General features: G+C 38.7%; 3 protein-coding genes across 3 annotated transcripts; 1 reads left to right on the forward strand and 2 right to left on the reverse strand.

Annotated features, from left to right (window-relative positions):
• The first annotated feature begins 403 nt into the window (after nt 1–403).
• BEND4 (BEN domain containing 4) lies at nt 404–32,643 on the forward strand. Its single transcript, XM_063157361.1, has 5 exons — nt 404–789; nt 9,384–9,950; nt 22,050–22,141; nt 25,407–25,647; nt 28,857–32,643. The coding sequence occupies exons 1-5, from the start codon at nt 426–428 to the stop codon at nt 29,072–29,074; spliced, it is 1,482 nt and encodes a 493-aa protein (XP_063013431.1). The 5' UTR covers nt 404–425; the 3' UTR covers nt 29,075–32,643.
• A 4,844-nt stretch (nt 32,644–37,487) lies between these two features.
• SLC30A9 (solute carrier family 30 member 9) lies at nt 37,488–70,974 on the reverse strand. The gene is made up of 18 exons (XM_063157362.1): nt 70,863–70,974; nt 68,934–69,110; nt 66,507–66,569; nt 63,637–63,736; nt 62,756–62,848; nt 62,454–62,536; nt 61,377–61,435; nt 60,602–60,669; nt 59,175–59,277; nt 57,697–57,752; nt 56,239–56,374; nt 55,767–55,806; nt 55,243–55,314; nt 54,681–54,788; nt 53,610–53,775; nt 48,090–48,219; nt 45,234–45,347; nt 37,488–43,734 (listed from the first exon to the last, which is right to left on the reverse strand). Exons 1-18 carry the CDS (start codon nt 70,957–70,959, stop codon nt 43,690–43,692), a joined length of 1,710 nt encoding a protein of 569 aa, XP_063013432.1. The 5' UTR covers nt 70,960–70,974; the 3' UTR covers nt 37,488–43,689.
• Nucleotides 70,975–77,043: 6,069 nt separating this feature from the next.
• On the reverse strand, nt 77,044–89,524 carry TMEM33 (transmembrane protein 33). Its single transcript, XM_063157363.1, has 8 exons — nt 89,449–89,524; nt 89,293–89,357; nt 87,876–87,970; nt 87,249–87,436; nt 86,220–86,287; nt 85,377–85,510; nt 83,362–83,445; nt 77,044–82,011 (listed from the first exon to the last, which is right to left on the reverse strand). The coding sequence occupies exons 2-8, from the start codon at nt 89,347–89,349 to the stop codon at nt 81,882–81,884; spliced, it is 756 nt and encodes a 251-aa protein (XP_063013433.1). The 5' UTR covers nt 89,350–89,357; nt 89,449–89,524; the 3' UTR covers nt 77,044–81,881.
• Between the last annotated feature and the right edge of the window lie 16,264 nt (nt 89,525–105,788).

A 105,788-nucleotide genomic window follows, 5' to 3' on the forward strand; every position in this document is an offset into this window, starting at 1 on the left:
GGGGCTCCGCGCCCGGCCGAGGGGACATAAAGTTTTCGCGGCGGCCGCCGCTCGGCGGGGCGGGCGGGTCCGGCAGCCCGCGAAGCCCTCGGGCCGGGCGGGGGCCAGGCGGGGCCCGGGGGTGCTCGGGGGTGCCCGGGGCCGCTCGTCCCCCGCCGCTGCTCACCTGCCCCGCGGGGGTGCCGGGGGCGGCGGCGGCGGCCCCGCCAGCGCCCGCCTCCCCGCCCGCTGCCATTAGCGGCGATTACCCTAAACACTTGCCGGTCGCCGCCCGTCTCCCTCCAGGCATTGGCGCGGCCGCCTGTCAATCAGGCCGGCGCCCCGCCGCGCCGGGGCTCCGCCGTGCCACAGAGACGAGCCGCGGCGGCGGCAGACACAGCCCCGAGCGGGGCCGCGCCGCGCCGCGCCGGGGGACGCGGCGGAGGATGGAGGAGGAGATGCAGCCGGCGGAGGAGGGGCCCAGCACCCCCAAAATCTACAAGCAGCGGGGTCCCTACAGCGTCCTGAAGACCTTCCCCGGGAAGCGGGCGGCGCTGGCCAAGCGCTACGAGAGACCCACCATGGTGGAGGTGCCCCGCGGGCGCGGAGCGGGGCAGCCCTTCCCGCACGCCGCCGAGCCGCTGCCCTACGCGCCGCACGGCGCCTTCCCCAACGGGCCCGCCCGCCCCGGCGCTGCCCCCGGCGCTGCCCAGGGCCACCCCCGCCCGCCGCCGCCGGCCCCGAGCTCCTCGGGCCGCTACGGCCCCTGCCCGCCGGTGGCGGGGGGCGGCGGCGCGGAGCTGAGCGCAGGTACCCGCAACTCCTCTCTCTCCTCCGCGCAACTTCGCGGGGCACTTTGCGGCGGGCGGGAGCGGCGTGGGGCTGCGGGCTCCGCCGCCGAGGCGCGCACCTCTCCCGGGCGGCTGCCGGGGGGCGCGGGGAGCCCCGCTCGGGGCGGGCGGGGACGGGGCGGGCGGCGGGCGCTGTCCGGTGCGCGGGCACCCCGAAGTTCCCGCGGCGGGCGGGGCCGCTCCCGGCCGGCGGTGCCCGGGGCCGTGGGCAGGGCGGCGGCGATGGGGCTGTGTCGGCGGCCGCGCAGCACTTGGCGGGGCAGGCGCCGCCGGCCGGTGCGCACCTGCGGGAGGGAGGGAGCGAGAGAGAGAGAGGGAGCGAGAGCTGCTGCTGCTGCCGCTGCTGCTGCTGCCGGCGTCGGGCGAGGACGGGGGGAGCCCCGGGCCGGCCGCTCCGCTCCGCTCAGCCCCGCTCCGCCCGGCCGGGGAGGGCGGCAGGCTGGGGCCGGCTACCGGAGGAGCTGCTGGCAATGGAGAGGCTGCTGATAGAGAGAGCGGTGGTGATTTTAACAGGAAGAAAATAGATCGGCTGCTTGTCTGCACCGTTTTCGTAAGATGCAGTGACAAACAGGAGATCAAATTTTTTTTTTTTTCTTTAAAGGTGTAAGATACCGAGATGCTGAACGCATATCTTTCCTCTAGTGATGGCTTGGAGTTAAAAACCACGTAGATCTTGATATGCAACCTAAATTTGGCATCAGGAAATGGGAAATTGCATCTTTAAGCAGAGTACAATCAAAAATGAATTACAATAAATCCTATATAATTGCATAGGTCATTCTCTTTAATGAGATTTTATTAACCTGACTGTCAAGCTTTTGAGTCAGGCAGATATTTTATCTTCTTCAACTGATAAAAGTGTCAGCTATAAACCACCATATAAATATTCATAAATCTACACATCTGTGGCAGCCTATCAGCATCATTCTTTTGGACATTAAAAGCATTCTAATTACTTTCTGTCTAGCAGAGCTGAAATGCTGCCTGTTATAGTATGTGCTTGGCAGGCATGATTGCTTTTGTTTGCCATCACAAATAGCAGCATCCTATTTTATATACTGATGGTCCAGAATATATTCAGGGTTTGACTGAACAGGATGAATATTATGAAGCACCATCTGGTTTTGATATCATCGGGTATATTAACTCATCTGTTAATTTTTGACACATCATTGATTTATTTATTTAGAAAAATTGGATCCTGTTTTGGTATGTTGCTGTTTGCCTTTGTAACAAATGTGATGACATTTCCTTACTAAACAGGGAGAGACTCTGGTTAATAGGATATATGGCTATGTTCTAATGCCTGTTTATGCTTAGAAGTAGCCTTGTAGTGGATGAATTTAGCATGTCTTGTTACAAATAATTCAAGTACTTTACCAAAAAAGTTTAACACTTGAATAGATTAGCCAGAGAATTCACATCTCTGGGACATAGTTCTGTGATCCGTGGCAGAAGGTCATCTTTCTTCATGAAATTGCTTCTTATATGAAATGCCCAAATGGTGGTATTTAAGTATTCTTTGTGGCCCACAATCAAAACACTGATGATAAATGTGACACCTACATTTCTTTACAGAAGCAGATGACGCCATGGAAAACATTCAGCTGTCTGGTAGATGATACATGAGACCATATTAACAGCAAAGCCCTTTGGGCTTCGATGAGCGGAAGTTTGGACTGTTTTTCCTGACGTTATTGTGCTAACCAGGCCCTAGAGCAGGCTTCAGGGCTTGTCTTTGATTTAGTTCTATGCTAAAGAGAGTGAAGGAACTGCCATGTGTGCCCCAGAGTTCTTTGAGGTCCCTGTCCCTTCAGCTGCACATTCAGGCTTTACTGTAGGTTCCTATATGGGTCCCAACTCATCCTTTGCTCGGGTAAGTTACAAGAGAAACAGAGCAGGAGGAAACAAACCAGAAACTTGCTACAGTGTGTACAAGTTGTATTTTGCACAAGCTGTTACCAGAGGTGGCCCACAAGTTGGAAAGGGGACTGGAGCAGGTCCCTCTGAAGACCGGCTGAGAAGGTGGGGGCTGTTCATAAGAGAAGGCTGCTTGGACACTTCATAGCAACCTTCCAATATCTTAGGAGGGCCCACAGGGAAGCTGTGGAGGAACTCTTCAAGAGGAACTGAAGCAGGACAAGGAGTAATGGGTTCATTAAAAGATGGGAAATTTAGGTTAGATATGTGAAAAAAAAAAATTACTGTGAGGCTGATGAGGCACTGGAACAGGTTGCCCAGAGAAGCTGTGGATGCCCCATCCCTGGCAGTGCTTAAGGCCAGGCTGGGTGGGTCTTTGAGTAACCTGGTCTAGTGGAAGGTATCTCTGCCCACAGCAAGGGGTGAGGATCTAGATGAACTTTAAGGTCCCTTCCAAGCAAAAACGTTCTGTGATTCTATAAAGCAATAGGCAAGGCTTAGATGTCCTGGATATTTTAATCCCATAGGTAGGGATGTTTTGCTGAGCTGTGTGCCCATCCTTCCTGCTTGGTGATGGGGGAACACCATGCAGCTTTTTCCTGAGAGCTGTAGCACCACTAGGATGAGCAGGAAGCTATTTGGGACCCCAGTGCTGTATGCATGTGAAGAAATCCCATTGTCCAGAAGCTTGAAATCCTCTTAACTAATGTGTGAGCCAATTTAATAGCACAGGCCACCCCTGGGGAAGCAGAGTTGGGGTTTTGCCCCTGGAAAGTGAGAGCATTTACATGTTCTCCATGCACTGTCACCCTGTACTTTGGCCAGCACCTGTGGGGTCTCTGTGCTCCCCACAGCAGCATGAGAAACAAGCCCAGAACACCTCTCAGCCAGAGGTTCATCTCAAGTGATGGGTGGGTGTTGTAGGGAGGGACAGATCATCCCCTTAGAAGGTGTCCAGCTGTATGTGCATTCTCCACAAGGCAGTCACCATCCATGATGTGTACAGTTTGCCCATTTAATTTATCCTCAACACTTGGCAGGTGCTTACTTGAATAAAGGGGTGGAGTGCTCTAGGGCAGTTTTGTAGGGATACCCACTTCCTCGGTTCAGAGATACCCCTCTTTTTGCTGATACCTTTTCACTTGTGCAGGCAACAGTGAGCAAATAGCCAGTAAAACACCACTCCTGGGATGCCTAACTCTGTGCCAACAACTTAAACACTTAATGCAGGTGATTCCTAAACTTCAGGCATGACATTTCTGGCCCCTTGGATTCACAGCTCCAAGTTTGCTTTTGAAAGTGAGCACCTCAAACACAGTCACGACTGAAGATGCTTCCATATTTTTGCAGCTTTTTCTAATGGTTAGAACTCTTCCCAAGGGTAACCAGATTTTCCCTTGGTTGCTCTCTAAGAGACCACTCTCACCTCCAGACTCCAGCAGAATTGCAGGAAGAGGGGCTAGGGAATGGAAGGAAAACAGGAATTTTCCACCCAGTGCCATGGTGAAGAAAAATTTAGTTTGAGACCCCATCATGCAGGGAAAGATCCTGCATGAGAAATGTCATCTTACAATGAGAAATGTGAAGCTGCACTGCAGCACAATCCTTCTCTCTCCTCTAGAGGTTACTCTGGTGTTGCTGCTGTGAGCCACATGGATGGATTCATTCAAAGCACCAGCATATACCTATTCTATAAAATATAAACTCTTTAATAATCTATCCACATTATTTTCCTGGAATGAAAACTATCTGTCTTTGGTAGTATGTGCATTGAACAGTCCCATAATCCACCAAAGAAAGTCCTTTTCCTTAGGAAAGCATGATGTAGACCTTACAGTGCAGCTTAAAATTTAGGGTGGGCTTTCATGGAAAGCAGAGGAAAAAGAGCAGAGCTGGTAACACCTGTTAGCAGTGCCAAAACCATGGCATATTTAAAATGACCAGTTAATAAAGCTCTGTTATGCCCAGACAGAAAAACAGTTTGTTCCATGAACAGCTAAGATGAAGATCAGTGTTTTGACCTTACCTTAGAAATTGTGAGCCCTCATCTGGAAGCAGATCTCTCAGATAAGTGCTGAAATGGCCAGACACTTGTAGTCTTAATCCACTGGACTGTCTCGATGATCTGTATGCAAAATGCCCAAGAAAATGTTGTGTAGTCATAGGAGGTGTCACATGCTCTCGATTTTGTGACCTAACCACAGTATTTACAGCAGTGGTCATATCTAAAAATATAATGGCCAAGTCTCTGTGCTTGGATAAAGGCCAGTTTGAGGGGTACAAGGCTGCTGCCCCAGGATCTCAATTCATAAAAATATTGTAATAAACAGATCAAGAAATACAAATAGTCAGGTGAGAGGGCTGAGTCACTGCAAGGTGAAGAGTGAGACAATTGGAATTGCTAAGGAACCTGAACGTCACAATCTTGCTGAAAATTAAATACCAATGAATACATTCCCTGCAGAGGAGAATGTATGGTATTCAGACCCACTCAATATTATAAAGATGACTTTTTAAACCAGCTGCCCAAGAATACAAAGGAAACTTTGGAAAAGCCACAACCTGAATCCAGAGCCACTGAGACACAACACACTGCTTATTAATAAAGCTGTCTGATCTAAGTATTGAAAAGATCCATAGGTGTGGGAAAAGCTGAAGGTTTACCTGCCAAATTTTCCAGACATCTTTTTTGATGCATTAGTTAGTGTAAATTATCAGAGTGAGTTTCAGACATATTAAACCCTGTTTTCAGTCTGGCAGTTGGAGAGCTGAGAACCTCCCCTAGTCCCAGAGTCAGTGAGAAAATGATGTAAAGATGCTGTGTCTGGGAGTTGGTACCTGATTTGCCATATGATAGTATCTTCTGGTTGCTTGCAGTCCCAAACAATCTAGTTAGGAATACTTGTGCTTTTAGCAGTTTAATCCTGTTCTCTTAGCACTTCATGGGTCTTAGGCAGCAAGTCCACCTCCAGGCAAATGTCTAGTTAAAGTCAATAGAAGCTCTGTAAGACTAAAGACTCTGGGGTCTGAGACATTAGAATTACATGGTTGGTGAGCAAGGTAATAAGGAAAAGGAATATCACAATAAGACTTTAATAAACTGCTTACACTGTTTGAGTCCAGTGCAGTGATTTCACTGGAATCCTACTTTCATAGAAAATACATACATTATGTTAAATCAATTAAGAATCACAGATTGGTGTTTATTCAGTAGTAATCACATAAAAACAACTTTTTGTCATTTCTTAAGTGATTAGACATTGCACAGTGCTTGCGTTTCTAATTATAGACAGTCTGTAAGAGCTGAAATCCCAATTTCTACAATATATGCTAAATGGACAACATTTTTTTTCTCCATCATAAGAAATAACTGCAGTTATCATTCTCATTTAAGGTTGTTCAGACTGTGGGTGTGTGCACTATTACTGGTGTAAAAGTCTCTTCAAAGTAGAACCTACTTCAGCACATATTTCCAGAATATGTGCTGAGGGCATCCCTCGCTATTGCTGTCCAGCAGTACCCAGAAAAAAAACATTTGGGATCTCTGGGTTAGCCTTTCAGATGAGCCCTGCTTTGTCATGGCTCATTTTTATGTCTTTGAGTATGGGTTGAAGTTAAGAAAAAAATCACTAATTGCTGTTATTGTGTCTTTGTAATAGATCTGATACTGAAGATTAGATCAATAATGTCATTTCTGCATAAAATTTCAGTTACATTTTAAACCATTATCACAGTGAATATGCCTAATGCATTAAATTTTAAAACAAAACTAATAATTAATTTAATCTTTACAGATGTTAATGTGTATTTTGGTATTCTTCAAAACTAGTAATTTGAATGTCAGGTTACCTTTTGCTGTTTTTAGAATAAACCATAATATTGGAGGAACATCTCTTATAAGAGTCTAATCCCTTTTCAGTTGTTTCATTCATATCTTGTCCCCATGCAACAAGGATATGCAAAGAATACGTAACTGTTTTGTGAACAGAGACAATAATGATTAAAATACAAACAGTATAGATGACTTCAGGTCTGGAATCAGATTATAGGATTAAAATGAATGAAAAAACCATTCTGTAGTAGGATTGCAAAGTTACAGTCAATATCATCCTGTAATAATGTGGAAAGGGGAAATGTGGAAAGAAGTAAAACAAAGAAAGCACATCTTGGGGGTGTTAGTGATGCTTGAATTTCCTGATTTCCTTTTGGTTTAAAGCTGCCATGTCACCAGGATTCTATTCTTCTAATTCATGTTACATCTCCTGTGCTGTTTTGCAGTGGCGTTGGTTGTAAAAGGGTTAATGACAGCTGGCCTTAGGTTAGTGTGGGAAAGGAGAAGGAGAGGCAGTGGGTGATGGACCTGGTACCTCACTGGCACCCACTTGCAAAGGGGGAGCAGTGCCTGGGCATTTCTGCCCTTTGCAGTTTAGTGTGGTCAGAGGGTATTGCATAAAGCTCTGGATCTGAGAGGTGTTGTAGAAATCTGCCTTCATTAGTCTGAGCCTGTCTCCAGGAGTGTGATATGGCTCATAAACACAGGAGGCTGATGCTGAGGATGCTTGCAGTGGTCTTAGGGCCACTCCAGTCCTTCCCCTGGGCAATCCCTGCATGGCCCAGGCAGCCTCATGGCCCAGCACTGGGCTTGGGCTTGCTCTGTCCAGGACCCTCAGGTTCCTGTTTTTTCTGTCCTCAGGAGATCACATCCTCGGGTTTTGTGCCAGGGAGGTCTCCTCTGGCTGCATCTGAGGCTGAAAGTATTTGTATGCTGCTTCAGCCCTGCCCTCTTTCAGAGATCTGGAGCATGGTACAAATGCAAATTAGTGTTGTTTCAAATATTCTTCAGGTCAGCTGTAGTGACCTCAGTGTAAAGTAGATTTTCCACCAGGCAGTGGTAGATCTTGAAGAAGTGCTGTGAAAAGTGCTGTGGTATTTTCAGGGTCCCCCGTTGTAGGGAGGAAATGATGAATCTGACTCCATGTTCTTAGAAGGCTAATTTATTGTTTTATTATCTTATATTATATTAAAGGGTACTATACTAAAACTATACTAAAGAATAGAGAAAGGTTACAGACAAAAGGCTAAAAGAAGAATAATGAAAAACTCGTGACTCTCTCCTCAGAGTCCAACACAGCTTGACAGTGATTGGTCATGAAGTCAAAACAATTCACATGAAACCAATGAAACAATGGCCAGTTGGTAAACAATGTCCAAACCACATTCCAAAGCAGCAAAACACAGAAGTGAATTAGATAATTACTGTTTTAATTTTTCTCTGAGGCTTCTCAGCTTCCCAGGAGAAGAAATCCTGGTGAAGGGATTTTTCAGAAAATACGACGGTGACAAAGTGCCACCCCTTAAAGGCCTGAATTCTGAACATTTCTGTTCTTTATGTGTTATGAGTGTGATGAGGCTACTGATGAAGTTATGGTAAATGAAGGTCTGGGGTGCTCAGTCTCATGTATCTGTAGCAGGTTGCCTTTTCAAAAGTAAATGCATTTGTCACTTTCTAAAAGTCAAGCCTGCCTGAGAAGTGCTCTCCAAAATTGGCAGTGCTTTAACCTACCAGTCTTTTTTTTCTTTTGCAAAATGTTAGCTACATCTGTTTAGATACCTAGAGGAAATTAGCTTTGAATAAGGTAAAAAAACATTAAAACGTACTGTTTTTGCTGGGGAGCCTAACAGCTGGTATCATAAATATCCTGGTCATTTTCTGTCTGGTTCCAGGAAGTATTATAGCAGCCTGAGCTATACATGTAGACATTGCAGAAGTGAGCCATCCTGCTCTGTAGGTTTAGCTTGTAGCTGCTATTGCTCCCTGAGACATGACACCTCCTGTCATGAGAGGAAAGCTGACTGGGTGCAGCACGGCATCCCTGTCCTAATGCCAGAGCTGAGCTGCTGTCTCCAGAAACTGCTGCACAGTCCTGTGCAGTTTCCTGACTGTGTGCTGAGCATCCTGAGGAACTCCACTGTGCCATACTGGCCCGCCTGCAAACCTGCAGCATGCCTTTGCTTGATTTAAGGAGAGGGGTTTGTGCTTATCACTCTGGGTAGTTCCTGGACATATCTGGAACCAAGAGCAAAAGGAACAGAAGCAAAGTCCGTTGAATTTAGGGTCAGTTGTGTGGAGTGTCCTGTGCCCAATGTCAGACAAGTGCATCAACGACAAAAAGAAATAAAGCTTGGAAGCCTTGTTGGAGAGGAACTGGGCATAGGACAAAGGTATGGTGCAAAGTCCTACAAGAATGTAGAGTTAATGCCCTCCAACAGCTTGAAATAGGCTTTCTGGGCAGTACTTACTTGAACTTGTAGCAAATTGGATGTAATTTGTGTTTTCTTCCCCATTTTCCTGACTTAATCCCTCTGAAAGAAGGTGTCAGTAGGCAGTGTCTATCATCACAATGCATTTCTGATTAACAGCAAGGTCACAAGGGCACTCTCAAAATAGAAACAGAGTCAGGATTGTTTTAAATCACAGTGTTGCAGAAGTATTAAAGCAGAAGCCATAATTTTAATATGTTCAGAAATAAAATGCATGCTACTGTAAACAGTTGTGTACATTCATCTAGCTGCTACTGCCTGGCATAACCTCTTGCATTAGGTTTCTGTGATTCATCTTTTCTTTTGTTGCAGAGAGTCGAATGATTCTGGATGCCTTTGCTCAACAATGCAGCCGGGTTCTAAGTCTCTTAAATTGTGGTGGAAAACTACTGGACAACAATCACTCTCAGTCCATGATTTCTTGTATAAAGCAGGAAAACCCAAATTATAGTGAAAGACAAGAGCACTGTCAGCTCGGGAAAATGGTCCATAGTCAGACGTCAGACATTTTAGACATAGAGATGCAGTATATGCAAAAGAAACAACAAACCTCAGCCTTTCTGAGAGTTTTTACTGATTCCCTTCAGAACTATTTGCTTTCTGGGAGCTTCCCTTCTCAGAACACCTCATCAATAAATGATTTTAGCCATTTGGCAGATGTGGATCCACTTTCAGCCTCTCCAGTACACACTTTAGGTGGATGGACATCTCCGGCGACATCGGAATCCCATGGTCATCCATCATCTTCTACACTTCCAGAGGAGGAAGAGGAGGAAGAGGAAGAAGGTTACTGCCCTCGGTGTCAAGAGCTAGAGCAGGAGGTAATTTCATTGCAACAAGAAAATGAAGAGCTTCGTAGAAAGTTGGAGAGCATTCCAGGTAAATAATCTCCTGCCATGTAATGTTGTTGTGGAGTGATAAAAATAATGTGGGTGATGGTTTATTTAAAGTTCTAGTATTTTTTAAAGGTTGAAATCATAATAATCAAACACTGGAATTTGTCTCCAGCCAAAATTCCTATAGCTGTGCCCAGCGGAAAACTACCTGCTGATATCCATCTCTATGAATATTGAGTCCTACACTAGTAAGGTGTGTTCAGGTGGGATGTACTTGTAATCCCAAATTCCAAATATAAATGTGGTGGTTTGTCATAGTAATTTCAAACATAAGCTTTCATAACTCTTTATCTGTCTCGTTCTTTAATTGCCATTACAGCTTATAAACCTAATTCCTTTTGGAGCTCCTGCCTTTTGGTTACTTAAGGAAACTATTCAAAGTTATATCCATAGTTTTACCTGAAATAATTTTGGCTTTTACTTTGAACAGTTTCTCCTTAATTGCTGCTAGCTTAGTGAGAAGCATTACTACATCTCCTCCCATTCGTCTTCAAATAAATCTGAAAAAAAAAAACCTACAAAAACCTAACAACTTTTCCAGTTCAGCAATACCTAGAAGCCACTGGGAGAGAGAAAGAATTCAGATAGAAACCCCTTCTGTGAAAAGCTTCTCTTGCTCTTTACACCTAGGACCTCTCACTTTTCAGGTGAGCCAAGATACTTGAAGAGTGGAATGGGATAAGAACAAAGTATCTTGGACCTGTATTTTTTAAACTTTCAGCACAGGCAAAAATACACCTCAAATAGTAATGCTAAAAGCAAATTGGAATTTAGCAAAGAAAGAAGCATACATCATGCTTTTGACACATATAAACACTGGGGAACAGCGCCTTTTTTACCTGAACTCAAGGTCTTAGAGTAGATCCGTAAAGAGTTAGTTGAACTGATCTCAGAATGGCAGAAATGCATGTCTAGTACAGCATGAGCTGCAAGAGAGAAAATACTTCAAAGATGCTAACTATGCAGAAAGGAAGAAGGCAGTAACCAATTACTGCCCCAACATGTAGAGGCAGTTGCAAAATCTGAGCAAAATGCAAGCAGTAGTCTTCATCATTCTTCTCCCCAGCTATCAGTGATGTACTACGCATTATTTGTATCATATCATGTTTTTCTTTGGTGCATTGGTCCATAGGGATGCTGGCAAATCCCATAAGCAGCATTGTTCAGTGCAAAGAAAACCCAAAATTTATAGTAACTCCCTCACCTCTCCCAAAAACACAGAGTTACCATGACTCATGCACTCTCAGTGGTTTCAGCAGGGGTTAGTACATCATCTGGAACTGTGTGACAAGGGGAATTGTGTGGACTTCAATTCCTAGGGGGTCCTACCTTCAGGTGTGAGACCAGAAGTGATCCTGTAGGGTCTCTAACCTGGCTGACAGCTTTCATTCAGTCACCTGTACTGAACACAGTAATTTATTTTTTTACTTTCACTAATGCATAACTTGTATTTGACTTGAGTAGTATCTCGCACAGCCTCCAGTTTCTGGTGAGCAGTGGCTGTATCCCTTACCTGACATTTGGTTCCAGTGCTTAATGACACTGGTGAAAATATGTGCCTTGTTCCCTGCCTGACTACCTGAAATCAGCTTTTAGCCATTGACTTTTATGCTTTGCTCCACTAAATGAAGTGCTCTATAGGTCTTGGTACTTCTTCTGATTGAAGGTACTTACAGACTGAAAGCTGACTTAATTTCCATTTTAAATAAACAAAGCAAACAGAACTGTTTGAAACTCCTCAAATTACCTGAATCCTTCTTTGCAGTTTCTTTCCTCCCCTTCTGCTAATTTCTTTAAAATCTGGGCACTGGAAATGCATGCAATATATTCCTATGAGCCTGATCAAAGGTGAATAGACTCTTCACTTGTACCCGTGGTTTCCCTGGTGGGTTGTGCAGCTGAGCTTCTCATTCTGTGCACATTTCTTCCTAAAAGTACACACTTTGTATTTGTCTGTGTTCATGTACTAAGTGTTCCAGATTGTCCCACTTGCCCACTGTTTGCTGATTTGTCAGTTTCTGTATCATCCAGAATTTTTCAAATTGTTTTTAAATTAACTTTGTGATACTGGTTAGGAATGTTGAATAGTTTTGAAGGTGTTGTTAGTCCTTGTTGGGCCTTTCTAGAAACATGCCTATTAATGGTGATTCCTGCAAAGACAGATATTTAGGATGTCAATAGCAGGTTCCTGATACATATTTGGTTTGGTCTGCTGGTGTTGTGTTGCTACTTTTGCAATCAACTAACTCATGGTAGGAAGTGACATGCCCTTCAGGAGTCTGGGTGTCTTACATTGTTCAGCCCGGCTTTTTCAGGCAAATCTATAGACTTATCAAAGAATGACAATCAGGTTAGTCTGGCAAGTTCTACTTTCCATAAGACCATTTTGACTAGAATTAATTGTACTCATATTCTTTAGTTCTTTATCATTTGAATCCCGTTGAGATTGCCTGTATTTTGCTAGGATTAATGCTGGGTTAAACAGCAAGTATTTAGCTGGGTCATCACACTTACCCTTTATCTCCCTTTAAAAGTGATAAACATGCATAATCATAGCCATTTTACACCCCCCAGGAGTCATGAAACTCCTTGTTTACAGAGTATCAAAGGAAGCAGACAAACATAAAAGATGTGCAAGGAGGTAGGACTTCACCTGCCAGCATAAAATCATCATCAGATACATCTGCTGCTTTCTGGTGACACATCCAAATAGATCTGAAGTGACCCATGTGTTTGCAGAAGTGTTAAGAGCCACAGAAGTCCCTGAGATTTTGCTGCATGGTAGAACAGAAATCCTCAGGCAGTCACACAGCCACCACTGAGCAAAGTTAATCAAAAATCAGCTAAAGGCAATGTCTAATTGTTTTTGTCTCTAGTGTTCATTTTGCTCTTGTGAGCTCCTACTCCCAAAAAAGCTGGCAGAAATTTTTCTGTGTTGCCCAGCTCTGTATGTAAACAGGAGCTTGCTCTCTGTGCCTTTTGTTTGTTTGTTTTTGGCCCATCAAGATGTTGCATACATCTTGAGGGAGGCAGAAAGGAGGGAGACAGGAGGGAGACAGAAAGCCCTCTGCAGAGTGTCAGTGTTGTGTGCCACCATCTATCACATCAAAGTAACCTCAGAGCCCAAACTTCCTTCCCTGCATGTTCATCCCCCTCACTCAGGCCGTCCGCGGGGCCAGGGGAGGCACTGAGCGTGGTGGGGAGGCAGCCGAGGGGCAGCCAGGTGGCTGTGAAGGTTGCCATGCTGTCCCCATGGAGCCACTGAAAGGGCAGGACATTTTTCCATGGTGGTTTCTCTTCCCAGGCTTGGGGGAGCGAGTGCAGAGCTGCTGGCTGGGGCTGACAGGGGACCCTGTGGGGCGATGGCAGCGCGCGCCGTGCCCTCCCCACGGGCACTGGGGCTCCGCCAGCAACTCTGCCAGCAGAATATAAAAGCACCAACCCCTCCCTTCTGCTGTATAATATGAATCATTCTGTCCTTCTCCTGAAATACTTTGCATTTCTTTTTTTTACTTTCCATATGCAAAAGCCCTTTTAAAATCCATGAGAGTTTGCGATCTAAAAATAGTTGCCGCTATACATCTCTGCCTCAAGCTTTGCAAAGCAAGGCTCACAAAAGAGACTACCACAAAAAAGAGTGTTTTCTCTACAGATGTAAAGGCAATGACACTTTTTTCTTTTTTTAACAAATATTACAGAAGACATATCCTCCTGTAGCGTTTGGACACAGAAAATAAGATTTTTCAGTGTTCAGGACTCTGCCCTGTTGCTGTAGAGCCCTTCAGTTCTGTAGGATCTTTTTGCCTGTAGCCTAGCATCACTCTTTGGCAGATCACCACTGGAGAGAAACGATGACATGAATAAAATACCCCATATATTTCGGTTGCTGGATGGGTAGATTTTTTTTCTCAAAGAAACCCCATTTGATTTGACTGAAACAATACTTAAATTTGTGTGAAAACTTAATTGTTCCAGCTGTAGAATAAAAAAAAATTCATATTTTAGTGCTTGGGGTTTAAAGCAGTGCAACTTCTTTCAACTTGTCCAGTTTTCCCAATATTTATTTTTTTTAGGGCAAAATATTAACCAAGCATTTTCAGTTTTCAATTCAACTGAACGGAAGAGAAGCATTTTCATTCGGTGAGTTAGCGTGTCTTCCTCTGAAAAATAATTGAAGTTTAGGCAATTCCTGGAAGGAATTACCTAGATTGGCAACCTCATCATTGATTCTTTAAGGTTTTGAGATCATTAAGAACAAAACAAAGTAATCCATCCACATGAGAAGAAAAGTGTCTCCTAGTTTCTTTCCTCTCACCAATTTCTGTATAGAAATTGCTGTGGCTGTGAAACTTTCCCAGTAGTAAATCTAAAGACATATTTGTGGAGCTGCATACAAGACATGGATTTTAACCATGAGGATATTAAACAGCTCTTCATTATAATCAGCATGATTTTCTCACACTTTTTTATCTGAAAGGGAAAAAATATTTTCAGGTGATTAAAGCAAAGGTCTATAATCATGAGTTAGGGTTTGTCTCCTGGTTCTCCCAGCTTTGCTGCGTGGTTTTGGATAAAGCAATCTGAAAGTAGTAAAAAGTTGTGATTTAGTAAGTATATGAAGCAGTGTGTGACAAATTCAATGATTATTCTAAATTTGTTAGCCCAGCAGCAAAAAATACTCCAGCAAATAGCAGAGGGATGGGGAAGGAAAACCCCCTAAAATGGTGAGTCCTGGTCACCTATAGAGGCTGCATTCATGGTGGCTGGAAGTAGCCAAAGCAAAGTGGGATTTGTAGGCAAAGTTAATATCAGTGTAATTGAAAAGTCAGACAAGTTTTCCAGGAGGTTTTGTATGCCCAAGGCTTGACTCTTCTTCCTGACTATTGGATGATACAATAAAAGATATTACTTTTCCCTACAAATCCAGTCTCCCTTTATACTTTCAGAGCCTCATGTTTCCAAAGAGCCTACCACAGCCACAGTGTGTTTAAAGCAGCCATCAAGGGTTATGATGAACACTTTTTCATGTCCTTTTTTTTGTCCTTTTTCTTCATGTTCACATTTAACCACTTCTTTGGTTTCCCTTGATGTTCTGGATGTTTTGGTCTGATCTGTGGCCTTGTTCTGCTCTTCAGCTTCAAAGTGTAAAGTTACAGTGAGAAGAGAGAGCCTCGAGCGCGGTCACCCAGTGTTGGGCACAAGAACCCCTTTGAATTTGTAGCGCAGCTTTGCTTGCTGCTGGGGGTGACAGCTTACTTTGCTAAAGCAACCTGAGTACAAAAACTTACTGAAACATGTAATTGCAGCAGACCAGGGCTTGCTTTATCTGTTTTCTCTGTGTTTCTGGATACAAACCCACAAGAATTTGGGAGATCGGGTTTCTCAGCCGACTTGGGAAACCGGAGCTGGTGAGAGTTTTGTGCGGAGCTGCAGCTCAGCCTGTCAAGGATGAACTCCCAGGTCTCAGCTTTGGTTTGGCAGGTAAACATTTGGTTTTTAGTGACACAAACTGCTGTCCCTTCTCACAGGGGACTTCCTGGTTTCCCTGTCAGTTACCAGCAGTAGAAATGTGTAGTAGAGGGGTTTGCAGAGGATGTCCCCTCCAAAGGGAAGACTTCACTGCTGAATGGGATCACAAAAAGAGGCTCTTTCTAATGAGTAGATGGAAAGTGAGAGAGCACAGACAAAAATAAAAGCCACAGGAGCATGTGGCAGCATCACTTAAATGAGATGCACAGCTGCCGTGTTTTATCTCTTTTAATCTGTTGTTTATGCAGAGGTGTATATCCCAGGGGCATATGGGAGGGGAACATTCTTTTTTCTGGAAGAAATCTATTGCAAAAGAAAACTAAAAGTACAATGGCTTTTCAGATGCAGATTTATAGAAATTAAATTATTTGCCGGGAAAACACAGCTGAGAGGGATTTTTTAAGTAATGAGATATTTCCTTGAATTTTTCTCCCTTCCCTGTTTTCAGCTGGCATGTAGGTCAGTTTAGGAAATCTTTAACACCCTCCTACAGATTGTGTCAATTCTTTTGATTTCTGCTTTATGCTTTCGCTACAAATGAGTGCTGGTTTTATTTTACCATCCAGTCACAAATATCCAAATTTGCAGGCTCTTGAGCACTGAGATCAGTTCCTCCCCTATCTTCCCTTGCCCCTTGCTGTTTTTCCAGCCCATCACACTCCAAACAAACTCGTCTTCTTGGACCATCCATGCAGCTTTTGCTGGCTTTCAGCTGACTATTGAAATAAATGACCGTATGAGCTAAAATAATCCAAGCCATGCACACTTGTTCAAATCTCAGGCAGCAAAGGCATCTCCATTAATGCTATAAGAAATTCACACAGCCCTGTGGTTCGTCAGCACGTTCCCTATCATTTGTTACATCTTTTTGACAGTCGAGCATCAATTTAGACATGCCCTGCAATGAACTCGGAGAGAAGTGCTGCTCAAGGTCAGGTGAAGGAGGACACAGTGCAGAGCTGAGCCAGTCTGAGCTAGCAGCTGCTGGCCTGAGCAGGGTGGGGTACATGTACACCCTTCCCCATTTTCCTCCCTCTGGTGAGGCAGAGCTAAATGGTCTCGAGTGCTGAGGGATTCATCTTCTGCAGAGCACCAAGAGGAATACCAGCCAGTGTCAGCTACAGAGCACAAAATCTTATTGATTGCAGAATAACCAGATTTCTTACTGTCTGTTTATGGGGCTGAGACACTGCAGAGACACATGCAGCCAAACTGGGTGAGCCATCCCATCTCACTGGGACTGTCTGATGCTGCAGGAGAGGTTGGAGAGACACTTTATTTACCTTGGAGATGTGCTGTATTTACAGCAAGCCCGAGCGTCTCTTCACAGTGCTGTGCTTTGGCAATGTAAACAGCCCTGTAATGTTTTACACTGGAGGCTGCAGTGGATTTTTGGGTGGATAAATGAGAGTTCTCATTGTGACAGTTATCAGTGTAAGTCGTGTAAGTGATTGTGTCCCAGTAACATTTATAATGAGCAAAAACCCAGCTCTAACCAATCATAGGGATGCTCGTGGCCCTTCATAAAAATTTGGAAACAATTATCAGAGGCAGAGGTTTAAAAAGAAAAAAAAATAGAATGAGTGATAATTGAGAAACATTAAAAACATGTCGCTGAAGGCCCCAAAAGGCTATCTAAGAGGAAAAGTATAATGTTGCTTACAGAACCAACCAGTTTAGAGGGAATGAAAAGGAAGAGTTAGAAACATAACAAATGGATTCAAGGGGAAGTTAATGGTGATGTGTAAAAAGCAGTTGGGTCAGTGGTAAATTATGATTAAAATTAAATGTGGAGCATTGTCTAGAGAAGGCTTCTTTTCCCTGGCAAAATAAAGGAAAAATACGACATCCTAACAACAGTGTTGGACCATTATCAGACAGAAATAGATTTTATCAATAATATGGAACTGTTCATTGACTATTTCTGTTCTGGTACTTGCGGAGGATAGCATGATGCAGTCACACCAATATAATGGTGATGGTAAGCGGGTAGAAATATTTTCCCTTTCCCCTGTAACTCTGGTGTTACCACACATTCATTAGCAGCTTCATGTGGGACTGCAGCCTCAGTGCCTGTCCCATCTGCCTCCCTGTGCTGGGACTCTGGAGAGCAGTAGCTGCTTGCACATCACAGCTTTTCCTCCCTAAGTGCACATCAGCTCACTACCAAAGGCTCAAGGCAGCTGCTACCCAAGGGTGATGTTTGCAAAGCCAGGAGGTTTGGACAGCTCACTTCAGGAGCTAAACCCAACATGAAAAACACAATTCTGACCATTGTTTTTCTTTATGCTTTGTAATATTTTGGATGATTCAGAAGACTGAAAGATGGAAATAGTATCTTGATTTTTTTAAAAGGACATGCCCTGGATGATGGTGATTTTGTTGGCCTGATACTGAGCCAGACAAACTAATTGCACAGCTGATGCCAGCTTCAATTAATAGAATGCTAAACCAGAATAATGGCATTAGTACCAGGCTACATCTTGCCAAATTATGGTTTTGATGAGATGAAAAGTTTGGTTGATGAGTATTGCAGATATTCAGGGTGTTACATAACATTAAATTACAAAACACGATTTAAAAATACAAATATATTTGTATTCGGGAAATTCGGGTAAACTGCCATGATGCGGTTGAATTTCTGGAGGGATGTTTTTTGTGAAACTGTTCACAACCCATGTTTTTAATACTTTAATCCATGAGCACACAGTCATTGCTTACAAGAGCTTGCAAGAGGTGCAGAGGCAGCTGTGGGAGAGGATGTGAGGTGACAGACCTGGCTGATCTCTGTGTGCTGGAGCACAGAGAACGTGGCTCTGCTTGGCTTCAGCTCCTGGGAAATGCACTGGGAAAGGCACTGAGTGCTTTCAGTGCTCTGAGAAAGGTTTGGGAAGTCACAGTGGCTTTCTGCTTGGGTGTTGATGCACAGCTTGCTCAAAAAAACCCACGGCCATCAGCTGTACAGACAGGAGATGTAAGGAGGTGTAGGGACTCTGCATTTATTGGGAGCCCAGCACCTCTGGAAGGTCAGTGTTGGGCTTAGCAAAGAAAAAATGGAGAAATTACTTTACCTTCATTATGTAACAAGTAACAGGCATTTTCCATTTCTTTTCCAAAAAATTTTGCAAAGCCCAGTTTGAAGGAAAACAGAATGCAGACTTGAAATAAGGTTTATGTTCCTGTGGGTAGAAACTGCATGACTGGGAGATGACTGCTTGAGTTCTATGGTGTTTTACCCACTGATGCTGTCTGTTGCAAGGAGGATTTAGTCCAGGGAGTCGCTGTCCTGTGTGGCAGCTCGGGCTGAGAGACCATAGCCTGGATTTTGTCACTGGCACAGGGTGTGACCATCACAGTCACTGTTCAACTGTTCATTAGAAATTAGGATTCTCTGCAGAGAAAGCTGTGACGAGCTGTGCTGAATAAGCACTTGTTACAACATACAGATACCTAGAATAACAACATCTTAAACTTGGATCAATGGCAGCAAACACCTGCCCCTCCTGCATGTGTCCTGGTTAACATCTTAGCCAGACCAGCCTTCCCTGGCACACCAGGTTCCCTGCGGGCCCCACTCCTCCTTGCCCTTTAGCTCCTGCAAAGACCTTGCCCTTTCATTCTCTGCAGGCCAGGCTGCTTTGCCATCTCCAGTGTCCATTCTGAGACTGGCACTTCCAGAAGGTAAAGGCTGTGGAAACTTCTTCCCTAAAGGGCAGGAAAATTACTGCCTCCCCACAAGCTTTCTCTAAATCATAACAAGTCTTATCTCAATGGTGGTATCTCTCCCACTGCTTACAGTAAGAGCAAATCCCTATTGGTGATGTCCTGGTAGTTGTCGGTTTCTGTGTTTCTCTTTGTTGATTTATGTCCGGAGATAGCTCAGGGGTGCCACTTGCTCGGTTTCTCGGCTGTTTCAAAGACCTGGAAAGGCCCAGAGTGGCCTTGGGCAGCCCGGCGCTTCAAAGGACGAGGAGAGACTTCTGATCTTGTTTCGGTCTCGGTGTTTATTAATTGTTTATCTAAAAGATTTTCTTTCAGCCCAACAGAGGTCTGCACAGCAAGTCAGCCATGGGCACACTCCCCAGCCTCCGGGGCGGTCACTTATCTTTATACCCAAAGTTACGTGTACAATATTTATCATTTTTCCCCAATACCTTCTACTCTTATTAACCGGTGCACTTCTAGTAAAGACCAATCCCAAAGTGCCACCATCACCACAGAAGATGGAGGCCAAGAAGAAGAAGAAGAAGGACAGGACACGCCCCAATTCCTCCATCTTACTTCTTTAGACCCCCCTGTACAGAAATCCTAAACCCTGTGTTCTACATCTTAATTAACTTATCCCTTCACCATTCACCCCAGTGAAATCCTCCCAGTCCTCATACAGGTGTCATCTCCTGTGTAGGATCAAAGTCCTGCCACCAGACACTTCTGGCAACATTCCAGGACTCCCGAGCCCCCCAAGGGTGGTCTCGGTCACTCTTCACCTTCATCCTGAGGTGCTGAGATCCCACAGGTAGTGATACCTGCATAAGCATGCAGAGTATCAGCCCATGGGGCTATGGTCTTGTTAACCCTGTGGAGACCCCATCAAAGATAAACAGAGCAAATAAACTAATAGACTTAAATGATTATTCATCTTCCCAGCTGGGACCCCCAGGCTCTTACAAAGCTACATTTCCTGAAGGGTTTGGAGGAAACAGTTCTCAGCAAAGAGAATATCTGCAGAGCCATAAGAGTGACGCAGCAGCAAAACCAAAGCTTTGACTCTCCACCTCGTGCTGCCCTCTTTGTGGTTTCTTCTAGGCTTCAGTTAATATGGCAGCCCAAGAAGTCTGGATTTGCAGGTAGCACCTGGTGTTTGAAAGGTTGAGGTTATTTGTACCAACAGCAAACTGTGCTGTATCATGGCTTTAAAGTCAGAAGTTATCAGCATCCTCCAGTCACTACAATGGGGTTAAAAAAAGTCAAACAATGTTCTGCTCAAAACATTGCTGCTTTTATGAGGATAGAAGTTTTTATAAGCTTTGGCCAGCTTTTAGTACTTTCATGTTTCTCAGTGGTAATGAGAAGGCATTTTATCAGCAGCACAGAGTTCAAATAGAGCTGCACTTCATCTGCTGGGGACATAACAGGTTAAGTAATTTCCTGTTGTCTTCTCAATTGAGCCCAAAACCCTTGGAAGAGCATAGGTAAACACATCCCTGGATAGCCTGCAGTGAGATTACTTACTGTGTGAGAAAACAGAAGCAGGAGTAAATACACTGATGGGTTGTCTTTACAGAGAAGTCAACGTGGGGTGCAATAACATAGAAATTTATTCATCATATCAGGCACTTTGCATGACTTCTGTGTGCAGAGGGCTGGATGTAACTCCTCTTATCCCACAGTAAAGGGTCTGTTTTGCACAGAGTGATTTTGTTTTGCACCCTGTCTGCCTAGACAGGGGCATAGTAAGCTGTGTGGTGTAAATACCAAGGAAAGAGGGCAAAATACCCATAAATCCTACCTTCAGACATTCTCAGATATTTCAGTGCTTGCTTACAGACTGCCAGCTTAAGATAAAGCCCAAAACACCACATTTTTTTCAGAAAAGAAATAATAAAATGCCAATAAATAGTAATTTTAAAAAAAGGAATGTAAATATTTCTTCTGGGTTTTGAGCTGAAGCTATGATTAAATCTGAATACTTTACAAAAAGAACCCATTCAAAATGTGAAAGTCATAAGGTACCTTAAAAACTCTGCTTATTTAGTCTTGCACAAGTCAGTTGTAATGTTGGATTAATATCTGTTTAATTCTCCTATGGTGTTTCAGGCTCAGGAGAAAAGAGCTGTATTTCAAAAATACTCCAGAGTTAATCAGGGATGTGGCAGCATCTGCTTAAGAGAGACCCATAATTGAATCATCCCTAATTAACCTATCACCTCCACAGAAGGGAATAGGATGTTGGTACCACTACTGAAATGGATAAGAGTGATGGGAATGGAAAGGGGGGAGGATGAGGGCAAAGAGAAATAAAGCAATTTGCCTAACACCTAGTTTTATAATAAATCTGGGAGGAGGGAGGGAGTACAAATTGGAGTATACAAGTCATTGAATCTCTTTAGTATATTTAATCAGACTGTAGTTTCAAAAATATTTAAACATATTTACATGTTAATCAATGCATTATTTAGGTCCAGTAAATGTTTCCTCCTTTGTATGGTTTGGGATTTTTACAGTATTTACAGATTTTTTTTTTCTTACTATCATTACTGCTGACCTAATTTGTATTTGGAGTAATTATAATTTCAAACTTGGGAAAAAACCCTTTGAAAACTAGTGGGCAGAGAAATAAAAGTAATTTCAGAGATCTCAGTATAGGCAATACAATACTTGTACATTTATTAAATGAAATACCTTCACAAATCAAAATGATAAGTATTTCCTATTTGAAATAAATCTCACAGACATAGAACACAGATACTAAGGAACACTGCTTGATTTAATGTTGTTGTTCTATTTTGTGCTTTACAGCTAATGTACAGTAATTGCAATTTGTTTCATGCAGTGCCCTGCCAGACGGTTTTAGATTATTTGAAGACTGTACTTCAGCATCACAACCAGCTCATGGTACCCCAGCCAGCAGACCACCCAACCGAGGTAGTGTACAGTGAAAACACTAAGCTGCATCTCTTTGTGCTGGATAATTCATTACAAACATGCAGGCAAATAAATCAGCAGGCGTTTAGTAGAAAAACAGGTTAAAACCTGTCATTTTTAGGTACAGTAATACCCTAAATGGAGGAAACACATCATTAGTATCATCTAGAATTACTTTACTGAGCAGCACCTAGCTCCCTGCATCAGCACCAGGTGTGCTTGCCCTGCTTTTCTCTCCTCTTTCTTCAGAAACACCATATTTGTGGGTAGAATTTGGGCTGGGGCTCCCTGGTGACAGCTGTAGCTACGTGACTGAGCGTGGCTGCACGTGGCATGCTGCAGTTCAGGGTGTATCCCTTTGCTCCTCCATTCAGTTTTATCCTGTGCAAATTAATATATACATACTTATATTTATCACTAACTGTTATCATCCAAGGATTCATTTTCCGTTTTTTAATGCTCTTTTGCTTAACTAAAATTTTCAAGTACTGTAAAAACTGAGGCTGTTTTGTAATGTCTCACAAGGAATAGCTTGTCACAGTGTGACAGAATTTTTTATTCAATTAAACACACAGGTATTAATCTTTTATTCATAAATTTTATCACGTACAAATATAAGCAGAGATGCGTTTGTATTTTTGGTTCTTCCTTCAGAGTCTGCTTATTTAATTTCTGGGAGGTTTTATGTTTGCTTTAGGTTAATGACTGCTGGACACACCAAACCACATCATATATTTAGTGAGAATGTTTTGCCCAGAAGTGCTTTACTCTCTGAGGAAGCAATGAAAGTGTATCTGTAGCAGGAATCCTGTAATTGTTTAACAGAGTAGCATAACACTATATCATGCCTTGGAGAAGAACAAGGAAAAATATCCTACATTTCAGGGGGAACAAGAGACAAGTGTTATAAAATTGAGGCTGAAGAGTTAGACAAAATTTATTACCCTCTCCTCAGTTAATAGCAGTGTGAGCTCTCATGAAATCTAGATGTTGGGCCTTGCTGCACCCGATTTTCATCAGTGCTATATATATATAAACACAGAATAGCTTCTAGGATAGCTTGCTGCTTAGCAAAGCCACACGTGAGCATCTGTCCCTAATGCACATGAGCAAGCCTGGAGCCCAGCCCTGTGCCACTGTGGGCTCGCATTGCCCTAGCCAGGCCTGGCAGGGCTTGACAGCAGGGCAGCACCTACAGTCACCTGCAGCTTGTACTCTGCAGTGGTATCAGTAAGAATGGTTGTTGCTTCACTAAAGGGTTTTTTAATAGGAAAAAATAGGTTTCAGAAATCAAAGGTAGGAAAATAACTTACTTTATATAAAAGGGATGTGAACTAGCTGCTGAAAAGCAATTAAGTTCCAGTGTGAGGATCACGTGGTCCTTTGTACTGATGCAGTGGAACAAGCCAAGGGAGTACTCCTGCCAGCTCCCCTGTGACAAAGTTGTCACAACTACTTCAGCATAAGAATATATTGCCTCCAAAGAGCTTTCCACGCTGCCCCTCTGCTCTTCTTCCTTCCCCAACTCCTTCCCAGTGTTGGAAGAGGACAAGGAGCTGAACTGGATGGATTGTAATGTTCTTCCATGGCAGAGCTCTTCAGATATTCAGGCTTCCCAGGGGATCATGTATGGGCAAAAACTAAAGCAGCTGCCTGTGTCATGAATGGAGGGGCAGGAATTGACCCTGACCTGTTTGCAGTGATGGGAGGAGAAAATGAAGTGCAAAGAGAAAGCCCCAAATTTAACAGGGCTAGACTACAGGTGAAGGTTTTTTCTCTCGGGCGTGAGAGCTTGAATTTACAGCTACAGGGGAGTGAAGTGTTGAGGTGTCTGGGGAGGAGTGGCTCTTCAGACAGACAAAGCCCATCTCTTGCCTTACATTTTGGCTTTCTTTGCAGCATTTTGGGTTTGTCCACAGCTGTCTTTGCCAGCAGCTTATAGCAAGACAACCAAGTAGCAGACATCACACAGGTGAGCCCCCAGTGATGCTAACCCCACTGGGAGGTGGTGTGACTCTAGATCATACAGATTATCTAATGATAATCTCAGCACAGTCTCACTAAATTCAATCTTCCATATTTTATCAAACTCGCAAAAAAATTAAATACCTGAGGAAAAACTTCAAAGGTGCTCTCAAGCTGTCTCCGAGGATGCTATAATAAATATGTGAAAGGAGGCAAGGGTAGTCCTTAAAATAGTTTTCAGATATCAAAGGCCTGGAAGTGAGAACTTTGCAGCACTTTCCCACAAGTGTAGCTTGTGGCTGAGCACCTCCCTGAGCATCTGACCTGTGTTTCTCTAGCTTACTGCAGGCTCCTGTCAAACCTCAGGGCTACACAAAGGGTTCACTAATTGGGCTATCAGATTTATGTGTTTTCATAAAGAGCTGTAAAAGTGAATGAGTCTCTGCGAGGGTGTGGTTTGGGTTTTCATTGTGTACTTCAATTATTTCAAGTATATTAACAGTATCATCTTACATTAATTGGGTAATCCTGAACTGTAGCATTTTATGGGCAACAAGAATTAAATACAATTGAGGTACAATTGACTTAAGAGGGCTTATAAATGTGTGTGGATTACAGGAATCCCCGTAATTAGTCCCACAGCATTCATTTAATGTTGGAATATTGAAGCACACAAATTATGAAGGTTAAAAGCAAAATTTCTTTCCAGCTGACATAGTGGCATTTGTTTAAAGCTATAATTTGAGTTAATACAGCATTCATTAATAATAATGAAGCTTTTAGTTTTCATAGTTGCTTTACTTATTTTCTTTACATTTTTCACAGTAACATAATTGCTGTCAAGTTTCAGGTGTGTTCTACAGAAGTAATAAATTTATTATAAAAATAGACCAAAAGAGTCGCCTCTGAAGGAAACTATCAGCTGTGATGAAGTGATCCATTTGATCAGGCTCTTCAAAGACCCTTTTTATGCATTTTACCATATTAAGAAGAAACATTACACTTAAATAGTATGCCCAGTTGCTGATTCTTAACCCTTTTTAACCTGCTTCTGAAAGTGGAAATTATCAACAGCTACGCCTCTCAAAAAGTATTCATTGTACCTGACCCACTATGAGTTCTAGAAAATGGAAATGTAATTTTAGAAGTACTCATTCTCTGTAAGAGTAATTAAGTGTTCACTGTGGGCTGTGTTTCACTGTCAGTATCGTGGATAGTTAAAAACGTATCTTTTATTGCAACTAACATTTTCACTTATCTGCCTTGTAAAATAAGCAACAGAAATCTTTCACTTTTTCAGGGGAGTAAGCAGTTGCTGAACAACTACCCTGTCTACATCACTAGTAAACAGTGGGATGAGGCTGTAAATTCTTCCAAGAAAGACGGACGACGGCTCCTCCGCTATCTCATCAGATTTGTTTTCACAACCGATGAGCTTAAGTACTCATGCGGCCTTGGGAAAAGGAAAAGGTCAGTGCAGTCAGGAGAGACAGGTCCTGAAAGACGTCCTCTGGATCCAGTTAAAGTAACATGTCTCAGAGGTACTGCATCTTTTCGCTCAGTGTCCACCATATGTGATCTCATTTCACCACATTGGCTCTGCCTCAGTAGAAGCATTTTTGGCTGAACTAGAAGGGGTTTTGCAGGCAGGTGGCAAGCACCCAGAAACCCTCCACTTTCTTTTCATACATATATACAAGTGTGTATGTATGTATGTATAATATATGTGTTTGGGGTGTTTTTGATGGGAAAAAACAAGGCCTCTTATTTAAGAGAGGACCCAAATGCAAGAGCACATGACACTAATACACTTTAAAAAGCAGTGAAGCAAAACCAGACATTCCTGATTACACTCTTTTATAATAAGCTCAGGTAATTTGTTAACAGCAATACACAGCAAAACTAACCAAAGGAATAGTTACAGTTTAATGTTTAGTAAGAATATGATGCACAAGAAGACAGTGCATCATTGGAGTTAGAAGCTGAGTTTCAGAGTAGGTTTGAAAACATCTTCTAGGGTCAAGAATATCTTCAGGTTAATTACAAAGTATACATAAGCATGTTGTCCGGAATTTACCTTATTTTTATGCATACTGACGCAACATTGCCTTAAAATGTTAGGGAAGAACTCTCTCCCATGTTTGGCCTGAAAAGGGAGGGGAGTTTTGCAAGCATTTCGCAATGTTAGAGAGTGAGGATATTGCACAGAAAGGGTACAGATTGAAAAGAATGTTGTGTACTTTGGTTTCCTAAAATTGTTTGAAAAGGCCGGTAGCAAGCTTTATAATAAAACATACAAAACAGGACTTTTTAAAACCAAAGTAAAAATATGTTTTTAGTTTCAACATCTGCATTGTATAAATGCATATGCTTATTATTTCTTTAATTAACTCATAGTTAACTTTATAGTATTTTTGAGCACATACGTGAAATTTTGGTTGAACTAATCTCAAGAATGTTTTACTAATCAATGCAATATAAGAAGCTATATTGTGGTCAGTCAGTGATAAAAATATCTTCACTCATCCAACTGGAGTCCCAAGTGGTTATACACATCAGATGTATGGACCTCTTCTCATTTAGGGTAGAAGAATCCAACAAGGCTAAGTAGATAAGGCTTGAGGTTAGGGTACAATATTGATGTAACCAGGTAATGAACTCAGATTCAACATACAGACAAATGAGGCAAACAAGCACTTTTTGTACTACAAAATAATCTTTTAAGCTGCTGTATGAGACTCTATCAGAACTCTATCAGAGCTAAATTGGAGGGCAAATCCATTGTACACTGTGCTGCAGAGGCCTAGAGAGAGCAGGGGCCCAGAAGTTCTTCTGGGAAATGAAGGCTGGAAACAAGTACTTTAGCATTTACTAAGTTACTTTAAGTATCACCTAATAATTTATGCACAAGCACAGAGTTGATACCCTTTTCTTCCCCTTTTTCTCACCTGCCTCCCAAGACTAATAGTAAATGCACCTGTACATGGAATTTTGCTTGTAGCCAGTCTCTTTTTGAGGTCCTGGACACGCAGAACATAGGGAACACTCCTTGGGAGGAAGAGAAAGGGTACTTTCTTTAATTATTAGAAGCTTGAAGAGGAAGCCAAAACATGCAGTATGTAATGACCAGCTAAGAAAGCAGAGTAGACAGCTCTCCCCTTGGGCCTTCATGTGTAGGTGGGAACATGACAACTTTCTCCAGTGCTGAGAGTTGGCCACTAGCTCCTACTCATTTACAAGCCAAGGTGACAAGTGTCTGACTAATTCTCAACCCAGCTAATTATGCCTTTCCACCATAGCAGAGAGTGCAAATTGGTTCTCTGTCTGCACTCAGAGTTTAAATATATATAAACATATTTTTAATATATTCCTACAACTGACTGGTGTCTGGAACCAGTTTTAAAACATCCTGGCATGCTTAAATTATAGCATTACTTTACATGGTAACCATTTCTATGAGAAAAAGATGAGTGTGGGGGCACATGCGAACATAACTAGGTAGGAATTACTGTTGCTTGTGTGGATTTCCAGGGAAGTGAATTTAAAACAGAGATTGCTATCACTTCTGCAGACACACTGCTGGAGGAGGTATGCAAAAATCACATCCTAATTGTCCAACAGATGAGATACCTTGCAGGCACGGGAACTCATGTAAAAGCACAGCATTCCCTGTCTGGAGATGTGGTGACAGTAATGAAGTTACCTTACACCACTTATTGTGCTGTTGGCTTGTCAACAGTAGAAAATAGAATTTAAAAATATCCTGGGACACACAATGCTGCATGAGGGAATTACTAATGTTACAGAATAAATAAGCAGCTCCATTTCTATATGAGCTACACTGTATCCAGTATCTCTAATAAGATGCCCTCACATTTAAAATCATATTTGGATGTTTCAAAGTCCAAATACACCTATTTGAGCTATGCCTAGCAGTTACAACTCCGGACTTGGCAGGGCACCTTCTGCAAGCCTGGCATATAGCACGTCAAAGAATGTGAAAAATAAATTATAAAAAATGTAATCATCACATACAAATAGCTGTATGTGGCAGTAGCAGCTATTTAAATAGCTAAAATGCACGCAGTACAATTCATTTTCTCCTGCATTGAAAACTATTGCAAGGCTCCCCAAATCAGCTCTCTGATCTCATTTAGCTATTTCTAAGGCCAAATTAGTCTCTGAAAAAATAGGTGTAAAATACAGGGAGATGAAAATAGCAGAACTTAAAAGAAAGATCTCCCAAACGGACAGGAGCCCCAAACTGAAATAATGGCGGTGACATTTTCCAGCAGGCTGGGGGCTCCTGCAGGTTGCAGGTGCTGAAGGAGCCAGCAGAGGGAGGTCAGGAAGATCCAACAGCAATCACCTTGAGGTATAGATACCAACAGGCTTCTAATGAAATATGTCCTGGCTCATGTTAGCTTTTACACTTACTGCACATGCTGAATCACAGCCTTCACTTCGAATTAGTTCTTTGTATTTCCACAAGAAAGGAGTTTATATCCAGGTCCCATGAGTCACCTAGGTAGCTCAGGTGTAACAACATACACTGCATGTGGAGAAGCACACTTATGCAGAAATAAAATAGGTCCAAGTGGCATTATCATGGCATCCCCCATAAGGCTTTCCTTCTGCTTAAGCAGAGCAGCAATACCTCCTTTCTTATTTCCCATGAGCTTCTGACACCTGGGCAATACCAGATGCTGCAAAGACAAGTCGCTTTCAATGCTTGCCTGTTTTCCTGCAGAGTTCATTAGGATGCACTGCACCTCCAACCCGGACTGGTGGATGCCCTCCGAGGAGCAGATCAACAAGGTGTTCAGCGACGCCGTGGGGCACGCGCGCCAGGGCCGCGCCGTGGGCACCTTCCTGCACAACGGCACCTCCTACTACGAGGGCACCGAGCACCCGGGCTCGCAGGACGAGGTCTTCAACAGAGGCATGCAGGATGCTTCTGGGGATTGATGGCACTGAGAGCCGCGTCGTGCTGCAGTAGCAACCACTTAATTTAGGAGAGACTGTTTGTTGAACATACTTAACCCTGCTGTCATTTAGGAGTCCAAAGCATGTTTGAACACATACTGCATACATTTCAGCTTCTCCATCCTATCATATCCCAGTTAACAGAAAGAAATCCATTTCAAGACCTGCTTTATGGGACTTCTCAGTGCCTATTATTTCCAAACCCTTCATAGCACACTCAAAGGGAACGTGCAGTCCAGTCCATTTCATCCAGTTGTAGAGGAAAGGTCATTTAAAAACTATAGAAGTGTCTAAAGAAACAGCAGCTACTATCTCTTCAGCCTACTGATAACAATCCTAGGCCCAGACTCGGAACAGCTGGGTGCTATTTGCTTTCCCTGACTAGAAGATTTCTACAAGTCTGCACACTCAAAAGAGAAAAAAAAAAGGAGTGGTTTCCCATCTGCTAACAGAAAAGAACATAACTATGAATGCTACCTTAAAGTACAACACAAGACAGAAAATCCAGGTACTTTCTTAGCCAGCTCTGTCAGGAAATTAAGCTTCCCGAGTAAAACAGCAGCACTCATCAACAGCAGAATCCTTCAAAGACCCAGAACAATAACAGGCATTTCTAACAGATAAAAATTGCATTGTATATCAGATAGACAGTATATTTATCTAGATTTCTAGAGGATTAGAGTTGATCATGACAGTTTTCATTAAAAGAAGATTGCTAAAAACAAATTGCCATTTCAGAAGACAGATTTTCCTTTGTCTGTTCCTATTCTGCCGCCATATTATGTAGCTTTAGAGGCTTTAAATTGCCTTTTCTTGTTTTCACTTTAATTTGTGCTTTATATCCGTTCCTTGAAAGAGGTGAGGCAATGTGCTGGTTTTGCTCAATGTTGCATTCAGGGAGGGGTTGGGCTAGAAGAATCTGGTTTAGTGTTCTGTGGTAGGTAGACATGAGATCCAGATTGAGAGCTGTAAGAAAAGAGCTGTTGGAGCAGAATTTGCAATGGTGCACAACATTGGAAGCAGATACTAGCTTTAAAAACAAAAGCTGATCCACAAAAAAAGTTTAATTTTGAATGTTTAGGAGTCCATTGTCCTTCTAAATTGATCCACACCAGAAACATGCAATGCCAAAGAAACAATGCCCTTTCCTTTCCACATCAGGGTGTTTCCGTCTCCTTACCTTGGTGTGCTCGCTCAGGCCAGTGTTGGCATCCTCCACAGCCTGAACCAGCACTTCCTGAGGCAACATTTCCCCTCTGGCAGGTAGAGGGAGCTGTTTTTGGGAAGAAATCTCACTTCACTTTTGGCCATCCTTAGTGCTACCTCATCAGCGTTGGCTCTCCTGAACGCGTCTCTCATACACCCCCAGCTTTCCCCAGCGCCTTGTCAAGCCACAAGCGTAGCTACTGATGGCTCCCTTTGCCTTCTCCTCCCCTTCCCCACCTTCTCCCCCTGCACCAGGCAAGGCAGGAGGCGCTGGTCCCTTTCTCAGAGGCCAGGAAGGGCTCTCTGGGGTGCAGTGCTCCTGGAGCCCAGCCTGGCTGCAGGGCTGGGGCAATCTCAGCTCACCCACACAGGAGCTCCCTCCTGTCCTCACTCCTCTGCCTGTGGCTGTGACAGGTCTCTCCTGGCCCATGGGGCATCTTGGGACATGGGCTCGCCATGCACTGCCATAGAGAGCACCTTGCTCAGTCCCTGTGCTTTAGGCCCTCAAATGTCCAGTACCTCTCAGTTCACTTTAATTTTGGTGATTTTTTTTTGAAAAGGGGCTGAAAGGAACTCACTGGCCCCAATATAATTAATTTATTTTTCTTAAAGTCAACTAGAAGTTTAGTCACTCTCTAGACCAAGGGGTTTAGTACAGCATTCCTTCATTACAGACAGGAGGTGACTTTCTTGGAGCAGTCACACTACATGGTGGCCTCTGGAGGAGAAATTCAGTGTATAGAAATGTCACAGTACAGATATCCTATAGTAGCTTTTCGGTGTTGAACTTACACTTTTTTAAAAAGAACTATAATAGAAGATGTTACATTGCTCAGATGGTGTAAGTCTTGCTGGTCTATGTTTAATGTGGTGACACATGCCAGAACTATTTGGTAAAACATGTCAGAATGTGTGAGTCAACATTATACTGTAAATTTGTCCACAGCGATATGTATCATGCTGTATTTTTGTAAACATTGTGATGGTTTCCTTTCAGATGCTTAATTGTATGATGTTTAAGATATAAACACTTTATAGCAGTCGCAGAACAGAATTACTGAACTGGACAGACCTCTCAATAACTGAAAGATTTGCTGAAATAACTAGTAAGCCTAGCTTTATTTTTAGTGTAAAAAGCATAGCTAGCATCCTGGAGCCACTCACAATCCTCTACTCTCATTGTGCAAAATAACCAAAAGTATAATTTCATCCTGAAAGCCACTTTGGCAGTAGAAATGGCTTTGCAAATTTGGACCTTTCTTTATGAACAAAATTTTGTCCTCAATTGCTTATGTGCACTGGCCAGTGACATGAATCATGGTCACAGACAGGCATTAACAGACACCAGCTCATATTTTTGTTCATGTTTTGTTTTAAAATAACAGAGTATAAAAACTTTTGTCAGTTGTCTGTTTTCAATTGCCATCATGGCCACTTAACCCACACATTTCATTTTAAAAATCCTAAACCTTGCGCAACAACTTATTCCAAGTAATTTGTTCATTAGGTGTTATAAATTCACACACATTGAAGCATCTAAATATCTGCAATATGTTAGATATGGGACCTGAAATAATAGATAGCACATAAGCCCTTGCAGAGGGAGATATCCATATTTAGGCAGTGTGCTTTGTAAGCCAGCACATCCCTTCCCAGCAACAGAAGGAAACTGCTATCTATCATGTCACTCCAGGAAGTCCCAGGAGGACAGAGATTCTTGTCTTATCCTTCCATAGGCTTTAATCTTACTGTCATTTATGTATCTGCCTTCTCTCAAACTTTGTGTAGCAGCACCGCACGCCCATCTGTGCCAACATGCCTTCGCTATATTTTCTATGACAAATATTTGTGGAGAAACTGTGATTTAAAAAAACATTAATCCTGATATTTTTATTGTTATGGTGTAGTTAATTCTATGAATACTTTCTTATGATGATTGTACTGTGTAGAGTAAGTACAGATTAGGGATAGACCTTTATCAGATATTGTACAAAAGAAAAGTGCATAGTGTAATATAGACTAGTAAGGTTTTTGTGACAATTTCTATAGGATGTGTGAATTGTTTTCTATGTGGCAACACACATTTCTTTTAAAGAATATAAAATCTTAGAGAATTTTTTAAACAGTCAATATTTTTAATTATAAAGACATTTGTTACCTACAGTTTACTATTTCAGGTGTTAATTCTAATTTGAATATTGGTTTTACTACATACCTCCAGTTCCATTTGTTCTGTTGCATAAAAAATGCACAATAAAAGCTAGTCTCTGGATAACCTGTCTCTTCCTTTCTCTAGAGGTAATCTTGTGTCAGTGTGACAGCCATGATACCTGGGTCTCACTATAAATAGATATTAAAAGTTTTAGATTTATATACAGGGCTAGAGCATTTTCTTTTGCATTAAATGCTTGTTTGGTATGAAGCACCAGAAAGCACAGGAAAATATTATGAAGAATTCAAGTATGAATATCATATAAATCATTTTCACCTCAATGTACAGCCACATAGATTTATGTGCTGGTTAAATAGAAAGACTATTAAAAAGAAGTACCCATCTACAATCTTAAAACCTGGATTTTGAAGAAGTGACATTTAAATCCCATTTTAATTCAGAATCCAGTGATGGCTGAATGTATGCTGTTCTTTTAAACGCTTTAGAAAATCCTGGCTCCAGATAATTTGTAGAGGAATTACAGTGACAAACATTCACCATGGCAAACCACTGCTGCTGGGCTGTGAAGCCAGGGCCAGCCCACAGGCTGGTGTCAGCCACCTGAAATGGTTATTTCCATTCACATGTATATGTATGGTATACACACATATATACCATGGTATATGTGTATGGTATATACACATATATACCATGTGTATAAATGGTACACATTTTATAATGGTACCAAACAGTACCATTAGAAAACAGTGCTTTTGAGTGCCTGTAATGCTGCAAAATTAACTGGGGTTGGGCAAATATTTTCTAGGTCAGGAGCTTCAGCCTGCTGCTTTTTTTTGGCGAAGATCACAATAAGTGAGAACTATTTTCTAATCTCTCCACCAAAGTAATTTCAGGTAATTGAGAAATGGAGGTAGAAAACCTGCATTAATTCATCTGCAAACAATTATAATTAGCTTCTCTCTGAAAAACTTTGACTTCCCAGACTTTTGGGCAATGGCTGGAAATGTCTGAGGGTAGGTCTGGCGGCAGGAGGGAACAGGGATGGGCTGTGTGCAAACCAAGCAGGGTGAAGGAGCAGTACAGGCAGGAACCCAGCAGGGAAGGCTGGCAGGGAAGAAGAGCACCTAAGTAGGGGACCAAAGGCAGCAATTGGGTTTATGAAGCTTGAAAAGAGAGATTAGGTCTAACAGCAGGGTGCATGGAAGGGGATAAGCATGAGAGGCAGTGCCTGGGGCTGGGCAGGCAGAGAGAAGGGTGCGGAAGAATTACCTGTTATGGGGCAGAAGCAGGCCTGGGAAGTAACTGCAGTGGAACAAGCAGCACAGATGGGGAGTGTAATTCAGTAATGTCGCATTTTATCACTCTTCCACTAAATACATGTTAAACATACTGGTAAGGCAATGGCTAAACTGTGCTCCTGCTGTACAGCAGTGCTGGTGCCCTCAGAAGCATGCCCATGCTGGCAGTTCTGTCTCTCCTGAGGCACGAAATGTCCCTGAAGAGAACTTTGGGGTCCAAGTCAGACACTGAACCTCATGCATATGAAGGTATTTAGTTTTTACTTCATTTGCTTTGAACAAGCTCAGCCGCAAGCTCATATTATTGAAGTGTTTCTAATGTTACTTTAATAAGATTACTCATGTTGCAAAGAGTTCAGCTATGCAGGGTTTACTCTGCCTCCTTCCCTCTGCTGAGGCACTGACTGAAGCCAGTGGACTGCCACTAGCTCAGGCAGCATGGACAAATATACAATGTCTACTGATTTGCAAAGTGAGTTTCTGTTTGGAAACATTCACATAATTCCCAAAAGACCATCATATCTCAAAAAAACCTCATCTTTTCCTACCTGACTTACTTATGCTCATCAGTAACTACAAACAGTACCCCAGGGCTTCAGTACAAGGTGAGTGTGAATACAGCTCCAGGAAATCATCACATAAACCTTAGTTATTGACAGAGCAAGCCAACACCACTGATGTGCCCTGACCATTCCTTAAGGCCTGTTTAAATCAGAGGCTCTGTCTTGGTTATTTCCTAGTGAGTTCATACATAAGCAACTCTCTTCCCTGCTGCACCAGGAGCCCCTTGCAATAACTTGGCAGATCTCAGTATGTGACCTTGCCCTGTGAATGCAAACACCTTCCTCCACAGACCCTTCAACATCTGAAGCATAAAAGCAGCTTCTACTGCAAATGTATCACACTAAGGGAAAAAAAAAAGCCACACCAGCAGATTAATTAGCTAAGCTGAGAGAAAGAAAGTCTGACATGAACTTATATAGCAATGTTGGGGAAAAGCTAAAAAACCCTTTTGTCCTTAAAAACGCTTTAAACTTTCCCAATCATCTGTCAGATGTAATTGCCTCAACCTAGGTTGTCTTTGTAGGAAAATTGAAAGAAACAGCTTTGCTAATGACTCAAAGTAGTTTCCCATTAGAAAAGTTAATATTAAATTTAGTTCCCATTTAGGAAGAGGGTCAATAGTAGAGCAGAAAAAGTCTAATTAAACCTTTCAAAAATGCTTGGTAGCAATGTGATTGAAAAGCTGCAATTCTTCTTCCAAAATTATGTGAAAACCTCAAAGAGCCAAAACCCAAACTACTCACTGATGGAAAGAGGGAATTATTATTTGCTAAAGGATAATCCAAAGAAGCAGAGCAGCAAGTTCCAACACAGTCTCTTGACAAACAGAATGCCAAGGAAACACCTGGGTTATCTTTCCCACCTACAGCATCAGGAAGATTGTTCCAGGCGGAGACATTTCCATGGAAAAAGTTGACCTTGGCACATTTGTAAACCCACCACATGCTAGCCAGAGTACCACTGCACATCTCCCTCAATGATCCAGAAGTGTCCAATTACCTAACTCATCAGATGGAGAACCCAGAACACAGATTTTGGAATTAGTCTTCTACACCTATAACCCTTGTTTTGAACCACCGGGAAACTGAGATTCTACAGTGAAGGTCAAAACCAATGAAACCAGTGTACAGCATAAAGGGAAAGAGCAGAATGGGTTCAAGCCACTGCCTTACTGGAAAGTCTTTCTTGCCTCAAGGTTTCCAAGTTGTCCACATTCATTAGCACCTTCTTTCACAGTATTTAGTTTTTATTTTTGCTGAGATGCTGAGAAAGTTGTCTTTCATGAGACACATCAGTGAGTACAAATCTGCAGCCAAAGATATCTATGTACAGTTACAACATGCAGAGACAGAGGTTCATATATGAATGCATTTTTATGTGCATCAAATTCAAGATGGATTTTCTTTATGACTGCCTTGGAGAAAAATAAACCCTCAAATTTAAAGCCTAAACTTAATGCTTTGTGTCTCCAGAGTAGCCTGATTTAATAGCAAACTGCTGTTGAATCAGTATTTGGGGTAAAAAAATATTTCTCTAAAACACTGAGTATCAGTTTACACTAGAGCAGTGAATAACATTTCAGTCACCTCAGGTGTCAGAAAGAGAACCTAGAAAAGATCTTACTAAGCCCCAATTCAGCATCAGAACTGAAGTCTAAATTTAAAAAAATAATAAAATCACAAAAAAGCTTGGGTAAAGCAATACACGTAATTTACTGGGAGCTGAGCTGTCACAACTTCTGTGAAAGCAGAAACTATGTACCTTTTCCTAGGGTTTTCAAAAAAAGTTTAATCCAAACACTAAAGAAGGTTTACTTTTCATGATCTTTCATAAGTCCCTCATAAAATATTTGCAAAGACAGACAAAACTCATTCTTGAACAGGACTTTTAAGATCACCTTCAACCAGCTGACTGCAAGGTCCCACTTCAACTCATTACCCCCAATTTAACACAATTCTTTTGGAATGCCCTTCAATAAATGCCACAGACAGCAAATAAAGAAAGGATTTTGAAGATTCCAGATTACATTACATGAAATGACAGAGCTCTCTCCCTCTTTCTAAGTGGCTGAGACCACTTGGCTATTCCAATAGCCCAAAGACAGCCCTCAAATAGACAAGAGATGAGGCCTCAAGTCTGTCACTCCTCTGCTCAGATGGATCTTGTGTCATTTTGTTCATTAGAGAAAAAAAAGCGAACACAACAAAACCATACGAAACCAACAAACTTCCCTTGAGAAGGGGTGTCTCTAAACTATGAAATTAAGCATCTTTAGCAATAGGGACATACAGTGCATAGCCAAAATCTTTCCTGCAATATGTTACTTGACCACTTTATTTCTGATATCTGATACTATACAGACAAAAACCAAATTTTCAAGTTTCTCTACTTCCTCAGCCAGATTTCTGACATTTTTGACTCCTCTTTCCAACCACATAAATTTTTTTAGCCCAGTTAGAAGCAGTTCTTCCCATAACTGGATAAATAAGCAGTTTCATTGGTATTAGTGATAAAAAGTGGCACTTAAGTGTACCAGACAGTACATTAAATCCTTTCTAAGCTGACTAATTTCAAGCTTTTTCTTAAGAGGCTTGGACAGCTTTGCTGGGATTGCGAAACTATGGTTACTATGCAAGCCTAACACATAAATCTAACCTCTTCAAGGAATTCTTCACACCCTTGGCTATACACAGACATGCCACCCATCTGTAGTGCTACTTTTTTTCACATCATCCTCACACCTGGATCAGGACAGGCAGTCCAACCAGTGCCAGTGGGGCCTCTGAGCCAGGCAGAAAGAGCTTTCCCAGCACTGGGGAAGGAACCATCCATCCTCTTTGAGGGCAGGGAGTGAATAGGATGAAAGGCAGAGCTGCCAGTGAGGTTCAGAGAACAAACACAGAGCTTGGCCAGCCTGGGCATGCTGCTCCCTCACCAGGCACATGCTATTGAACAGTGTGTGCCAGCGTTGTGAAGGCAGAGTCAATAACTAGCACAAATAGATGGACAGAACCTTTCTTTTGTTTTGCATCCATAAAATAGTTATATGCAATTGCAATTCAGAAACACAGCAAACCATCAGCTGCCTAAAGCCAGTGTTATTGCTTATTTTTCCAATACATATAAAATTGCTTAAATTAACAGAACATGACCCTTACTGGCTATGTAACATTTTACTGAGTAATTACAACTTCCAGCCACGATACAGAATGTACTGAATTCAAGTATAATTACAAAACAAAGAACATATGCAGGTAATTATTCCAATGTCTACACCTCACAAATCAAAATGACTTCCCCATACTAATAAGGAGTAACCAAGACACAGAATGAAAAAGCCAATACACAAAATGCAAGGCATGGGGAGGGGAGGGGGCTGGTGAATCTGATTAAAAGACTGCAAAATGGAAAAATGGATTTTGACTTTGACATTGTCCTTTGAAACCTCTACCACAAGTGAAAAATCCTCACTGTTGACTTTCAAATTTAATACCATCTTGGCAATAGCCAAAATGCTTTCCAAACAGTTTAGGCATTTTTCCAACACTTTTCACACAGTCCTTCAGCATATTTAATTTGAAGAGAAACTTACAAAATCCCTTTTATATTACATAATTTACACATCATGGCTTTTTTCTTCTGACTTCAGATTTGAAGCAGCTGATCACAACCTCAAAAGTTATAAACACAGTCTAAATTTAGATTACAAAAACTAAATTTATGCTAGATTATGGATCTGTACTCCACTATTTTAACAGGCACCTCTTCCCTAGAACAGAACTTTGAATGCTGGCTATACAAAAATTTGACTGGGCTTGCTGTTAGTGTAACACTTCTAAAAAGTAACCACCACCTTTCATTTTAATTGGTGGCTTTGATTTACACAGTAAAAAAATGTCCACAAGCGCCCTACATAATACAGAATATTTTCTGCCTATCTATTTTAATGTGCTGTAGTGTCTGGTATTTAAAAACATACATCCTTTTCACATTACATTTTGAATGTTTTATCTCCTTTTCAGAATGTAATTCAATTATCCATAGACATCTCAGCAAATTGAAAAATAAAGACTAATGTATTCATCAATGACTACAGTCCACTGCAAGGATACTGCAGACCTTAGAACAGAGCACTTTTCCCACAGCACATTCAGTATGGTGCTTCAGTCATCTTCTGTCTAAAAGAATCAATTAATTTTCTCTTTAATTCACTCCAGCTCCCACTTCCAGAAATAACATTACTCACCCTCCACTTACGAAACACATACCTCACCAACAAAAACTGAGATTACAACATTACCCTTAGCAGCTTTCAGGGGACAAATAGGTTTGTACCTGCAAGGCTGAACACCATATCAGGACATAGAGGCTCTGATTTTCAGTATAGGGAAAAAGAGCTTTTGCTGGGGGAATTACTCAACTATCAGAATATTGGTAAAAGAAAGAAAACATCATCCTACCTAGTTTTATACATTCTAATAAAATATCATTTCTTACTGTTCTTTTCTTCTCCAATCATTACTTCTTATTTCTGGATAAGTTTTTTAGATGATTTTCATCCTTTCCTATTTCCAGGTGCTCAATTTCTTGGGTCTTTTCCTTCCTTGGATTCTTTTCTTTTAATCATATACTTTTAGTTTAATTTCTTTGGCTTCAGCAAAGCCTGACTGACTGCAGCTTCTATAGACCATATATCCACGTAAGGCTTTTGTTTTGTTTTCCTCAAAGGACATACATTTCAACAATTGAACTACTGTGCTTTAGAGTCTGGATTCCTATTTCTTTTTTTATGTAATACAGTCTACTTTTGATCTCAATAATTTGTGTCCCACTAAGAAGAAAGAAAAAATCATTTAAGCTATGCAAACCCTCTATTAAAAACAAGTCTTTTTGGTACACCTCAACTTCTCATTTACATTATGCAGGTGAACTGCAAGAGAGATGTTAGTGGTACTCTCTATTCAGAGACAACAATAATAGAAGCAGCACAATACTTAAGCTAGAAGGGAAAAAGCACACTATCATTTTATACTCACTTCTTTAAGCCTTTAGGTATGCACAGAAGGGCAGGTTTTGTACAGGAGTCAATAGTCATCAATTGTTCTACCATGCCAAAATGCCTCAAGAACATGTGATCATAAAAGGAAACTTTTTTTTTCCCAAATCTTAAACAATATGGTGCTCTGGTTTCCTCTCTAAGGGAAACATCTAAGTTAAGTTTAGAAAAAGGATTACTTAATTGATAATTTTCAAAAATTGCCACACTTTGAATAGACAAGGTCATGAAAACTCTTCGCATGAAGATTGTATTTGATGTACTCATCACTATTAGAGATACTTCTATAATGCATATTTTTTTTCTTTGTTACAGAAAAAAAAGAAAAAACAGCTAAAATTATTACAAATAAGGAGGACACAGGACTGCAATCAATGTATAATAGACAAAACATACCTAAAAATATTCCTGTACTCTCCTTTTATCAAAGAGGGGACCGCAGAAATCTCTCAAAAAATGAGTCTCCAGACACTGATAAAAAAGAATCTGACGGGATCAGAAAACTTGGTTATGGCTAACATGGTTTGTAGCTTTCAAAGCAGTAATCACTATTCTTAACTATTAATGAACATGAAGTACAGTACAAAATTCACAGACCAAGAGTAGAATCCACCCCTGCTTTTAAAAACATAAGATGTTCAGAATAGCTTCTTCCTCAAAAAGTAAGAGTCACTTTAAAAAAACAATAAAATCTGTGTGGGAATTCAAGGAAGGAAAAAATAGAGTGTAAAAAGCCCTCAGTTCAAGGATAAGTCACAGGGAATAAAGAATGCAAACATGTCCTTGTAAAAATGTGTTCCCCCCAGTGCTTCTGGACCAGAACACAAATCACCAAGCAGTCCCTGTAACACAGTAATCCACTGGGCTGTTCACTACTAGCACTGTATCCTTCATAAATGCTTTAAAAGGGGAGGGGGAAAGGGACACCACACCAAATGCTGAATTTCCACTGTATAATGGAGACAATTTAGACTTGAAGTTCATTGCTCAGGGAAAGAAAATCACTTCAAATTTTTATCCTTTACAGAAAAAAAAACTCTATAGAAAAATGCATTATTAGTATCCAGCCAACTTGGACTTCAAATACATTCAGATCATTCAGTATATTGGAACACTAAGACAAGTTTCTAAAACATTGCAAGTTTTAGAGAATCATGAGTCACTGCACAGCATGTAAGAATCTTCCACAAAGCAGAGAGGGAGGGCAGCCATACTTTGAACAAAACTTGAAAAAATAGAACCTGCAAGGGCAGTCTACAGAAATAAATTATTTTAAAACACCACACCTTAATGGAAAAAATCCTAGGATACAACTTTATTGTTAGGTAAATCCTCACTTATTGTCCTTAAACTCTGTAAAAAAACCTACTTTGTAATTTTATTTGTGATAAAGAAAAATTCACTCCTCCACACATGTACAGTTCTTTAATCTGAGGACTCCATAGTGTAAATGTAAATTTATTAGCTAATTATTTTCCTCAAAAACATTAAAATAAAAGTAAACTAAATAGTGGACCCACATTACCTCGAAGTTTTGACTATAATGGCAGTTAAAGAAAAAAAGCAGTAGAAGTGTCATATCTGTTAAAAACAATTTGTGAATTTTAACATATAAATTAAAATGTAACAGCTTGGAATTACTATTCTCTTCGAACCTGGGAGGCTCAATGAATCAGCACTTCATCCAACTGCATGACATGTAAATTTCCAAGGTACTGCCAAAACCAGTCTGCCTGCCTTTTTGTAGTACATCACCATCCAGGTCACTTTTACAAATAGAGACTGGTCAACAGTAATGTACCCAAAAACACTCAAGTCCTGGCATCTTCACTTTAACACATGGTGATGCTATAATCAGCAAACTAGGATACAATTAACTCAATTCTTTCTTGAATATAAACAAAAGGGGTGAATGGGTATTCTTCTGACTCAAATAAGGAAACTAAGGTCAAAATTCAGATGAATTACACCTCCAATGAATAAAAAAAAAAAAAACATTTTAATAGGCTTTTGGAGCAGATGTCTTGTAAGAATATAAGCTCATACCTCCTCTTGAAAATGATACAGGAACACTTTGCTATTGAGATAACATTTACTAAGCTTGCAGGGAAAGTTCTGCCCACTGACACTACTCATTCATCATAACTCCAGCATGCAAACCACTTGGATCACATTGGCTGTCTTCACTAACCTCGGCAGGAAGAACATTTTCCCAGTTTTACTTCTCTTCAGGTTTTTGATTTCTGAAATATCTGGTTTATTAATATGTTTATTCAAATTCAAAATGCATATAAATATTCCAGGGAGAAGAAAACAGGTTATGCATTACCAGATTCCAGTGCTCTTCATGAATAAGACTAACACCAGGAGAGTGCACACTGAGATGAGATGAATTTTACATAGAAGGGTGAGGAGAAAGGTAAATTATTTATAATGTGCTAAAAATATGCCTTATTTATTTGATATGGGAGACTTCCAAATTACCTTTAAACTGCAATTTATATCATCAGGCTTAAATATACTAACTAGTTTTGCAAGAGGAGAAAACCAGATAAAGTAAGCCTTCTTTTGAATTAGCCATCATAAGGTAATATGCTATAAAGAAGCTACTAGTGGATAGGGATTATGGAAAAGGGTACCGAGAAGATCCTTTCACCCACAATTACTGTATGTGAAGCCCCATCTGTAACTTAACTCTGGAATGTTTTTCTACTTAAAACGACCAGCATGCAAAGTGCTTTGCAGTTGTCAAAAAGGCAGGTTATTTTAAACTCATTGTTCACTGGTAAAGAGACACCTAGTATGAAAAATAAAAAACTAAAATGCTTTTAGTCAAATCTGTACATATTGGTCACCACAATTATTTGCTGCAATGCTTATAATATAATCTTGAATTGATTTTTGAAGACTTTTGTTTCATATCAACATTTCTTCTTTCAGCAATTCAGCCATTACTCAGCAACTGAGTTACTAGGATGGTCTTATTGCCACCTGTCATGCATGAGTAAATCTTATTTTACATTAAAGTGCATAAAGACTTTTCCTCAGTGCTACTTAAATACGATTATTTCACTTATATTTCAACCCACATGTTCAGTACTCATGGCCTTATTAATAAAGACTGGGTCTCAAAGAATCTGATACAATTTGAGTACCTACTGCAGAAAGCCTTGAGACAATTGTACACAGCTCTAGAATTTCACATTTCCAAGTTATAAACTAATCACTTATCTCTGGATTGTTGAGGACCACTGATAGAATTACTCTACTTTCCCAAACAAGCAAGGTCAAGTTATACAAAAATTCAGAGGAAGTGGTTCTGAATTCAGGTAATATCTAAAGGCAAATAAATTAAAAATACAATGTATTCATTTGTTTAATTATAAATAGATCATTTTTTACTATTATATATTCCAGCTACATCTCTCATATCTTCTAGCAAAGCCCATATCTGGCAATAGAGTCTATTAAAATATAAAAAGCCAAAAATGCCAGGTAACTTTTAATAAGCACTACCATAAATATCTCCCAGATCACATCTGAAGATATTTACAAATAAGAAAACAAATGTTAAAGTAGGGAAAAAAACCAAAATTTAAAGAGAGGAAATGCACCAAAATTTGTACACAGTAATTTTTCACAGTAACTCAATGTACTCTGGCTAAACCATCCAGCTGGCTCCTCTCAGGTGAAAAGCCTCATTTTCCTCAAGTGCAGTAATAATGGTGGCAAAAAAAAAGTTTCCAGGTCATGGTCATTGAGATAAGGCCAGCGCCCCTATGAAACAATTTATCTCATAGAAAAGAAAAACTGTGAAACAATCACACAGTTGAAAAATTACAATTTAAGGTTGGCAGGTTCCACTGGAACAAACTCTTCCTATCTAATCTTAATATCTCCCAAGAACCTTTAATGATATCTTGAAAGAAACTAAAGAAGTGCAAACAGACTGCAAAGGGACACAAATGGAAAACTACATGTGTTGAATAGTTTCAGGCAGCTGTACCTGCCTAACTAAACCTGGTTGTTAGGTTGTAAGTTCTGAATCACAGTATATTCTTGGATAGACTCTCCTGTGGAATTTAACTCAAGAAGCTTTTTGAAACTGATTTTTCCATGGAAATTTTTGTCTGCAAGTCTAGCGCTCTTCCAGAAACAGAAGCAGTGCTAAGAGTCCAGGAAGCTGAGGGCAAAGGAAGCGAGGTATGGTGCTGAGGTTCTGCAATCCCAGAAGCTTGGCAGCCCTTCATGTCACTTCTTCCCACAAGGGCAGCAACCTGGAGACTTCTCCTGTTCAAGTCTACAGTATCTCCAAATCCACATGACGAACATCAGGATTTCGTTGCTGAAATAAAATTTAAAAACAATGAATTGAAAATTTTCAAATGCAATTTTGCACATGGTTACAAGTAATGTGTTTCTGGTATGATATTGTCAACTGGATAACAAATTTCCTTTTTGGGTGACATTGGGACTATTTTAAAATGAGGAAGAGTTTCAATAAACATTGTCCAAAAGGCTTAGCCTTTTGTATTTGAAAAATACTTTTCAACATCATGGATAAATTAGTTCTTATGCTTTATGAAATATGGAGGAGCTCTCAATTTTAACAAGGCAGTAGAGTTTTATATAAACTGTTCAGATATACATGTATATAAATATCTCACTTTATTAAAGTTTTAACAGATGCTTTCCTGAACAATGGGTAAGATTGCTGAAATAATTTGTTGTCTGCCATGAAGCTATTTATAAAGATTCAGAACACCGTTTCTATTAAGAAATATGCATTTTATGGTATTATAGAAATATGTTATCACCATTACATGAATTGTACAATCCATGAGAAAGTCACGACTTCAAAGACATCCAGCATGTGAACCTGACTAGTATACTTAGTAAAGCATATTCAATACCAACACAACCACTATATATATATATTTATATATGCCTATACCAAAAAGCAGTATCCATGTTTGTAAAAAATTTAGGCATGATCCTGCTCCTCAAAAACCATGCATGAAGAACTGATTCAGATGATGCAATTAAATTAAAAAATAATATTTTGATTCTTAAACAGGACAACCCTAAGGATAGAAACTTAAACTAGAATATTCATGAAATATAACAAGCAAGGACAGACATGCTCTTGAGTAGTGTCTCATGGCCAGAAGGAACAGTCATGGCAGGACTGCATTTATCTGGGGGTCAGTATACTTGAAGCTCTGAATTCATACCAAGAAGGTAAGACTGACAGCCCCAATACACTTAGAAAATCAAAAATGGGGACAACCATTTCTTGCATCAGCCAGAGAATATTTAAACTGCATAGTGAAAAAAAATGTAAGACTGAGATAATATAAAGCATAATATAATAAAAAATATAAAGCTGAGAGGCTTTTGTAAAGTAAAATAAACACTGTACAGCTTCAACAAGAGTCAAAGATGTTGAGTAGCAGTCCCATCACACAGAAATATTTGATACAATTCTAAGAACGAGTTAAAAAAAATTCTTTTTTACAGCCAGCCAAAACAGACTTCAACAGCCTATAAATAGTCTAGCATTCTGAGAATACGGTAAAAAAGACACATTCAGGTCTACTGAATGAAAATTTTTTCTATGTTGGTATGAAATGGAACAAAAATTTTAATAAATGGATCAGTGGCAAAGTAAGGATTTGCTGGTGGCCAGAACTTAGATAATACTACAGCTGGAAAATCTGCATTTGTAACATCAACTTCCTTCCCTCTCTCATATTTCCAAATTAAATCCCAGAAAGTAGATGCAGAGATTTTGTTTAAAATAAATCACAGAATAAGCACTCACTAATAAGCAGTTAAATTTACCTTCAGGTCCTTCTCAAGTCTGTCTACTTCAGCTCCCAGCGTGTCAACGATATTCTCACCATGCTTAAGCATAAAGGCTTCTAATTCTTCAAGGGTTTTCACTTGCTGAATTTCCTAGGAAGAAATTAAATTTAAGAGATTGAGATGAGGAAAAGAAAATAAAGGAATAACACTCCAGAGGGTCTTGACATATTTCAAGAGGGAGGAAAAAAAACCTAAACAAAACACTTCATCTTTTGCCATTTACTCTCAAAACATCATCTGTTCTTGTGTCTCAAAGACCCAGAAGAGTAGCATCTAGTTGATGAAAACAGCTGGCTCTGTCATTACACCTGCATTTAATACAAAACCTTCTTCTATCTTCAATTGATTTCATCCTTAAGTTTCCAAATAAGTTTAGAGAATTTCTTTCATTTTCCAGAAGTTTCTGAGGTATTCCTCACAGCAAGGCAGAGCAGGGTACCCCTGTGTATTCTTCCTCCATTTTCTACATTCTTGCTATTCCATTACATTGTTTTCTCTGGGCATTACATTACCAACCCATCTGAAAGTCCACAGGGATTATGACAAATACTGCTGTAAATATGACTCCTCCATAATATCAGAAACTTGAAGACAGTTGATGGGAAGCCAGACTAAGAGACCAACAGCATAAAAAAGGGAAGGAATGATTAAGGAAGACAGGATTTTAAACTCCACTCTCCAAAAAAACTACAGACATCAGCAGCACCAAAGCAGGTTCTACAGTATTGCCATGGAATGACACAATGGTTTGGGTCAGAAAGGTCCTTAAAGATCACCCAGTTGTTCCCCCACTGCCATGGGCAGGGACACTTTCTGCTACACCAGGTTATTCAGGGCCCTATCCAACCCAGCTCTAAACAACTCCAGGGATGGGGCATCCACGACTTCTCTAGGCAATCTGGTCCACTGTCTCAGCACCCTGGCCACCTCAGTAAAGTTTTTTATTTTATCTACTTTATGTCCATCACCTTTCAGTTTAAAGCCATGAGCTTTCCTTAGAGGTCTTACACCAACCTGTCTGGAAGCCATTTGTCCTGTAGTTTATCTCAGCTGAAGTATGTTTAGGATAAATATGTTATTGCAAAAAGACAAACTATGAAACAACTTATTTTTCTTGTACAAGTGCATGACAGCAACTTCTCTTCCCTTCTCACTACTCCAATACTGAAGAAGAATAATGAATTGAGCAAGCTTAAAACATACCTCAACCACAATAACCCATGGCTACAATCACAGCAAGTCTAACAAGAAAAACACCAAGGTAATCTAAATGACAGCATTTCAACAAATACTTCACAACTGTAGAAAGAATAATGTTGACAGCAGTGCTAGTTGAATGACTTGCTTGTTTGAAAAAGTATAGGTCAAAAGGCAAGCACACTGTCTGCCTCTGACTTCAGATGGCTGAAGCCTTCTGAAAGGAGCTATCCTTCAATGACATTTTTATAGCTGACATGAGGTTACCATATGTAACAACAATGACCTGTGAAAGAAGCAGTTGCCAACCTAGAATCAATCAGGAAGATCTTTCCCAACAATACTCGAGGTATTGTAAGAATTAGTGGAGGTTGTATGCAATTGCCAAAGGGAATAGCAGGTAAAGAATAAAAGCTAACAAAGCCATGAAAAGAAGACTAGTGTACTAAAAACTGCAACTGCAAAGCAACTGGCAATATAAAACCAGGCAAACTTGCAGTGCCTCGGTGGTACAAAGCTGATAGCACTTTTCCTCTCAAAATGTATTAAATTGAAGTCCTGCAGATGAATAGATCAGATATTGCACTATACATATACACTCCTAATTCTTATTTTGACATTAACAGGATTTTAAAACTGGGATACCGACTTAATGATTTTAAAAATTATAAAGTAAAACATAACTTCTAAGGCATGCTTATTTGACAGACAAAATGCATATACCTGTATTTCATTTTGAAAGGGTAGAAAAGAAATTTTGTAAACAAATGCTCATAAGAAAGTTACCAGTGAAAACACAAACATTGTTTTGTCAAAATATTTTGCTCACTTAAAGCTCTCCTTTTAGTTTAGATAAATAATTATTTTTTTCATATTTCATAATTTTGCTATATAGACTACAGCAGAGAATTCGTTCTGTCTTGAAAAGAGAGCTTAATAAAAGCTACTCTGAACTATACTGAAATCAGAGACTGACACTTACTAAAGATAATTAATTCTTAAACATTATCAAAATGCTAAATTATAATGCAGGCAGTCCGTATTCACACCAAGTCTGAACAGCTGGACCCCAGCACAGTACCACCAACACCCAGGGCAAATGGCTCTCTCAAAACAGATGCCTATTTGCAGATGACAAGCTTCTAGTTTTAACTGCAGATCTTGTAATTCAATAAATGTATTGGAATAATTATGTTCTCATCAAATTTTTTTTTTTTACAGATTTGCATTTTCTAACAAAAAAATCACAGAATGATAGAATATTGAGAGTGGAAGTGACACACAAGGGTTATTGACTCCAACACTTATATGAATGGCCAGTGCAGGGAGCAAATGCACAACCTTGGCATTATTAGCACCTGGCTCTGATCACATGAACCAATTTCAAGGGTAATGAGTTAAAAAAAATCTGCCTTCCCCCTTCTCAGGCCAAAAGTAGGTCTTCTTCAGCAGCACATAATACAGATCTCTCGAAGTACATTTAAAACACTAACACAAAGCAAGAACATCTGCAACCCTTCAAAGGAAGAAGTGAAATGCATCTCATCTACTTTCAAGTCTTGGGTTTAGAGGTACTTGAAATTGGAAAGTAGGTATCAAATATTGGGGGTTACAAAAGCAATTTTTTCTACATACTTGTAGCAGCTGTTCAATATCTTGTTTTTCCAGGTAAGACCGAGTAACAACACGTCCATCAAAGTCTACTTCTGCCTTGAATCTCACTTTGCTCATTCCCATGTCTGTGGCTTTAACATCATGAATTGCTCTGAAACACATACATTTTTAAAGATAATGTAAAACAACATAGAACAAACCACTAGCTAGTCTGACTTCTCATGTTAACAATACTGTCACCACAAAATTATCCTATAATTTTAAAAGGTCAGTCTTCAACAAAATAACCTCATTTTGCCCACCCATACTTCCATTAAATACTGATTTATGTTTAACTGGTTATATCACTTCCACAGATTTCTGCAATACCAACTTATCTGTATATCACTGCAATAGAAGACAGACAACCAGAAGCATCACAGATTCAGAACTAGACTAAGAGTACATTAAAAAAAATCCACAATTAAAAATGTGAAAATTTCCCCATTCTGTGTTAAAAGTTTAAGCCCAACTTTTTTTCCACTGCAGAGAATTTCTTGTGCATATACATGACAATATTTAACAGCCTTTAAGTACCCTCAATTCTGAGGAAAGGAACAATAACCTGTTGAGAATTATTGAAAGGACACATTGCAATTACAGAAGTGTCCTTTCCTAAAGTTGGTAAATGCATGATCTTTTGGAGAGTTTTCAAAAATACATTTGACTTAAGAAAAAGTTATGGATATTGTGTTTGGAACTAATTTTTGATCCTTCAGAGCTATTAATCACAGCTTATCAAGGTACACCTTTTTGTAAATGCTTGAAATCTCTCTTTATTTAAAGGCTCCTAATAAATACTAGAACATGAAAGCTCAGATGTTTATAATTTTGGTCCCTTGAAAAATTCTGGGTTTCTGTAGCAGAGTTTTGTTCCAGCTTGTTGTATAAATTCTAATACGTGCATATAGGTAGTAAACAAGATCTTAATTTTTCTAGGATAAGAAGCAAACTCAGGACCAAGACATACTGTGATAAATTTCAAGAGTGAAATACACACAAATATAAAATACTTGATTTTTTCCTCGTTATATTAACAAAAACTCAAGTTTATCTTCAATGCCAAGAAAATCTTAAACTGCAACTGCAGAGCAAGTTTCCATATTTTCCCATCAAAGTCAGAAAAATAATTGGACACTAAAACACAGGACACAACTCACAACAGGTTCACATTTTTAAAATTCTTGCTTCTAACATTTTCAAAGTAAAACAGGTATAAAAGATTTCAAAGACTTTTAGTTTTATAAACAGAAAAATGCATTCTTGACTATTTGGTAAATTCTAACACAAGATTTAGATTCAGCAATGCAGCTCACTTGATAGAAAGTACCAAACTTTACTAAATTGTGGAATGTCACAGAATCTGTAAATTTAGCATGCCCTTTGTCTTTAGCAAATTTACTCTTCCCAACTAGAAATGCTTCTTTGCATCTGAATGTTTATAAATCAGATATAAATTCACAGGCAGTGCAGGAAGAAAGCAGAAGGCATGTATGTTGGAAGGAGCCTGTTAGAATGAACAGCCAAAATAGAACAGGAGACAGAAACTTTAAGATAAATAATCACAGGAACTTTTACAGAATACTTCTTGTAATATTCAGGGTGGAGGAGAGGTAAGCATATTAAAAAATAAACAGAACATTAACTAAATAGAGAGACACCAAAAAATACATCTTAGTAAATATTCAAGCAGATGAAAAGAACCATCAGCTTACTGGTACCAATAAAGACTTTCCAGCTCCATTCCAATTCACACAACTATTCTGTGGGAATTTATCAAATCAAAACAGTATTAATTGGAGCAAACTACATGACATCAAACTGCCTTATTCCAAAGAGGGTATTTAAAGTAACAGATGGGTTAATAAAGAGAATTTGGAGCCACGTGATTCAAAAATGTCGAAGACATATCAAATGCCAATCAGAACTAAGCAAGAAGATAACAAGTGGTATTTGACATTCTCATTAAGCAGTAGCCTGATAAAATTCAGTTAAATTAAGCATATTCTATAAATATGAAGGAAAACAGTCTACCTTAGTGCACATAATCTGCCCAGGAAAGATAAGACAGTGAATCAGAAAGAAAAAAATCAATAATTATTCAAAAATACAGATGTGTATGGTAAATCTTAAGCTACAAAGGTTGTTTATGGAAGCTTCTGGATGGTTAGTAGAAATCATAAATTCTAACTAGGGAAAAGAGCAAGCTTCAAATTAATGAAAAATTTGTCAGAGAACATCAAGTTACTGGGTTTGAGCAATTGGTTGTAATATTTTTGGTTTTTGTTCAAACCAGAATGACAGATTTTCCAGCACAACAGAAGCACAACTACACAACAGCTGTTACAATGAAGTAAAATTAAAGATGAAACTGTCACTGAAAATAGCTTATGTCTAGGAATCTGTGATTAAATTCCATAAGAACAGAATCAGGACAGAGTCTGTACCACATCACATATTTTATTTCACAGTTATGAAGGGCTAATCTCCCACAGTTCAGTTAAGCTGAACACAAGAATGATTTATACACCAAAGGTGTCAATGAGAGTTAAGAATTGAATGTTTGTATAGCAAAAATAAAATCAAATCATTTTCCAGCTGAGAGCAACTCTGAAAGCCTATTCAGGATCATGAGTTAAATATGGGACACAACAAGAAATTACTAAGAAAAATTAAAAGAAAGGAGAAATTATAAAGTCCAACAAGCTGAAAGGAGAAGTAGAATGAAAAAGTCACAGACTGTGATACAAACCAACTTTTTTAAAGTATATCAAAACCAAAGGATAACATGGAAACAAGCCTGCTACTAGACAGAAATGGAAAATTGTTACTGATGAAACAGAATAGGAAAAATCATGCAGTAATTGTCTTCTTAATCTAAAAAAGCAAGATTATATTAGTACAACAAAGCATTTCCCTACTTAGAGCAGAGAAGCATACTGGATATTTAAATGAAAAAAAAATGCTTCTAATCCAACAGATTCCACAACTTATATTCAAGAGTTAAAAGAACTAAGAATAACTGTGGAGGCAAATTAATTTTTCATCTAGCCATGCTGATGAGAATTAAAACAAAAACCAGATTAACAACACTGTGCCAAAATTTAAGAAGAGTAAATAAGTCCACCTATTTAAGTGAGGACAGTTTCACCTGACAACTGAAGGAAAATACTTAGAAAGGTGGAGAGAAAAATTCTATATTAAGAACACTAATTCCAGTCATTAAGATTTTAGGGAATGTAGATCTTGTCAAACAATCTTGCTATTAAAAAAAAAAAATTAAAGAATCAAAGATTTAGTTGAAAAAATATCACCACCAGAGAGACTTATTTTAGTAGGACAGCAGTTAGTATTGCCTGATAATCAAATACTTTATAATTAGCAGTGGATCACAATGTTCTGGCAAGCTATTGCTGGAACAGCAATTTAAGTGTGGTGCTAACAGGGGCTGAGGGAGTAGATCTCAGAGCCCCTGGATCCTTTTGTCAATTTGGATCTAAAATACTTTCTGATGAATACTGAATGATTCCCTAAGAGATCTCCTTCTGACTTGGCAAAACACATCTGAAGGTAAACATTGCAAACCATGCCTGAAAGAATAAGGGAGGAATATTCTGGGAGCAGTAACTGCAAAAAACATTGCATTGAGAACTGAAAGCCCTGAAAGGTTGAAATAAAAAAGTAAATATTAGATTACATAGGCCAGTAATCTGGAGCTTTTTCTTTAACATTTGGTTTCAGAAGGATATGTAAGACTACAACACACTACTATACATCTCCATTTAAGAAAATGTGAGTTTGAATGTTCAAGAAAATGCTGATACTCCTAGAAGTCCAAAGCTTATGTTGAGGAAAAATATACAGGCAGCTCTTTGGATAAATACTTAATATTAAAAGGCATCCTCCTCCTCATTTCAGCTTCTATGATTTCTTTTTTCCTTATTTCAGCCTTAGGTTTGTTTTTTTCAGCCTTTTCTCCAAATCATACCTACCTATACCTAGTAACAACCAAGGGTAATATAAGTTTACATTGCAGAGAACTGAGATTAAGACCAGGTGTCATCTTAGAAGAAGTACATTACCCAAGCTAGAGACAGCAGGTTTGTGGTAAGAACCCAGTCAAAGACAAACTGGACACTGAAAGAAATCAAAGCTGGTAACATCATGGATCTAAGAAAGAGATAACTGAAGACAAAGTGAATACAGAGAGTAGGATAAGCACCTAAACATGTTTCAGCTTCTAACCTCAAAAAAATCAAAATACACAGTTTCTCACAAGTCTTTATTTCTTTTATTATTTATGCATTTTTTTAAATTAAGGTACTTCTTGTTTTTAAAAAACGTTTACAGCAAGAAGAACATGAACTAAGTCTGCTCTGTTGGGAAGTTAGAGCCACCTACAAAATGGAATACATTATAAAATGGTATTTGGCCTAGGAAAAATTTTATTATTTCAGCCTGAGACAAACAAAAGCCACCTGTGCACTTTGGAAAAAAGAACTACAGAAGTCATGCACATGTGAACTCACCTACTCTAACATAGCACTGTTGACACATTCTTCACCATTCAGACTAATCCAGGGCCACCACAAATGCTTAATTTACTGACATGTGCAAATTGTAACAGAATTCTATTCCAAACAAGATTCTTGTTTAGTTTCTGGAATGAAGGGCATGTCATCCAGACTTCTTGCTTGGAACTGTGATGGTGCCAGCACTTAGTTCCTTTCAAGTACTCTGGTATCATTAACTAATGGACATGGAGTTTTTCCCTCCACAGCTCAAAAACTACTTCAAATTAAAAAAGCACTACAATACTTCAGCTGATTTACACAGAAATATATTCCTAAATAAAGATCTAAAAGAAAACAAAAAGAAGTTTGCTTCTAAATCAAGATTAATAGGGTAAGGCTAAAACAGTTCATTGAAAAGCATTTAAACAAGATTTAGAATTACTATGAGTTATCAGTTTACTACAAATTGCAGACTTGCTAAGAAGGAGAAATTAGCAATGAGTTAATTTATAAGCATGTAACATGAAGAATCCACGGCATCATGTACTACTGCAGCATGTCCTGCCAACTGCTACCGAATTCCACACACTGAATATAAACAGTAACAGAATTTAAATATTTAGGTGCTAATAAACTATTCAAGCAACATAATAGTATCATTTAAGTGCTTGAATTTAATGAATTTGAAAATAGTTTAAAGTTTATGATGGCTTTCTCATTAGGTCATTGTCAATTCCTGTAATTAATGTAACAGTTGGAATATATCTGCAATGCTATTTTAGCTGTTGAACACCCGAGAGGTGCAAGTATTCTTTTACTAAAAGTTTTAGCACAGAAATAGAAGTTAGCAATAATAAAGATTCTAGAATCCCAATACAGAAGATTCCACACTAAAAGTAATCTTACCAGATTTCTCTCATTAAATGTTGTTTTCTTGCTTTTTGTTAGTTGTTGTTGACAGCAGAGACTGAGCTGTAGAGGTTCTTACCTTACTACAGGATCGTTCTCCAGGAACTCGGTGAGCCGCTGCAGCTGCTCAGGCTCGATGGATCGTCCCAGCAGGGCTTCAGTGTTAGTGTAGATCAGAAATGCTGACACAGTTCCTAACAAAGTTCCAACACCCAGAGACCCCACACTGTCATAATAGGGGTTTCCTAAACGAGATATAGCAAATTAGTTTCACAGTGTTTCTAAAACATAGCAGAGAATTATAATTTCACACTGAAAAGAGTTCATAGTTTTGAGGGGTTTTCTGGGTTTTGTTTTTAGTGAGATTTTTTTGGTTGGTGAGGTTTTTTCTTAGTCAATCATTTATTTTACTTTTTTATTTTCTTAATTCAGTGGAAATTTTTTCCTACTGGGGAACATGATGAAGCTGGAACAAAACAATTTATCATAAAACAAAGCCTTAAGTCTCTCCTGTCCCTTGACCACTCCTGTCTCCTGCAGGACTACTAAAGGAGTAAACTCTTGTCTGTATGTGTTTCTATATTAGTAAACATAAATTTATATACAAAGTTATATACATTGAAACATAGGTAGCAGCACAAAATCCAGTGGTTTTTTATCAGTAACTCAAAAATTTGCAAGTATTAACTTGCAAATTAATGTTTCTGGAATACAGTACTTAAGTTTCAAACACTTACTCATGTTCAGACCTATAGAAATAGTACTGTGTTTTTAAGTTGATGAAGGAAACTAGAAATGCAATTTTAAAATTCCTTCTATATAAAAAAATGAAACTTGCAATTAAGTCATTGGAAGCCACAAGAAACAAAATTCCAATATTTATTCTCTTTAAAAAAATCAATACTTAAAAAGAGATGAATAAGTAATCATCCCTCTTTAGAAAATTTAACTATGCAGCAAAGATGCACTTTGAACCACTTGGCATACATATCATCTTACCTTTAGTAAAAAATAACTTAGTTTGTATGACAAAACAGCTCAAAAATCTGCTTACAGAGAAGAAGTCAACCAATATAAACTAAATGCTCTGTGTCCGTATCCATACATGGGAAAAAATCCACATTCTGCCTGCTTCTGTGCAGAATTTTACCTGTTAAAGAAGTCAGTCCCATACAGGTAGCAGCTACAGCCACGCTCAGGACTGCTGCAGCATCCTCCAGTAACACCACGTTGGTACTAGGATCACGACTCTGCACAACTGCACACAACACAAAAAAGTTACATTACCTGAAAATTTAGCTTTACTACGTTATGCATAGCACTTAAACTATACTAACAACAGCAATTTAAAAGAATAATTTATGCAATTACATAGGTGTAAACTGAATTTTTGCATATGCTCACACTTCTGAGAGCATTTATACACGCACAGAACAAGCCCAATTATGGTAGCTTCTCAAAAATGTTAGAAAAATTAAAAGGGGCATTTATCATGAAAAATACATGAACTTAGCAAAGTGTTTAACAGCACTCTCAAATCAACAGTTCTCACCTAATTTGTAAAATGTTATTTGTTAGTAGAATAGAAAACAGATCAATAAAGGGAAAAGTAAAAGGGAAAACAGAAAATTGTTTCTATCATTATGGAAATACTAGTGAACAGACTGTGTTTGAAATAACACCACATACCTTACTGCCATAATGATACTTACCATATTGATAAAATGAAAGACCCTTGGCTCGAGCACTCCTCCGAATTTCATTTATAGCAACAAGCAGGGTGGCTGAAACAACAAAGTTGTTGCTGAAAATTGCTAGAGGCAGAAGGACTTGTTTCCATTTTGAAAAGAGGAGCTTCTTGTTATATTATCATAGCAACAGATCATCAAGAAAGCTCTGATTGTAGGTACTTTGAAATAAGTATAGTTACTTTTTTTTCCACAAGTGTGTCTCCCACACAAATCAGAACAGTTATATTCATTGTTGGTTTAATACCAAAAAGACAATCCATGTCTACTTTCCAAATTTTGTGTTCTTCAACTTCTTACTATACAGACATATATAAAAAAGAAAAGTTTTCACATGATTCTTTTTGTTTGTTTACAAGTATTTGCAAGAGAGCTCAAAATTTCACTGTGTAAGCAAAGATCAATTATTACTATAATTACTGACATTTGTAAAATGGTATTATCTTAAGAGATTATAAATACTTAAATAGAAACTTGAAACTGCATACCTCCTTCTGATACCAATGATCCTGCTAAAATGCAGTATGCCTGTATGGAAAAAACAAGAATCAGATATGATAATATATTACATTATATGCATATTTCTACAGACCTTTTCACCACAGGCTATCCAAATGTAGCATTCCAGAATCACATTACCCACAGTGTCATGTAATTGTCCCTAAACAGAAGCAAACCAATAATAATTGGATCATGCAATATATTCCAAAACAGGCAAACAAGACCTCTTGGAGTGGGGGGATATGAAAGGAAGATGCAGGGTTTAGAGAACAGCTCATTTTGCTGCAGGATCAACTATAGTTTAAAGATTTTTTTTTTCTTAAAACACATTTTCATTAAAAATGGTTTGAGTTAATTGTGCTGGGACTCAGACTGACTCATGAAGAGCATTTCAGACTATGCCACTATTTTTTATTAAGTCACTGGTGTTAAATACAATACCAAACAAGATTAGCTTACCCAGAGAAGAGATTCTACAGGATGAGGGTGGAGTAAACCTATGATCCCATGATACCAAGAAAGTCCTGCACCCATCATGAAAATGCCTACTCCACTAATCAGGGAGGCAATATAGCGCATATTTGTGAAACCATACCTAGAAGAAAGAAAAGAAAACTATTTTAGGAATATAAGTTCCTACATCTCCACAAACATGCCTCATATTAATTTTTACATGTCTTAAATTATCATCATATGACTTGAGATCTATTTAAAACAAATCCAATCTAATCCAAGGGGGAAAAAAAAAACCTACTTGAAAAAGGATATCTAGTATATGGAAGAACATCAAGCATAAATGTTTCTCTAATTTATTTTTAAACAGCTGTATTTGCTCTTGTACCATGATTGAGGATTTTATTTTACAACTAAAAAGACCCCAAAATAAACAACATTTGTACCACTTTAAGACTTTAGTGAAATGCTACTTCTAAATATGGACTCTAGTTTTGTGAGCAGCCAGTCTACATAATTCATAAAGGTAACTTAATAACATAAGTTACCTTTACATAAAAACATAAAGGTAACACATCTCTCAGTATTTCAGCTAACTACAGACATCCAACACTGGCAGTTTTTAAGTGCAGTGGAGGAATTAAAGCAACATTAGAAGTTTGTGTTTATTCCTTTTTTTTTGGTTTTAACTCCATCTACAAACAGCGCACTTCTTTTGTCTATATTGAGGAAAAAGGGAAAGGAGCAAGAGGGAAAAATGAGATATGATGAATATTTGCACAAGTTTAAGATTTAAATTTTTCAAATTTTAATGATGTAATTAATGAAAAAATGCATAACTAATCCCATAAATTAGACATATTTTTGAAGTAGTTCTTAAAGAATGAATGACTTGTCCAAACATAAGAGAAGTAAAACAGCTCAACACTGAGAAAATATAATGGAGAGTACAGCTTACAACTTTCATGAACATGTAAGAACTTATTAAGTAATATTCCTATGACTAGATACAAACAAAGAGCAGTTTATATCAAACACATCTCCTTATGGTACAAGTAACTAGCTTGCATAAAAGCACTTTGTTGAAAAAAGGAAGAGGAGAGTAATTTTTATTTTTTTATAAAATCTCGTGATTCATATGTACAGTGTTTAAAAAGTAGATATATTAGTTGGAAGAGGCAGAAGAGCCCAGAACACCTTAGAGAAATAATACAATTAAAATAAAACATAGCAAAAGCGTACTACAAAAAAAAAAACCAACACATACACCAAGCCATTGAAGCTCCAACTCCTGGAGCTTGAAAGAAAACCCCTTTCTTATTTTAGCTGTTGTAAAATCAGAAATAATATGTTTCAGAAATGACAGAAAACAGCAAATTAAAAAGAACAAGGTGATGCACAAACAAGAACTGATCTTACTGCTATATATAGTTAGCAAAATCTTTATTTACTCAAAAAGCTTACGGATGACTAGGGTCAGGTGTCCTTGCAGACTGACTGATGCCCAAAGCCAGCAATGCCTATTTAAGACAAGAGATTTAAAAAAAATTTAGAAACTTTCTGTATCAACTGAACATGAAAGGTAAGGCAGATGTAATTTGCTGAACTGCATATATGGTTTGCTACTGATATCTTATTAGAGCTGGAATATAATCCTCAAAATTTGTAATCTAAATTTACCACTCCCAAAAAATTGTTAGTTATACCTACATACATAATATATATGCAATTATATGGTGTGCGTATATATAATTACTGTTAATTATAATTTTAGAATCACAACTGAAAATGAACATTACATGCAATCACAAGTGTTGTTACTGTGCTTCAGTGTGAAGGAATGAAGTTGCTCAGGGAACAAAGCTATTTAAATAAATCCCTCTTGAAGAGAAACTATACTGAGACTGAGGTGTAGTAGAGTGAGGACAACATTTAAAGCAGTAACTTTACACTGCAACTTGTCAGCATATTTTGAAGGAAGAAATAACCTCTTGCTATCTAAATTGCCTACCTGGGATATATTTAATTAGGCATGTATTAAGTAGTTGATGCAGGAAGTTATAAACCTAAACCTGAATTTTGCAAAGCATGTGTTTTGTTTAAGACTATGGATAATGAAACATAGTAACAATTACTCTTAGCAGCAGCAAGCTGCTTTGAGGAAGCAAGGTTTCTCCTGTGTTTTTCCCAAAACCACACACTCAATTATTTGGAAAAACAAAACAAACCCTCCCCATCTCAGTAGAACTTTCAACTTTGATATTTAAAAAACAGAACAGCTCTTCAATATGTATAAAAGCACTATCAAACTTGGTTCACCTGTACATTGACACACTTGGCCAAGTGAAAAAATGCACACTTTAATACTTAAATTTATGGGGAGGCCAGCCTTAGCAGTTGAATTAGAAAACACTGGAGAAAATAACATTATTTTATCCCTGCACATTAATATTACATATCCAATTCTGAGCCTGCCACTCTACTTCTCAAAGTAAACATGCCACATATGTGGCTACTTGTGCTGTGACAGGCTGATAGGTAATCAAGAAATAGAAAAAGAAAACAAGATGCTCAAATTTTCATCATTATTCTACCTAGAGATGAATAAGTAACAAAGTCTGTCATTGCATTATAGTAACTGACAGGAAAAGCATTTCTAGTTAACATTTAACCAAAACACTAACCAAAATCATTTTAGTTTCAAGTATCACTCATGATCCATAAAGAAGCTGAGTACAGTTCTTATTGCAACTCCACTCTTTCAATTTATTTCTAAAAATCTTCAAAATCTACATTCTGACTTCTCCTTTTTACACTAATACAAATTTAGAAGCATCCTATTTTTTTTTTATTCAAGTGCATTACAACTACTGTAAGTATCTGTCTTTATTCCCAGTTTTATTACAAGTGCTAACTTGAGCAGAATGGAAAAAAATACTCACCTGGTTACATGTGTCTGCTAAAGAATGTATGGCTTCTGAAAACATACTTGCAGAACCCGTGTAAACCCAAGCAAGCAGCTTAAAGAAAAAATTCAACCCATTTCTGAAAACAAAGAGAAGAAATAACAGAATATTTTATGTTAAATATTTTCAGCAAAGCCAGAAGTGCTGTACAATCATGTGTTATCTGCCAGAAAGGGGTCAATTCAAACATCAGTTTAATAATTAGAGAGCTGTGCAAACAGATAATTGATAGAGATTTTCTGCATGGTTACTGTGAAAAAAGTCCTTTCAGCTAAACTTGATAAAGATACACAGTTTATTTTTCAGAAATCATTAACTTCTAAGCAGTTCCAAATAAGTTACACTTCCTGAAAACTATCATCACACTCACTACTCAGAACAACTAATTTTCTACCAGAGGGGGAATACAAGTCTTTACAACTTCCTTATCTATTGTTTCAATGCTTTGCCTCCTACACATCCTCCACCAATACCGTAGTGCAAGGTTCCCCACTTCATCCTCAGTCTGAGCCATTCTCAGTAGGATACAGATGTGAGACAACAGACAGGAAGACAAGGCTGTCACTGGGTTATATTGTAAAAATTATCTATGGAACCTCTCCATTAAGATGTTCAGTGTGAATTGTAAAGACATTTTTACAACTACAGGTTTACTAGAGTACACATTGTCTTATGTTGCACAGAGGTAACTATTAACTCCAAAGTCCAAGTCTACATTCTCCCTTCAAACATTATCAGAATCAGTAGGTTAATTGCTACAAATGTATTGCACAGAAAATCAGACTAGAGAATTATAATATGCTCCTCTATATTTTTTAAACATGAGCTTCATTTATTGCCAATTTTTAAAATATCTAAATAAATTAAGTGTTATAAGAAACTATTAACAACATCTTCTAGTGGCATATTTTAATGTGTGCCAGAAATTATATTCAAGTTAGAAATAAACCCAGCAGCTTCTGAGAATGCAACTTTCAATTAGAAAAGAAATAACAGTATACAGAGAAAAGTGAATTCTTTTCTGTTGGTCATTTAAAAAATTCTTTAAAAATGTATGAAAAGCTTTCTCTCAAGAAGGAGCAAGAAAAATAGACAACTTTAAATACCTGCTGCTTCAGATCCTACAAAATTTTGGTTTTTACTTTAAGAAACTATTATAGGGTAATACACTCCAAAAAAAATGCTCTTCTCTCATCAGAGATATATTCAATGCCTGACCTCTATGTATTGATCAATGTATTCACATAAATTCTCTTCTATCTCTCAATAAACAAATAAATCTATTAACTTTAGTTACAGACACAGGCATCTTTATCTTAAATACACACACTGTTACTACTTCCAGGATAATATAAATAAATTATTTTTTATTGCATAAACAAAACTTTTTTTTTTTTACTTACATGCAAATAGCTACCATTACCACCTTCCCTGGTCCCTTGAAAAACATAGCTGCTGTACTGGAGCGTGGCTACATAAAGAAATAACAGATTATTTAATAATCAAATCTTGATCTCATGAGACACCAAACATACAAATTAAATAAAAAACTTTGCACTGCCCTATATTGCAAAAGTTCTGAAAGGCAACTAATTTACTACTAAATGTTCAGCCAAACTGCAGTTGGATCTTATGTATTTCTACAAATGGTTGGCCATTAAAGAGTTAAACTCCAATGAAGTCTCCAGCAGAGGCCACTGCAGCCATAAGGCCCAGAGCCCACTAAGGAGTCATTCTGTACACCCAACCACCTGGATCTAGGGTGTGTGTCTGATTAAGCAAAAGGGAAGGGCCAGCAGTGCATAGACAAAAGCAATCATCTTCTGGGGTCTTTTTTCTTAAAGAAACTTACTTAGGTTTTTTAAATTAACAACACATAGTAAGAGATTATACTTGAAATCATGAGTTGCATGATTTTGACAAGATTTTTGACAGCTGCAATTTTGACAAGAAGGCAACTGAAAGAAAACTCTCTTTCTGGTGGATTACATTGTCACAGTAGGAACCCAATCAAGCTGTCATCACAGCATTTACTACTGCATAACAGTCACATATAGATCTGGTATATTACAGTGCGAAAAAATCTTCCAGTAATATTCAGTTACACAAGTTTACCTTCAAAGAGTGTCATAACACATTTCACTACTTTTCTAGCCAAACACTTGAAAATGACCTTACCTTAGTATTTCCAAAGAACTCCTTGTATTCCCACAACAGCCTTTGGTTTCTAAACAGATCTGCAGTACAAAATTTGCATTGTGAATATGTATTAGCAACCAGTAGCTTCAGGAATTGAAGTCTACTTTTTTTATGCAGCAGACAACTTCTAATAAGAGCTAGATGATCTATGAAAGAATTCCTCCCTTGATGTTGTTAATCAGAAACACATGTTGTTATACACTCCTGCAAAATGCCAAATACAACCTGTAATGATCCTATACATTGTTACCATTTCAACCAACAAATGATAATGCACAGGGAAAAAACTCAAAATATACTTCTGCAAATTCATTTTATTTATACACTTCATTGTATTCACTACACTTTCGGTACACTTATAGATACCTCAACGAGTGTCTGCAGTTCTAGCCTTTTCTGACAGAAGGGTGTTCTTGTGGCACAATGTTCCAAAAAAAATTGACCTCTCATTTTAAGGTACACAACCAGACTAAGTATCTTGAAGCAGTATTGCCTCTTGTGTGATTTTTACTGACTAGACAGATCTAAATACGTCATGAACTACTGATTTGGCTGTACATGGTATTGATAATGCCAGCAAGGATTACAAAAATAATATTACACAAAGAAAAAAATATGATTTGGGGGTACTTCTCCCCTTCTGAAACACGAAGGCAAGCTGAATTCTTCTCAGAGGAAAAAAATTAATGAATAGTGGCATGGTGTAAAGATTTGGATCAGTTTTAACTCTTTTCAAAATTCTCAATTAGATAAAATGCAAAAGCATTGAAAATGTAAATTATCATCTAAAAACTGAAAGCCCCACCCCCCCAAGAGTATGTCTACAGAACACCAAATGCATAATCTTCCTGTATCACAAAGGTGATAAATTGCAAGATAGTAACAGACTGTATCTGCATAGATAGTAACATGTTACTCTAAGATTATGCCACAAAACCTAGTCAGCAATTGCTAGTTACAAATTTACATGCTTTCAATAAAGTAATGCTATCTTGTAGATTCCTAACAATCACACTTCTTGTGACATTTGGAGGTATTTGAACACTACATACTCACTTTCTCTGTACTTGATCTCTGCCTCTTTACGTCGCTTTCTTTCTCTGGCAAGAGCCTCTGGACTACCCCAAACTTCAAGAGACCTGCATGAAGTAAAAGTATCTTAAAAATGTTTCTATTCATGCAACTTTTTTTCAAGCATAAAACCATACTGTTGAGTTTTTTATACACAATGTAATTATATAATCATGACATAACATATGTTCAGATAGAAAATGGAAAACCTTACTGCCCTTTCACATTGCAAACCTGACTTTTAAAACTCTTCTCTCTCTCACAGCATCCTTTTCAAATGTTCTTACTTTGCCTCTACGTCCGATCTCAAGTACACCGTGAAAGTCTCAGTGTCATCATGGGGACTTCGTCGTTTAATTTTTCTCAGCTGGTCTAAATCACTAAGGAAAGTGGACAAAAAGTTTAGTGTAAGAAAAGGAACATATTGTTCTAATTTGACTTTTATGTCTGGGTGATGATCCACCATTTTGATTTTACTAATTTGTTGTACAAAAAAAAGTGAAGTTGTCTAATTCAAACAGAACAGACAGACAACATGAAGCAAGTGATCTCCTCCATTGAAAACTACAGTTTTTCACATCCAGAAGTCCAAATCATGTCTTCATACTATGAAATATTACCCACTGAAGACAAAGAATTAAAACACTAAATAATAAAACATTCAGTGAATGACCTGTATGTAACTGATAATGCACACATATGATAAACAAGAGGCTCTATGAATTAGCCTCCCTAAATGGAAATCAGCAGTCATGTGACAAGAAAATTTAATCCCAAAATTTACACTCCCAGCACAAGCTGCAAAAGGTTGAAGATAACAAAGCTACTTGGGGAAACAGAAAAAATTTCCTGTGCTGAGCTACACATTAGGGCATCTACACCATTATGTAAAACTATGAGGAACAGAGGTGCCTCCCCCCAAACAGATTTATGGTCTCATAAGTACAAATCATCTACTTTAGGAAGCAAGTACTGAAACATGAATATTAAGTGCAAGCTCCTAGTCAAGTGTAAAACTAAGCAAGAACTAGCTTCAGCCACTTACAATTATGTACACCACAAAAACATTTAGAAAAATTTGTGCAAAATCACTCTACAAACACAATTACTTCTCATGCACATATGAACAAATATTCAGAATTTAAATCTCAACTCAAATCCATCATACCTGGATTTAAGACAAAACTCATTTATTGCTCTGACTCCAGTGATGAAGTTATTCTGTGTGTATTTTGGTCCATACTCTCTTTTTTTAAGGACTGGTTTCACTTTAAAAAAGAAAATAGATACACAAGTCACTCATAGAAACCACAGCAGGTACTACAAAAATTAATTCAATCTAGTGTCATACTGTGATATCTCTTTGTGGAAATCTGAAAATCAGTGTCAGTGATACAGAAAATTGCCAGTGAAGAGAAAGGTATTTTCCCCATTGTGGAAATGAGTAAGGTAGAATGATTTACCTCCAAAACTGCTACTTTCTAAGCTGCAGTTCAGGGTTCTCAAACCTAACTGCCACAGTCAGCTACTTCTCCAACTTTGATGTCAGACATGGTGCGTGGCTACATAAATAGCATTCAAATATGGCCATTTGGAAGCCCCTTGAAAAAAGCTGTTTCATTCAAATATTGCCATTTGGAAACCCTTGGTCTAAAAACTGAAATAGCCAACAGACTGCTCCATTTCTATTTTTTCCAATAATCAAGTCCACTTTCTGCTGTTAAGACTTTTGAACTTTGCACAGCATACAGAGAAATGAGACAGACTGTATACGTTATTTTTCTCAACTATTATGTCCAAATTTAGTACTCTTAAAATTGGGCATTTACACCAATTAAAAACATACATGATTTATTTATAATGCTTTTTATGTCTGGAAGATATGCTCTTATCACATCAGATTTTTCATGCACAAGGAAAAGAATAACACACATGTTCAGAAAAATTATAAATGGAATTTTAAATTTATGCTATTATTTTCTACTGGTCGTATGTACATAATTTCATCTTACTCTCAAATGTAAGTCACTGTACACTAACATGCATTAAAAACATGTTTATTAGAAGACAAGTTACATTCAGAAGAACATAAAACAACTAACTGACACTGTAATGGAACAAACACTACAGAATACAATTTAAAAAAAAAAAGCTCAGATTCTACTGGAGAGAAGACTTTAGAGAACACATGAACTTCTTGCAAATGACAGGATTGATATGATTTCTATAGCTGGTCCAGAACTACTCCTTAAGTCACAGGATACTTACAGAAAGATAATGCTTTTAAAGACTTTGAGAAAATTTTTCCCAGAATTCTACATTGCCTTATTTCTGTGTTTTGATGCTTAACGGCAAAATATATTGCTTGACTCTTCATGACACACTAACAGCACAGGTATTAATATTTATCATAATAATCTGATTTCTCTCACCCAATTTGAACTTGAAGAATTTTTTTAAGTCCCTGAATAATCACATTCATGCCACAAAGCTCCTGAGTGAAGATGATGAAAAAAACTTTAGATATTTCCTAAAAACAGTACACAATTTACTAAGGTTAGAACAGGCTGATCATTTTTAATAAAAAACACTTCCCATCTTTTATTTAAAACAAATATATGCCCCAATCATACTAACCTCACTAAAAAAACAACACATGGATTTATCAAAAACTTACTAACTCACCTTTCAGAAATACAGGTAAATTTCACTAAAATAAATCACATATTGTACATTGTATATATTGTACTGTAATTGTATATTGCACAGCATACCAACAATCCTACTCCTAGATCAAATAACTGTATAAAACTGTAGTAAATGTGGAGGGCGAAAAACTCTATTTGGTGTTCCCAAAAGAAAGACAAGCTCAACAAAAGATGATGTAAATAAAACCCTTTAAAAAGCACATTTAAGATTAGTGAGCATTTAAAAATGTTACGGTCTTTCTAATACTTAGCAATACTTGGAGCGGTAAGTTTCTAAGCCAGACAGAGCAGCATTTTAAGATTAGAATTCCACTTTCTAGACACTAGCAAAATCCTTGACATAAACATTTCTCCTTGCACATCTTTAATTAAGAGAGAGGAAACTCTCTACTGGAACATATATCTATTTTCACAATTATTTCACAGAAATTTCTCCTATCTACCTTGCATTTTTTCCCTGCATGCATACACTAAGAGATAATAAATCTAAAGAAACTGACATCTTCCTGCACCACTGGGACTGAGAAGGTAGAGAAAGAAGGAAAAGATTAAGCCTGGGAAGAAGTGAAGGGTTAGAGGAAGGTATTTAAAGATTTAGTTTTTATTTCTCAGTACTGTAGCCCGATAAAATAACTGACTTTCCCCAAGTCCAATCTGTTTTGCTCATGATAGTAATTGATGAGTGATCTCTCCCTGTCCTTATCTCAACTCATAAGCCTTTCAGTACATTTCCTCTACCCTATCCAGCTAAGGAGGGGAGTGACAGACCAGTGTGGGTGGGCACCTCGTGTCCAGCCAGTGCCAAGCCCACCACATTACTGCACACAACTGGGAATTGTACGGAACTCAGATTAGGCAGTTCATGTGGTCAAAATATATTTAGAAGCAACACTGATTAGATTAACTCAGTAATAAGAAAGAACAGAGGAAGACTTAGAACAAGGAACAGGGAAGATCAAGTATTCAGCTTAGCCACATTAAGTCTGAGAGGGAGAATGGACACAACTAAAAACACACAAGGAGGACAGACTGCAACAGCACATGAAAAAATAAATCAGTCTTCTGATGAACTCTGCAGCTTAAATGAAAATTACAAACAAACACAGAAGAGTGAGTAATTAGAAGGAATAGTGCTATGCTTGGTTTTTATGAGTCATTTTGAAACAAACTGTACCAAACAAAGCTGGCACACAAGTGTGTATTAAAACGCTATTCACATAACTTGCTTACACAATTTTTATGTCTGGAAGAGGAGACACAGTTTCCTGGTTTTTTTTTTTGACTACTAGCAAACAGCACAAAAATTCCAATACACTAAGTATTTCTTTACCTTTTACTTGGATTGGCTGTTTAGGTGAAGACTGCTTTTGTCCTGCATTGGTTGTATCTTGTCCTATAAAATAAAATTAAAGTTCACTGTAAATATAGAAGTACCTACTTTTCTTTTTAGTTAAGAGTTTGACTAACATTAGAATATATCTCAATATTGCACTGCACCCTGACAATTAGAAAATGTATTTGCCAGATTTCCAACACTTGAAACTCTCAAAAGACAGAAATAAAAAAATAACAAAAGCAAATATATTTAATATAGTATTGATCAATAAACTTCTAGCAGCTTGCAGAAGAACACCAATTTGTAACATACTTCACCCAAATTTAAAAAAAAAAATATTTTAATATTTTAACAGTGCACTTCTGATTCGGGACAAGTTTTATGCAAAACTTTAGGTTAGTAAAATATAATAAAGCCATATAATTAATTCTATATGGCTTATGGCTGCTATGTATCAGAGAGTTTCAGAGCTTCCAAGCTGGGATTCAATTTTAAGTGAAGGAAGGTTCTTCATTTACAAAAAATTAGCTCCTTAAAACACAGAATATTTAAAGTAAAATCCACAACTCATAGGTAACAAGCTGGAGCTAGAACAAAAACAAAGTCTTTTAGCTGGTTTTGAAACCTGAGGATATGATTCTATTAAAAAACCCAACAAAATATAACTTACAATAGTGAAATGAATCTTAATATTTGGAAAACTACAAATTCCAGTAATTTTAGTGAGATTTCTAGTTAGAAATCAGAAGTACTACTTGGAAACTCAAGCAAATATTGCATCCCTGTCTCACACATCTCAACATAGCTTTCAGAACAAAAACCTTATGGTGTCAAACCAATATACCCACTCTTTTGTGCCCTACCACTCTAGAACACTGGAGGTTTACCAGACATTCATAATCATTCAAAAAATTAAAAATTACGTTAATAAAAGTGAGAAATGTTTTTAAAATGAAGATTTTTTTTTGGCAGGTTAGTGTTGAGGTACTCCTAGCTTAACATGGTACTTAAATTATTTCAAGATCAGATTCTCTCAAAGCCTGTACTACATTACTATGTTTCAATAAGGCAATTAGTTAATGCCCTAAAAGCAACTGAGAACTACAGCTAATAACAATTCAAGGATGCTTTTTTTGAAAAATAACACTTATAAATTTATGAAGTTGATCTTACTACACAGCAAATAAGGCTGCACTATAACTAACTAGCATTCCTTAAACAGTCATCCCCTTCACTTGAAAACAAAAGAAACAAAATCCCTTTGTTTTTCCTTTCCTTTATTTTCTTACCTGGGAAAGCACAAAAATACTAAGCTTATATCCATGCACAGAGATCTATGTACATCAAGTACCCTTTCAAAGTTTTCTACCTCAGCTTAGAGCCAGAACAAAACCACAGTGCATCACTGAGGAAAAGGATACAGAATACTTCCATTCACAATCAGTTTTTCAGACGAGTAGAAGTTGATATAATAGAACTTTCAAGACTGAACAATGTTTAAGAATCACTTTTGTACTTCCAAACATCAGAATGTAATCCCCTTAGCTGGCTACAGTAACTAGCTTTTAAAGACTGTTGCAAACCCCAGGAATTTACAAGTTACTAAAGAAGGAACAAATAACTGCTATCCTGACAAGGAAAAGGAAATTTTCCTTAGAAGACCACTCCATTGTAGACAAAAGCACAAAGAAAGAGAGCTTTCATTTTGAAAAGCATCTGTTATCTCCTAAGCACAGTCTTCCGAGCATGTATCTGTGCAGTCCCACAGTTAACAAGCACCAAAAATAGATGTTACAATGAAGCAAGGACAAGACAGTTCTGAATTTCACAAGCACCTAACAAGCACCAGATCAACAATCAAACAGCAGGGAGGGTCAGGTTATGCACAGCGTATCAAATGTTTAACGTGAATGCTGCAGTTCTAACAACTGTCAGATTAGAAAGCTACAGCACATGAAACAGCTCAACCTTCTTTACCAGTCATTTATAGCCTGGCCTTGAGATGCCACAATGCTCAACAGGGGCACTCATTCAACTTTTATCATTAATTCCTTTGACACAACACACCAGAAATACTACCAAAATAAATCAAATAAACAAGCAAAGTTGTGAAAGATGAGTAATACATCCCATTTCATATCCCTTAAATTACTTAAGCCCTTTCAACCTCCACATTTTTTCCACCATCACTTTAAATTTGATTACTCTAAACTTAAACCCTTAAAATATCAGAATGAGAAAGAAATAAATTTCAGCATTCCTCCCTGCTTATGCACTTGAATTTTATATAGAGAAGCCTACAACCCAAAATACTAAGAATTCTGCAATCGTAATATCATACAATTAAAAAAACCCTGTTATCAGTAAATATGTTCAGCTTTTACACATTTATAAATACTCTTTATTGTAGCTTAGTATTACCTGTTTCAACTTTATGCAGGGTTTCTCCAGGGGCTGATCCATTTGTATCTTGTGATCCAAGATCTTTCTTCTGACCATTGGAGGTATAAACTCTCACTTGACTCATCAGCTGCACAGGCAGGCGATTACATGGCAGAATATAAGACAGGCTCCCACTTTTCATTGAAACTTTCCATCCTATCAAGGGGAAGAAAAAAAGCTGTTTCAGGCAGCCATTTTGGAAGGAAAAAGAAGGAAAAGCAGTCCTGCTCTGGCAGCAAAAGTTACGGAAAGTGAGCTTTTAAGTACTGACATGTGCTCATCTTACCCATGTTTATGGGTAAAATTACAAAATGAGAATACATAGCATGCTTTCACTACCTCCCTTCAACATCCACTTTTAAATTTCATTCTAAAACCAGAAAGTTTTTCCCACACTCCAGTATGCATTTTTCCCAGAGACCTCTGATGATCTTAAGGGTTAAAAAAACACCAAAACCAAAGCTATTTGACAAGATCAGCTTTGTGACACATTGTCTCATTCTAGTCACACTGCCTCAAAGTCTTTAAAAACCATATATTGATAAAAGAACAAACACAGATCACTACAAAATCATTAGCCAGGGTTGCCATTTCATTTCACTCTGTACAAATCATGGCTTACCAATGAAGAGAAACTGAACTGTGTGCAAATTATACAGTTGCTACAGAAATCACATAGAAAAGCAAACATTGTACAAAACATTTTACAGGGAAGTGTCTTAGATTTTGCAGCATTCACAAGAGACAAATGACAATATAAATATGTAAAAAGTCCATTGAGAAACCACTCTGGGTAGGCAATCTTCCATCTCAAAAGATTAGCCAAAAGCAGAGTTGCTAGTTCAGGTTGGTCTGTACTGCAATCAGTTTCTTTTAGGGAGCACAATACTTCTGTAGAGAGGGTAAATAACACCTCCGACCAGAAATGCAGCAGGGAAACTGTCTGCTTTGGAAAGCACTCACTAAGAAATAAATACATTTTTAAATTAATTAAGAGGTGTCAGTAAATAAAGTCATACAAAGCATGACCACTTAACCATGAACAACACAGCTCTCACAAAAAAAAAAAAAAGATAGTATTTTACAAAACTGTCCATTCTGTAAAAGTCTCAACAGCTTTGCTTTTTTTTTTTTTATTCTGCACACCTGCACGTCTACATGCAATGACCTGAACCTTACTGAAGGAAAAATTTCCCTAAAAAAGGGCAGCGCTTACTGGCAGCTGTCACAATGTGACAAAAGCCCTCAATACTGAACTCAACACAGTTCACTGAACTCACTGATTACGAATTTATAAAACCCTACAATAAACACGTGGTACAAGATGAGCAGTGTTGTTTCCTATGCTTTGGTAATACTGGAGCAGTTAAAAAGCGGAAACTTAATCAGCACATTTAGAGGGCATTTTCCTACTAATTCATGCACATACAAGAAACAGCTAAAGAAAAAGAGCTTTTGCTGCAATTTAACCGTGACTACGCAAAAAGGGGGAAAACTGCTGGGAATTCAAATTCCATGGGATGTGTGGCCTCCTCGGACCAACACCAGCCCTGTATTTTATGTAATTCCTGCAAACTTGGGCCCGGCACAGGCATGACGCGCCCGCCGTGCGTCAGACGGGGCTGGCAGAGCCCGGCCGACGAAAGCCCGGCCCCGCACCGCGCTCACAAATCGCCTGCACGTTCTCCTTTTTACCGCCGACCCTCGGGAAGCAGCCGGCGCTCCCCGGATGGCGGGTGCCCGCAGCCGGGAGCGGTGCCACCGCCTCGGGAGGGACCCGGGCTGCCACCGCCGCCTGCGAGCGCCGGCACTCGCTGCGCCCCAGGCGCAGGCGGAGCTCCGTCCCAGCTCCCGACGAGCCCCGGCCGGCGCGGCGCGGCGCAGCGGCCCGGGCCCCGCAGGACTCACCGTGGCAGGCGCGGGGCCGCGGCGCCGCCTGGCACCGCAGGTACAGGCGGTAGAGGCCGCGGCAGCCGCGCCGCTGGGCGGCCAGGGCCGGCATCATGGCGGCGGCCGCTGGGCAGCGGCCGGCAGGCGGGCGGCGATTCGCATCGGCGGAGGCCGGCGCGGCTGCGGCGGAGCCCCGCTGGCCCCGGGCGGCGGCGGTGGTGGCCGGAGGCCGGCGGTGGGCGGCGCCGCGGCACCCGGATGTGCGGGGGCACCGCGGGGCCGCGCTGACTCACCCGCCCCGCCCGCCGCGCCTGCGCCTGCGCCTGGCCCGGGGAGCGGCTGGGCCCCGGCTGCAGCAGCTCGGGGGCAGCCCCTGCTCTGTTACCGTGCCTGGTGGAGGGTAATGCATACGGCTACGAGTAACAGACGTACGCGCGTTGAATTGCTTAGCAAAGGTGAAACATACATTAGAGAATGTTTTAACAGGGTCACAGAAATAATTAGGTTGAAAGGACCTCCGAGGTCATCGAGTTCGGTCTATGACCGAACGCCTTGTCGACTAGACCATGTCACAGCCAGTGTTTTCTCGAACACCTCCAGTGATGGTGGCTGCACCACCCCCCTGGACAGCCCATTCCAATGTCTGGTGACCCTTCCTATGAAGAAATTCTTCCTGATGTCCAATCTAAGTTTTCCCTGGCCCAGCTTCAGACTGTCTCCTCCTCCTGTCACTTGCTACCTGAAAGACTCCTACCTGGCTACACCTCCTTTCAGACATTTTTAGAGAACGGTAAGGTGTCCCCTGAGCCTCCTTTCCTCCAGGATAAATACCCCCAGCCCCCTCAAAAATTCCCCACAAGACTTGTGGTCCAAATCCTTCACCTTGCCTTTCCCTGGACATAGACAACATTAAAGTATGTACACTAAATCTGTTTGCATGATTTCTAGATGAAAATGTGGTCCCCTAGCCTAAGACATCCCCTAAAATGCACTTCCCAGATTAGTGCTGATAAAATGAGATTTCAAATGATATCTTCCTCCAGGGAGAGTGTCATGTGGCTGATCCTGTACTCCAGGGTTGTAAGGGCTGCTGTGCCCAGCTGTGACACCTCCTGCCCTGCTGACCTACAGCCTGGCTCAGGACCATGCCTGTAATCAGCCCCACTGGCACTGTATTACAGTCTTTTTTGTAAAAAGGTTTTTTTCCAGTATAGCTTTGATACTGGTTTACATGACTGAGAAAATGTCTCAGGCTTCCTTGTCTTCATTTGCACACTGGGAGGAACATGGGAGCTCACCAGAAGTTAGGTTGACAGGGAATTTGGATAATGAATGTACCTGATAATCCACAAAGCATTTGATCACTGAGGAGGGGCTATTACGGTGCCTGTCTTTAACATACACAATTAGATTTTAAAACAAAGTTTGTTGGCACATCTTTACCGGCTGCCTAGTGAGCAGCATTGCCAAAACAAGTTTTCCTAGAAGCCCAGGGGAGGCAGATTGAGGTAGAATATACTTCCACAGAATAATTAACACTCATCGTCCCAGAAGTACAATTGCAGCCATACCAAATGAATCAGAAGCATTGCAACAGATGCTGTGTCATTAAATACCAGATGTACAGCGCTGGAGTTAAATACTAAATTGACTGCAAGTTGTAAAGTAGCACAGGTGAGGTCAAAGTTGGAGTATAACATGAAGCTGATATATTTGCTGGCTGCTTGTTATTTTAGCAAGAGCCTAACAGTAAAAAAAGAAAAAGAAGGTTAAGAGTCCCTAGTTTTTTCCCCTACATAAAGATGTTTGAAAGCATATAGAAATTCTTGAAACATTTGTACCTGAAGAGTCACTGCTATAGCTATACTCCAGAAGAGATGCTAAGTTTAGGTTTATTGTTTCTTCTCTAAAACCAAAGAGAACCACTAACTATTTCATATTCTTTTAACCATCTGAATAACTGAATTTGTGTCAGGTTTTGGCACTGTAAGTATGAAACAGGAAGGAAAAGAATAAAACTGGAATATCATAGACAGATTAATAGATACTAAGTGTGGTGATCAACCAGGATTTACACAATCAGCTGCTGTGCATGACCCTTTATATTGGCAAACACTGAAAACTAATAGAGACAAACAGCAAATAAAAGAGCATCAATAACAGCCTACTCTGCATGGGACAATTGCAATTGCTAATGAAGTACCAAAACTCCTGGCATGCAGCTGCAGCATCCTAAGAAAAAAATATCAACCTTATTTATGAGCATCTCAACCACTAGTTATCAATCACTAGCAATGAACAGAGAAACATCCTAAATTACATGGTATTTTAGGACATCCAAACTGGCTACTTTAAGCCTGTATTTCATAAAATCAAGTTAGTAAAAAAAAAAAGTCTCATTTACATTCAAGTTGCTAAATGCTAAACTGATAAAAATATTATTTCTATATACCATGCTTGTACATGTCTTTTGTGCCACCTGAACCTCTGTCTAGGGGACAGTTGTGTGAAGATCTTGGTATGTTGCTCATAAGAGGGGGAAGACTTGCTACCATATCAGTCATTTCCTCAGGCCTGCTTTTGCAAAAACTCTAGAACCCTTTTTTATACAGCATATTACCCTGCCTACAAAAAATTATAGGGTTAAGTTGCCTTACCAGGTCTTCAGGAAGAACAGGGACTATGGTTACAACCTTTTAAGATTTAGATCCTGTTTTATGGAGACACTTGAAAAGTTTACATAGAACTGGTTGCAGACCAGGAAATACAGGTGACTGGATTGAAATATAGGTCTTTGAAAACTTTTTTCCTCATCCCTGTTTATTTAAAATAACTCAGTAACTGACTGTACTACTTTAGCTACAACAGTCCATCATGGTTCTCCAGTACTACTATCTAGCAAGAAATATGTGATATGTAAAGCCTAATAAGAAATGAAGTATTTTTAGTGTTCCTTGTATGAAAAATGAAGTAATATAAAGCAATTTTGAATATTTTTTAATCTGAAATTCATTAACAATTTCAAGTTCATACAGTGGAGAGAGACTTGCAATGTTCCCAGATCCACTGGAAGAGCTGATGATATTGACTTAATATAGTTTAAATTACTCTTCAGGACTTCCATCATATCCTGCCTTGTGGGTCTCTTATATAGCATAGCAAGGGGAAAAAAGGAAAAGGGAGAGACTTTTGATTTTTGTACCTTTTATGATCCTACACATATACAGTTAACACAAAGCAGCGACATACCAATAGTAGAAAAAAAGTGTGAATATATAATGTCCAGTGATCCCAAACAGCCTTTAAGTTTTTCAGGGAAACCATTTAAATTCACAGAAAATGAGACAATATTTTGTGACAGGCAGGTGCACGAGGGGAATCACTCTTCTGAAGCAGGGAATGGTGCATCTTCAGAAGCTTGCATAACACCACTCTGAGTCATGCAGCTCTGTAAAGCCATTTCATGGTCATTAGGTCAAAGATCTACATAAAACAAAAGTAAATATTTTCATTTCCAGCACATGGATAAGTGTTTCCAGTTATTCACATGCAGTTCATTCACCTTAACATCAGCAGTCTGCAGTTTCTTAAAGTGGGGGCAGCAGTCCTCAACAAGACAGTTCAACCCCAGCAGCAGCTAGTAACTGCCAAAGGACAGTAAGTCCTGAAGAGGCTTATTCTCCTGAGAAATTTAAACTGGAAATTACTTTCCTGTAGCCAATAGACTCAGGAGGAGCACATTACATTACTAAAATGTTTAGCTTCATAGTTGCAAACCAGCCACTAGAGGTCAGTGGTTTGGAATAAAATTAGCACATGGAGGAAGAATTCAATTTCATTTCAAATAGACAAATCATACAATCAAATAAAATTTCCAGCCTCTGAGTAAGGACAAAGAACTCTTAAGGTTAGCAGCACTTACCTTCATCCAAAAGCAAGAAAGCTAGCTAAAAATTCTTAAAAACAATACTAGGTACATAATACATAAAATACTGAAACAACTACTCATTCTCTACAGTAATATACAGACATGCATAAGAACACAGGACTGGAGGAAGCTTCTTTAATCAGTTCCAGTCTCTTGCTCCTTGTCCTATAATTTCTAGCATGAATCAAGCAAGGACCAGCTTAAAAGCAGCTTGATTCTTTTGCTTGTAAGGAACAAAAAAAAGAATTACAAGAATGTGAAATAACCTCAATTAGTAGTTTCCAAGTGCATAAAGGCAGTATATTAGAAACACCTGTGTAGTGCAACAATCTTCTTTAACAACTATTTCCCTTACAAATGTAAGGGAAAGAGAGAAGGATGCCAGAAGACGGGATGAGGCTGTTTCATCATGAAGTGTGAAGTGTATTACCATTTCCAAAAAGTGGGAAAAAACCCCGAAGTACTACATTTTATTTAGTCATTTATCTACTGCTGTAAGTATATATACACATCATCCATTCACAGTACATACATATTATGCAACTGAACATCTTACCTCTGCCCCAGAGTGATGTTAAAAAATGTGAGATAATTAGAAATGTGAATAGAGCCATTGGATGCTCAAACACATGCTGAACTTGATGCTTGTTGCTGTACCTGTAGTTTTCTAAGGCTTCAATCTTTCTCTGTATTATACAGTTACACAGCTGAAAATGCCACTAGACATGAAAATTCAGAAAGTCAACCTCAGATTTCCATCCACCATTACAAAAAACTTTTCATCCATGGATTTGATTTAAACTTTATCACTGAAAGGATTCTCACAATTATTTTTGTTGTGCTTTAGTCCGAACATAACTGAAGTTGTTACAGCAGAAAGTATGTTGAAAGGGATCGTAGACATCCATTTGGTCAGATTTTCTAGATTTAAAAAAAATAAATCCCAAAGTGTTAAAATACTAAGTTACATTGTGTTATAATTTAAAATTAAGTTATATCGTGTTCTATGCAAACATACATCAGGACAAAACTCATGAATTGCACATACAAGGTTTTTATCCCAGATTGCAAAGAAAAATATAGCAAAGCAACATGGAAAGAGAAAAACAGAAACAAACAAACAAAAAAAAAAAAAGGGCCAAGAAGCCCAGATTATTTCTTTCTTTACTTTTTCACTGCAGAACTTTCAAACATAATAAGAGATCACATAATTCCACTGCAGCTGTTTTCCATTTTAAGTAAATCACGGTTGACTGTCCGCTCCTGTACAGTGTGGCTATTTCAACAGTATTTTAATGGAGAATAAATTATACATCATTTACTTGGAAATTTAAGTACTATCCAGAGGATACTGATGGCATGAAACCATGAAAGGTGAAATGGGGTTTGTGAAAGCAACAGAGCATCCAACAGGATTTCCAGACATCTTTGTATCAGAGAACTGGTGTGACTCTTGGAGTGTCCTGCGTAGGGCCAGGAGCTGGACTTGCTCATTGGTCCTGATTGGTCCCTTCCAATTCAGTATATTCTATGATTCTGTGATTTTCTGTGTTCTCATTATTTTTCTCCCCATTCTTCTACCTTCTTTTTCTATTGCATTTATACTTTCATGAAAACTATAGTTGATACTGCTTTAAATCTTACACATAATCTAGTCCTGCATCTTTTACAATTTCTGATTTTCAGCTTCATTTTCCTGTGAAATATCAGAACTGATGCATCATCTTCATCTAACATACTTTTAACACTGGCAAAGTAACGTGAGTGAATATTCATAGGGAGACACATAACAAATGAAAATACCATTATCTGCACTTGTTCAGGGAAAGCAGTTTCCTCAAGCCAAAACACAGGTATACAAATTTCTCTGCTAACACGTGCACTGAAAATATGGCAGTAGACTGGGCACATAGGTAGATTTTTTCCCATAGGACTTGGTATTATCTATGCCAGATATAAAGCAGAATAGTTCCAAGAATTAAAGGCAGGGATCAGCTCTTTTTTTTTGTTTTGTTTTGGTATACACCTTAATCTTCCTGTTTCTCTAGAAAAAGTAAATGAGGTGTTGCAGTAGCTCACTGCATTCTGCATTATTCTAAACACACAGAAAAACCAACACCCAACATTCACCTGGAAGACTTAACACAAAGCTGTTGGTCAGTAACTCAAACTCACTCAGAGATTTGAACTTAAGTGCAACACACACTGGTAATATTTAAAATCCAGAAGCAATACACAGTTTGATTTCAAGAACATCAACAAAACAATAGGTATCAATACAGAAAACTATTTAATTTGTTTCAAAATAAATATTTGACATACAAAGCACATACAGTGAAAAAGGGTCACAATAAATTACAAATGGAACTACTTGCTCATTCACTGAGAGAAGCCCTTGGTATTTCCAATTTCATACCATCAAATTTATCATTCTTGCTGATTTAAGCACAGCACTGAACAAATATGGATCCCAGTGCTTTCTTTCACAGGTACTGGTATGGATAATTTAATGCAGTGATCCAATTTGAAAATCAGTAGGGACCAGTAAATCGCTGCATAAAAGTAAGAGCGAATGAGGTGCTTTTTCCTTAGTGTCAGCAGCCTGCGATTATTATGTTTATTAGATTTTCTTGAAAGGGCTTCACATTTTCTCAAATATGCAGGAGAACTATATTTCCCCTCTGAGCCCTTACATTAGCATTTTATGCCTCAGTCCTTGAATACAAGTAAAAGATGAATTTTTCAATTAATTTTAAAAGTTTATACCATCTGGATGGCACAGAACTAAGCAATGAAACTCCCTTACCTGCACAACATCTGCCATTATCACAGAGCTAGCTTCTGCAGAGAAGTTAAAAAGTAATGCTGAGATTTTATGAAAAAGATTTTTGAATCCACATTCAAGATTAATTTCTATTACACTATCCATACTGATATCTTTCCATCTTTGGAATAAAGAATTGCTTAAGGTTCTGTCCTTAAAAGCTGATTTAAAACAGCAAGGCCTGACTGTTCCTGTGACTTTAAGAAAATTACAGCACTACAGAAGTTACAATATAAAGATACACTAACCGATTTCAGTGTATATATATATATATATATATATATAGTTTAATCACAAATAGGTGTATGACAGCAATTAAAAATTATAGACAATTAAAACAAATTAGCATACCCTACTACCATCTAGTACATTAAGGGTTCAGGATCTTATTCTGCTCCTAATGCTGATTTTTTGTCAGAGATGATAACACAAGGGCCACACCTAGCACTGCACGTGAAAATCAATTTTGACTTTGAAAGAACGTGTTGTTCTAGCACACTATCTTCTTTACCCTTAATCTGAGCACTGTAAAGTACAGCACTTTTTATCTGAGCAAGGTAAGGTACAGTACTTTTTAAAGTATTTAAGATCACAGTTACAATAGTTTTAGGAGCAGGACTAACAAGTTATATGTAGAGCAGAAACAAATCAGTTTCATCTGGGCACTTGTCCAACTCTTTTCTATTTCCTACTCTGCCAGAACTCCTACATCAGGCAAGTGCTCCTTCCTTCCTTGTCTCCATTCCTGTCTTTAAAATGGGTAAGAACTTCCTTAATAAACACGGCATCTGTACAGCAGATGTTGCAATACAGGTGCCTAATGGTAAAAGGGTCTAACACAGACTGTACAAAATAATTGGCCATGTTATTTGTTTGGACAGTACAATCACATACATAGTTAGCAGCTCCAAAACTGTTTGAAGAAATAGTGGCTCATAATAATTTTTATTTAAATCCTTACAACATTCACAGATATTGCTCCAATTAAACACCCACCAAATAAAGGAGCAAAACATAAAACTGACAGCACAGAAATGACAATATATGTATAAAATGAAATAAAAAGCAATAAAGGAGAGCATGGATGTATTGGTGAGTTACTTTGTGTGTAAGAATTCCTAACTGGCATTAGCTGCTCCAACAGACCCAATGGCTCCCGATACTTTATCTACATATGAAAACAGACAGGCGTCAAGCTGGAGCATCACTTCTACAGAAAGCTCGTGCAGAGCAAGGGGTTGGTCAACCCACAGAATCTGTCAAACACTGTTAACATATGAAAGCCAAGAAGACAAAAAGCAATGAGCAGTATGATTTATGCCAGTGGAAACAGTTATCACATTAGGTAGGAAACCTTTCAGTAATACAAAAACTCCTCTGCTTCATTTTGGGATTAGCAGGCACTTTATGGTCAGTTGCAGAATTTCTCAACAATCACAGACTTCTGTCACAGCCTCTGCATCACAGCTAGCTGTTGACAGCATAGCAGCATGAACATACAGCTCCCTTCACCAAAAAAAAAACCCTCAAGCTAACAGGATACTACCAGCGTTTTACATTTAATTTACTCATTAGAATAGAAACAGTCACAAACTGTGGTGAGGAAGCAGGCTCAAGGATAGCATGTTTTTGCCAGCACTGAAGAAACTCGATGTTATCACTTAGGCAGCTGAAAGGCTACAGTAAAAATCAAAGTTAATGCAGAGCACAGGTCAGTTGCCCTATTTATTTGGCTTAAACATTATTCTTACAACGTTGTTCCATGTTTTCTCGGCACATAAGAGAAGTAAGTTTTACCAGGCCACAAGCTGCTCTTTTGTCAAGCAAAGTTAAGAATATGCTACTAGCAAAACCAAATCAAATCCCTTTTATGGAACTTCCTGCTCTTGGTTAAGTTCTACTTCACAGCAAAGAGTCTTCCAACTCTTTACTCACAGCATTGTCATTCACTTACTCCTTTTAATCCTCCTCCAGCATTCATTGAGTTGGATCTCTATTTAGCATCCTTCAGTTACAGCTGCATTACACTGGATCCAGTTTAGACTCCTCTCTAATTTTGTACCACCATACAATTAAGGAACACTAGAATGCACCCGTAACAGCAGTCAGACCACAAAAATTTGCTCAGAAGTAACATGTTATTTTGCTTACTGCAATTACAGATTTATTTGCCTTCCAATTCCAGGATGGGGGATCAACTTAGATGACCAAATTCATTTTTACATCGCAGTGGTGCCAACAGCTGAAGATAATCTGATGTCACCATTCAGAAAACACATCATGCAACATGACAGAGGGTCTAGAATCGTGCTGAGAAACTGAAACAGTAGTAAGTAGGTCTAGATTTTTCTCTGATTAGATACCATTGTTGCAGTGCTTATTCTTGGGTTAGATTTTGAAGGAAAAGTCATAAATTTTTGCACTTTAGAAGGCAAAAATTCCCTATAATTTAGAAATGCACAAGACATTATATGCCAATTCAGAAGCAGCAGTGGGAATATAAAAACACGTACACATACACACAGGACAGCATTCTGCTCAACTTCCAGGTTCAAGCATCAGTAAGTTGTGTTAAAGAGAGAAAATGAGCCTGAAGAGCCTAGCAAGTTACATTTAACACTCCTTTTATTGCAGTAGAAATTTTAGTTTTTATCAAATCCTCAAATTACAGGATATACACATAATCAATCTCATTGCAAGTCTTTAGCAGCTGTAGAGCATTAACTGCATGCAGTTGCTTCTGCAGTGTGCAAGTATTCTATAAACAGCTAATCACATTCAGAGAGCAAGACAAGTAGTCAAAGAATATCATATTCAATTACCAAATGGTTCATCAGTCCCAAGAGGTTGAGCAAAAAAAATGAAATAAGTTCATAAATACATAGCTCTGATCTAAAAACTAACACAACTAGAAAGTTGGAATGATATCCATATCACAAACTCAATAGTCACAGCAAAATACTTTGCTTCAAGACTGCTTTTGAAACTGTTTTCTCATAAAGTTTCTCTGACTGTGGAAGAATATTTGAGTGCTACAGAATTTTACAAAAGGCCAATGAAAGTTCTTTATGCAATTAGAATACTAACACTAACTACAGAAAATTCGGCAAATATTTTGCCTTGAATTTCTGGCAAGAAGTTGTGTTCACACAGTATTATTTTTCCATGACCTACCCTTCAGCTGCTGGGTGAATGCATAACCAGTGTTATTAATTTATGCACTTAATTTAATATTCATTTCTGTAGTCATGACACTGGCTTCAGATCAGTCATCAGATGGATTTATGCCAAGAAATCTTACACCCATTTGTTTCAGAAGCTGCCTAAACAGGTGCGATTCTTTATGCAAATTTCTCATCACAATGAGGGTCTCAGAAACTGGAATAACAATTTATACAGAGGTACCTACAGATTAATTTTCTAAAAAGCTAACATGCTTCAATTACTGCAGTCTCACATATGTGTGGACACGCGATCAAATCTGCAATGACTGCAAATGTTACTTCATGAACATTGATTAGTTCATTTGAGACATGGTTAAAAGTTTAAGCATTGCATCTTAGTCTTAAAATCCTACAGGTCAGCAGTTTGGCTTGGTAAAACAACTTGTTATGACAAGAAAACAGTATTAGTATTTCTTCCAACCACATAACGTAAGATCATGTCACAAGGTAGAAACATGGGAGAGTTCTTTTAAAGTATTATGAATAAAAATAGCCTCTCCTTCACAAAGGAGTGTTATCTCTGTCAGCTGGATAGACTTTAATCCCTTGTGTTAACTTCAAAGTGAGCCATATTTCCACACTGAATCTAGCAAATTGGACAAAATAGTTCTACAGATACATTTAGTAAGCAGAAGAATACTGTCCAAAGTGTACTGCATAGGTATATGTATCAACTGCTATCCACTGGAGACATCCTAAAGTAGCTATAGTTCCAACTAACATAAACCTAGAGAGCACAGATCTCTTATAATAATTTTCAATCAATCTCAAACGATCCTTGATTTAAAAAAACAAAACAAAACAAAACAACAAACTCGTATGATAGGGCATCTTTAGGTAGGATGCAGCTAAATTTTTTCATCATTTAACAATACAGCACGGTTAATTTAAGTTTCTATTACTTGTTTTTGATATGCTAAATTTCATATTATCTCCAAGAAAAGCATTTATGTATTTTTATACAGCCTGGAGTGAAATCAGTGTAAAACCAGGAATTTCCAATCATCAGCAGAAGTGCCAGCTGCTCATAATGTTCACAAAACAAGAGTGCCTGAATTTGGCTATGCAACAGTTGGTGCCAATCTGCTTATAAAGGAAATGCCACTGAGGCATAGTCTTCTTACAAAAACAGGGCACGAGGGCTTCGTTATTAAGTGTTCAACAACAATCCTGAGCTCGGTGAAGAGAGTCCTGAAAAATCAGATTTAAAGATAAAAATCAGTTTTAAAATCCTACAGCATTTATCAGAAGTACTATCCACATATATCTTTTTCATTAACTTCTCAATATCACACTCACACATTTTAAGTTAAATTCCTTAGACCAACTCAGTACTGCTTCCAAGAGCTTCAGAATTCTTGACTTTTAAACATTAACATTTTAACTAACTCTATCCTCAGCTGGAAGTTACTGAGCTAGAGACAGCAGAAAAATTCCAGCTTCAAGAAAAAAAAACAAAAAACAAAACAAAACAAAAGACTATAAAAGCTACACAAGCACTATAAAAAAGAGAAAAGGGGAAAATGCTTTATCACAAATAGTGTAAGGAGCTGGGAGGCTATTGTGTTTGTGCTACTTCTTGGCAATATCCAAGAACCCTGCACTGCAGAAGCAACTATTAGAAGACATACATGAGAAGTAAAACCCTTGGCACCAATTTCCCTTAAAACTACAAAAATGCCAGCAGAAGCTTTTGGATAAACTAGTTCTACTGAATGTCAATTTTAGTACTGTACAGCCTAAATTATTTTTAGATACCAAAGTAGTAGAGCAACTTCATAGATGTTGTTGGTGTTGTTAAAAATAAATATATGTAGTAGGATGGAACAATTGATTTCTTACAAAAATAGGGAATAGAAGACAATTAAATTTATGATTCTCATACTTGTCTTTGCATATCGTGGCAGCCAAAGCCCTCTCTTGGCACTCTAGCAAGCCATTTTCTGATCAAGTAGACTGGAAAGTCTGTTCACAAAATCTTACACTATGAAATGCTCATAAGAAAATTTCTAAAAAGCACTCACCTGAGTAAACACTTATAGGAATATTTATGATTTCAAAGTCTAAAGCAATAAAGTCTAAAGCTTGACCAACTGTCAAAATCAGTAAGGTTTTATTTCAAATACAATTAGCTTTATTTATGTATTTAACTAAAGATGGTAATGAACATGTTTAATATCATCCACAGAAACTTTTTTCTCTCATTATTACACAAGCTTTTAAGTGCTACCTAGAATCCAAAAATAAGGATATCTCTCTGATAAGAAAGACTTCTATTCCCAAAGTGTAGTTTTAATTACACAAGTATGTTCTGAAAGCTACCATTCAAGAATGGTGGTACTTTTCTGATCACTTATATGAAATAAATCTAACCTTTAACCAACCATGTTTTATTTAGCATCCAGGTGTATTTCATATTCTATAACTGCCATTTACAGACAGAGTATTATGAGTTCTGAATTCATTTTAGAATGAGAAGTTTCTGAATGCCTAAGCACCATGCAGTTAAACACAAGCTTCCAAAATCAATTTAGCACTTACCGACAGTACGGATTTCGCCGAGAGGAGTAGCGTAATGTAAGAAACCTGTAGTAGATGAATGGCTGCAGCAGACTCCCTTGTCCACTGAAAGAGAATAGTTCACTAGAGATTACTAGTGACAAGCAAAAATCCAAAACAGAACACCAAACCCAAGGAATTCTTAAGAAAAACTTTTAAAGAAAAGGAAGTAAACTACATGGGCTCAAAAACAAGTTAAGATTTGGGTCATATTGGATCAGAAAATCCTGATCTGACAAGCAAAAGTACATAACTATACACTTACAAATGCAGAAACGTTATAGAATAAAACTGCTCAATGAAGCAGTTAAAGATTTTTTAGTATTGATTTTGTATTTATGAAGTGTTTTTATATGCCTCATTTCTGGTGGTGTGCAAAGAATTACAGGAATGATGGTGGACACGTGTTCCATAGCAAGAAAACACTCGTTGGTAAGCCCAGAAACTGGCTGACATAAGCACTCCAGTTACAGTGACCCTGTTCCATCTAATTGCAGCACTTTGAATATCTGGACCTATTTCTAGCATCTTTTGCAAAACTTCTCAGAGCACACTGCAGACAATTACAGATGTATCATGAGACTATAATGCCAAGCTAATATCCAGTTATTTCAGTTACAGTAAAATTAGGCTTTGGTATTTCACAAAACTGCTGTTTGACACAGCTGTGCTGTGAAATAGTGGAAACAGCACACAAACCATACACAGTGAAGCACAGAAATGATCTAAGTTTTAGTGACTGAAGCCACTTTAAATAATACATTATTGAAAAATTATGTTTGAATTTAGGCATGATGGTAAGTAAATTCCAGTAAGTAGAATTCCTTCAAGTATTAGCAGCATCGTTAGCCAAAAGAAAAATATAAAGTGAAAGTGAGCTACAAGAGGAAAGAAAGAGGAAATCTTGAAACCTATACAGCACTGACAAACAATTTAATATGCTACAACATCAAAATCTCACAATAGCTGCATTTAGCTATTCAATTATTTTTAAGTTTGGCATATGACCTTTTACAAGCTTCAGTATCTACCAGATGACATATCAAGCAGCAATATTTCACATACTACATTCTCCACAGAGAGGCAAAAGGAAAAAAAAAAAGCTATACTAAGTTCAAAGCACTTGAAAGTTTCAGATACTGGATAGAGTGTATCTGTCAGCTGGTAAGTGGTCTCAAATGCAATGCAATCCTTGAGGGCTGAAGCATTGAAATGTTCAGCTGATACATCAAAAGATAAAGACAAATTATGCATCCTGTCCAAGAAGGTAAAGCCTCCTTTATGCTGTTTATGAGACCACTCATGAGAAATGTTCCCACTATGCTATAACTTAAATAGAACAAAGGCTGCATTCCCTCTCCAAATATTAAAAGGCAATGACCCAAACTTCTGTGACTGGCAGGTCATTATGCCTGTACAACTTCAGCAGGATTTCAACATGTTTGAGATCCCTAAAATGACTTCAACAGGCAACACAGCAAGAAAAATCAAATGGAATAAAAAAAACCAGAGGCGTCACTGCTCAGAAGCAGCATAGGAGAGAATGCAACCTACTCCTGCTTGCACACTTTTTGCATAACAGAACTTTGCCATTTAAATTTCAGGAATCTAATTGTCAAAAATAAGAGTTCACTTTTAGTGAAGCTGAAGATCTTAATATTCTACTAAACGAACCAAAATTAAACTTACTGAACAATGTGCTGATAGAAATGTAGGCGAATTCAAGTGTCACGCCTGAAAATCTCCCATGTGACTCATCACTCACACTATGAAAGGGAAGGTTTTTTGGTGCTCAGTTACATCATAGTGAATGCCTTTTGATGTCAGGATGTACCAACTTTAGAAGCCCAAGAATCACTTAAATTTTATTTGAAGTTCAAGCCTCTGTCAGCCAGAACCATACAAATGGAGTACTATGAGCCACAGAGAACTCATTTGCAAAAAGCAGTCTTGTGTAGCAAGTTTTTAATTATTTAAATATTTACCATTATTCTTACCTGAAGAGCATAAAAACTGTAGCTGGCATCAGGAAAATTTCATTGCAAGCAATGAATTTTAGAATATTCTGTTGATTAGCACTCAGTTTCTCTAAGAGATTTCTCAAAAAGGGCAAACTATTTGAACTTCGTGCCTTTAAAGAAGAAAAAATTATTTACAGAAAACATAAAAGTTACATCTATCTCCATAAGTACAGAGAAAACAAAATGCAAACAATTGCTATTTACCACCCATTTCAACATTTTAAGACTTCATCACTTTTGAGATTAATATTCTAAGGAAAACTACGGGAGGCTTGGAACTCCATAATTTACAGAGTTCAATTAAAAGCATCAGATGTTGCAATTCCCTCACCCACCAATTTTAGGTTCAACTGCACAGAGACAGCCATGAGCCTTGTTCAGTCCACTAGGAGGAAATGCCTATGATAGCAAGACAGCCCAGTCAGGAACACCAAAGCCTGGAGTTATGTTAACATGCACAAGGCAGTGCATTGAGCAGCAAGTCCAACTGACAAGTATTTTGCTTGCTAGTCTCACCCTGTAGTTTGTTACTTTATTACTGAAATAGAACAGTAAAATTCAGAGGCTATGGTTTAGCTTGAAAAAGACATGTCTTAAGTTTCAACTTAATTGTTCCACAGATTTTGTTTCCTTCAAAGAAAAACATTTGAAGAAAAATAATTAGTGAGAAAAATAATTAACTGAGATTCTATATTACAGTTTCACTCTAATTCCTCTAATTCAGCCAAAGAAAACCAAACCAGAGCTGCAACTCAAACCTGTTTATAAACCCCAAGAATACTAACTGTATTCATTGTAACACATACATATGATACTTACATCAAGAACCTTCTTTGTGTATGTGGCAGCATGAAGCAAAGAGAACAGCAGAACTGGAAAAATACTCACTGAAGCAAGCCATAAGGAAAATTACAGGCCATGCAAGTGCTTCATTTCTCCATGATGTTACACCAGTGACAGCTTGATGGATCTTTGCAAAAGTTTGGCTGGAATGACCTATACTGGATGAAGATATGTCTAAGTCTATGACCTATATTTACAACTCCTCCTTCTGCTTCTTACACTTCTTTGCTATGCACTTTATTACCTTCAAAATATGGGTGTCTGCAAGCATACAAAAGTATAACACACACCATTAGACAGCAGTGCATTTCTACTGAAATGTGTTCTCTCTGCACAGAAGGCATACCTGAGCTTACTGCTCGAAACCTCTGAAATATGTGTAGTCATATCTTTGGTTAAAAGATGCTACAAAATTAATTTCTTTACCAAAGAACATGCAGTTGCAAGCCATTCTGATTTTACAGAGCAAGAATGTTGACATTTCTCTGCCAGAAGGATTTTAGGAGTAGGACATTAAGCATATATCATGTGGCGTTAAGAAATGTCAGCTCTGACATGTCACCTTTGACAATCCACAGGAGCAAATTTTGCAGACTTTTATCAGTTTAATAACTTATCTGAGAAAGTTACTACTAAATAATTATCTGTCTACATGATGAATGCCTACTACAGTGAGAAGACGTGTATAAACCCTGCAATGGCAATAAATGAGATACCATCTTCTCCAAATATCACTGGAGGCTGGTCATAAAATCCCCCAAATTTAAGCCTCAAAAAAGAAAGTCTAAGTAGACAGAGAATGCAGTGCTCTAATTATAGAGCTGATTAAACTGAATATGGATCAATCAACATAAGCCTCTCATATTTTACACAGAGTATGTTCTATAAATAGCAAACATATCAAACTAGTTCAACTAGCTTTTCAAATCATGGCAAAAGTGATGAAAAGAAACATGTTTTTAACATATTTAAAAACATTAGCAGGATGACACAAGACAAGGATACTCGTAACAGGGTAGGAATTCACAAAGATAAGGGAGTACAACAGGTAATGGCAGCTGTCCTCCAGCAAAGCCTGAGCCAGAAAAGCCCTGCTCAGCTGGAAGTGCGGTAGCCTTTGGTGTAGTCGGAGGGCACTGGTGAGAGCATTTGCCAGCAAGGCACGCTGGTAAAAGCTTGCTGCTTCGTGCAACCTGCAAATCATCAGAGGAGATGTTACCATGAGAACCAAGCTCTACCTTCGAGAATTGCATCACAACTGAACAATGCCTGACGTATTTATTTATATTATCGTACATAAGCACTACTCCCAGAAAATAACTCAAACGCTGTTTAACACTGACTTTACTGCAGGTGCCTAAGACAACTCAATATAATACTCCATTTACACACAAAAACATGCATTTACCACTACTTTACATTTTTTCAATATATTTTCCAAACATATCTACAAGTGTTTTAAACCAATCTAAAATCTATAAACTATTCTGACAAAAAGCATCTAAGTAACCCAAATAACAGCAATTTACCTTACATGAAAAAACAATTTCGTGCAAAGAGAATCTAGTTGTTTGTAAATATTTAATTTTATATTTCACTATATAATATTTATATTTATATTTCAGTACATACCCTAGAAGAGGCAGGACAAATAAAGCTGAGCAGTAAACCGTGAACAAGCGGGAAATCCACATTGCTGTATCCAACTTGTTAGCCATCAGAAATTGCTACATTGGAAAAGAAAAAAAAAAGAAAAAAAAATACCAGCCCCACCAGAAGTTGGTATTTTAATACTTGCATACAATGAACATTCTTCCCAACTCTATTAAATTTCAAATCTTTCTCCAACCTCAAATATAAGCAAATTATACCTTGAAGCAGAAAGCTTTTTTTTTTTTGTTCTGTAATACTTGGCTCATATGATGTTACTAGCCAGATCAAAAATAGTTCAGCTTCCTCAAAACCAAGAGGTTCCTTTGTACATTACAATTAAATACAGTGGTAAGAAATTCCAGAAAAATAGTTTTTCTATCCAAACATGCCTCACTAAACAGTCAGCTTCACAAATGTTATCATGTAGGGTCTCCAGACCTGACCGACTTTTGCTTCAAGGTTTCTTTTAGAATTCAATGTACAAACCTAAGGCTAAATCTCCACAATTCTTCCAATTGAAGGGGAAAAAATACAGGGTCAGGTAAAACTAGCATAACCACATTACAAGGAAAGTGGCATCGTTTTGGCTTACATATTCCTGGCCTTGAAAAAGCAGAAAACTTTTCACAGCAATTCTGCACCTCTCTTCCCTAACCACTGCCCTCCTCAGTCCTGATATAGTCAAAGTGCCTTAAAGGCTCTAATGAAAGACAGAATGCTTTTGGCTCTATGTGCATCAGAATCTAAACAAGAGCTTCCTTCCTTCTGATAGAGTTCATACTTTTTTCCAAATCTGGACCAGCTTTTGAAGAATCCTCTTTTCCCCTATATGTCTAGTGCATCTCTATGGAATTGATCAGAAACCTACAAGCATCTTCATAACACGATTTCGTATCTTACATGCACAATATAACTACAGAAATGGCATGAAATGGCATGTCAAGGCCAGGTTAGATTATCAGGAAAAGGTTTTTAACCCAGAGTGTGTTTGGGCACTGGAACTGGCTCCCCAGGGAAGTGGTCACAGCACCAAGCCTGACAGAGTACAAGCCTTTGGACAATGCTCTCAGGCACACAGTGCGACTTCTGGGGCGTCCTGTACAGGGCCAACGAGCTGCACTCAGTGATTCTTGTGGGTCCCTTTCAACTCAACATATTCTATGATTCTGTGAAATACAGATGCTAGCACACGGAATTACTTTCAATTCAGCCATTTTCAAGAGCAGCGGCACACCAACAGCACGCTTTCGATCGGAAAGCGAAAGCTGCTCGCCCCTGCCCGCACCCGGGCGAGCGGTGCTCGCTGCCGTCCCCCCCGCAGGACCCCCCGCCCGCCGCCGGAGCAGCACCGCGGCCGGCCCGGGCTCCAGGCCCGACAGCTCCGGCAGCTCCTTACCACGGCCCCGCCGCCGGCCCCGCCTGCCATGGGCCCGTTCTGCGTGGAGTCCGCCATGGCCGCACCTGCGGGGAGAGAAGCGCCTCAGTTTGCGGGACACGGGCGACCGCAGCCGCCGCCTCCCGAGCTCCCGCTTCCGGCCCGGCCGCGACCCACCGCAAGCGCCGCACCGGGCACGGAACACGCTCCGGCAGATCCGCACTCCCGGATGCGGCCGGACGCCACTTCCCGCGGGCCGCGGGGCTGCCGGGCAATGTAGGCGGTGTCTGGGATGCTCCCGACGGCGCCTGGCGGCGTCACGGGCCGGCGCTGGGAGGTGCGCGGGGATGGCCCGGCGGGAGCGCGGCTGCGATTGCGGCCGAGCCCGCTGGGCGGGACGCTGGTCCCGGCTCCGCTGTGCATAGCAGCCCGGACATCAGGGCTCGGCTCCGTCTGCAGGGTCTGTTCAGGGGCCCTTGTGTGTGGTGACAGCTACAGCAACAATATTAATGCTCGCTTCAGCCCCAGTTTGGGGAGTGTTTGCTCACTGAGGGCCAGCTGGATTTCCAAGGCTCTGGGTTTCCACAGCTGCCTGGCAAGGCTCAGTGCTGAGCATCAGCGATATGGATGGGAATCGTAGCGTCACAGGACCCGTGTAGGGCGCTCCGCAGTTCCCGGTGCTGCGGTGGCCCAGTGGTGTCACACAAAACCGGTGCAAGCTTGTGCCCCTGTGTTTTAGTGTCATTGCTTCCCTATAATGTAAAAAGACGGGGGGAAAACCGCACCTCTTGAAAGCCACGTGAGCCTAAAGACTGTCAGTGGTATTATATTAAAAAGCAGGATTTTTGAAACAAGTTTCTGAAATCTTTGGTCAATAATCATTAAATCATAAATTAGGGAGCCTTACTCGGGTACAGGTATATCAGCCACCTCTGACAGAAGGATGGCACAAAGCAGAAGCAGCCTTCTGTTTGCTCTCCAACACACAGCTTATGTAATTTGCCAGGTCTTGGAAAAGTTTAATCCTCCCTTCATTAATCTTCCCCTTGCCTTTAATATTGATGGGTTTTTAAAATTATTTGTGCCGAATAGCTATGTGAACATGTTTCTGTTCTCATTTGGAAGTCTATAACTCGTCTGAAGTGGCATCAAACCAAAATGCAGGCCTGGTGACTGACACCTTTGACTTTTGGCTGCTGTGGCTTCATGTAGTTGTGCGTCTGGCTTTCTCTCAAGGATGTGCAGCAGGTTCCCCCTCCTGGCAGCATGGGTTTCAGGACAGCAAGCGTCTGCTCCAGGTTCTAATCGTTCCCAGAGGCTTTCAATTCAATTACTCTTTAACAGCCAGAAAGACATATTCCTGTCACCAAGGATGCTGGGAATCAACTTCTGCAATCATCCTTATTTCTGACTTATGGTAATTAAACCTGAAGATTGATTGGAAGATGCTCAGGAAGAATGTGTAATGAAGTAGGTTGACAAGAAAGGAGCAAAAGAGTCAGTTGATAGGGATTCTAATACCATAACAATGGCAAATAATCTAAGCAATCTTAGGCTAGTTAACACTTTTAAATGGAAGATGCAGAACCTGATTTCCCACTTCTCTCCCAACCATTCATCTCTCATTTAGGTGACTGTGAAGTAGATGCAAGAACTACCTCCTACTTTGAGTTGATTTTTCTGCAGGTGGAGGAGACTCTACTAAACAGCAGTAGGGAATTAGGATTCTCAGTGTGTCTGCTGGGCATTCTCAGGTGTGTAATAGAGACTGACAAACATTTATGCGAAACCAAAATTAAGACTACAAATGTAGCCCAGTAAATTCAAGTTGAACCATTTCCAGATTGCTATATTTCAAAATGAAATATTGATATATCCAGGAGATTTGTTTAGATGTAACTGAAACATGAAAACCACTGAATGTTTAACTGAAATGTCACAAAGGGATAAAAACCTGGCCAGTGTTCAAGATTGCTTATATTTCTTAAATGAACCTAGGATGACAGCTGCATGTCTTTAGCAAGAGTGCCTTTTCATTTCTAAGCACTTGTAATATAGGAAGTGCTCAATGCACCTTTATGCAAAGCATTAATTTTTAGATTCTGGTTTGGTCTCTTGGTCATAACAGCAAAAGTTGTCTTTGATAATTTTGCCTTAATTTCATTTAAACAGAATGTTAAAGCGTTATTTATTTCTGAAAGTTCATGGATTAAAAAAAGTCATATTTTGGAAGATTTAATACAAAATGTCCCTCTTTGCCCTTTGCAACTAATCCCCTTTTCCTTCATACCAATCCTTGTTCTTCTTACTTTCCCCTTTTGTTTTGCACCTCTTGTTGCTTCTTGTTCGATGTAGTCTCTTCTGTCGAGCACTTCAGACCATGCTACTGTTTAGTTTAACTTGCACGAAGACATTAAATTGTATTTTTAGAAATCAAGGGTCAACTCTTGGCTCCTCCTTTTCCCAGTTCTCATCTGCTATGACATTACTGGTTGAGCCGAGAGGAGGAGCAGAAATTGATCTGTGTGTTATGAATGATTTTGTTTCCAACAGTTGTAAGAGGATTCTTCCATACCATCAAGGCCCTCGTTTGCTTTCATTGGTAATTGATAGTTCAGCTATTTATAAGAGTGTCATTGTAATTGCTGGGGACTTATCTACCTCATTAGCAGTACAGTCCCATTTCCCCACTGTGGCAGTCCAACACAATCAGCACAGACACAGCTGAAATTGTAACTGGCACTTCCATGTTTTCCCCCCAAAAATTTATACACGTATCAGAATATTACTGACAGTAATGATACCTGGGAGCAGCTTGCTCTTAATTTAAAAAGTTATGGATGCAAAGGCATATATTTTGACCTTTTATGCCCAGATGAATACACCTACTTCCACTAATCTGTTTGATATCTCCTGGGAGAAAAAAAAAGCACCTTTTTATGCAGACATAAATTAGTATGTCTGCAAAATAAGTCACACATTTTAGAATTATATGGAAGAAAATATGATTGCAGTGCTTTGCGTTTGTTTAGCAAGGCTGAGACTGAAAGGATGAGACTCTCCAGAGGCAGTGCAAGTTTACTAATGCTCACATCAGCATTAATTAGATGAAGTTCAATGAAGACTTTAGGTCAAAAAAGTTAGTAATATACTTGTAGGCACACAAGCAGTAGCATATGGGTAGAAATGGAATATATAACTCCAGAGCCAGCATGGCCAGTTTTCTTAGTCACTATGTGTTTTCAGATGAAATCATATGCAAAACTCCAGAGACAATTTGAAGCCAGTTTGAATATCCAAATAAGGCTCTGATGGTGTTCAAATTAATTACTGAGAACCTCATTACAGACACTATGGAAATACTTTATAACAGTAATTCTTTGTCAATGCATTTTGAAAGCCAAAAGAAATACTTTATAGAACTGGTATTTTGCATTAAAGGTTGTTTAAAATTTGAATTTTTTATTGTCTTTTTAATAGCATCACCATCACAAGCATACAATCTCCAGTGGCATCAGTTCTCAATCGTTTTAACAGATGATGGCATAGCATTGTTTAGGTGGTGTTCATCACCTTGCAGCAAGGGGCACTTGAGGTTCAAATAATGATTTATCTCTTTTGTCCTCAATTTGAAAGAAGGTACTGTTGCTAACATCTGTATGCAGTTTTTATTTATTTCAAATAAAAGAGAGAACATTGCTCCAAGATTGATAGGATTACAGTTCCTCGTTGCCAAACTAACTCCATTATTTGTATCAGTAGTGTATAATGCAAAGATAAAATAAGTTTTTATGCAAAGTTCTAATGAACAATTTAGTTCTTGTTTGAGGTTATCTCAAGCTGCCTATCCAAATCTCAAGAAACAATAAAGGACATTGGGTAAATGCCTGTTACATTTTTCAGAAAAAGAAACAGAAGTCTTCTGTCTCTACCAGATTGCTTTGTGATTTTTGCTGGATGGTCTGTAGCAATATCAAATACGTTCTTTTTTCTTTTCCTTCGCAGCTGGAGTTTCCATTTACTCACCCTTCCTGGAAGCATTACCCTTTTAATTACTGACTCTGTGCCAAAACAGTGAAAAAGAGAAACCACAGTTTTTGAAGATGTGTGAAATAAATGTGCAAAATTCCTTACAGTTGCTTTCTGTGTCAGCATTTCATAACTCCCAGCATTTTGTTATATCCCTATGTTATTAAATAGATGACACAGAAGCTTCAAGTGTAAACTTAAGACAGTACATAAAGAAACACAATAACTTTATATATGTGTGTTATAGGATTCAAGGCATGGCACAAGGATTGTCATGTGATTAAATCAGAGAGCAGCCTTGCCAGTGTGTTTTATTTGAAATGTCTTACCCATCAAGGACATGAAAAATATTGAAAATTTAAGAATGGAAAGGAAGATAGGTAACTGTTCTTTTAAAAATTAATTAAAGGAAGATTAGGAAGATTTTAGAAATCTGCAGCAAGAGACCATATCAACAAATGGAGGAACATAGTGAATTATAGATGTAAACTTTCGACTACCTGTAGTGTTTGATTATAAGTACCACAGCAGGAGAGATTGATAAGCATCATCTTGCAAGCTCAGAGGAGTATCTGGAAGTGTATTGATCAATGCTGAACTCAGTACTGGGTTGCTGGTAAATGGCTTCCTTATCTCATACTGATCACAGGCTACAATGAGGGAATCAAAAGAGGATAAAGGACAAAACCCCAAATCTGTGTGCTTTCCCCAGAAGTTCTGTTGCAATGCAGAGAATGTTAGCTCTATCTATGCAGAGAAATGTGAAATGAAGTAATTCACTTTTTGAACTGCTGTCTGTTACATGATCTGAGCAAAACCCCATCAAGACTGATGTAACACTTAAAATGGTTCTGCACTAATAACTAAAAACTAATAACACTGTAATCTGTGGTCCTGTTTTCTTCAGCAGAGACATTATTATTACATTCTGCCACTCATTCAGTGCAAGCAGAAGTTTGCAGATAAATGATTAGCGTTGCAAGCTGTATAAACTGAATAAAAATGAACACTGAGAAATATTTTTGCTTTTATCTGAAGGTGACAAAGCCAAAGACATCTTTTGACAAAAGTGTGCCAGGCAGTATGTTGGGAATCCCATCCCATTCACATACAAAAGTTTTCTCACACAACTGCAACAAATGGGCTGTACTTTTTTGTTCTCTGCACCTACAAAGCTGCCTCTGGCTTCATTTACAAGCACCTTTAGACCTTGAGTCATGTCTGTCTGCATCATCTGTACTCTTACCATCATTATAGATGTCCTAGGCAGTAAAGGTATACAGGTATAAATATAAGAATTTATTAAAATTAGAGGAGGCTTCAGAGAAAAGCTTTAGATTTTGGATAGCTTTTTACACAATCTGGTATGTTTTACCAACCAGGGTAAGTTTGAGTGATCTCATTTATTATATTGCATACATTGTGCTTGATCTTTTAATATATACTCCAAGTGCTGAATTTTCAAAGGCACTTTGCAATACAGATAAACTCAGAAATCAGAAACTTTCTGCATTCTTCGTGAGATCCCATTCAGAACTTCAGTCACAGAAAACTGGATGGGTGATTACATGATAGGAATGTGTAGAAGTATTTTTAACAATTGATATTGGATATTAAATTTAAAGCACAGTCAGCTGACATGTCCACTGACATGTTCCACAGATATTTTATTGCTTCTTTTGGACATGGGGATATTTTTATTCATTGGTGTTTTTTCATTCGCAGCATATCCAATTCCAGACATAGCAGGCAAGTGTTCCAGTTTATAAAATTATTCTCTGTATTTTTAGTTTTATTCTATATAGTTTAGTTAGATTAATTTATTATCATTGCCAAAAAAAAGGTATATGCATATTTTATCCAGCTGGTTTTTATAGCCACTGATAATCAGTAACAGCTTAAAACTTGAAAAAATAAAGAATACATGGAAAGACAATCAGGTTAATTCAATTTGTCCTTCCAAACACTCATAGGTAAAGTCCATCCATTTAAATCTGATTTAATCATGTGCTGAAGTGGCATGAAATTGAATGAAATCAAGCTGTCCATAGCCCAGAAGATGTGCTTACTGAGATACAAAAATCCTCAAGGATACCAATTAGTCAGATAGTCTACTTGATAAGTCAAGGATAAGTTTCTTGCTCAGAAGAAGAAAGCTTAAAGCTTCTGATTTATATATTGACCAGAGTGACTGGTAATGGAAGGATATTCTTTGAGGCTCATAGCTTTTTATTGAGTTCTGTGCTGTGACTTTTGCAGAAATGTCCTGTCTAACACTTCTTCTTTAGCAATCTTTGTTTGTTTATATGGAGTCAGTAGTAATTACTTCATTGGGAAGGTAAAATACAGGCAGGTTCGAGTTTAAGGGAGATATTTGGCATTTACACAAGGAAAATTGTAAGCAATCTGGAGAGGGTCACAGGTAAAATGAAGAGTTAAAAACAGAGCAAGATTATTGACATGTATGACAGCTTCTGAAATTGAATAGTTAATGTATTATCAGTCAGTGACTTGGGAAGAGAAACACAAGGAACTCAGGCTATGGCTATAGAAAACTGAGTACACTCATTCTTAGCTTCCTCACTGAAGCTTAATGGGACTTTTGGTGAGTTATGTTATTTATTCTTCCTGATAGGAATTTCAATCTGCTGCACAGTTCTGAAAAGTAAGCAAATTCTCCTAATTGAAAGATAAACCAGAGATTTAAAAAAATTATTCTTTAAGTTTGCTTTGCATTACAGTTGGTCCAAGACTGCTACAAATAGTTCTCAGATGGCACCTTTGCTTTAATCTTCATGGATGACATTAGGAAGAGGGCCTTTATTAAAAACCTTGAAATATTAAAAACTCTGGCAAGCTCATCACATGATTCCTTCAGTCTTTTATCTGCAGCAAGGAACAATGTGCAGATGTAATATTTAAATAATTATGACAGAAGCTGGAAAAAAATTCTGGAAATTCACCCAATGTGACAAAATTCAATGACTGCATGGATAATATCCCAGGAAAGATGATTAAAGGAAAAGAAACCCAGACAGTTCTCAGTATGATTCTCTGTCAGCCCATTGAGGAGACAGAAGCTATGAGAAAATGCCCTCAGCAGATAAATTCATGATGAGGGAGGTAGGAAACAGGGGAAGATGTTTGGCCACTAGGAGTTATTCATTATAAGGATTTGGGCAGCTTTCTAGGATGATGATCAACAATGTGGGAGAAAAAGAAGATGGGAGAAGAAGATAAAAAGGGAAAAGTTTAATTTGTATACTAATTTTAACACAATTTTTAGAAATCCCCCAAAACCAGATAAATAGAGGTATTAAAATAGCTAAAGAAATATCAGTCTAGAGAAGGTTGAGTTGTAAGAAGAAAGTTGTAGCAGGCTTAGTGACAGGAATGTGATTGACAAATGAGAGATGAACAATAAGAAATGAGAGAATAATTTACATGCAGCAGGATATGAATCTGTATCCTTGAAGATTTTCAAGATTCATCTATAGTTCTACTTCAAGGGGGTACTTGAACCACCTAGTCCTGGGATCCCTTCCAAACAATATTTGTTTGGTTTTGTACAAAGTGAGAATCTTAAGGAGCAAAAATGAAGAAACTGGAACAACTGGTGATGGGTGTGACACCCACCATGGTCAGGATAGCAAATACCTCATGGAGTAGCACACATGTCGTTAAGAGGTACAGAAGGATAAGGAGTATTAAAGATTCATAGGAATTAAAGTGATGAGTAACAGTGGAGTTTAATAACAGAATAAATGTTTTAATGAATTCCATCATTATGAGAAGTGTTGATTTCTAAGATACAGGCACTAGAATATAGTTATTTGTATTCATACAGTACAGCTATTCTGAAATGCTACAGCTCACAAACTTCCTCATCAATACTGCATCAAAAAGATGAGCTGCTGCACCAATCTTGGGTTTGGAAATAAAAAATTTCTATTATAACTATTTGTTGAAAATAACACTGGACTAAACAATTTCAAGTTGACATGGTCCAAAATAAATTGAATAAACAAAAGATATTTCTCTAAGCTTTTTATATTTTACAAGAATATCCGTCAATAAATTAAGTAAATTACCAGTGATTTCATCCATTCAGAGAAATTCAATTAAAAGTAAAATAAGAAAATAAAAAATTATATATGCTGCACCAGAATGTCTGCAATCCCTTCCCCAGTCTTTAAAAAGGGCCAGGAGGGGAAAAAATATCTCAATATTAGGGAGTGTAGGCTGGTGACATACATTAAAAAAAAGGGAACTTAAACAGATTAAAGAGATTTGTATTTTTCAGAGGCACAGCAGATTTTATGAGAAGACAGTAGAAGAGAATTGCTCTGTATTAGGTAGCAGCAGGACAGGCATGCAATTAGTTAGGTTGAAGTTGATATAAAAATAAAGGAGTATAAATTGCTAATCATGTATTTAGAGTAGAAACAAGAAGAATCTATAAGATCCTTACAGTGAAAATAGTGGAATTAAAACATCTAAATACTCTTAAAATGCAGTTTAGTAAATTTGTAGATGATTCCTTCTGGGAATCATTCCAGATGATTCCTTCTGGGATGCTAAGAACAAAGTCTCTGAATCATCCATAGAGGGTTGGAATCAATTTTACCCACTCATTGGGAGGCTGGGAACAGCATCAGACATGATTGTTTTTACTATTTTGTTTTAAAGGACACTGTGAACAAACCCACAAAATGAAGAGGATTTCAGTGGTTAGTGCATCCTTTGAGAACTGCTGCTGCTAGTGCTGCCACACTAAAACTCGAAATAATTATTAATTTTTCATAGCAAAAGTGTTTCTCCATCATGCATATTTATTCTTTCGTGATTTTATTTTAATAATCTCAGAAATGTTGCAATTCTGCAATTTCTGAGAGAAAACAATTTTGCAAGATGTGTGTAAAAAAGCATCTCTGAGGTTCTGTGACTAAAATGAGATGGCATAGTGGATTCCATAGTCAAACAATTAAAATGTCCCTAAAAATTTGCCCCCAGCTTTCAAGCGGGGGACAGAATCCTCCTAGGAGTGTCTACAAAACAAGTCACAAGGCATGAGAACAGTCTGCCAATGCTGTCTCCAAGCACAAGGTAAGATCTTGACTTTTGTCTGAATTTCCAAACATCAATCTCCCAAACTTCACTGAGTTTCCAGTCATTGGCTTCCTTTAGGATCTCTTTTGGGCACCAAGAATGTCAGCCCCTCATTCATCAGCTTCTCCTCAGGAGCACATGGATGCTTTGGACCTGGGCACTGATGAGCTGGCAGCCTGAAATATGGACAGAGAGCAGTCACAGAGCTTGTCCTCTTGAAATTCACAACAAAGATGTGACACTTTTGGCCAGGACACCAAACATTCATTCAATTAACATGGTGGAGTTGCCCATGACTCAGATGAGGATGCTGTCAGAATTCTAGAGTTCAAAACATGCTAACCATAAAAGGTCTTGACTGTTCACAGAACCTGATTCCTCAAGAATGTTTTCTAGTGTGTCTGTTTTTATGAAGACCTTGGCTCAAAAGAAACAAAAAGATGTTTTTCCAGAAAAAAAATGAATATTGATAACATTTGCTAGTCTAATGACCTTACTATGCCCTAGTGGCAGTGTACACTTCTAGCTCTTAAACATGATCTGTATTTTACAACAGTTTTATACCAGAGGTGCCTCAGGCATAAACTGTAAAATTTAATTATTTTCACCTGTGAGCATCAGCTCATGCAACAAAATAAAACTTGTGTCAATTAAATATTTATTTGTCTTGGCTTTACATATGCTTTCCAGAGGATTTATCATGTAGCAATAGAACTGGAAAATAATTCAGAAGTAAAACATGGATAAGTAAAAAAATAATATAATTAAGAGTTTGGAGATCTTACTGTGACTTTTGACAAATGTTAAAATTATGAGTGAATCATCAGGTTAGTGCATTTCAGTTCCTAAAGTGGTTCTACCTTTAATTAGAATATAATTTAAAATAGCCTTGTGATACATGAAAAAAATCAGCCTAAGAAAATAAATCGATTGTTGTCCTCTTCACTTGGTCAAATACATGGCTATCATGAGGGCACAAATATATTTTATTTCCTCCTGTCAGGGTGATATCCTGTGTATTACTGCATGGCCCAGAGAAGAGATGAGATGCTGCAAAACTGATGAAAATAAGAATGGAGGACCAAATAGCAGGTAAAGGGAAAGGCATGGTTAGTGGTCAAATATATTATTGTATGCCAAAAGAATAAGCTGGGTTTTCACATCTCTTCTGAAGATACCACACCTTGCTCAGCAAGAGATAGCAGGGCCAGAAGACAGATCTGTTTTCATTATGTCCCTGTCAGTGCTGGAATACCTCACAATTGATTCTGTTGTGGTAACAACATCATGTCAGACAATTCAAGTATTCCTCTCACTAAACTCCAGTGAATGAACCTCAGTAACACAGCAAATCAGTGGTGACCTTGGTTTTGAAATGCATTTTGTTATTCTGGAGTTAATAAGAGAACTCTTACACAGTAAATGGGTGATGAGCATGGGTGAATTTCTTGTTTCTGCAGTTTTCTCAGGGTTTGGTTTACTGGAGATTTAAAGCATTATGATCTGACAGTTTTATTATTTTATGTGTACCGAAAAATTTAACTCCTACCATACCTTTTAAGTAAGGTGATTTATGATAATCCAGATGTCTAATTATCCAGAAACTGGATTATGTCTACTCATTGGTTTTGAAAACTAAGTAGACCAGTACATTTGTACAATTTCAGTAAGCACTAAGAGGTGCACTTACCTTGGTTGATATGAACCCACCTACTTCAGTCAGGGCCTCAGACTGCAAAAGCCCAGGAACAAAAGAGAAAGCATCAAGATTTCTTTTAATCTGAGCAAGTGCAGCATTCAACACAATCTCAATAGCCTCATTTGAGGCCTTTAGAGGTAGTGCTTACAAAAGCAATAAAACACAGAACAGTGATGACTGCAAATAGTACGTTCATCGTTTATTGTGTAATTATCTCATAAAATTTCACTGGAGACCCTCAAACTAAGATTCTTCTTGTTTAAAGTATAAAACAATCTAACACTGCTAAAAAGGTCACTAGAAATGAATAGTGAATAATATTTATTACAAGAAGGATAATTAGGAGATGAATTTTATATATTGAAGGACTTTTTCAGTGGTGTTGGCATCCCAGTATTTCTGGCATCTGCAGATGTCGAATTGCATGATATCTTGTAGGAATGGTATTTCTCAAAGAACAGCAAAGTTTACTAGGAACCAGAAATAGTGTGGGGGGAATTTCTTCTTAAAGTCATAAGAGAACTTTCATGCTATTTATCTATTCTTTTGCAAATGGAATACTCATGCCATCTAATCACGACTTCCTCAGATTCTGCAAGACCAATAAAAGGGGCACATTGATATCCAGTGAATAGAAATACAGTATTGCATTCTGGATTTTATCTGTTCTGTGCATTCTTTATATTCAACCCATAATATTAAAAGGTTGTTTTCATGAACCTAGCTTGCTCAGTCACTAGTCATCTGATTTTGCTCTGCTCTGGAGATCAGTGTGAATAGTTTTTCTTTCCTATTTGAATACTGAATATCAAGCCAACTAGTTTGAGAAATACTTTAAATTATGTCTACCATATGTATTAGTTATAAATGAATAGAGACAGTGTTTCAATTTCTATCAGTTGCTGAAAGCTTTTTCAGTAATGCTATCAGCTGAGATCAATTTCAGTAAAGGCATTAACACCTGGTATCAAAGTAGAGCTTTATTTTGTGAAGAACAAAATTCCTAAGGCTAATACCAAACAGTTTACTTGGTTTTAATCTTTGATTTAGACTATCTACTGGTTTTGAAACCAGGAGTGAAAATCAACTTAGTGGTTTTCCTACTTGTTCCTTGTAGGTATTTGTCAACAAGTCTCCACACAATTCAGTGTGTTTATCAATCTAAAAGTAAAAACAACTAGAAAAAAACAAATATTTTTCTAGACAAAATAGAATTTGAGTGATGGTTTAAACTATCACAAGAACCCATGTATGAGGAGGTTCAATTGTAAATCATTAGGTGAGAAAGAAACCCTGTGCCTTATTCTATTATCTGTTATGAGGCTGCTGAAGGATATCCTTACAAAAGGTGATGGCAGTCCTAATTCAAAGGCCTATCTGCAAACTTACTTTTCCTATCTATTTCAGGAAGTTTGGACTCCTGGCTTCTCTCTGCAATCCATCCCACAGAGCCATCTGGCAGTCCCTAGATGAGGTTGGATTGGACCAGCATAGAAGGTATCAATTAAAGTTTTAAAAGATTCATGTGCTGAATCCACTGCATCATTTTTCATTGCACCAGAAATCCAGGATAGTCAGGATGATGCAGAGGACATTTAAGCTGTTTAGAAAAAAATATTCATAAAGTGAATTTGAGCAGTTGTGATAGACTGACCATACTACCAGTTCCTCTTTCAGTCCTTGTTCTGCTTTAGATTACTTCCATAAATTTTCTTCAAAGAGAATCTGTAAAGGAGACAGAAACCAATGTGGACAAATGTTGTTTGGTCATTTGGAGTCAGTCATACTGCCTAGCCCCTTTAAATTTAGCAGTACAGATTACCTGTCCTGTGAGGGTTTTCAGAGACACTGGTACACCGTCTGACTTATCCTGAGCAAACAGTCCTCTTGCCCATTACAAACACTAAGAAGCTGTAGAGATAACAGAAATGCTGTATTCTGACCCTTTTTTTCCATATCCATACCATCCATGAGGCTCAGGGTGGCTTTATTGATGGAACATTTCAACTGGGAAAATCAGCACTGTCAATTCTATGCAGTTCCTGTAAGTTTCAAAAGAAATTTCCCAGCACAAAGGAAATTCTTGTTCAAGATCATAAGTGGTCTTAATGAGCTAATAACTGCTGTACTAATTAAAGACATTTCTGCTGCAAGATTTTTTTACAAAAGCTATAAGCAAACTAAAACTTATTCATACTCTAAACTCTGATTCTGTCAGAATGGAATTAGTTCCTCCTGAATGTTTAACTGCATGGCAGGAAATAACTTGGTCCCCTCAAAACTAATCAGATAAGAAGAAATTGCTTCATTTTTCAGCTATTTATAAAAGATACTATGAGAAAATTGCTGTCAACATAAGTAAATAAAATTGGCCTGTGTCTTTTTTCTGGGCATACAGATAAAATATACAAACCCTGCCTATATACCCTGCCAGGACTGCTTATTAGGAGCGGCCCCAGGTACATATTTTCCCCCAAAAAACATCCATCCCTTGGAATGGGCCAAAAGGCTGCCAATGAGCACTGTAAAAATTGAATAGGTCTGGGCAAATATACAGCCCCCTTAGATATAAAAATTACTCCAAATGTTACTCAAAACTAAATAAAATCACAGGCATTTGCAGTGTTTTGTCTTTAATTCTTGCAATCAGTCTGGCTATCACCACACACAAAGACCAGCCATATTCTGCCATCAAGCTGTCCACAAGCTCTTTCTACCAGAGAAAAACAGGCTTATGATCAGATATATTTTCCTGAGATGCTGCAGAATACACAGCCACATAATTACATTATACCTCTGCTCCTGACTGTAAGCAATGAACCTGGCAAGGCAGGGTTCTGGGCTAACTGTCCTAATGGGCCATTTCAGTTGCTTGTTTTCAATAAAAAACTTTCTGCATTGTATACCAAGATTTAGGGTCCAAAGAGAATGTTATTAAGCTTGATAGATTTGTAGTCTGTTCCGGCAGTAACAGACTTAATGTAATATGGCAAATTTGGAAAGAAGAGTAGGTTATTTCAGTTGTATATTCCAAATATTTGCATAGTCACAGCCAAAATATCTGTCTATAACATATTGCTGAAAGTGGCTGAGAAAAATGCTCACTCCTTCCTTCCCCTGCCCCTTGACAATTTTTTGTCAAGGATGGGGAAGGTAGGAGAGACGCATATTTTAATAAAAAATATGCATGGTTCACCTTTTCCTTTTTTTTTTTTTTTTTTTTTTTTTTTTTTTTTTTTTTGTAAATTGAAAATTATTGGATACAAAATAATTAGTTTGTTTCCTGGATGTTTAAGTGAATATTAGTCTGGAAATAAGGGAGTATGCAGTCTATTAAGTACCATTTGTCTCTGCACAGAAAGCTGGTACAGAAGACCAATGACTAGATTATCAGCTTTAACTGCATCTGGTGGAGGCCCTGAAAAGAGCCTGAGGTGAAATTAGAGGAATGTGGTGGAGGTGCAGATCCAGCTTGTTCTGTGCTCCGCCAACAGACTCTGCTTCTTGGGAATCAGGGTGGGGAGATAGCTAGTTTGTGTCAGCAGTGGTTACCCAGGAGGTGCCCATAAACAGAGGGGAAGTTCTGAAATGCTGGTAAACAGATTTATATGCCAGCAGAGAAAATGCAGTTATCTGTATAGTTTAGGTACTTGGCAGGTTTTGTGGAGGGCAACACATGTTCTGGGTCACAGAGGGGAAGCTGCTAGTGTTTCTCTCTCTTCATCTGAAACATGGTGCCAATGGATCAGGGAAGGGTCTTGAGGATTGCCCTCCTGCCTAAGGGAGTGTCTGTCTACACAGCTCAGCACAGGGTCATTAAAGATACCTCTTAAAAAAGTAATTAGAATGAGAAGTTTTAAAGCTCTCTGAGAAGTGTAAATTAGCAGGAGTGAAATGTGATCATTCAGAGATGACCTGGGTGTCTCCTTACAGTGTCTGTAACCAGGAGTCACTGAGCACAGCCTGCAGCATCAGAACAGCAGAACTGGGGGGTTTCCCTGCTATGAAATTAGGCTGTAGGTGCAGCACAAAGCGTGGTTCCAGAGACACTGAACGCTACAGACTACTGGAGTGCCTGGAGGGTGACATCGGGAGGTTACACACAGCTCAGTAAAGCCTTCATGGAGGAAAAGCAACTGGTAAAAATGAACAGATATTCTTGTGCCTCTATAGTAGGCTTAACTAATGAGTATTTAATATGATGATAGAATGCTTTTAAATGTGTTTTGAATGTTAAATTGAATAATGGTTTGTTGTTCTAAATACTGCACCTTCACACAGTACTACCTGGCCTTGTTACCTATTGTGATAGAAAAAGATTTTTTTGTAGGACAGATACTCTCTTACCATTCTCATTTCTGAAATCCTCATCCAAGTGCTTTCTGACAGACAGTGCTTCCTGCAGCTCTTGCACGGGGGAGATGCCTCCATTTCCCTGATTTTCCCTACAAAAGCCCTGCAAACATCACACGGCACCATAGAGATGAAGAGGACAGACTCAGTCTAGCAATGAGCACTGCTGTGTTGGATAAACTGCGTGCATTTCTCGTTTGGCTTCATCTGAAAGCTTTTTTCCTCCTCTGATGCCCCTTTTAGGTTTTCTACGTGTTGCTCGTTAAACCAGGCTGACAAACAAGCTAAGCCTCTCCAGTAAATACGTAGGGAAGGGAATAAACCAGGCAGGAAAACAGGCTTGTTTCCCCTCAATTTTGCGCAGATTCCTCAGAGGTGATGTCTGCTGTCTGTGTTTTGAAAAGGGTAAAATAAAGATAATGGGAGAAAAGGACGTGGTGAGAGCTCGGGGCCGGATGACTGCGCTGCCGACCTGACCCGCCTTCCCTCGCCCGCTGAGCCCTTTGGCAGCTCGGGGACAGCTCTCCGACGGTTCGGCTCCCAAAACGGACACTCAGACACACAGACACAGACACAGACACAGACAGATGCATAGACGCACAGACACAGACACACATTCCACGGCCAGGACGGGAGCGCCGCGGGCTCTGAAGTCCGAGCCCAGCAGCGTGTGGTGGCCGGCGGTGAGCGCGGGAAGGTCCGCGCACGGAAGGAAGGAAGGAAGGAAGGAAGGAAGGAAGGAAGGAAGGAAGGAAGGAAGGAAGGAAGGAAGGAAGGAAGGAAGGAAGGAAGGAAGGAAGGAAGGAAGGAAGGAAGGAAGGAAGGAAGGAAGGAAGGAAGGAAGGAAGGAAGGAAGGAAGGAAGGAAGGAAGGAAGGAAGGAAGGAAGGAAGGAAGGAAGGAAGGAAGGAAGGAAGGAAGGAAGGAAGGAAGGAAGGAAGGAAGGAAGGAAGGAAGGAAGGAAGGAAGGAAGGAAGGAAGGAAGGAAGGAAGGAAGGAAGGAAGGAAGGAAGGAAGGAAGGAAGGAAGGAAGGAAGGAAGGAAGGAAGGAAGGAAGGAAGGAAGGAAGGAAGGAAGGAAGGAAGGAAGGAAGGAAGGAAGGAAGGAGACCTCTGTCTGCAATGTGTATCTTTGACAAGTACTGTCTACCATCTGTCGTAATTATCGCTGTATTACAACACAGATCAAACAAACGTCATCACCCCTATTTTATGTTACAAATCAATCTAGCTGTATATCAATTAAAAAACAGTTTTCCATCGAAACAAAAATGTCCGCGAGCGAGCAGCGTCTTCGAGAGGCGCGTTCCGGCTGCTGCCACCAGAGGG

The sequence above is a fragment of the Melospiza melodia genome, chromosome 5 (assembly GCF_035770615.1).
Source record: "Melospiza melodia melodia isolate bMelMel2 chromosome 5, bMelMel2.pri, whole genome shotgun sequence".
Taxonomy (NCBI): domain Eukaryota; kingdom Metazoa; phylum Chordata; class Aves; order Passeriformes; family Passerellidae; genus Melospiza; species Melospiza melodia.

Coding starts and splice junctions, on each gene's coding strand:
- BEND4 (XM_063157361.1), top strand. CDS start 426: ATGGAGGAGGAGATGCAGCCGGCGGAGGAGGGGCCCAGCACCCCCAAA. Junction 790..9,383: donor CGGCGCGGAGCTGAGCGCAG/GTACCCGCAACT, acceptor CTTTTGTTGCAG/AGAGTCGAATGATTCTGGAT. Junction 22,142..25,406: donor CAGCAGACCACCCAACCGAG/GTAGTGTACAGT, acceptor TCACTTTTTCAG/GGGAGTAAGCAGTTGCTGAA.
- SLC30A9 (XM_063157362.1), bottom strand. CDS start 70,959: ATGATGCCGGCCCTGGCCGCCCAGCGGCGCGGCTGCCGCGGCCTCTAC. Junction 61,436..62,453: donor AGAGATCAAGTACAGAGAAA/GTGAGTATGTAG, acceptor TTTGTACTGCAG/ATCTGTTTAGAAACCAAAGG. Junction 55,807..56,238: donor CTGTAGAATCTCTTCTCTGG/GTAAGCTAATCT, acceptor TTTTCCATACAG/GCATACTGCATTTTAGCAGG.
- TMEM33 (XM_063157363.1), bottom strand. CDS start 89,349: ATGGCGGACTCCACGCAGAACGGGCCCATGGCAGGCGGGGCCGGCGGC. Junction 87,971..89,292: donor GGGCCGGCGGCGGGGCCGTG/GTAAGGAGCTGC, acceptor TTTCCAATGTAG/CAATTTCTGATGGCTAACAA. Junction 87,437..87,875: donor TTTGTCCTGCCTCTTCTAGG/GTATGTACTGAA, acceptor GATGATTTGCAG/GTTGCACGAAGCAGCAAGCT.